Genomic DNA, 144,179 nt, shown 5'->3' with positions numbered 1-144,179 from the left:
ATGTAGAGGGAGAAGATTAAAATAATGAAGACTTAAAACTTTTAAAAGGAGATATGCTTTCTGAAATGTCCTCTAGTAAGAAGTTCTAGAATAATAACTGTAATTATAGATTGAAAAATGTTGGTTCAAAAGCAATAATTCAGCAAATACTTTTCTATAATCATTCACACACATTTTTATGCTTCAATCCCAAGCACATATATTTAGAAATTGAACTTTTGTATTTTTATCCCACTATTAGGATACTTGAGATGCTATACACAGGTTTTCTCAACCCGATGCCCTCCAGATATTTTGGACTACAACTCCCATCAGCCTAGCTGTATCCATAGAGTGTAATAATAATATCTGGTCACATTTGGCAGGGAGATTCAGGGTAGAGAGGTGAGGCAATTAGGTGATCACCTGTAGGCACCCTTGGGGTGCTAGTTATTTCTGGAGGCCAGCTGCTCAGGGTAACCTATGGGCTGGGTGTGGAGCACCTTTGAGGTAGCCTAGAACCCACAGTTGTGAGGCCCTGGGGAGGGGTCAGGAAAACATCCCTATGGAACTTAAGGGTGTGGCTCAGGTATGATGCTGAAAGGTCTCCTCTCTTGGGCAAAGTGAATCACCCAAGGCAGTATACAATTAGAATTGCCCCCATGCCAATTGTTATTTCCCTCTTTTGAGATCTGTAGCAATAAATGTGGCTCTAGTTCACTCCATCTCTCTCTCTCTATTACCCACTCCAGCCACAAATAATTCAACCACAGCAACAACAACACTTCCTGAAGTGGTGCCCCTGAAGCTTTTCAGAAGGCCATGAGGGAGAGTGCAGGATGCGTCCCTGAGGAGCTGCAGTGCCAAGGCATGTGTAGTCCTGGGAACTTTATTGCAATTACCCAATTATGGTGTATTTGCTTTGCAGGTGTCTTTGAACCGATGCACAGCAGTGACTCAACGTTGCCTCTTTTATGGTTGTTTGCCAGAGAAGATGCCCTGCCAAGCTTTTGCCATTACGCAACTTGAGCTCAGACCAAAGGATGGAAGGCAAATACAATTTCAATAGACTTAATAGAATCGATTAATCTTTTTTTAAAAAAGAGACAGAACAAATTACTGCATCTGTTTGGTGCCTTTAATACTGTGGGGGTAGAAAGAAGTCAAGAGCTGAAGCTCCTTTGTCTTACCTTGGTAAAAGATCCTAGTCTGGAAGTCAAACACTATTAACTTTAATGAAGCAGCTTTGAAGGCTGGGAAGAGACAGCCGATACTATACTTCCCTAATAATAAACCACGCCGACAGATAAAAACAAGCATGCAGAAGATAACGTATAACATTTCAGAGAAGCAGGCCAATAATTAATGTAAGTTGATGTGATCTTTGCTTCTCTTTAAAACCCATTGCTCCTTATGTTGTGGTAACTTCTAAGGAGCAGAAAAATGCAATCCTGCTTTTAAAGCACCACCGAAGCAGGTTATTACCCACAGGGAAGCAGGAAATCTGTGGCCAGGCTTTTGCATTGCCACTGATAAGAGCAATCTTATCCCCAGGTTACGTCTTCAGGTTGAGAAAGGATCTTGATGCCCTCGGACCAGGGGAGCAAAATCTTTGTCTGGAAGACAATACCGTGTAAGGAAATTGCTCCAAATTCTGAACACCAAATTATACCAGGGGTAGGGAACCTCACGTCCCAGAGGCAAATGTGCCCCCCTAGGCATTTCTATCTGGCCCTCAGGGCTTTCCGTGTCCTTCACCAGGCCTGCTCTGCACCCTTCTTGAGCGCTTCTGCCTGGCTGGAATATGTCCCTGCACAGTGGCCATGCTGCTGCTTGCCTGGATGGAGGATGGGGAGATGTGTATGGGTGTGTAGAAATCTCTGCCTTTTGCATGGCCAGAATGTAGCTTACTGGACAAAAGAAAGAGTTACATCCACTGCTCCACCTCCTTTTCCCACTGGCTCCAACATGGGCATGTGGTCCCCATAAGGCTATCCACCACAAGGGAATGTGGCCTCAACAAGGGAATCCAACTCATATAACAATACACAGGACATCAGGCTACATCACTCCACCCCTCATTCCCAGAAGTGTGAAGGCACAAGTGAGGAGGAGCTTAGCACAAAGGGAGCACTTTGCTGAAAATACTAGTAGCCAAGGCTAGCAATAGATGTCTAAAGGTGTCTAAAGGGGACCCCTGACCATTAGGTCCAGTCATGGCCAACTCTGGGGTTGCGGCACTCATCTCACTTTATTGACCTAAGGGAACTGGCGTAAAGCTTCCGGGTCATGTGGCCAGCATGACTAAGCCGCTTCTGATGAACCAGAGTAGCGCACAGAAACGCCATTTACCTTCCTGCCGGAGCAGTTCCTATTTATCTACTTGCACTTTGATGTGCTTTTGAACTGCTAGGTTGGCAGGAGCAGGGACCAAGCAATGGGAGCTCACCCCGTCACGGGGATTCGAACCGCTGACTTTCTGATTGGCAAGTCCTAGGCTCTGTGGTTTAACACACAGCGCCACCCGCATCCCGAACAGATATCTAGAGCATTAATTGCATTATTCATGGTAAGGCATTTTGAGTACATCTTTTTTGTATAAAAAAATTATTTTTATTAAAGATTTTCTTTGTTGAGAACAAACAGCTTTGAAATAGAATCACAACCTTAAGAATGGAAGCTTCCTAACTCGAATGGCCTATAAATGTTGTTCAGTTTCCTTTTGCCATGTCTCCTGTCTGTAGGTTAGTATTTACTTGAACCCACTTCATGAGCTTTGGGATGGAAGTTCACCAAGGATCTTCTTCATCAGTGGGGAATGAAGGCTGGTCCCATCACTGCCTAAACTTGGAGAAGTTATTTGAGGTTCCATACACAGAGCCCAGTGTGTGCTGAAGCACCACTGGGGAAATGTCTGCCTCATAAACTGTTGACAGCTATCCCCAGTCAGGAAAACAAGCTCAGCCATTCTAAAGCCTAGGACTGAGTTTCACTGTGATCATGGCGAGGTAAATCTAAGTATAATATGTAAGCAGGGAGTAAGCGGTTCTATGATCACGAAGCTGCCCTAGAAAATTCCACAAGGCACCCACATTTGAAATAAGTCATGGGCTACTAAATTATTCCTCTCTGACAGTTGCCATTTGCTTGCCTTGAAAACATGCCTCTCTTGGAGTATCAACTAGGAGCGGATTTCCTCCTGCTTGACCCTTATCAGCAGCCAAACGTCGTAAAGGAATATTTGTGTCCTCTTTAGATGTAATTCTCGGCTTTAGACTCTTTGTATTTTCTTTTCCTTATTTCCGAAGAGATTTATATGTGAAGCCAGGATGCCTGCAAGTTCACTTGCCCTGCCATAGATTTCACAGGGACTGCTAAGCTTCGACTTACGGCATCATAAAACATACAGGCTAGCCACTTGGGAGTAAACAAATGCAAGAACATTTGATGTTGGAAATAAGCAGGACAAAGCAGGTAAAACAAAGCTTTTCTGCACAACTGAAAGGAAAAGAAAAAAAAACACACACAAGAGAAATGGAAAGAGTGATAAACAGAGTTTTGTGCTTTTCTACCTACAGTCTACATTTTAAATATAGAAAAAGACTGAATAAAAACTAATTATGACAGCCGCTTGATTTTTTGCCAAGCCTGTTTTCTTTTTCCTTTTACAAAGTCACGCCTACTGGGATCATTAACTTTTCTGGACATGTTTGGAATTTTGAGAAAGTGCCATGGCTGTTGGTTGCAAAATGGCTGCTTTGAGGTTGGATGCCATAGAGTGTGTGGCAAAAAAGGGGGGTGGGTGGGAGTTGTGGGGGGGGGGGTGGCATCACACAAAATGGCTGCCATATTTAAGATATCGGAAAAAGTGACAGGAATATTAAATGGTGTGGGCATGTTGCTTAATGTTATGCATTGCAGATTTTTTAAGGGAATATTTTTGGGGATTTCTAGTGGGCACTATCAGAGGTACTGCCAGGTGCAGTAGTACCTGGGCTGCTGGGCTAGCAATCTCGTATAAACTATAATCATAATATAATGGAATAATATATTATATTATGCTATTCTATAATATATTGCATTATAGTATAGATTTGACGTAGCAAATATGCTTGGTCTATTTTTGCTGTGACCTGACTGTATCCTGACAACCAAGATTCCTGCTACCTAGGCTAACACTCTTAGCTTTCTCTCTGACAGGAGCCAGCAGCAATGTAAAGTCAAAATCATTTGGAACCTATTGTCACTTCCTCCTTCTTATCAAACGATCTTAAGGCAAAAGTACACATCACATGTAACCAGTTGCAGCTTTTTCTCTTTTATTTTCTTCTTTTTCTTTTTTTAAAAATAAAAGCAGCCTACAAGTCTCAATGAAGGAGAGGCTGTTTAACTCTTTCCCTTCCCGTTATTTTTCTGCTTAAATCATTCCAAATAATTAGTACCAAGATCTTTATTCACACAGGGCAACATGTTTCTGAAAGGAAAGGTTTTGTGTGGGAAAATGTCAGAAAGGGAAAAGGTTAAGCTGTCCCCTCCTCCTCCTCCTTTCCCCACCCCTTCATTCCTCTGCTGAAGCTCGCAGCCTCAGAAACTACATTTGTTTAAAACTGCATTTGGTAAGAAAGATAGAAGAAACAGAGGAAAGAAATATGGCTGTGCAGAAGACGTAGTTCTCATTCTGTCAGCCAGGTACAGCTAAACATTTTTGAAGTACTGTAGAAGAGTTGTTTTGGAGTGGCTTCTTTGTTTTCAGGAAACAGTTTTGTGAAAGCATTCCCGTTTTCAGTTCCACAGGAATTCTAATGATTTATTCCATAAAAATGATTGTTAAAAAATGGTGCCCAGTTGCAAATGTGTCAAAAGACAGATTTCTTACTTTTTAACAAGGATATTAAGATCATGAGAAGAGTAGCCAACTTTTAAATAGCACAAGCCAAATGTTATAAGGTAAACGTAGAAGCCAATATTGGAGAAGCTTGACCAATAGTTAGCTATAAATTAAAATAAGAAACTGGCATGATGGAAAATGTGCCATTTGAAGGGTCAGATACAGAGTTTTAATTAAATTACTTTTTACTGATTACCGGTATGTGTTTTAGTTTTCATGACATTTACTGTGCTATAGGTTGCAACTAAGTTTTACTCAGAACAGATCTAGAGGTGCAATTGATAGTTAAGTCCACTGATTTTAATGCATCTGTTCTGAGCATGGCTTTATTTCATTCTCTGAGGACTCATGCCTTTTTGTATTTATCGCTCCAGTTTTAGTCTTTTTTGTGATAACCTATAGTTTTAAAATTCGAATTGACTGAGTGAATTATTTGCTGGCTTTTATATTTATATCCTGATAAGTTTTAATTGGATTGGTATCACATTTTAATTGTATTTTATCATTGTTTTACAGATTGTAAGCCACCTTAAATGTATCTTAATATATAAATATAAATAAAAGTGCTTTCCCAAGCTGTCATTTAACTTTTATTCAGGTGTTTTTAACAAGCACTTTATTTTATGAAAATTGAATCTGTCTAATAACTCTGCTACTACAAACCAATCAACAAACCCTGCTGAACTGGCCTTTAATTACACTTATAGAATTTGGGTTGTTTTCTTGACCGAGAAAGTCTGAAGATGACAGAGTTTTGAAAAACCAGATACTTCCTGGATGGCTTTACAAGGGGTTAAGACAAATTTTTGGAATATAAAGCTACCAATGACTATTAGCCAAGATATTTATGTACGTCCAGTGACAGAGGCAGTATGCCTTCAAATATTGTTTTATGGACATCACAAGTGGGGAGGGTGCTTTTGCTCTCATGTCCTGCTTGGGGGCTTCTCATAGGCATCTTAAGAAGATGCTGGACTAGATAGTCATTTGGTCTCTTCCTCTTCCCACTACCTGCTGATACTGGTTTCATCCCAAACAGATGTTTGCCACAGAGACTGCAGACATTTTAATGTGTGTGTGATTATGTAATTATGCAAAATATCGGGAGTCAGACTGAGCCACAGAACTTTCCCGACTGCCCAAGTTTGCCCACTTTGGATGGAGCAAGGAAAGCTTTGGTGCTTTGCTTACACACAAATTCAGGTTGTAGAGAAGTATGCCCTCTTGTGTTCTGTTTGAGAAAACAATAAAGCAAAATGTGTTTTCTGAAGCCTAATCTTCATTTAAAGCATTAGCATGGATGGTACTGAATTCTCTCCCCCCCCACCAAGAATGTTATGCATAAAATTAATTTTACTTATGACTCTAGGATTCCAGAGTAAGGAAAAGAACACAGAAGAGCCCCACTGGATCAGAATGTCAACTTCCTTTTTTCCAGAGGCCTCTTGGATGTCAACACACAGCCCATGAGGGCAACAAGAGAGAACTCCCATGCATGTTCCCCAGCAACCATTATCCATGCTGCCGCTCATGCAGAATGTAATACCTGGCCAATGTTCTTTCCACCTGGTTCTTTGTCTTTTGCATGCAGATTTTGATTTCAGGTGCTCTCTTTTAAGGGACGTTTTTGGTTTTTTTGTTTGTTCTGTCTGCATTTTAAAGAGAAACTTTTTTCAGATCCTGGATTAACGCACAGATCGGAACATAATGATCCTTTGGGTTTCAGATTTCTCTGAGTTTTGCAATATAGTTGTCAGCTCAGAAAAGTACTCAGATGCATAACTCTGCCCCCACACACTTATTTCAATAATATGCATTTAGAAATCTGCGCTTTGAGACAAAATGTGCGCTTGAATACATATTTTGTGATGAAATAAATATTTATATATGATTTTTAATTATTATTTTTTTATTAAAGAGCTCCACAGATTGATGGGACAAAATGGACTTTAAAACACCTGTGAAACTGACATTGTCACTCTCTCCCTGGTGGGCAGCTGGAGCTTAGATGCCAATGCAGCCATCAATTCCTCCTATGCTGTTGCTGCTTACTGCCATGGTGCCTCTGTGGTGTCTTTGGGGTCATTTGGAGGGGAAGGCTGGCCTGCGCAGGACCTGTGCCTTAGCTGCACCGCTGGGACTCCTGGCAGCATAAGCCCACTCCCACCAGTGGATTTTCCTTTCTCTCCAGCAGCGTAGCAGCAATTGCATCATTTCCTGAACCCCTTCGGCCAGCCTTCTGGTGACTAAAGAACCATTCGAAACAAATCGCCTTGAAATTACATTCCACAGAAAGCGAGCATTCTGGTGATATTGGAGGTCCTCTCTTGAATCATGTTGAATCTTTAATAATGAAAGAACATGCTGCACGTAGACGGGCTAAAAAGAGCTGCCAGTAGCTGCCACAGAGACGCAGATAGATTTGGAGGCTCACATTCAATTGCAGTTAGCCAGCGAGGGAAGACTGAATGGCTGGCTGCCCTGTGATGCCATCTGCAGCTCCATTCTAGCAACCCATGTGGGATTCTTCTTGGTTAGCATCCTCTGAAGAGGATAATGGCCTATGAATAATTTTAGGCAAACGGAAGGTTGTAATTATGATTCATAGCTATAGAAAATGATACAGGTTTCTCAAAAGGGCAGTAGATCCTGGTGTACTGCTAGTTAAATGACTACTGTCCTCTTTCTCAGCCTTTCTGGTCACTAATCACTACCCTTCAGGAATGCATTTGGAGGCAGCCTTCAGGGAAAGTTCCCTTCAGGTCTCAGATTGATGATGTAAAGCAACAGACCTTAGCATTTCCTTAGTCGATCACAATGGTGCCTGTAACACCTCAGTTCACCAGCGGGCTGGCAGATGCATAAAACAGGCCCCAAAGCTTGGATTAATTTACCAGCATAGCGTTTGAATGGTGGTCAGCTCAGCAATCCGACAAGAGTGCCAAAAAACAGAAGAAATTTGTAGTCCAGTGCTTAAAAGCTACATTAATACTGTAAAAATTTAAAATGCTTTTGGGCATAGTGTTGGGGGAAACAGGATGATTTTCATTATTCAACACAACATTTTTTTAATATAAAAATGACATTTGAATCATTTCAGAATCTTGCTTAGTAGCTGCTAAGATTTAAATGCAGTCCTGGGAAAAAAGGTATGTGTGTGCTATTTTGTCATGTCAAAATAACTTAAAATATTTTAGTTCGAACATTAAATTATTTATGTAAGGGATGGCTTTTAAAACAATACAGGAAACCATTCACTTTCATTGTTTTGGTGCAGTGCCTACCCCCCCCCCCCCCATTTACTTTAGAGTAGCCCCATTTAAACTGGCTTTTTCAGGGTAGTAGATTGCAGAGTACAGTTTTTTGTATGTAAGAACGATAGCCTGTGAAGAGAGCATAGCAGTATCCCATTTCAAATTGTTATCAATTATACAGGCCAAAACAGTCTGTCACCGACAGACGGTTTTGTGGTGGACACACCAGTGTTTTTCTAGGCGAAAGGGTAATGATCATGCTGTTAATTCTTCATTAATAGCATGGAATGTGAAGGTGAAAAATTAAGCCAAAGGAAACAACAACATCCACAAGGGAAGAGGTAACACTTTAAAAGCTATCAGAACAAGAAAACATTGGGGATCGGGATACTTTTGATTGTGGGTGCTCTCTGGAAGAATTTGTCTTTTTAATAAACTTAGAAAAAGCTGGACTGATCTCGCCTGGGCGTGTTTGCAGAATACCTACACCAGGACCAGTTGACTGGAATTTCTTGAATATTAAGAAGGAAAAACATTCAGATGTCACCAAAACCTCCAGGAGTAGGGCAAAATTTGAGTTCCAGGTAAATGTATGTAATTCTGTGCTGTCAAAGTGGTCAGGTGAGAAAGGAAAACTTGCATTTCCCATCTTAAGTGATGTCTACAATTTAAGTAAGCAGCTTTTAAATGCCTTAATGGAACTTTTTTTTAACATTCAGCTATTAGTGTGATTACAAGATACTTCACAAAGTCATTATGGCATTTCTATGTATTTTTTATTTTACCTTCTGCAAGGATTCGTAACTTGACAAGCAAATACAGTTGTGTGGCATATTGTGTGAACTGGATGAGGATTGTAGCAAACCCTCCATCCTCAGACCACATTGGGAATGAGAACTGTTCCACAGTGATTGCATCTTGAATTAATCCGGGCTCCATACAGGATTTACCCCTTGCATTGTCTTTGTCACAGGCTGGACGATGCATTAATCCTGCAAAATGTATGTCTTCTTTCCTTGCCTCCCAAAGGAGCCCAAATACCTACTGACTTCCTAGATTGCTACATGGATCAGACAACGTTTGCCCTCTAGCTCACAAAAGCTCTTGCTATCAAAAATTTATTCATCTATAATCTGCAGAACTGTGCATTTTTATGTACAGCAGATTAACATGGCTACAAAAAAACCTAAGCATTTAACTGATAATTTTTATTTGTAATATGAAAAACTAAGACTTGTGGGCATTTCTGTATCTTCATTGTCTGGCTGCCCAACCTGAACATGGTATCCTATGAATATCTAAATGAAATGTAAACTGTTTGGCATTGAATAATGAGCATTGCTTCCAAGATCTTTCCAGCAGGTGGTTTAGGGAAGCAAAATTGCTCCAGATGAATGTGAAAAATGGCCCACTATACAGAACCACAATTAATATTTTGATCATTCAGTCTGACATTTTTTCTCTTTGGAAATTATTTTGAGTGCATCATTGGAAATAAACCAAATTCTCTTTGCCTTCCGCTCCAGAGATTATGTTACTAAAATAGGATGTATAATGTTTGGCTCTGGTACTACCTCTTCTGTACTAAAGCTCCAAAAGGGCCCATTAGATTGTTAGTCTCTGATTCTGAAGCTGTGTTTGAGATCAGAGAAGCCAAGCCTTTTATTTTTCCAGATAGAAAGGAATGTGTAATTATCCAACAGGAGGATTCTTTTAATCTCAGTGAAAATTTAGGTCAAAAGAAAATTGACGATGGTAGTTATTATCTGTAAAAGAGCCCAAGAGATTAATCTAATGAAATGCCACACCATGAAATAAATTCTTAGGATGGGTGTACTCACAACCAGGTCAAGATCAAATATGAATGAACTGCATGCTTTTGCACAAATAATTACATCTGGATGTTCCTGAAGAACAAGGTATTTTTAGATTTTTCATACTGTGATACTAAACACATCGTGAAGAAATATCACATTCTTTAAAATAGATTTTGGCTGAATCCAATGTTTGGATTTAAAGTGTAAACTTGAGGGAAGTACTTAGATTCCAAACCAGAAATGTTCTTATGCATATTTCTCATACTTGCTCCTATAAATAAATATTTCCTTTCTGGTAGTGATGATCACCTGTTGATGAGAAGGAGAAAGGGACTACCTTTAACAGACTCAAAAAACAGGCAGCAAAACTGCACTTCATGCAATAGTTTCCTCTTCAACCAGGCCTTTGGCTGATTAACATTCTACAGTCTTTTAAATGTGTTTGTAGGAAGGGGCTGGACAGAGTTTTCCAGTTCTCAATGTACATTATTGTTTCGTTTTCTTCTTGTTAAAGTCCCCAGCCACCCTGGATTGTCCGCTCACAATATTCAAGGGCATCCAAATACATAACAATGTGCTATATGGGAAGAGGTTGGGGCTGAAATAGCCATTGCAGCAACTCTGTAGTATGCTAACCAGTCTTCTGCACATGTCTATTTTATGTTGTTATTATAGCATAGGGCAGGGATGGAGTCTGTGGCTTTTGAGAGATTGTTGTTAGACTACAGCTCCCATCATCCATGACCATTTGCCATGTTGGCTGGGACTGATGGGACTTGGAGTTCAACAACAGCTGGAGGGCCACAGGCTACCGCTTACACAAGTTAGGATTCATGCAGTATTAGGATTTTGCAGTATTCAAACTTCTCACCAAAAGAGGCAGACGATCGTCAATATCGCCTGGTCGGTTCATAGGAGCCCCAACCATAGTTATCAAAATAGTCAATTTGAATCTGAAACATGCTGCTGAGGTAGGTGAGTGGGAAAAGAGAAGCTTTGCTGGGCACACAGGCACAAATTTGATGCAAGGTCTTGGTATGGGGCTTTGAGTGTTTACAGAAGGAAGGGAACCCTGAGGTATTTGAATTCTTGTGGAGGCCTGTATCCTTTTAGTAATCAAAACGCGCGCACACAATGCTGCTGGTCCATTGCCAGGGACAGGGTGGATGAGGAAGAGTGATGGAACCCAAGAACCCTGCAGGGAAGGCACAGAAGAAGATGAAATTGAATCCATATCTTGGCGGGTCCAGATACTGGCCACACCTCAGAGGAGGGGACAAGCTGGAAGGTACTAGAAGCAGGAAACTTGAGGGATCAGAAAGAAGAAGCAGGCAGATGGCCTGGCGCAGGGTGATGAGGTTTCCAGTTTGGATGCAGGCTCTGGCAGAGGGGAGCCAAACTCTGGATATCTCTTGCAGCTTCATCGCAACAGCTTCTTCTGCTGATGGCTCTCTGGCCCCACTTACTCCTAGAAGACAAAGGATGTTACATGTTGCCAAGCAATGAACCAGACAGGCACAGAGAGAGGCTCCTGTGGATCATTGTAGCAGAAGATTACAGTGGTACCTCAGGTTAAGTACTTAATTCGTTCCAGAGGTCTGTACTTAACCTGAAACTGTTCTTAACCTGAGGTACCACTTTAGCTAATGGGGCCTCCTACTGCCACTGCGCCGCCGGAGCACAATTTCTGTTCTCATCCTGAAGCAAAGTTCTTAACCTGAAGCACTATTTCTGGGTTAGCGGAGTCTGTAACCTGAAGCGTATGTAACCCGAGGTACCACTGTACAGGGAAGGAGCTCTGACTCAGAGGGCTAGAGAGCAAAGGAGGAGCTGCACACCAGTTTGAGCAACTTCTTCATTAGAGGGGTTTGCCTTGATGAGTTTCCTTGTATTTTTGCCTTTCCTTAGTAAAGAAATTAACAGCACATCAGCCTCGCTTCTCCCTCTCTGACCTGTGAATGACCGGCTCTTCCTGTCAGTGACATCTAGTGTATTGCTAGAGGAGACCTAGGGTGTCCTGGATTCAAATCCTCACTCAGCTATGAAGCTCAGTACGTTATCTTGGGCCACTTGCTATCTCTTAGCGCAACCTTCACCACCAAGCTTTTGTGAGGCTAGAACTCCTTCCTGAAATAAAATCAGTACACATTAGCTCTGTGGTGGCGGAAATAGCCTTTTGAAAATGAATAAAAAATATCCTTGCAACTTTTGCAGGCCCCACACCCAAACTCAACATTTGATGGAGGGCGAGGTAAAGTCTTAATACTGCATGAGCCAGTCATGTTTTATTTATGGTAGCTATGGTTTCATTAAAAATGGCCCTACCTGCTAGCATAGCACAGCTATGCTTTTAACAGTTTTTATCAGGTTGTTAAAACTACACAGGTGATGAATATTTCATGAGGAGAAAGAGCAAACCATTTATCAAACTCAATTTGTTCTAGAAGCTGGTGCCACCTAGAAGAGTAATGCCTGTTAATTCTGTATATATAACCAAAGTTGCCTGTTAAGAAAAGAAATTAAATGGCTGCGCATGGCATTTCCAAGAAGTCAGAAGGGTGGTTTCATTCAGGCGGTAAATTAGTGTCTACACACACTTCCCCATTTATGTCAAGGAGAGTAAAGGGATCCTTTTTCAAATGCTGTTTTATTTTACAGGTTTGGGAAGGGAGTCTTTTAGGAGAGTGCATTTTCATCTATGATTTCGTTGTTGTTGTAACGTCTGTCTTCCAAATCAGAAATTTTACTTGCAATGCATATCATAGAGATGTTGGGCTGCAAAGAAGGCCAAGAATTGCTTTATGCTGAGATACCATCATAGCTAAGAAGAGCTGACTTGTGTTTCCCTTTTATTTGCATTACCCGGAAACTTGACGTGGAGCACAACTTTCTGGGTGCAGTTTTAGGAATTTCCACTTGGTGGAGCTTTATGATTGAATTTTTAATACATCATTTTCAAACGTTTGCAACTCAGACAGAAGATACAACCACAACATTGGTTTGCAAAAATGCAATGAAGATTTGTTTTGGACTTGGATTTGTTTAGTTACACTATTAATTAAAAAACAACAACAGGATGCTCCTAGACTATCACTCTTTTCGGGTGGGATTCAGCCACGTGCTGCCAAATTCAGGTTGCATAATTCAACCATTCATGTTGATTTGGAGCTTTTGTGCAACAAACCCGCTTCCCCCAAAACCGAACTATATGTGATAAGTCAAGTGATGGAGAAATATACTGAGAGGTGTGGAAAGATGCTTGCATGATGCAATAACATATAACCTCCTTCAAATACATGAAAGAGAATGCTCAATAAACATTCAGTCAATGACTACAATGTACTTCAGGCTTCTTGCTTGATAATTCTACTGATATAATTAATTTGGAGAAACCTGCCCTCCTCCCCGGCGAATCTAAGTGATAACATTGGTTTCCCCTCCCCTCCATACTGCATATTTCTGCTCATAGTTCCCCACAGTATTATTCATATTGTGAAGTGCTTTACAGTGGTGATTGCAATTGCCCTCTGGCGTAGCCTATGCTATAGCAGGACTGGGCTGGACTTTCGATATTTCAAAAGTTCATCCTGAACTGAGAGCGGGGGTAGGGAAATTTCAGGGGTGCAACTGCACCCTCTGTTCTGCAGATTTGGCAATTGAGAAGATGGAACTCATCATAGCTCCTTCTAGCCCCAATTAATTGACAGCAGTGCAAAGGTCTTTGCTATGGAAGCCCTCTTTTTGCAGCTTCTGTCATAATCAGATTGGCAGGGCAGGGCTGTTCAGGGGTTTTGGCTAGGGTGGCAGATTGACGAATATGTCCATTTCTGTTTCATTGCTTCTCATCTTCCCAATCTTAGATTCAGTTCTCCACATTTCCACACATAAGCTTGTGATGATTATGTCCTCATGAAAATTCATCCACATTTTATTTTAACTTTCTCCTAATATATACATTCTGTATGCAATTTTGCAAAACACACACTCCCTACCTCCCGGGCAATTGATCCCACTGAAATATGTTTTTGTATGTTACTTTTACTAATATGTGCCTTTACCTGTTACAATGGTACATCGGTGTTTTAACGTCTCCGTTTTCAAACATTTCGGTTTTTGAACGCCGTAAACCCGGAGGTAAATGCTTCAGTTTTTGAACATGCCTCAGAAGTCGAACATGCCATGAGGCTTCTGTATTGAGTTTTCCATATTGAGGGTTCCATATTGAGCTTTGGGTTTTTGAATGCTTTGGAACTTTGAATGGTCTTTCGGAACAGATTACGTTTGAAAAGCAAGGTATCACTGTATATACATTCTGTACTTGACTGGAGAATTGCATTGCAAAATTGAGATAAGTTTGATGCTCAAAGAATGGCTGAACAAGAGACATGTGAGCGCATAGGAAGACAAGCTAATGATCTAGGAATTGTATAGATACACCGGCAGGGGGTCATTTTTGCATTGAGATGAACAGAACATGAATTTAGTTTCTAGTTGGAAACAACTATTCTCACTGCCAACCATTGTTGTCAAGCTTCCTGGGACATTTGTCGATCGCAAAATTTTATTTTGCTGTAAGCCGCAGGTACTATAAGTGGGAGAGATCTTGCCCCCATCTCAGATTAGTCGACTTTGCTCTGTAAAAAGACTTCTCACACACAGCCAACATTGTTTATCTTCTGCAGCTCTGCAAAATTTACTCAAAATATGACATCTGATACATTTCAATTAAGTTTCTAGTCCACATTATGATGCGGATGTGATTGAAAATGGTTCATGTAGACTTATTGAAAATCTTCGTTTTTCAGGATGTGTGTTTGCCCATGGCTACACCTTTCCCCTCCCCTCCTCTTTCCCCCTCTCTCTTTTGAATTATGTGCCCTTACACCACCTTCTTTTATCCCACTCCCCAAAAGACAAATAACATCTCACCAGGTTTTACAAATACTCATATAACAGCTTCAGATGAAAACATGTTAATTGAGCAAGTTTAGCTAAAACAAAACATCACACGAATATTATCACTGTGCATATTTTGCTTTCATTGCAGCATTTGAGCCTTCTTGGCACAGACTTCTGATTATTTTGGCATGAGTGTGAACAGTTTTGAATATACTATTATGCAGATGCATGGATTAATTAGTCAACAGGGTCAAAGAACCTGGAATGTTATTGTACACAGGACTATTACTGATGTGAAGCTAGCTGGTGCTCAGCTGAGGGAGCTGTAGGCTTAAAGGCACTCTGATGTCTTTCGGAAACTGGGAAGAAAAATGTCTACTCTCCAAATCATCTATTCCTCTATTTCCCTGACCCTTTCCTCATTCTTTATCACCAGGGCAATTTGCATAAAAATAGGATCTATGCCACTTATGAGTTTGTGTGTTCCTGCTGCTTATTCATCCCTTGAAATCTTAATCCTTTGTGGCATTTATATAGTACCTTTCACCCCAAAGCACTTTACAGTAATTACTAATTGATATAAAAGGATCACTTCATCCACCCCTGACATGAAGTCACCTCTGTGGTGAAACCAGCTGTTTAATCATGTAGAGGGTGGGGGAGAAATCATAGCAATTTAATACAGAAAGTAAAGAATGAAACATAGAGAGGAAAGATGAGGGAAATGCAAACAAATTTCAATATGTACTTTGGCTTTGGGCAACTTGGAATGATGTTTCTTGCTTTGCATGGGGTTAGACTAGATGAACCTTGGGGTCCCTTCCAGCTATATAGTACAATTCTATGATTTTGTGTTGTCAAAACTGTAATTAATTAATATTTAATTATTAATTAATTAACTATCATTTAATTATTTGTGAAGCGGCTATGCACAATTTATAGTAAAGTACCATAAAGAAGGCTGGCCGTCGAAGAATTGATGCTTTTGAATTATGGTGCTGGAGGAGACTCTTGAGAGTCCCATGGACTGCAAGAAAATCAAACCTATCCATTCTTAAGGAAATCAGCCCTGAGTGCTCACTGGAAGGACAGATCGTGAAGCTGAGGCTCCAATAATTTGGCCACCTCATGAGAAGAGAAGACTCCTTGGAAAAGACCCTGATGTTGGGAAAGATGGAGGGCACAAGGAGAAAGGGACAACAGAGGACGAGATGGTTGGACAGTGTTCTCGAAGCTACAAATATGAGTCTGACCAAACTGCGGGAGGCAGTGGAAGACAGGAGTGCCTGGCGTGCTCTGGTCCATGGGGCCACGAAGAGTTGGACACGACTAAATGACTAAACAATAACAATTCAACAACAACAAAATGTTGGTACCACCCTGCAATTTTTTGTGATCTCCATGACAATCTGAAGTTATTTGCAATTTACAATCCTGGGCCAATATACTTTGCCCCACATTCCATCCGCAGAATCTGACTCGATTGGCAGTTGAAACTGACTTCAACACTGGGGACAGAGCAGCATTTTCCACCACACCTGAAGCAACAGAAAAAGACTCAGGGTCCTAGAAAAGGTGATGTGGCAAAAGAGCAGAAAGGCTGGAGGACTCAAGAGGATCAGCTTTGAGCTACTGCTGTCACACCCCACATCATTTTCTTCTGGAGGTGTTTGTGACACTTTGCCTAATGGTACAGCCGGCCCTGACAGTAATGGACATCAAAATGTGGTCAACCAGCCCTGCTGCATTTGAGAGCCATTCTGCTTTTTCCACCTGAAGCCACCAGTGTGTAGTCTCACCGCTGAGTTTGAAAATTAGCTTTACTATTGATACCCTGAGGAGATAGGGGAAGCCCCAAATTCCAGTTTTCCCCAAACTCACTAACCTGCAATCCCATATGTGTCTGCTGAGAAGCGAGTTCCATCGAGATCAGTAGGAGTTACTTTCAAGGAATTACAGTCTAACAGTACCATCCTATAGATGCCTACTCAGATGCAAATGTTCTCAGAAGAATTATGCTCAGGTAAGTGTGCAGCCAAGGACTGCAGCCCAGAAAACCCCCCACGTTTCCAGCAAAACTGCATTGCTTTAAAAAAAATAATTCTGAGTGGTAGGGTTTGTGGTGGTAACTCCCATACTCCTCAAATTCATGTCTGACTTGACTTTATTGTTTATAGGTTAATTTTTTTAATTACTCCATTGTGTGGCATAACTTTTCCTCAAGTCTCCCATATTGAGACATGGTTTTTTTTTTTTTTGGGAGATGCTAGTGGGGTAGAGATGCTAACGTACTGCCAAGTCACTTTGAGACGTCATAAATAAATAAATAAATAAATGAATAAATAATAAACCTTTATTGTCACTACACCACCTGTGTGCAGTGAAATTAAATGAGCCCCCCCACATACACTCAGTCTTGTTCGCGCTCTGTGTGCTTTTAAACTTCTTGTGTAATAGGTGACACCGTCATCATACTGGCATCCACCACTGCCCCATTTGAAATCGTAATGTTCCAGGAATGAACTCTGACATAAAACCCAGATTTAAGAATCCTCTTTGGGTCAAACTTAGCCATGATAATAATTTGGCATTCGCATTTTAAACAATCCAGCATCATGGAAAAACACACGCAATCCCTAGCCTGTTCCGAACCACGCCGTGTAAAAAAAAAATTGGGCAAAAAGATTCCTGCATTGAGGGGGCTGGACTAGATGACCCCCCCCAGGTCCTTTCCAACTCTACAGTTCTATGATTCTATGAAAATAGTTGTATGCTTCTTTCACATGTATTGGGACCTTTGTGTTGGTATACAAATTGACATGGCTCTGGGGACTGAGAGAATGATCTTGGTTAACCATTACCAGTTAAGCTCCTGCTGCTCCTTGTTTTAAGCTGCCCCACTAGCAAATTAGAAGATAACAACACCTTGGGGAACATTCTGTACATTCATAGTGCTCTCAAAAGGCAAAAAAAAAAAAAAAAAAAAAGCAATCTCTCTCAACAATACAGCTGAGGTTGTACTGAGGAAGGCATAGTTAATGGAGGGGAAGAGTTCATAATATCCAGGTGTTTTCTAGTTATCTATTTTCTTGTGCATCTATGGCTGAATGCAAAATTTAAAATTTCAGAATTTATAGGTTGCATGGGGAAAGTTGCATAAATGCAACTTCATGTCTTTTTCTCTGACAACCTCTCCTGTGTACACATCCTCTGCCTCAGTATGAATTACCGAGGCATTTTACAATGAAAGCTCAGAAATCAAAATAAAACACAAGCTAAAACAGGAGACTAAAATAAAATCCCGTAGCAAGTGCTTAAGCATCTGGCAAGCCAAATGCCTGTCAGGACAGGCGGGTGCATGCTAAGTGTAGGAGTGAATTGTTGGTTGCTGAGTATTGAGTGGGTGTGTTTATTGGAAATATGACTCTGCAGGAGGAAGGATGGAGGAATCCACCTATAATGGTCATTATGGGAAGGGGGAGATATGGTGTTAGAGTTTACAGGTGTTTATGGACCACCTCCTCTTCTGGCCCTTTCTCTATTCCTCAGATTCCTGGTTTGCTCTGCCACCATGCCTTCCAGCCTGGTGATGTTCTTTCAGTGTGAAGTCACAGGTAGGTAGCCGTGTTGGTCTGCTGTAGTTGAAACAAAATAAAAAAATTCCTCCCAGTAGCACCTTAGAGACCAACTAAGTTTGTTATTGGTATGAGCTTTCTTCAGGTATCTGCAGAAGAGTGCATACACACGAAAGCTCATACCAATAACAAACTTAGTTGGTCTCTAAGGTGCTACTAGTGTGAAGTCAGTTCATAATAAGGACCCACATTCATGATTTGATCATGGATGAGGAATTTAGCCTGGCATTTATTGTCAAGACCTGGGTGGGTGTGCTGGGTGGGGTTGATGTGATACAGTTGTGTCCACCTGGTCCACAGTTGTGTCCATCAGTATAGGCTAGAGCTGAGAGATAGTCACTCAATGATCCTTGAATGGGTCAGTCTGGGACATCATGGCCTCCATAGCAACAGTGAGGCTGTGTCAGTTTGTCATTGGCAGAAACACATAAAGCAAGGCATACCCTGGATCTGATCTTTGACCCAGGACTTGGAAGAAATGATCTGGAAATAGAGGGAGGTTGAAATAAGCCTTCCGACATGGTCAGGTCATTCACTGGTAACATTTAATCTCACAGTGGCAGTTCCTCCCCATGATCGACCCAATATGATAGTCCAACCCCAGAGACTTTGGGAATGCAAGGGACTCCTGAATGCTCTGGGGAATTTTTTGGGTGAACAGAATTGGTGGTCCCTTCAAGGCTCTAGACTCACCATGGAATGACAAGATGTATTAGATGAGGAACCTACATTGTTTCTTGATTACTCTGGGGAAGCTGTGGACAGTGGCAAAGGTTGGACAACAGTCTTGAGTACAAATGGTATAAGACTCACTGCAAAGACAACTGAATGCACATTAGTGTGCATGATTGTGCCTAAAGCATTGCAGTGAGGAATACTTTACTGCCTCCATTGCCTCCTCAAATAGCTAATGTTGTGGTCATTTTTTATACTTCATCAAAACCAGAGATATGAGTACTTTTGAGGTACAATTGTATGCGGTATGCTTGTCAGTGTGATCCTATACATGTCTACTCAGATGTAAGTACTACTGAGTTCAAACAGAACTTAGGATGGGATTAAACTAATAGGCTTCCACTTGCACAATGGGGCTTCCCCCCTCCCCCTGGGGTTGCCCCCCAAATTGGCTGTGTGTGTGTGTGTTAGAGACCCCCAGGAACAGTATATGGAGGGTGATCCTTCCATCTGGCAAGCTTATATGACTGAGCAGACAAAACGTTTGTAATAACACAAATGTTGAAATCCACCCTTAATGTGCATAGGATCATGCATGTGTATGTGTGTGTGTAAAAGAGAGAGAAAGAGAAGAGAAAGAGAGAAAGAGAGAAAGAGATTCCCTTGCTAAATTGAATTCCTGAAATAAACCTTTTGCAAAAAGGAATCTCAAGCTTGTTCATTTCTTCCCCTCTTGCATTGAATAAATAGCATTGTTAAAATAGCCAAGTACAATTAAATGTGATGCCTTTACTGCAATTTTGGCTATAGGGTTCTAGGGAGTTATTACAACATCAATGAGTATCATTGTTTTAAGATGTGCAGCAAGTTTGGATGTCAAAGCCCAACCCTGCATATTGACATTAAGCTTTTTTTAAAAACAAAACAAAACAAAACTAGTGCCTTCTGATTTTATTTTCCATGCACGTCTGGGCAACAGAGACGTTTGTCAGCTTCTTCACACCTTCTGGTAATTAAATAAATTAAATATGTTGCCAGGAAAAGGACTGAGAGATCCAGTAGGTTAACAATTGCCTCTCAAGCCATCTGTTGACATCTATATTAGGCATTGCTATTGAACTACTTGATACTATGAAATCTTGGTTCCGTCAGCTGGCAAACTCCACCAAGAATCATTCCAGAAGGATAATAATGGTGTGAGAGAGATTCTGTGTGGGTCACTGGCTGCTTGCATTTTCATGAATGACAAATAGATGCACCCTTCTTGTGGGATGAGAGGACACATGAAAAGAAGAAAACAGAGTCAGTGAAGAGAAATGGTACCTCAGGTTACAAACGCTTCAGGTTACAAACACTTCGGGTTACAAACTCTGCTAACCCAGAAGTAGTACCTCGGGTTGCGAACTTTGCCCCAGGATGAGAACGGAAATTGCGTGCCGGCAGCGAGGTGGCAGCGGGAAGCCCCATTAGCGAAAGTGTGCCTCAGGTTAAGAACAGTTTCAGGTTAAGAACGGACCTGCAGAACAAATTAAGTTTGTAACCCGAGGTACCACTGTAAGTGGAAAGTAGCAGAGGGAAATGTTGTGTTTGACCCCTTGTTTCAGTATAGCTCCTTCTCTCTCTCTCATATTACTTTGTTAAATACTACACACCTTACAGTTTCCACTGACCATCAGAGGTGGGGTGGATGAGGTCACAAGGCTGGGAAAAACCTTTCCCCTATGATGCCATAGACTTGAATGCCCTCCCAAGGGAGGTCTGCCTGGCTCAGTCACTGCTCTTTTTTCAAAGAGTCTTCAGGACAAAGGTCTTCAGGACAAATTATGCTGCTTTTAGATACTTTTGTTCTCATGGGATGCTGACATTTTAATAAGATCCAATGTGACACAGTGGTTAGAATCCTGGTCTAGAATCATGGAGACTCCAGATCAAATCCGTGTTCAGCCATGTAGTTCACTCAGTGAACCTCACTCATTATTTCTCAGTTTAGCCTACCCCATGGGGTTGTTGTAAGGATAAAACAGAATGGGGGAAAATAAAATTGTAATAATTAAAGAATGGGATATATTGTTTGTATGTCTGTAATAATACAGTGCTACCTCTAGTTACAGACTCAATCTGTTTGGGGGTGCTGTTCGCACCCCGAAAAGTCTATAACTAGAGAGCTGCTTCTGCGCACTTGCACGGCACGATAGAGCGCTTCTGCGCATGTGCGAAGTGTGCAGAACACTTCTGCGCATGCACGCGCAGTGAAACCCACAAGTATACACTTCCGGGTTTGCCGTATTTGCAAGCCGAAAAGACGCAACATACACCTAACGCAACCTGAGGTATGACTGTAGTGTTTATTTATTTATTTTAAAAAAAGTATAATGTTTTAGCAATTGTTTTAAATTCAGCTGTGTGTCATCCATTGTACAGTACAGTCGTACCTCGGAAGTTGAACAGAATCCATTCTGGAAGCCCATTTGACTTTCAAAATGTTCAGAAACCAAGGCGCAGCTTCTGATTGGCTGCAGGACTCTCCTGCAGCCAATCGGAACCTGTGGAACCCACATCGGACCTTCAGGTTCCAAAGAACGTTCACAAACTGGAAGTTCACAAACACTCTCTTCCGGGTTTGTGGCGTTCGGAAGCCAAAACCTTCAACTCACGAGGCATTCGACTTCCGAGGTATACATGTGTATAGAAGCCAGCTTTTCATGCTGTGTGAAGACTATGCAAGAGTCTATGTCCACAGTTGGAAGGGGGCCTGAACAAATAGATTTGAGACCAAACTGACACTCCTGTGATTTTCATCCCATGTCTACCCATGTACTTTTTCTAGACAAATATACACCCTTGTAGGAAAGGGTGTACTGCATGCAGCAGCTAGCAGAACATTTAATATGGGTTTTAGATTGGCTTAAAATACTGCTAGTCCCACTAAACTGTTGCATAGACTTCTCCGATTTTCCTACATGCTACATGTTAATGAAGTTTTAATGTTTCTTGCAAAATACATACTCTGATATCTCAATCTAATTTTCCAATTTACATTTAATTGGGGACGGAAGCGCAAAATATGTTTCAAGCCAGGGTGGGGGGGATAAAACACTTGTAATTGATTTCAGGAATACCATCCAATCTTATCTTAAATTGAGATGCCATAGTGACTACATTGCTGTTTAAATCAGAAAACAAAATTATTCCAGGTACGAGATGATGGTGAAGAGAGTTGTGGTAAATAGCCTGTGAATTCAAATGCGGCTTGCACATCTCTTGAGATTTCTCAGTTCCTACAAATTAGACAAATAAATTGGTAGTTCACCTACTGCATCCTGGTAAACAAACATTTTTCAGGAAAACTCTCTCCTCTATCCATTAAGCGGGCCTAGTTTCAAAGACCGTAAAGAGCTGTGGCAGAAGTGATGGGTCTTTGAGTTGGAATTCAGAATAATTCTTGGCAGGACACTAATGAAAAAACAACTAATTCTGACAATTTACCATAGTAACTGAAGCATTCATGTTATTAATGTCAGCATGATCTAAAACTGAAAGCTCAACCACAGTGACGCACACAGCACTCAGCCATTTCCCCTTCCTGTAGTGGAAATCTAAGAGGAATTCAGACTTTCGTTTGTACACTGGCATTGTTCTACTAAACTGACACTGAGCAGAGTCAAAAGGGAAGGATGCTGTACACTGAGGATCAAACAAACCCTTGCAAAATTCATTCACCGAGTTGTGATTTGTAGGCCAAGTCTCCCTAATCTTAGCTATTATGTTCTAGCCTACCCTTTGGCATGGAGTTGTGTGCACTTTATTTAACATACACATATTTCTTTCTTTATTCTTTAACCTCTATTTATTTTGTTTTAATTTCTTTCATTTACAGGCCGTCTTTTCCTCTAAATTGCTCAAGACAGTGTACATGGTTCTCCCCTCCTCGTTTTACCCTCACAACCACCCTGTGAGGTAAGGTAGACTGAGAGGCAGTGAGTCATCAAGCTTCCTGGCTGAGTGGGGATTTGAACCCTGGTCTTCCAGATTCTAGTTGGAAATTAGACCACACTGGCTCCTAAATGCCTATTCTTAAATTCCAAAGTCCCAGAAAACTACACCGCACCATGAATACCCTCCAACATTTCTCCGATGAAAACAGGGAAGTCCTATTCCATGATGATTATGATAATAATTTTATTATTTATACCCTGCCCATCTGACTGGGTTGCCCAGCCACTTTGGGCGGCTTCCAACACATATAAAAACATAATAAAACATTAAACATTTTAAAACTTTCTTAAACAGGGCTGCTTTCAGATACCTTCTAAAGGTTGTATAGTTACTTATCTCCTAGGCTTGGTGGTTGCATAACTCTATACCCTCCAACATTTCTCAAATGAAAATAGGGACGTTTTAAGGAAAAGCTGGACATTTTGGGATCAAATTAGAAACAGGAACGGCTTCTGTAAATCCAGGACTGTCCCTGGAAAATAGGGACATTTGGAGGGTCTGCACCATATAATTTTTCTGAATATATAGATCAGTTCTCATGATTGATTTATCTGTCTGCCATGAACTGGTGCAGCTGCAAATCTGCATGAACTTATTGAAAATATTTGTTGACTTACTTACTTACAAGCCTGGATGACTGGGTTTGATCTATGAAGGAGAGGGAAGCCAATAGGCCCATCACCTAAAACTCCTGTTGACTCTTTCAGAACAGTTCAACTCTGATTCACCTCTTGAATGTGTAAACAAATCAGTGGTTGAAGTGAGCTCATGGATTTGCCTTTTATCCCAGGATAATTGATTCTATAAAAAGGCCCAGTGGTATCTGATGGGCTCATCTCATCTCCCCAGTGGTAGCTTTGACATCTTTGAAGTCTGCAGAGGTGTAACAGGGAGGCCAATTATGCACTCAGTTAGGAGTGTATTCAATTAACAATATTCCTCAAGTAATATTATGCCGGGGTTTTTTTGGGTGTGTGTGTGTGGCTTAACTACAGAAATCCAGTGTGTCTGGCACCTGCAGCCGCATAGGGACTAATGCTGCTGATCCTGCAAGTCCAGCTAACATTGGAAAGTGATTATCTATCCTAGTAATGTTGACTCTAACTGGCCGCAGCTCTGCAGGCACTCCAAACTGCAGACGGGGGTTGTTATCTAGGAGGATCAGTATGGCGAGGCAGTTAAAAACAGGCTCTAGTAAAAATGGGGGGTGGGGAAATTCAGTTTGGTCCTGAAGCTGCATTTTAATACACCTTGCATATGGTTTCATATTTCCTGAAACAGTGTCCAAACTGAAATGAAATCATTTCTTGAAATTGGCACTTCTCGGAATTTTGCATGTACTTTGCCAGCCAAAGCACAAGTGCACGTAAAATGACTATTGAAATATATTAAAAAAAATAATTGTCCAGTAGCACCTTAGAGACCAACAACTAAGTTTGTCCTGGTATAAGTTTTCGTGTGCTTGCACAGTTCTTCAGATGTGAAGAAGTGTGCATGCACATGAAAGCTTATACCAAGAACAAACTTGGTTGGTCTCTAAGGTGCTACTGGAATATATATATATATATATATATATATATATATATATATGGTATATAGACTGCGTCAGACCAACACGGCAACCTACCTGAATCTAGTAAAATGAATATGTTAATCAAAAGGAAACACAAAATGAATGCATCACTATAGGGGAAATTGCTTGCAAATATGTGTCTTCAAGGCAAAATTGAGTACCAAAAAATGTCTCTTAAGAAGAAATGCCCACTAAAATGCTGATGCAGGGAAAAAACAAAACTGATGCGGAAATTTCGTGACTGAATTTAAGGCTAGAAACATGAGGAATGGAGAGGAACTGAAATTGCCAGGTCTGTCCATCCCTAGTGCAAACATTCAACTCCCTGCGCGAGACACTCCTTCCTCCCTGAGGGTCCTCCTCCTACTTCCAATTAGTGCTGCGGTGCTAAAAGGATCACGGGAGACACTAGAGTTCAATACACCAGAGACAGGCATATGGCCAGAAAACACTTTTTTTGTCAATAAAGTATTGGAAGGAAAAGCAGGTTGATTTTCAAAGAATTCAAAAAAATTCAGTGCCCCAACTAAAAAAAAAAGAAAAGAGTATATAATTTTTATATATATATAAAAGCTGCAAACAGGAAAAACAAATGGATCCTAGTTCACAGACAGTTTGCAATAAGCCTTGGAGAGAGGATAAAGTATGTGCAGAAAACATACAGCGATTGTATAGATCTGATGCAGGCCTGCCTTGTCGCCTTCCTCTCTGCTCTGCCCCCCCATCCCCAAAAGATGTAACAGGGCACACAAATGGAGTGTAAAGTCAATGGGATTACATTTTCCTAATTATTTTCTGGTTGAGGTTTACATCACAGGCACAGAATGAGATCAGCCGGGACTTGCCTCTCGAACAAATCACTCAGACTTAATCATTGCTCACATAAACAACAACGGGGGGGGGGGGGATGCGAACCGGGGGAGGGAGGCAAGAGAGCGGAGGAGGCTGAGAAAAGACAGAGAAGTGCTTCTTCAATCACAGTGGCAAGGAACAAAAACCTGGAGGGGGGGAAAGCTGTTGGACCGCCACCAAATTCTCCCTCGCTAGAGACGGGAGCCCATCTGCTGAGCTCTGCAACTTAGCTTTAACTACCATTCAGCTTGCGTCTCTGCAGAGATCAATCTGTAGTGCTGGCAGATGGACCCCTGCTTCCCTGAGTCGCTGTGTTATTTGTTTAATAAATTTAATTAATATCCATACCACATTGGATTGCTCCCAGAAAAGGGGGTTGCAGCTCTCTCTCTTTCCCTGATAACTACACAATGAGTGATTTCCCAGAAAAGACCAGAGAACAGAGCCCCCAGGCCACTGAAAAATTTTAAGTGTCCAGGCGCTTACATTGCTTTGCATGTATTTGGTTGTTGTTGTTGTTGTTGTTGCAATTCCACTGATGTTATTATTGGAGACTCTTTTAAATTTGCAAATGAGTATGAGTTTTGGAGATAGGCAGGAGCCAACATGCATCTTGTTTTGTATCACTTGCAACATTAGCAAGGCTTCTAAAAAGCATCAGATGTAATTGCACTACTGACAATTTTATCTATTTGCCAAATAAAATAAAGAGATTGGTAATGAGAACGCTCTTCCAGACAAGATACATATTACTAACAAAAATCCGAATGTGTGGTCATGATTGTCTTGGGTAAGTTCTAATGTCTAATAAGCAAGAATGTGCACTTTAAAATACAAATAGATATAACCTCAGTGATGGGGTGCCAAAGAATCATAAAGACAACCACGGTCTCACATGTTGTCACAGTTTAAATATATATATATATATATATATATATATATATAAAAGAATGAAAAAAGCTGCATTTATCTCCATTGGGCTAGAGGAATTTAATATATCCTTAGGATCAAGACCCAGCAAAGTGGAATAGTCAAGGGCATCTGGAATTTTTCTGGCATACTAAGAGAAAATATGTTATTTAAGATAACCGAGACTTTGATGTGATGCACACTTTGGCCAGTTTGTCTAACTTGTTTTTAAAGCCATCAAATGTGCTGCATGAAGAAGCACTTCTTTTGTCTGCTCTGAATCTTCCAACATTCAACTTCCTTGAATCTCCTCAAGCTCTAGAGTTATGAGAGAGTGAGGAAAACTTTTCTCTGCCCACTTTCTTCTCAGCCTGTACAAATTTAGACACCTCTATTATCTCTCTCTCTACTCATCTTTTCTCCATACTAAAACCCCCCAAATGTTGTAACCATTCCTCATAGGTGAGTTGCTCTGCCACCTGGATAATTTTGGTCACCTTTTCTCAGCTTCACAATATCCTTTTTGAGGTGAGGCAGCCAGAACTGTAGACAGGAATTCCAAGTATGGTCACATCATAGTGCCATGAGGGGCAAGCTTGCCTGATGCTAAGTCTGTTCTGTTAACTCTGCTTTAATAAAGATCTCTTCCTTGCTTATGAGCAAGAGCCCCTCTGGTCATATTCTGGGTAGGAGCTGGGATACATCAGTTTGTAAAATGGCATTATGATATTGGTAGTTTTATTTTCAATTATTTTCTGATGATTCCATTTATGGAAGATAGGATATACCCGAAGAACCAGCATCTGAAACCTAAGATTTTGCATTAGTGCATCTATCTGTGGTGCTGGTGTAATGTTATGATATGAATTGGCATAGCTGCTGGTAAGGCATGTTCTAAGCATTTGACACCATGGTACGTAAAACCAGGCTGTTTACTTCATGTTCAGAAGCTGAAATTACAAAGAGAAAACATACCATCTATATGTCTGTAACAGTGATGAGAATCTACCTGAATTTTTTCTTAGCTATCTTAGTTTTATAAGGCATGCCTGGAGTCAAATAAGATGTCTTCCAGATTAAGCTGGACTTTCTGAATTCAATCTGTGTTTCCCTGTCACAGATATCTATTTCAATTGTGTGATGACTTGGCTAATTTTGTTCAGCCGATTTGTAGCTCATCACTCTCCCTCTCCCCTTACATTTTAGCTGCATATTAAATGAGTTCATTATCTAGACTGGAATTTCAGATGGTTCTTAAAGTTGCTTTTAAACACATATAGGTTGTGCGATATCACTCTGCATCAAAGGATTTCTTCCCTTTCTAATAATACAGGGTCACCAGGTTTTTGTGCGACTAGCCAAGCCTTCAAGGACTCACAGGCTGCATATGGCTTTTAAGGCCAGTGAAGGAACAGAACAGGCTTTCAGCTGAGGTCCAACTAGCTACTTTAGGGGTCCCCGAGGATCTGAGGATGCCTAGTGGGGCAGCTGCTTTTCCTTTGAGGAGGAAACCACCACATCGTTCCCACAAATGGCTTCTAATGGTGGCTAGGATGGAGAGAGGAGACAGTGGCATTTTCTTGGCAGTGTCAGTGCTGCACTCATTGAATGGGGATCGACAGTGGTGGTAGCAAGGTTGAGGCAGACAGGAGCTGGTTGTGGTAGCTGTGTTGGTGGTATGGGCTTTCTTGAGACCCTAAAGCATAGGTGAACCTTGTGATGCAGAGTGAGGTCTGACAAACCCCCCATTGCAGAAAAATCTCCTGGAGCAAGCTAAACTCCTGCAATTTTTCAGCAAATGCAATTTTTACAAGGAAAGAAACTCATCTAACTTGCAGACTTTCAAGATGCAGACTATTGGCTTTTATCTGACTATAATCCTAGTACAAGAGAGTGACCTTTCAGCAGAAAAATCTCAACATATCAATGTAATAGAAAAACCAGCTTCCACCATTCTTCTCCCTAGAATTCTCTATCTCTGCCCAAAGGCTCACTTCTTCCATGATCTCCAGAAAGAGAAATCACATAAGCAACACTGCTTGGATATGCTTCCTGTCTGGCAATCTCCTCAAGATATCCTCAAATTTCTCTGGGCTAGTGAGATACTAAGTATTGCTTTTCTGCCTATCTGGCTCCTAGATCTTCTCTGATTGAAAGCTGGCCCCTTGGCTCATCGAACTTTCTCTTTCACTTTTTTTTTGGGGGGGGGGAACATTAAAAAGGCTAATTTTGAATATGCATTGTCTTCACTTGAAGTTTTCTTTTAATTTTCACAAGAAAGAACATCAAGCTGCTTCTCCCCCGACATGTCTCAGGAGTCTCTCTCTGCCAGGCCAGATGAAGGTGTGAGAGATCGGCGTATTCATTGCACATAGGAGAGATGCTGTCCATTAAGCAAGTGCTGAAAGCCCACTAAAACCAGAAAATCTGTGTTATCTTTTGCTTTCAGTGCAATCAACTTTTTTCTTCTATTCCCTTATTTGGAGTCTCTAATTAAAAAACAAAAAACAAACCCTAAAACCAGGAAGCCTGAATTTCTCCTGCTTGATGGAGAAACTCAGGATTTGACTCTTTTCATGTTCCGAACCAGCATGGGCCCATTTGTTAGATTTGTAAGGTGAAGTACATGGAATTAACAGGGTTAAGTCCATCTGACCTGATGAATATTACTGGCTTCAAAGCCATGGAGACTTCAAAGTGGTGACTGTGACTTTTCCTGTGAGCATGTGCCACGATCAATCTGTGTTTTTGAGATGCTGTGAGGAATGCACCATTCATTTAAAAGCTCTGCCCTTTACTGAATGTGTGTTCATTTTTTTAAAGCAGCAACACTAAAAGAAGTTGGCTGTGCTGGTTAGGGCTGAGGCAAGTTGTGGTCCAAAGCATCTGGAGGGCATCAGCTTGGCAGAGAATACATTTGGAACGCTCTTTCTTTTTTCTTTTTATGATGTATGAAAGTGGGCTTAAAGACTCACCCATAAGCAAGTGGGGAAAGGTTTCTTTTCCCACCAGAGAACTATACTCCACAGATCTTCTGTGAGGGGGGATGAAGGGGTGGCGAAGGGAGGAGGAATTGTCCATCAAAGGATCAAAGAGTGGAGAGAAGACAGGCTATATGTACACATGTCTACCAGTGCAGCACTCTCTGTGAGCAATTCCCTTACCTTTTGACCACAGACCTGTCAAAACTGCCTACTACCCTTCGAACTCATGCAGTTTCTTTCCTTTTTTTAATACCTCAAATATGTTCACATGGGTGGATGGTAGTAGGTGCATATCATATCTGAACAAATGATGGACACAAATTGCTTTAGGCATGGCTAGCATATGCTAATTTCCATTATTCCCTTTTCTTATGAAACACCCCACCTGCAGCACATATCTTTTATGATGTCTATTTTAAGTGTTGAAGAAGGAGAACAAATGTTCTGCTCTCGAGTCGGAAAGTCGGGAAGAGATTGTGACCATTGTAATACATTTTAGCACTGGGCGTTCTTATGCATTTCAATTCAGAAGTTAGATCCGTTGAGTTTAAAGGGACTTACTCTCAAATAAGCGAGCATAGGGTTGTGATCTTACTGAAATCCTAGTTACAGTCATTATTGCAAGTCCTATAGCTAGACCACCCTACATTTTTTCATTTAATCTTTAGGGAAGAGGTTTCATTTTGCTGCTTTGCCATTTGGGTTGTAATAGTGTTGCTTGGCAGTAAATTTTAAGGAATAAGATCCAGAAAAAACCATGGGTGGAACTCAGCACAGTACTTGAGACTCTGAAGGAAGGATGTGGGACAGGCAATTTTTGCTGGTCCTCCTTCTCCCCTATAGCCTTCTGAGTCTCCCAAAAAGTTGTTTTAGCTATTTTACAGAACAACGTGGAAGCTGGTGCTGGAGGCTACAGGGGCTTAGACTTGTCCCCTTCCTTTTCCTGCAGAATGAATCTCTGTTGGATTGCAGTCCCTTCATAAGTGGAAGGATCCTTTCAATTTCTGGAAAGGCAAGTCTGGGTGCAGGCCATGGTAATTTTGGACATAGAAAACATAAGCAGGAGATTTTTCTGTCCCCCGTTGGCTTAGACCAGCTTTCACCAACTTGATGCCCTCTAGGACTACAAAAATAGTTGTGTGACTGGGCTGTTCATAGTTGTAGTCTAAAGCATCTGGAGAGCACTAGATTAGTGAAGTCTGGCTTATACAATAGCCAGTAAATGAAAAACCGTGGCGATAACAGTAGGGAAGAATATACTATATGCACCAACATCCCATCTGATGATTCACGGTAAACGAACTGCAATACAAATGTTTACAACAATGTCATTTTATGCTAGACAACACAATTTGCAACCAAAATATTGGTCCCAGATGGAGTACATATCTGTTAGTACTAATGAACCTGATGTTCAGAGGAAGATGTTAACTCTAAGCTGCCTGCAAATCTTTTTTAAAAAAAACACACCCACAAAACAGTAAGTTGCCCATTTAAGCCCAGTCTGTGAAAAATATTATCAGTTATTTTTAAGATGATGTCAAACATCAGAGAAATAAAGAAAATAAGTTAAAGATTTTTACAAAAATGCTCACTCTGAATACAGAGACTTTTTAATTGTTAGCTGTATATATTTATCATATTTCACCTGATTAATTTTGTGACACATGACTGAAATATGCAATGGGTAGATAGGGAAAATACATATAATTGTAATATTTCAGATGGCTATATGTGTGGGAGTCTGTCTGTTCAACTTACTCCTCTGGTGTGGGCAAAGAGGTACTTTAGAAAACACTGAGAGGAACAGGGAGGAATCTGAGTTTGAGGAACCTGTTGCCTATGACCAGTGCTTCCCCCCGGGGTACTCAAGGGTACTCAGTACCGGTACCTCTTTTCATTGTTGTTAAAAAGTATGACTTCATGGTGAGTGCTAACACCTATTTTTCTAGGGGGGAAAGCATATATGAGTGCCTAAAATAAATGCCATTGCCAGAAATTAAGAGAGGAAATATGTGGGGAATGGACTGAGGAATACATATTGATTCTAGGAAGTGTTAGATGAGGGCAGAAAAATAAATAAAAGGAGAGACTTTTATTATGGCAACCTCCTTCGTTCTGAACATATGCTTCTATAGTGCAAGCAGAAGAACAAAACCTAAGCCATCTTTCTCTCTCTATGTTGCTGCCTCTGAATGCTTTACAGTGGTGAGAATCTCCTAACCTCTCTCGCAGACTCCAGCGTTGCACCTCAAGTGGAAAGAACAACACGCCGCTCCCATCATTTTGACATCTGTAAGGGGTTAAGTCATTCTTGAACAGTTTATCACCCATCAATTGTAATTAAATATGTTTATATTAAATTATGTGATATAATTAATGTAAAATCTTTTAGCCTGTGCTGTTGTTAGAACCAGATGCTGAAGCATCAACAGTATTTCAACATGACTGTGCTGCCTTGCCAGCTGTCTAACTGTAATTACTTTAATCTCAGCTTGTTATCTAATTATCACCTTTGTAAAGGGAAAAGTACTCTCTAATGCGTACTGATTGTTTCAGATGATGATGAAGAGCATGAAACAGCTGTCAGATATCTTAGGCCTGTTTATCTAGATTAAAAAACTTATCATGAGTCCTGGTTGGCCTCAAACCTCCCTGATGGAAAAACATGGCAGATATGGAGCTGGATTATACAGAATTTTCCCCACCTCACTTGCCTTTTGGATTGCAAATTAGGTATTAGTGTAAACACACGTAAGCCTGGAGTTGTCTTTAAGAGTAGCACTACACTTGCATATATCAGTACAGTAAACTCCTTCAGCAAAAGCAAACATGACTGCTGTTTGATATGCAGGTCCCTGCATTTTGGGTGATGGGAGTGTTTTTACAAGCATATTACAAACCAATACAGAACTTCATGATTCTAAGCATGTTTAACTCAAAAATATGTTCCACCGTGTCCAATGGAGCTTGCTCCCAGGCATGTGTACATATGGTTGCCATTTAAGATACCCTTTTACTTCACTTCAATGAACAGAAGATTGGGATATATCTGCTTGCCCCTCATTAGATGGAGGGTATTAGACAGACAATTAGATGGACATTTGTCCTGTCCATTCTTCATCCTTCAATCCGAAAATTATTGTTTTTATTTTTATTATGTATTTTCTGTTTTTTACATTGTGATTTTATGTTGTGAACCGCTCTGAGATCTATGAGTATAGATGAGTATAGAACATTTATTAAAATTTAATTAAGAAATGAAATAAAATTAAAATGTATCAAAGAGGAGAGAAATTTTGAGGAAAGTTCTTATGGATGGGTGCAAGTTTTTTTATAGCACCTACTTTAAACTTCTGTAAGTTTCATTTCTTGCAATAAAAGATAACTCTTTAGCAAGGGGCTTTTCATTTTATAAATCATCTCACCAATGGTCTGCACTGCAGCCTTCCTGGGTGCCTGAACTTTAATAAAAGTCCAAGGGAGCCCATCATGAGATAATACTTTCCACCAGACTTCTTCACATCAGGAGCCACAGGCAGTAAAGGAGGCTGCAGAGGGCTGGAAAAAACGTATCCCTGGAAAGAAAACACACCAGTCTTGGCCACTGTGCAATGATAAGCTAAGCTCAAAACCCACCATCCACTGAGAATGAAGAAAAACGAAAGCTTCTTTCACAGAAGAAGAAAACTTTTGAGAAACTGGAGCACAGAAAATAGCACAGCACAAGAATAAGATAAACCCAATCAAAAGCAGAATGAGATCAGGTTCATTTCTCCCCTGCCTCTCCCCACCAACAGAGCTATGGAATAAACATCACTGTCTCTCAGTTTGGTCTTGGATATAAGTTTTGGTGGTGTTGAAGGCCAAGCCAAACTTCTTCACTATTTTGATTAGATATCCCAATTCCAGGCCATTATATGTCATAAATCTTGAATGAAGGGCATTCTAATCAGACTTTACTTTTTCTGATTATTACAATGGTAAAAGAAGCAATTAACTATTAGTATTCAGAATGGACTGGCAGTTACTTGGTTAAATCTAAGTAGAGGGGTAAAGAATGGATGAACCTATTTCCAATGAGCAACAGGGGAGAGCAAAAAAAGAGGTGAGGTTACTGGTACGGACCATCACAAAAAAGCACGGCCGGAGAGACACTAGTTGCACTAGGTGAAGAATGTGGATAACCCTGGCAGGGCACAGAAAGTGTGTGTTCTTACCAACCCTATCTGCAATCTTTGAAGGGCTGAGCACACTCTTTGTTTCTGGAGTCTTTCTTAAAGAAGCAGAGTTTTCCTAGAACACAGGGAGGAGAAGCTACATAGCAGAGTACTGCCATTGCTACTGAGTACAAACTGAGTTCGGTGAGTACAGTTTGGGCACAGTTTCTGACCTGAATGGCTGCTTGATGGATGTTGTTGGCTAAGTGCCTGAAGTGTGACTGTTGTTCAATGTTTCAGGCATGGAGAATCCTCAGTCAGGGCTGTTAAAAAGCCAAGCAGTGGGAATGCATTGGGTGACCCGACTCAGAAATGAAACAAGAAGAAGGCATATATCTATATCTATCATCTATCTATCTATCTATCTATCTATCTATCTATCTATCTATCATCTATCTATCTATCTATCTATCTATCTATCTATCTATCATCTATCATCTATCTATCTATCTATCTATCTATCTATCTATCTATCTGGCACTGACATCACTTTGTATAGCTGCAGGGTGTCATTCCAGAAGCTTAGGGATGGTTTTTGTCTTGGTTCACTACACCTTCGCTTAATTCACCTTTCCCAGAGAAAATTGGCATTCTGAGAGATTGCCTTCCAGGGGCATCCTTAAAATGGAAGTGAGGCCATGTGATAATAGGCAGTGGGGTTGATCCCCATTTGGTCAGAGTGGATATAACCCTTTACAAAACAAAGGAAAGGAAAAGACACAGATTTTCCAATGGAAGTAAAAAAAAAAGCATTCATATTGACTTCCCTGTCTTACTTCTCTTTGGGCTGGCACCCTCCATGTCTCTGGCATGCCACCTTTTATATGCAGACATTTTCTTCCAAAAAGACAATAAACTTTTATAAAGCACATAAGGGAATTGCTGCACCAATACAACATAACTCTTCCTTGACATGAGGTAATGAAGTCAGTTAATGCTATTCTGCTAAATCAAGTCCCCTCCAGTTGATAGATAGTAGGACTGAATGCAGCAATATGTAATTAGTTTGTGTAATTCATTGCTATAGGATATTTGATAGCCATTAGCATGGAGTGGCTGACCTTTCTTGACCCATGGTTAACCCTCTGGGGAGTGGGCATGTAAAAGTCGATGGGACCAGAGTCTTTAAAAGAGGGCATGGCAAGAAGTGCAGTTCTCTAGACTGCCTTACAAAACACTTTCCCACCAGCTGTTCTACACTTTTAAAAATTCTTATAAAAATATACATCAGGAAGCTTAGTTTGGTCAGAATCAAGTATACACTTCCAGAGTAAACGCTAAATACATTACTTCTGGTGAATGAGCCACCATAACTGCTAGAGGGCCATGAAAATTTATGTCCAGGGTTTTTTTTAGATTTGTCTACCCATGTGCTATCTGAGATCAGATGTGATTGCCCGCCCCCCAGCTCTCCTAGAGGGATGCTTTCACTGGCTAGTTTCATGACTGGATAAATCCGCAGGCTAAATTTGATCCAATTATGGTGCTGGAGGAGACTCTTGAGAGTCCCATGGACTGCAAGAAGATCAAACCTATCCATTCTTAAGGTAATTAGCCCTGAGTGCTCACTGGAAGGACAGATCTTGAAGCTGAGGCTCCAATACTTTGGCTACCTCATGAGAAGAGAAGACCCCCTGGAAGAGACCCTGATGTTGGGAAAGATGGAGGGCACAAGGAGAAGGGGACGACAGAGGACGAGATGGTTGGATAGTGTTCTCGAAGCTACGAACATGAGTTTGACCAAACTGCGGGAGGCAGTGGAAGACAGGAGTGCCTGGCGTGCTCTGGTCCAGGGGGTCATGAAGAGTCGGACACGACTAAACGACTAAACAATAACAACAAAATTTGATCCAATCATAGAATCACTGGGCAACCTCGGGCAAGTCATTCTACTCATCTCATGCTCAGTATCTTACTGTGGTGTGCAGAAAGAATAAAGGAGGTAAGCATTTAATGATAGATATTTCATGATGAATATTAGCAGTTTGGCAAATGTTAAACATTTACTGGCATGTCTTAGGATATTTGGAACCATGTGAGGTGTCTGAACCCTTCATCATTTATCCCCAAGCAATGAAGAATCTTCTAGCCTTTACAGTGGTACCTTGGGTTAAGAACTCGTTCTGGAGGTTCGTTCTTAACCTGAAACTGTTCTTAACCTGAGGTACCACTTTAGCTAATGGCGCCTCCCACTGCTGCCATGCCACCACCACACAATTTCTGTTCTCACCCTGAAGCAAAGTTCTTAACCCGAGGTACTATTTCTGGGTTAGTGGAGTCTGTAACCTGAAGCGTCTGTAACCCGAGGTACCACTGTATTTATTATGGCATGTGGTTTCATGAACTAGAGTCCGTTTCATCAGAAGTGCTATCTTCAGTTGTCCTGGGCGGGGGGGGGGGGAATGTAAATTGCAGAGTCAGATGACAATGAAATGCAAAAGTACAGTCTGTGACAAATCGCCTAAATGTCCATTTGCAATGGCAGTAAATGGTGATGAAACTATCCTCCTAGCATTGCTAATTAACACCTGCAATGGTACAGGAAGCCATTGTCTTTATTCATGCCTAAGTGGATAGAGTCAATCTCGGGATAAGTACCAATTCAGCAGTTTCAGTCTTCGGGGCCTGAACATTTGAGTGTATGCAGGTCCCACCCCCCTGCATTGTCCCTGGTGCCATCTCAGTATTGTTCCTCCTCACCAATTTTATGCTTACTGTTTATTTACCATTGATAGTACTTAAATGTGTGGTCCTGTGCCATTCTTGCAGGTGTTGGGAGAGCGCAGGACTGTGCTTTTAATCTAACAGTGGAATAGACCATCACCAATGGGTCATTAGACAATTGTAAGCTGGCAATCAAACTCTACATTGCTGGTAACTTTCCTAGCATTTGAAGTTTGCTTTGATTTGTTACCTGACTTCTATGCAGCATAACAATGCTAATCTCTTGAAATACAACTATCCAACTACGTGTGCTGCAGAGAGATGAACAAAACAGAAAAGATATTGTTTGCAATTAGAATGTCAAGAACCTGTGTTCAACAAGGATTTTGAAAACAGAGAGCTACAAAGACGATAAAAGATCTGAAAAGCAAGTCTAATGAAGAATTTTTGAAGGGAGACATTGCATTTAGCCAAGTTAAAATATCGGCATGCCAACATTTTCCTAAAGATGTTTCAGAAAGAGAAGAGACAACAGTTTTTCACACTCATCCTGGATATATGACAATAAACAATGATGCAACTGTAGGCATGTGGTTTTGATAGAACAATGAATATAACTATGAAATATTATTTATTTATTTGGTGCATATATATTTCAATGTTCTTTAAAGGAGCTCCAGGTGACATGTGGTTCTCCTGCTTTCATGTTATCCTCACAACCATGTGAGGTACCTTAGGTTGTGATATGGCTGACTCAAGTAAGCTTTTTTAGTGTTGTGACAATTTGAACCTGGGTGTCTCATCCAACACTTTAGCCACTACACCTCACTGGCCAATAAAACTGTCCATTGTACTTTGAAGCTCCCTTTCATGGAAACTGAGAAAGACTATGAAGAGACAAGACACAAATTATTTAATTAACAACTGTCATGAACTGATAGGCCTATAGGGAGGAGGAAGAGGATCTCAGTGAGGGGTGGGGGGGACTGGGACACACCAGGGAAAGCTGGGGGTGGGGAAGGTACTCACAGGGTGATGGAGGATGACAAAGGGATGGGGGTCAGGGCACAGGTATCAGAGCAGCAGGACCCATCACCAGAGCCAGAGGGGCCCCTGTCTCCACAAACATGGTGGGTTCGGAGGCTTAGGGAGCAACGGGAGTGGTGCTCCAGGAGGTTGAGGCAGGCAAGGGCCCACAGCCCTTGCTGACCAGGTGGGGCCCACTAGCTCTGGGAGAAGATGTGTGATTCCTCAGCTGGAGTAGGCTCAGAGCAGGTGAGGGTCACATGTCTCATCAAGCCCAGATGCTGCAATCAACAGGCAAAATATAAAAGAGCAGTAAAGCTGAGGTGCTGTGTCTGCTCAACTGCCAATTGTTGAGGGACCTTGACATGGGTGCTCCTGGATCTTCACAGGACTGTGCTTTGGGTTTGTACTCTGACTGCTGGACTTCAGGCTTGGTAACTTAGATTAACCCTGAACCTCATTTCCTGAACTTTGGATTTCTCTTGTGTGGATCGACCCTTGGATTTTGAGCTTTGGACTTCTCTCCCTCTCTGGTGCTGGTTCCGTGAGGCGCTCGCCAGCCCACCGGCCCCTCCTGAGCGGGATATGGGTGGGTGGACGGGGTGACTTGCTGCCAGGTAGGGTTCAGGACAACAACTGTTAGGTGTGTTCCATTTAAGAGGTCCACCACTTACCTGGGTTTGGTTTCCATTGGAGAAAGAGATCATTGGGGACTTGTGTAGTGTTTGAGTTTATTTACAAATATACAGGCTGAGTATAGGTGTAGGCAGGATGTTTAAATGATTCAAATAAGCAACTCCACTGCTCTCACATTTCTCCAGAGAGAGGATCCCATAGATACTGTAAAAGCTCAAAACTCAGCTGCTTTTTTTTTTTTTTTTTTGGTCTCTACCTCAGCCATAGTTTGGTTTACTTGCCTCATAAATGGCACTGACAAGAGGGCATTCTCTGCAGAGTTCTCTGAGAGAGCTTTTTTTGGTGGTGGTTGCCAGGTTTAAAGAAGATTGCTTTTATCTAATAATTTTTGTTGCAGAGCATTTAATGTGCCAAGGATCATTCTCTGTTCCGTGCAGGGAAGAGACCCAGAGGACTCCAACAAACCTTCCTCAGCTGGCTCCTTATATAAGTTTGCTGCAGTCTAATCTAGGGCATCTTCAACTGGATTTGAATTTTTAGCTTCTCCAGAGTTGTCAGTGGCTCTTTCCATCAGTGAAAGGAAAGCTTTCACATAACTTAGGGCAGCACTGTTGCTCCTTTCTGTGAGAAGGGGGACTTTCCACCTTGGCCTTGGAATACATTATATTCAACATAAAGCTAAGCAAAATGTCCTGTCAGAGTAAGGGCTTCAACTTGTGCAACGGAATGTTCTTCCCCCTTCTCTCCTTGCGCATCCCCTAAATCTGCTCCCCCAACTTTTCAGAGATTTGCAGCCAATATGGAGCAGTACTGGAGGAGGAAAGGAGGGAAATCCAATTATACCAGTGCTAATCCTTGCATTAGTGTGACTATGGTAGTTGAATACCACCCTCAGCAACTAGGAGACTACACTCCAGTAATAAGTAGGTCTTCATTTTTTATCTCCTTCTCTCTGGGCTGTGTTAATGCACCATTATCAAAATTTAACATCTCACTTAAATTTGATGATGCAGAAGTAAATTTAATAGGGAAAGCCTACTTACATCTGTGATACTAAACACCCTGAACCCCATTTTTGGAGGTCAGGGGGACCACCCCAGTTTACTTTGTTTTGGATTGGGAAAAGAAAAAAAGATCTACAAATATACACTGGTATTTCACACAACCACACAGAGGAAAATGGGAGGGGGAGTACTACAATCCATTTTGTTAATTAACAAGGAAAGGCTGTTAACCTTTAGTAAAAAGTGAAAAATCAGTTGTATATATAATATTTAAATATGATGATTGGCAATAAACAATAAGATTTTACTACTGAAATTACATGGCGGCCTGGCAGGTATGCACTCTTATCCCCTTTGGACCCATCCTACTATTTCCCAGCTCCTGAGAACAATCTGGCAGTGGCAGGAGGAAGATATAACCAGACCTGACCTGCAGACTGGACCAGCTGGAAACAGTCTTTTGTTCCCCATTAATCCTCTCATGTCCAAACGGACAACAATTTTCAATGAGGTGCAATGAGATGAAATTATGGCTCCAGCCACTGTATGTATCACATAGGTGAGATGGTGCAGACTCTATCTCAATCATCCTCCGTCTCTTATCTGGATAAACTCAACCCTGGCTTAGAGCCCTGGAGCAGTTGACAGTTCCACTCTCTTCTCAACACAGCCCTTGCATTAAAGATAGGCCGTAGGATATGAAGTCATGGGGGTGGGGGATGGCACATAAATATCCCAAGGATATTCATGACCCTGGACCACCGCCCCAGCCTGCTAGCCCATAGAGGTGGGTTAGGGGGAAAGCTCTTCACTCTGAGTGATAATAATAATAATAATAATAATAATTAATAATTTATTATTTATACCCCACCCATCTGGCTGGGCCTCCCCAGCCACTCTGGGCGGCTTCCATAAAAACCAAAAATACAGTAAAATATCACACGTTAAAAACTTCCCTGAACAGGGCTGCCTTAAGATGTCTTCTGAATGTCAGGTAGTTGTTTATCGCTTTGACATCTGCTGGAAGGGCGTTCCACAGGGTGGGCGCCACTACTGAGAAGGCCCTCTGCCTGGTTCCCTGTAGCCTTGCTTCTCGCAATGAGGGAACCGCCAGAAGGCCCTCGGCGCTGGACCTCAGCATCCGGGCAGAATGATGGGGGTGGAGACACTCCTTCAGGTATACTGGGCCGAGGCCGGTTAGGGCTTTAAAGGTCAGCACCAACACTTTGAATTGTGCTCGGAAACATACTGGGAGCCAATGTAGGTCTTTCAAGACCGGTGTTATATGGTCTCGGCGGCCGCTCCCAGTCACCAGTCTAGCTGCCGCATTCTGGATTAGTTGTAGTTTCCGAGTCACCTTCAAAGGTAGCCCCACGTAGAGTGCATTGCAGTAGTCCAAGCGGGAGATAACCAGAGCATGCACCAGTCTCGCGAGACAGTCCGCAGGCAGATAGGGTCTCAGCCTACGTACCAGATGGAGCTGGTAAACAGCTGCCCTGGATACAGATTTGACCTGTGCCTCCATGGACAGCTGTGAGTCCAAAATGACTCCCAGGCTGCGCACCTGGTCCTTCAGGGGCACAGTTACCCCATTCAAGACCAGGGAATCCTCCACACCTGCCCGCCTCCTGTCCCCCCGAAACAGTACTTCTGTCTTGTCAGGATTCAACCTCAATCTGTTAGCCGCCATCCATCCTCCAACCGCCTCCAGACACTCACACAGGACCTTCACTGCCCTCACTGGTTCTGATTTAAAAGAGAGGTAGAGCTGGGTATCATCCACATACTGATGAACACCCAGCCCAAACCTCCTGATGACCTCTCCCAGCGGCTGCATGTAAATGTTGAAAAGCATGGGGGAAAGGACAGAACCCTGAGGCACCCCACAAGTGAGAGCCCAGGGGTCTGAACACTCATCCCCCCCCACCACTTTCTGAACACGGCCCAGGAGGAAGGAGCGGAACCACTGTAGGACAGTGCCCCCAGCTCCCAGCCCCTCAAGACGGTCCAGAAGGATGTTATGGTCGATGGTATCAAACGCCGCTGAGAGATCCAGCAGAACTAGGAAACAGCTCTCACCTTTGTCCCTAGCCCGCCAGAGATCATCAACCAGTGCGACCAAGGCAGTTTCAGTCCCATGATGAGGCCTGAATCCCGACTGGAAGGGATCCAAATGGTCCGCTTCTTCCAGGCGTGCCTGGAGTTGTTCGGCAACCGCTCACTCAATCACCTTGGGATGCTCATCCTTCTTTGACCCTCACTGATCCTGCCACAGGAAGGCACTAGTTTCCCTTACTATGTTTCCCTCCAGCTGCCTAGAAAAAGTCGAGCAGGTAAATTTTGCATTCTTCCATGAAGAATGTTCTTCCCCTCACTAATCACATGTTAACCTGTGCCTGAGTGGCAGCAAGTGTCTGATGAAGGAAGATACGCCAGACACCAAAGTCCTTGTTCACCTTTCTCAGAGTCAATGCAGTCAATTAATTGTCTGATCAGTATACTTATTTGGTTATCTCAGAGGCTTTGGAACCAACCTAAACTTTCATTTAGGTGACCAAACTTGAGTGTGTTGACCTATTCTCTATAGAATACCTCAAAGGCAAAATCCCCGGCCTCTTCAGTATGTACCTGAAGGTCAACCTCAACCAGAAGCTCATCACCCCAGAAGAAAACCCTGTAGTACTTGAGGAATTCTAGCCAAGTTTCCAGATCAGCACCCATAGTCTTGCTGGCTCCAAGGAGACAATGCTGAGCACTTATAGATCCTTTGGCTGAACACCAACGAAAGCCTAGCATAGTCAGCAAAGGTAAGTGACTCAATATTTTGTGATCTGTAGGTGTGTAGGGACATGTTTCACCTGCTCTGCTGAACATATATGGGTTTGAGGGTGTGGACAGCAGGCACGGTCTATATCTCTCCTCACACACTAAGTGCCTGTGGAGGATGGGGTATTCTGCGCATGCTCAATGACTTTTTCTTTCTTTGCTATTACTTCAGATATTCCAGAGCAGAGCCATGGGGCAGGAATAGCTCAGATTATGTCTTTGCTGGAATGTCCATTTAATTAATCTGAAATGTGCATGTTTCCTTTACACCATCAACCTCCTATTCAATTGGAATCTACTGGGATCCAGGAGCTTGTTTAAGGTTCCTTCCAGGATCAGCACAAGTTGCAAAGATACAGTAGAGCAGAGCTTTGGAGTCGGGCTGTCAGTTTAATACATTGTGTGAAAATTGGGGCCAAAGGTCACCAGTCTCCTGATACACAAATCTCCCTCTGAGAATCTAATTTCATTCAGACTATCAGTTAGATTAGAAATGCCCTAATTATCCCACTGAAATTAAATTACTTTATGTAAGGGTGATATAATGAACAACCATAAAGAAGCTATACAACCAATCATCCTATTAGTCACAGCAAGACGAGACTATAACTAAATGGCCCTGGTTGATTATTGCTGGTTGGTCTCTGCCACATAAAAGTGAAGGAGGGAGGGTAGAAAACATCCAGGAAAGATTTGTTCTAATTTCCCTTTTTGCATTTTTATTGAAAGTAAGCAATTTAAAATCCTGCATGTTTGTCCTGAGGAAAACGGGTCAGGAGGCTGTTCGTGGCAAGGGGCCAATGGTGGCGTCCTACAACTGATTGAGATATAAACTGGTCAATGCAATTGCCTTATGAGTCATTAAGACCGTAATAGGTCTGGGGTTAGAATAAATGTATTTTTGGGGTCCCCTTCAGTCCTGTGGTTTTTTAGCTGTAATATTTGAATGTGCAGGGAAAGAGGACTGCTGGAATGATCAAATCAGTTTCTTTGCTAAGGTCTGTTAAATAGATGCTTTGTTAGGTAAACTTGGGCCAAAGTGTTGTAAAGAAATTAAATATACGGAGACAATTTGGGAAGATGAACTAAAGCAGGCATGCCGGGGGGGGCACCAGGTGGTGCATTGGAAGATGGCCGACAATAACATCTCTCCAACCCATACGACGTAATTAAGAGGCTGCTATGGGAAGTATGCAGTCTTCCTACCCCCCCCCCAAGGAGATGGGGGGGCTGCCTTGCCAGCGGCGTCCACAATGCACCCCCGGATTCGAGAGAAGGGGGTGCCGGTCACTTGGCACGAGCCCTCTATGAGGTCGGCTCTTCCTGACGCCGGTTCCAATCAGCGCGTGCTGGTTTGCTTTAGCTCGGAATTATAATTGGAAACATATGATTGGAATGAAGCTAAAGCACATACATCAAGCAACGTTCGGGAGATAAGACTGCTGATTAATGGATCTCTGTGACCAGAGTGACGGATGGATAAGTAAATCAACTGATGAACCACCATTAAGAGACTGTATGTTTGGAATGAAGGGGGGGTGGAGGAAAAAACTTTTCTTTTCTTTGCATTATGTGATATTAATAACCCTCCACCCCAGAAAGAAATAAGATCGTTGCGTTTTACTAACCACAAGCAGGAATTCAAGAACTGTGTGGAGTGGATTATAGTTAAAGAGATGATTGGTAAACAACGAGAACGTAGGAAAATTTTATGATGCAGCTTAAAATGGCGTCTCGCTAAGACAGGCTTGCCTGAGAAAGAAAGACAGGGGGAGGAGAATCAGGACCATTGGAATGAGAAGGATGGTTGGAATGTGATCTTAACTTGACAGAGCCCTCCTGATATACTTGGCAAGCCTGGAAAATTAAAGGACAGACCGAAGATTATTTTTTTATGGAAGCGTGGAATGGCGGCTGTCCCTGAGCGATATGATCTTTGGAGAGTACAAAACCCACACAGAGGATGCCTGTCTCTAATCTGCTTGTGAAGATTATCAGAGATCGCAAAGAAAGGTATATATGATAACAACAAGAAGATGAAGAAAGTAATAAAGGACTGTCTGAATTGAACTGGATAGGACTGTTTAATTAAAGCAGCAATATAAGTCATGTTTGGACTCGTTTGGCGCTTGATGTATGGGTACCCCCAACAAAATTTAAAATTTGGCTGTATAATTTGGAATTAATATGATTTGGATAATGTGATGGCCTGTTAATAAAAATTATTATAAAAAAAGAACTGAGGCAGGCATGTCTTCGCCCCTCTCTTCAGTCTGGAGGTGGAGTCATTGAGGGGTGTGTCTAGAACCCGCCCCCCAATAAAACAGTCAGTCTTGGGACTAGAGATGAAAAGCATCAATTCTCTGTTTGCTGGTTCCAGTGCTATGGCAATGCCAGAAACCTAATGGGGGAGCAGGGGCTGTGAGAGTGTTCATACTGTGAACCTTTCATTTTATGCTCAGCCTGTATATATGTACAAATAAACCTTATGTCAGGGGGAAAACTAGCAACCCCCAGTGACCGTTGCTTGCTTAGAGATTGGGATTCACATAACACATTTCTGGAGAAGGACATATGCTCAGAAAACTACCATGGAACAAAGTGATCCCCTTTTTCATTCTGCAGAAATCAACTTTTAACCCTCCTGTATCTATTCTTCTGAAATTTGGCAGGCTTCTTGCCTGGAAGCACTTCTGTGACATTTCCATACAAATTGTGTGTGGTGTGTAAGTGTGTGTGGACACAGGTGAATCCTTCTTAACAGGAGTGGCTAGGGAAACCCAGCCAGATGGACGGGCTTTAAATAATAAATTTATTATTCTTACTAAAATTATTCCAGATAATGAATAATGTGGAAGTCAGACATACTGCATGGGTTGGGGTGGCGCCAAAGGTGTCCAGCACAAACTTTATCCATCTGTCTATAATTTGAAAGGGCTCAGTCCACTCAGAAAGGGCTATTATACCTGCAGATTTTGTCCAAAATGGGGCAGGGAAGTTACAGCCCTTTATTTATCCATTATAGTTAATGGGAGGGCAAAATGCTTTGGGTTTTCAAGATCAGGGTTCTTCTCTACAACCCTGCTCCCAAAGCAATCTGTCAGGGGTTCAGAAGGAGAGACACAGGAGGGGGAGCAAATGGAGAGTGAGGAGGAGGAGTACGAGGGGGGCGCAGGCAGTGACAGTGGCCAGAGTTATTCCACAAGCCTCTCTAGCGAATGGGAGGACTCACAGAAGGGAGCGCCGGTGGCCAGAGCGAAGGGGGCTCCAGGGGGGAAGCCCCAGGAGGAAGGGGCTAGCGGGGAGTCCCTGAGCAGCAGTTGGAAATCAGGACCAGCTTCTCCACCAGAGCGCAGTGGGGAGGGGGAGTCCCAGGAGTCGGGACCAGTGTCCTCACCACCAGAGGGAGGAGAGGAGTCAGGTTTGGCAACGCCCACATCAGGAAGCGGGGAAACGGTCAGAAGGAACGTCACCGGCTGGGCACACGCGCCAAGTTCAAATGTACAGGAGCGCGGCACAGCAGGGAGCCCGGAAAGGGAGCCAGGTCCTAAAGCCCGCCGGAGGGAGGGGCAAGACTCAGGAGGCTCAGCGTCAGAGGAGTCCAGGAAGGAGGGAACCCCAGAGGGCAGAAGGACCCAGCGAAGGAAAGAACAGCGTAGGAGGTGGAGCCGGGCTAGAATCTTAAACTGGTGTGGGTGGAGCAGTGAGTCAGAGGGGACTTAGCCGGTCTAGCGTCGAGACGTGGGTCTGCGCGCCCAGAGCTTGGAAATGGAAACTAAACTTTAATAAAGACTTTTGTATATAACATCCACTGGGCGTTGGTCCTCTGTGAGCTGGGACCTAGCGGCAGTCCTGACACAATCTGATCCAAATTGAGCCAATTTCCAAAGCACCAAATTGGTGTATGAACTGAAGCTTGCACACACTTACAGTGCCTATCCATGTCTTCTCAGAAGTACTTCCTAGTCAATACAATAAGAGCTACTGCTAGGTCAGGGTTGTGTCCAATTGCATGATTATATAAACAGAAATAGTCCTTTTTACTAATCTTTGATTTTATAGAGGCCTCCACTAATGGACAGATAGAATAATAGAATTGTAGATTTGGAAGGGACCCCAAGGGTCATCTAATACAACTGCCTGCAGTGCAGGAATTAGTTAGATCATAAAAGACAGATGGTCACCCAACCTCTGCTTAAAAACTTCCAAGGGAGGATAGTCTAACACAGGTTTCCTCAACCTCAGCCCTCCAGATGTTTTGAGACTACAATTCCCAGCATCCCTGACCACTGGGCCTGCTAGCTAGGGATCATGGGAGTTGTAGGCCAAAAACATCTGGAGGGCTGAGGTTGAGGAAGCCTGGTCTAACACCTTCCACTGTCAAGCAGCTCTTACTGTCAGAAAGTTATTCCTGATGTTTAGGTGGACTCTCCTCTCTTGTAACTTGAATGTATTTGTTTGGGTCCTATCTTCCAGAGCAGGAGAAAACAAGCTGGCTCCATCCTCTATGTGACACCCCTTTAGATATTTCAAAATGGCTATGATGTCTCCTTTGTCTCCTCTTCTCCAAGCTAAACATAACCAACTCTCTCAACCATTCCTGATAAGGCTCAGTTTCCAGACCCTTGATGATCTTGATTGCCCTCCTCTGCACACATTCCAGTTTGTCAATATCCTTCCTAAATTGTGGTGCCCAGAATTGGGCACAGTACTTCAGGTGTGGTCTGATCAAGGCAGAATTGAGTGGGATTATTACTTCCCTTTATCAGGACGCTAAACCACAGATCCTAGGGCTTGCCAATCAGAAGGTCGGTGGTTCAAACCCCCACAACAGGGTGAGCTGAGCTCCTGCCAACCTAGCAGTTTGAAAGCACACAGTGCAAGTAGATAAATAGGTACTGCTCCAGCGGGAAGGTAAACGGTGTTTCCATGCGCTGCTCTGGTTCTCCTCTGCGCAGCTTGCCACATGACCTGGAAGCTATAAGCCGGCTCCCTCAGCCAGTAAAGCGAGATGAGCACCCCACCCCTAGAGTCGTCCACAACTGGACCTAACGGTCAGGGCTCCCCTTACCTTTACCTTTAGAATAACATTAGCTTTCTTTGCTGCTGCATCATGCCACATTTACTGGAGCAAAAGCACTCACTTTTGCACTTGAACAAAGGGATATACCATATGTATAGAATTACTACTTTTATGTTTCTTTAAACATGTGCACTGTGTGTGTGTGTGTGTGAGAGAGAGAGAGAGAGAGAGAGAGAGAGAGAGAGAGAGAGAGATCTACATGTTACAGAAATGATCAAATTATTTCTTGACCTTCTGAATTGTTGCAGAACATGTTATTCTTTATCCCGTACTTTTGTACAATAATAGGGCACGGCACACCTGTGCAACTTTGTTGCAGAGTGCTAAAGGCATATTAGGATGTGGAAACGCAAAATTAAATGGATGACTGACAAACAGCTGCGTAAATGAGCATCTGGAATATTTCATGAACACATATAACAAGTTGTTTTGTAATGTACTATAGTGCACATTTTAGAAACAAACTCACTACCAATGTTTATTTTTCATACTGGGATTTAGAAGGGGTAAGATACCTCCCTCATAGCCATTCCCTGTTGAGTTTTTTACTTTGCTGCTTATGAGATATTGGGCCGTAATGGGCAATCGTTTTAGGGATGAAGTTACAATTCTGTTGCAAGAAGTCACAACTCTAAATAAAGACAGAAATGAAAATTCCTAGGCAAGGAATGCATCAAATTTTAGTATTTGCTAATGATTTTTATGCCAACATGCCTGTACAGCCTATTTTCTTTTTAGAGGAGCCAGTCTTTTAAGCGATTATTTTGTATTGTTTTATGATATTTTGTTGTTCACCACCTTTATATTTTATGTGAAAGGGCAACATGTAAATACTTGAATCAATAAATAAAGGTTTGGTAAAGCTAGCAGCCTGTTTATGAACTAAGACCAAATTGAGATGTGGCATTGATCATAGAACTGTAGAGTTGAAAGGGCTCCAAAGGATCATCTCGTCCAGGCATCCCCAAACTGCCCTCCAGATGCTTTTGGCCTACAACTCCCATGATCCCTAGCTAACAGGACCAGTGGTCAGGGATGATGGAAACTGTAGTCCCAAAACATCTGGAGGGCTGAGTTTGGGGATGCCTGATCTAGTCCAACCTCCTGCAAAGCAGGAACCACAGCAAAAAATAAAAATAAAAAATCTGACAGACGGCCATCCATCCTCTGTTTAACAACCTCCAATGAAGGAGAATCCACCACCTTCTGAACTAGTCTGTTCCACTGTCAAACAGCTCTTATAGAAAATGGCAGCTATGTGTTAATTTCACCCGTCCAACTGTGTCACAGCATAGACTCCATTTAGACCTGAGTGTTTTTCTGCTCCTGCCCCCTCCGTTCTACATTAAGTTGGATAATTTGAAATGGAATATACAACTCAATTACCTCAGATGTTCTTACTCCTCTGCTAAGAGCTGGGTGAACTGGCAGAGGGTGTGCGTGTGTGGTTTCTGAGCTAGATATGAAGGAGAACATGCCGTAACATTGGGGGGGGGGGGACTCCTGCTGTTGAAAATGGAAATACCTAGAGCTGATCATGCCTCATCAAGTCTGCCAGGTTTAATCTGCCATTACAGGGGGTGAGCTTGCTAAACTATGTGTAGGATTGACTGACAGCAGTTCCCTTACTCACTGAGTGATTTTTGTCTTTGTAGTACAACATATGTCTTTCTACCATGCTCTTGAATACATGGTATGTTAAAAGCAGTTAATTAGTAGTGATGAACAATACTTTAATGGATGTGATTATCTGTGCTAAAGTATCTTTGAGATCTTACTACTGGTGCTTGTTAGGACCGCGCTCCTGTTAAATAATTGTCCCTGGTTATCGTCCTATTGTAAAGGAGCGTCGAGCCTTGTGCTTTGTGGCACCTGGGCTGAGGCAAATGCTCTCCAGCAAATAATTCAGAGTGGTAAGTGACCAAGGAGGAGGCAAAAAGAGCCTGCTCCCAAAGAATACCCTTTCCCCACATCCATTCACAGGGCCTTGTAGTCTCTGGATTCTAAGCAAAAGCCTTGAGTAAAGCTAGGAGAGGAAGATGAGTTTTCTAAATGCCCCCCCCCCATTCTAAAGCCCTTTGTGTTGAGCATGTGGGAAATGAGGGGATGGAGCTTTTAAATAAGGTCTGAGGAAAAAGGTAAAGGATCCCTGGACGGTTATACACAAGGATTTGTTTTCGTTTGGGACTGAGTTGGATGGGGGACTCTTTCTTTGGAACCACATGCTGGTATCAGTTGTGGACATTGGAACGGCACTCCTCAGCTGACCTTCTGGCCAAGTCACTGCTGTATACTGAGACGGGGACAGGGAGGAGAGAGGTGTTGGTGAGAGTGGCTTCACCAGTGTGTTTCCACTGTGCCAATCTGAAGCTTCTGTTGATGCATTTGCACAGCACTAACCACATTGCCCCTCCTCTCTATTCCAGTGACTCTGTCAAAGGGAGGTCAGGGAAGCGGTGCAGTCCCACCACTCCGTTAACTGTTGGCCAGTGTATTCTCTTCCCTAGAGGTTTAGCAGTAAAGGAGAGGTACGTGGGCAGCTGCTATGCTGGAACTCCAATTACATCATGTGACGGAGAACTGAAAAATGGGGAATATGAACTCCTCAAATTCAGAATTCCATGTTGCATTGCAAGCTGATCTCACATTCCTCTGGAGTTGAGCCTGGCTCAGATATGATTCTCTTCCAACACTGACGGTCATCTCACCCTCTTGCCAAATAAATTTTATCTTTGTGAATGGGGAGGTTTAATCAACAGCAAGAAGGTCTCACTAGACACTATAGAGGTCATGCAGTCCTTGTTTAGGAATATTAAGTTTTGATATTAAACAAGAAGCTGTTATTTGCAAATTGGTGTCTAGTTGGATCAGGAAAAATGTACTTTTTTAGTCACTTATTTATCTTTTGGGAAACAGCTTAGTTTTGGCAAGCCAGGTCCAAATCAAGCCATGAGAAATTTGGCCATGGCTAATGGCATCCTGTCCTATAGCTGTTATGATGAAGCAGATTCTCATGCTTCAAGAACTGCCACAACTTCCTCAACAGCAAGTAAGTTTAGGGAAGTTTTTAATGTTTGATGTTTTATTCTGTTTAATATTCTGTTGGGAGCTGCCCAGAGTGGCTGGGGAAACCCTGCCAGATGGGCAGGGTATAAAGATTGATTGATTGATTGATTGATTGATTGTATCCACTACATTAAGGAACTAAGGGAATTCTGAACAGGGTTTGCAGGGCATAGCTGGAGAAGCCCATCCCACCTATCTGCAAAAGCAAAGAGGAATTGTGGGTCTGCTGCTGTTGAGATGATGAATTTAGTAAGAGATAATAGCTTGTGGTGACGTGCAAGCTCTGCAAATCATTCAGAAAGTACTCACAAAGCATCAGAGGGAGTGTTGTTAATATTATTTTCTTGTCCCAGATGTGGATGCTCATTAAATGTATTGAAATAAATGCTGGGGATTGTATAGAAGCAGGCAAGTATGACCTTTTGGTTCTGCTCATTAAAACACTTGTACTTTTAAATCTCATTTGTCTTTTGTAACGCTGTGGGCTGAAGACAACAAAAAGGGGAAAGGAAAGCTTCATATTGTAGCTACACCATTAAGCAAAGGTAAAATTATACTGATAGTAGATGTAGGCCTTAAGGAGGCATGCAAAGAGCTAACAATGGACGTCCAAAATCATGTCAAGCATTCATACACTAACTAGAACCTTCTAGTTAGTGCTTAAGCATTTTACCATTCTAGAACGGCTCTCAAGATCAAAGCAGGGGTTCCCCTGCACCACAGCTGGGAGCTTTGATCCCAATACAATTCCCTGAAGATTATAGGCTTAAGGTGCCACCTTAATTGTAGAAGTGCAAATCTCTGATGTAACTAAGTGGCCCCATAGGATTGCATTGATTGTCCGGTGTTTTATTGTGGTTCACGTTGGTAGCATAGCTGTCATGTGTCCCTTATTTGAAGGGACAGTCCCTTATTCCAGCGCCATGTCCCCCTGCTGTCCCTTATTGATGGATGTCCCTTAAATGATGTCCCTTAAATTTCAAAGGAAGCAGCTCCTCTCCCTCCCTCCCTGCCGGCCATAAGCATTTTTGTACACATCGCTTGTCCAAATTTCTCAATGCAGTTCTCCAGACAGGTGTGCATTTTGAAGAAAGTTTAGGCATTGGTTTACATACTGCATCAGGAAGTGTGAATTAGGTAGGTTCACCTTTAAATGCAACTTGAATCCAATTTCTCCCCCATCCCTACACCTGGGAAGCACGAAGCTCTCCCTGAGATGACAGTGACCTGGGAGCCCATCTGTGTGATGAACTTCCCATGTGAACAGGGAGCTTCCTGATGGTGGCTTTAGATTTAAGTGGGCATTCTCACATCTGGAGTCCAAGTCAAGGACGCATCATTGTTCCATGCAGCTAAACTTGTTTGATCCCGGGGTAGTTGGTAGGGGGATGCGAGCCTTTGAAAAGGTGTTTTGTTTCAGAGTCTTGTCCATTCATCAATCCTTGTCCATCCTTCTGTTCCCTTCCTGGATTTTCAGTATCCCCTCCCAGCCCACCTGGCACCAGATGTGTTGTCAGCCACCGCTGTATGTCCCAAGTCCTCCGAGTGGCAGGATGCAAAATCTCAGGCGACATTCACCTGGAAGCGCTTAGCCCTCAACAGCTGCAACCCCTTGATTACCTTGCCCGCCTCGGCGGCTTCGTGCCTCCACCATATCAATTGCTTGTCAATTCCGCTTAGCTATGACTTTGACTGACTGGGATGAGAGAAGTGGGAGGGTGGGGTGTAGGCGAATGGTTAAAATTAATTGCTACATAAGAAAAAATTGAAAGATAATTATTCCTGCTTTCCTGTCAGTGCTCGAGGGTAGATGACCTCATTAACTTGCAGCTTGTACACAATTCAATTACTAGGAGATGGAAAATACATTTTTAATTACCTCAGTGGCTTATGTTCCATTCATCTCCATTTGCATGGCTTTTATACTGTTGTGTTCTGAAGGAGGAGCACCCACATACTAAGGTTACTATCAAACCTTGATTCTTACCACAATTATACCTGTATGAGGTAGGATATTAAATGTGTAAGGTTAACCCCTTGCCGGCAGGTGGGTTGAAAGGTCCCACCTTAGTGCAGATGCAATTTTTTGTTGGGTCGGTAGCAGTTCACTCCATCTTCCCACTCTCTGTGTTAAAGTAAATATCTTACTTTACTTTTGACTTTTTTCTACTTCGTATTTTTGTATAGCACAGAAATCTCTGCATGTCAGGTGACACTAAGAGCAGGGTTGTGAATCTGGTTTGGACAAATTCCGAATCCCAGGCTGATCCAGGATTTTTTCCAGAGCAGGTTCTGATGGCCCTGGACTTCCCTGGGTCAGGTACACAAGCAATCTGGAGCTGTCAAATGATGGGCAGAGTTAGGCCGTGAGGAGAGGGGGCAGAGGATATGAAGCAGGCCTGATTAAATGTGTTTTGGGGGGAGGGCAGAAGACGGCATTGCAGGTGAGTTGTCTGCCTGCATTTTCTCTTCTTTCCACCACCACTTGCTGCTGACCTTATGTTTAATTAAGGTTTTAAACCCTAATCAAACATTAGGACTGTATGAAGCCCCTGAGTCAGTTCAAGTCCTGGATCTGAAGCGCTGAATGGGGCTCTAAAGAGAATCAGAGTTGCCTTGTGCAGTCCTAGTAACCTGGTCATCCAACCCATAGGAAGCTGCCTTACACTGAAGCAGGTCAGTGGTTTATGTAGCTCAGTATTATCTTGGCAGCAGCTCTCCAGAGTTTGACAGAGGCCTTTCTCTAGGCCCTACCTGGATATGGCAGGGATTGAACCTGAGACTGTTATGTACTGAGTTGAATAGGATCCAAAAGGCAGCAGTCTGATTGGTCCTAGAACAATAGGATACAGAATGCAGCAGTCTGATTGGTCCACAGGAGCCACCCAATCCAGCTCCAGGTGGAAGGGAATCCGCAACCTGATTGGCCTACAAGAAGAATCCCGGAATTAGCCATTCACGTGGGGCCCATTGTGTAAATAATGTATCTAAGGCATACATTCTGGGGAAACTTCCATTCCTTCTCACCACTATGAGTTGAATAAAGAGCATAAAATCCACTCTCGACTCCAAGTATATTTCAGAAACCATCTCCAGGCAAAGCAGGTGCTGTACCACTGAACTGTGGCCCTTTTCTGGAGGTGAAATCAGTTGCTAAACAAAAGGACTCATTCAGGGTGGAGTTTGAAGCATCCTGGAACCTTTTCTCAAAGGGAACCATCAGGGAAAATGAGCTGCTGACAAAATATATCTTCTGTTCAAAGCAAGAAAACCATTCTAAGACTGCTTCAACCAGGGGTTCTGAAAACCAGTTTGCATGGAAGATCCTCAGTGCTTCCAGAAGATCTGGTGCTTTGGTAGGCTTTTCCAGGGATTAGTGAATGGCAACCTTGAATGGTTGTCTACACCACACCTTTCTTCAAGAGGACACCCTTGAAACCATGCTTGCAAGCACAGAAGAAGCAAGGGATTGGGAATTTGAGCTCATCAATGCCATACCTTCAAACTTCATAGAAAAGTTGTGGTCAAAATGCTTTAGCAATGTGTAGAACTGTGCATACCCTCCAACATTTTCCCGATGGAAATAGGGACGTCCTATTCCATTATAATTTTACTATTTATACTCCACTCATCTGACTGGGTTACCCCAGCCACTCTGGGCAGCTTCCAACATATAAATAATACAGTGGTGCCCCGCAAGACGAACGCCTCGCAAGACGAAAAACCCGCTAGACGAAAGGGTTTTCCGTTTTTGGAGGCGCTTCGCTAAACGAATTTCTCTATAGGGTTGCTTCGCAAGACGAAAAAATCTTGCGAGTTCCCGCGTTTTTTCCTCGCTTTTTTCTGCCCTTTCCCTAAGCGCTAAGCCGCTTATCAGCTGTTCCGCTGATAAGCTGCTTCTCAGCTGATCGCTAAAAGCCACTAGACCGCTAATAGCGCTAATCCGCTAAGCTGTCAATGGGCTTGCTTCGCAAGACGAAAAAATCGCTAGACGAAGAGAATCACGGAACGGATTAATTTCGTCTTGCGAGGCACCACTGTAATAATAAAACATTAAACTTTTTTTAAAAAAAACCTTCCCTATACAGGGCTGCCTTTAGATGGCTCGGGTGGCCAGATAACTCCATACCTTCCGACATTTCTCCAATGAAAATAGGGATGTCCTAAGGAAAAGCGGGACATTCTGGGATCAAATCAGAAACCAAGACAGCTTCTGTAAATCTGGGACCGTCCCTGGAAAATAGGGCACTTGGAGGGTCTGTTAGTGTTATAAGTAAAAGAGCCCATATCACATTGACATGAAAACATCAAGCACTAGCTTGCTAATCAAGATGAACTTTCAATAGCAATTAAAAAACAACTTGGCTGTGAAATTTATTGAATGAAACAATGCCCTGTTCACCTCCTTTATATCTAGGCTGTGAGAAAATACTTAGATTTCACTCAGTTTCAGCTTTCTAGTATATTTCCACTCCATAGTAGTTAGTGGTACTGGGGGTAAGCTGCAACTGTACCATTGGCTATGGGGGCACTTGTTGTTTAGTCATTTAGTCGTGTCTGACTCTTTGTGACCCCATGGACCAGAGCACACCAGGCACTCCTGTCTTCCATTGCCTCCCGCAGTTTGGTCAAACTCATGCGGGTACCTGGGGAGGGGCAAATATGTCTATTTCGGTTTCTTTCGGTTTCTAAATTTTGCAGTTTTAAATTCCATTCTCCATGCTTCCACATCAGTTTTATTTTTAAAAACAAGTTCTCATGAAAATTCATCAGCATTTGAGGGTGCATTCAGACGTAGAGAATTTCCTGATTATAATGCTTAGAGTTTCTGCCCTGTTTTCTAACATTCCTTTCACACTGCAGTGCCTGTTTTATTTTGGAACTGCAGCTTTTCCAGCCAAATACCAGCATGTCATGCTAAATTTTGTTCACACCAGTGGGTATGGTGTGAGATAGCAATGAACACCATCGCACTATATTGTTACTCCACCCTTTCCACACATGTTCCATAACAGAAACATCAGGAAAGAACTATATACATCCCCAAATTTCACCACTTTATTCCTACAATTTATAGGTTAAGTGGGCTGCAAATGGGCATTTTCTGGAATCAAATAACATGGAAATGAACCCTGAACATGCACAGTGGAGGACCTTGGCATCTCAGATCTCAGTGGCAGATGTCATAGTTGCAGTGCCTGCTGCAATGTCCCAGAAGCTCTCCGCTAAATTCGCCTTTGACATGCACTATATTCCATTAGTTTCCCAGAAGTGCCTTTTACAGTATATGAAAGCTCAAATATAATGCAGAAATTAACAGTGAAATATTGGGGAAATGAAATAAAACAGCTGTGTGATTGCAGCCTGTGAAAAACTGTGCTTGCGTCAAAGCCTACCCCTGGAAGGAGAATCTTAATATTCCAGTGCTCCTTTTTGACAAGGACTGTGATTTTCATGTCAGGATAGCTTCAGACAAACAGCTCCCTGCGTGCAAAACTGGGGTGATACAGTTCAATGAGAGAAGGCCATGGTGAATATTTAGATGGGCCCTCCTTTAGCAATTCCCCACACTTTTGCTTAGCTAGGCTGTGAACTAGGTGCTTAAATCTAAAGCTAGAAAACCATTTCAATGGCCAGCTTTTGAGTCCTGTCAGTGGTGCGTTCACAGGTGAGGAATACCTTTGAGGAGAAACTATTTGTTCAGCATTGTCACTTTGCTTAAGATTATAGCTCCAGTGATTACAGTTGCTACTTTTAAAAATCCATTATAAATCCCTAGTACTCCTAGAACTTGGCATGGAAGTTCTCCCAGGGAACCTCTTTTATTTTTATTTTATTTTTTTCCCATAGAACACACGGAAAAAAGCACATCAACTCTGCCTAAGAGTTAGTGCATCCCAGGGTCCCCAGACAAGAGTCAATTTATCTCGACATTTTGCGCTCCTATGACTCCAAGCATGGCATAAATCATACCCGTTGGTGCAATGAGCATTGAGGTGGGGTGGGGAAGAGGCTTTTGCATGGAGCTCCCCCCCCCCATAGAAGCGCCAGAGCAGTTACTTATAATAATAGCAACACTTCAGGATCTCAGAAATGCACCTTGCACCCCCCAACGGGTGCGACCTGCAGGCTGGCAGGAAGGGGATTCCAGCAGCCACAGATGTGGTGCAGTCTGTAAAAAAGCACTCATGAGCCTCATAAGCAGGATGTATAAATTGATTCCACTTGTGTGACCTTAAAACAGAGGGTGAAAGAGATGTCAGTGGGAATCTTCTATTGAAATCATGGGACTTTAAAGTGCTTGACTTCTGGAAGATGTACAGTGCCTGAGCTTCCTTTAGGAAAGGCATCATATGGAATACCACTTGTGCATACTTTTGGTTTCTGCAGTATCTGGAATCAACAAAGTCACTTCCACCTATGTCTTATTGGCTAGGCAGCATCTGTGCCTCTGTTTCTTTTTCAGAATAGGACATTGTCTGCTTGTATGAGCTGTCTGTGTTAAGTTGTGGGTGAACATATCAGACGACACAGCGATTCATCAAACAGCTCTTGTTTATTCACAGGCCAGAACTGAACTGAACTGAAGGCTTCAGCCAGCCTGCTTATATAGAGCTCCACTACAACGCAACTGTAACAACTTTCTGTAACTATCCAATCACTGAACGTCACTTTCAATCCCTTATTTGCATATGTGGACCTGAGTGAAAACTATCAACAGTATCCTCCTGCTGGCCCAGGGTGAGAACTTCAGTACATAACAGTCTGGATATATTGTTGACTTCCTACACCAGCCTTCCTAAACTGAGTGCCCTTCAGATGTTTTGTACTTATACTCCATCGCTTCCAGCTGCCCTACATTGCAGAGCACAGAAATAGTCAGGTTCCTTGTTCCTTGTTCGCACTGTGATTTTGTAACAACATCCATCTGAATAAGGCTGCTGTTTGACTGGGGTAGTATCTAACATTAGTCATACTCAGAGGAGACCCACTGAAATCAATATACATGTTATGTTGCATTTCACCCATTGTAAGGACCATAAATGAAGAAGGATATTTGATGTCTGTGCCAGGTTTACTGCTCTAGTGTTTACTATTGCAAACGGAACTCCCTTTTCATGTTATTATGTCCAAATGCCTGTCTGCTTTTGAAAGGTCATGGGAGAAGGTCCTATTTCAAATGAGAGGCAGACCTTTCCTCAGCAGTTTTTCAATGAAGGTTGCTGGTGGTGGTGGGAGGAGCCAGGAACCTGTTCCTTTCCCCTTGTTGTTGCATTTTCAGATGCTAAGGGGGAAAATTAGGGCATAGTCACAGCTGTATGTATGGTGGGATTCATTATACTAGCCCTGTCAGTGGAAACCCTGCACATAACTTCCGCTTGTGCAATAGGAATTCCTCCCTCTCCTCCCCCAGTGTGCCCCCCACCTCCCTAAATAAGCTCTGGCCAGGGACAGTCAAAGAGGGATCATTTTATCTGGCAAGTTGCAATCCCTGCACCGATGGAACTACTGGAAGACCACATAGTTGAATTCTACCCAGAATAATGAAGGAATGGGAAATAAAAACCTTAGGTAATCTGCAAGTGTGTGTGTAGAGGGGGGGGGGATGGATTGAATGAATTAAGGAATATATTCAAAGAAGGAGTTGTGAAATCATATCTGGAAACAGCTGGTAAAATGAACCAACAAATCCTGGCACAAATAATGATAAATTGTAATTAGGAAACATCTAGTGCCCCTATATTAGATGAGAGAATCCAGTGTCTTGTATGACACTGGTCAGTGGGTGAAATTAGTGTGACAAACCTTTCAATCCTTGTTTAAATTAAAATAGAACTCAAACAAGGTTGTATGATATGGGCTAGGAAGGCAGCACAATGTTATACTCTGTAGATTTCATCGCATATTATGGACTCTGGTGGAGTAATTACAAATGATGAATCAAGTTCATAATTTACATAAGTGGATGGCCCATCTGGATTTTAACTCTAGACTTCTCTAATGGGTGGGGGGTGGCCACAGGGAAGTGTCGTTATATATGTCCCCTTTATCACCATCCTCTTACGTCCAAAGACAGAGATTATTTTTACAGGGTTGATTATTCATTGGATTAAAATTCCACCTTTCGACATGAACATCCCTCAGTAACACTATCAATGACAAAGCTTGCTGTAAGGCATGTTTCTTACATAATATGACTCACTGAAGTAGCAAATTCCAATGAATCATGCTAAAATACACAGCAGTTAAATTTCCTCTGGTCCTTATAAATTAGCCTCTCCCTCGCTCCTCCATCCAGGAGTATGTCTGTGGACAACCCATGTTTTATGTTGTTCTTTTCTCTTGATTAACTGAAAAGTTTCAAGCAGGAACTAGAAATAAATGGCATCCATAAATGGACATGCAACAGAACACCACCACAATTCGTGGGAGGGGAGCGGCCAAACAAAACTTCAGGCATTTTTAAAAAATGAAATTATTCTGATCATGAAGGAGGGGCACTGGCTAGGAAGCTGGGTGGCATGAGAAATTTTCCGATCAATTGTGCAAAAGGGGGAAAAAAGACAGATCACGCACTATGCTACCTCATTGCATAATTTTATGTCTGGATGCTCCCTGAGTCAGGAGCATGAAAATAGATAGTCTCTAGCCTTCTGCCTTACTTTTAAAGTCAATATAAGAGGAATGCTTGATCTATCCTACCAATAATCTTCTGCAAATCCTCTGTAGCGGTTTTGAATTTGTTTTCCCCAGGGAACTATGCAAACTGGTGGAAAACATAGGAAAGCATCCCTGAGGATCATTTTCAGGGGTGACTAGGTGAACAGGGAAGGGGTTAAGCAACCTCTTTCCCACCTACCTATCATCTCTTGCAAATGACTCCCCGCTCGCACAATCTTGTTACCATGACATATGCAAGATTGTGGCCATGTATTTGCTGAGATTATGTCTGTGCCCCCTGGTTTTCTGACCCATTAAATGTTTTATAGCATCCATATCTAGCATTTTAGAAGTGATGAAATCCTGCCTTATGCCTCTACTCACTCTTTAAACATTTCATAACCAAAGATGGTTTTGCTGTTCACTTTGCTTCCAAAAGGCATTTCGTGTATTCTTTGCAGACTGGAGTCAGAGAGAGAGAGCGTCTGTTAATCTGTCACAGCAGATTTCATTCCAAATGTGCTAGGCACACTTTCACCCTGTTCTCTGTCTGTCTGTCTGTCTATTTCTCTATTTACTGTACAGTGGTACCTCAGGTTACAGATGCTTCAGGTTACAGACTCTGCTAATCCAGAAATAGTACCTCGGGTTAAGAACTTTGCTTCAGGATGAGAACAGAAATCGTGCAGCGGCGGCATAGCGACAGCAGGAGCCCCATTAGCTAAAGTGGTGCTTCAGGTTAAGAACAGTTTCAGTATAGAATGGACCTCCAGAATGAATTAAGTTCTTAACCTGAGGTACCACTGTATTTGTCTGTTGCCTTGTGCAGAGGTCTCTAGGCTATCTATAATAAAACAGATTTAAAACATCAGAGAATAATCAACACAAGCTTTCAGTACGTAACTATTAATGAATAAAAGAAGTCAAACCACAATTAGAAAACAACTTCAACCCTGACACAACTGTATCACAGCAACCTAACCACACCCATACAAGCAATAAGCAATTGCTGCCAGATTTATACAGGGACTACAATAAATAGTATTCAAAACATTAAAATATTAAAGGGTGTAAAAATCAACCATTTCTGAGAAATGGGGGGAGAGGAAGGCTGCCTGGCACTGAAATGACTAGAGTAGAGACTATGTGAGCCTCTTTCCACGGATGAAGAGGGGGCCACCAAAAACACTCTAACTTGTTGCCAGTGTCCGTAAGGACAGGGACTTTAGAGGAGAGCCTTTGTGGAGGGTCTTAGGGCAGGGCACAAATGAGAAGAGGGATACCATTAGGCCCCGGGTCCTTAGCTGTGCAAGGCTCTATTGAATTAGGCCTGCAAATGAATTGGAAGACAGTGTAGATGGGCAGGGACCGGTGTAATAAATTTTAAATGCCTACTCTCCATTGGCAATCTAGCCTCCAGATTCTGCACTATCTGAAATACCAGTCTGAATTCACAGGCACCCCTAGGTACATTTAGATTAATTCAGATGGGATATTACAAGAGCATAGACCAAGGAAGCCAGGTTATCCACATCCAGATAGGGACATAGCTGGACTGCCAGCCTAAGCTGGTCAAATGCACTCCATATCACCAAGGGCATTTATGCCTCCAGTGACAGTACTGACAAGCTACAAACTTCATCCTTTACAGAACAGGTTGGACACCATGCATCTGGAGAGTGCAACCACCTACTAATAGTGTCTACGTATTGTCAGGATTGAGCATCATTTAGTAGGCTGTCCTGCAGTCTTTTAACATATCCAGACATTGATTCAGCTCACCTGACTGAAATGAAAAGGAGGAAAAGTCTTGTAGTTAGCATATTGATGGCACTTTACGTTGACAAATTTCTGGAAATGTCCCATGGATTCCAAAAAGGATTTTCTCAAGTAGTGTGTTGGAGGCTACAATCCTAAGTGCACTTACTTAGAAATGAATCCTGCTGAACTTAGTGAAATTTGGGACTGACACATTTAGATTCATTTTTTTTTAAAAAAAATAATTTTTATTAATTTTCCAATTTTAAGACAAAACAACAACAACATACAAACATCAACAAATACAAACAAACACATAAATATAGTTTCTTAACCTCATTTTCATAAACCTCCTTTCTCAGACTTCCCCATACCTCACCCTTTTTTGCATCCTTATTTTACGGTTTTTCAGCAACCCTTTTTACCAATTAAATTTAAACTTATTATCCTTCTCGATTTCCCCTTAAATCATCAAACAATTTCAGCTGTAATTCTACATCTTCCTTCCCCTTAACATTTTAGCACTCCTCAATTTTATAGCAGTTCTTAAGATAAACTTTAAACTTCTTCCAGTCTTCCTCCGCCGTCTCTTTCTCTTGGTCACGGATTCTGCCAGTCAATTCTGCCAATCCCATAAAGTCGATCACTTTCGTCTGCCATTCTTCCAGTGTGGGTAACTCTTGTGTCTTCCAATACTTTGCTAGAAGAATCCTTGCTGCTGTGGTGGCGTACATAAAAAAAGTCTTATCCTTCCTTGACACCAGTTGGCCGACCATGCCCAAGAGAAATGCCTCTGGTTTCTTATGAAAAGTACATTTAAGTACCTTCTTAATTTCATTATAGATCATTTCCCAAAAGGCTTTAATCTTTGGGCAGGTCCACCAAAGGTGAAAGAAGGTACCTTCAGTCTCATTACATTTCCAACATTTGTTATTGGGCAGATGATAAATCTTCGCAAGCTTGACTGGGGTCATGTACCACCTGTAAATCATTTTCATGATATTTTCTCTTAAGGCATTGCATGCCGTAAATTTAATACCGGTGGTCCACAACTGTTCCCAGTCAGCAAACATAATGTCATGGCCTATGTCCTGTGCCCATTTAATCATAGCTGACTTAACTGTCTCATCTATTGTATTCCACCTCAGCAACAGATTATGCATTCTTGATAAATTCTTAGTATTGGGTTCTAACAATTCTGTTTCTAATTTCGATTTCTCCACCTGGAAGCCAATTTTCCTGTCTTGTTTAAAAGTCTCCATTATTTGATAATAATGGAGCCAGTCTCGTACCTTGGACTTTATTTTCTCAAAACTCTGTAATTTGAATTCGCCACTTTCTTGTTCTAAGATTTCAGAATATTTTGGCCATTTAGATTTCATATTAAGTTTCTTCACCTCCTTAGCCTCCATTGGTGATAACCACCTAGGAGTTTTATTTTCCAACAAATCCTTGTATCGAGTCCAAACATTGTATAATGCTTTCCTAACAATATGGTTTTTGAAACCCTTGTGAACTTTAACCTTGTCATACCATATATACGCATGCCAACCAAACCTATTGTCAAATCCTTCCAAGTCCAGAATGTCTGCATTCTCAAGAAGTAGCCAATCTTTCAACCAGCAGAAAGCTGCCGATTCATAATACAGTCTTAAGTCCGGCAGGGCAAACCCCCCTCTTTCTTTTGCGTCAGTGAGTATCTTAAATTTTATTCTGGGCTTTTTGCCCTGCCAGACAAATTTAGATATATCTTTCTGCCACTTCTTGAAACAATCTAGTTTATCCACAATTTGTAATGTCTGAAACAAGAATAACACTCTAGGCAATACATTCATTTTGATCACTGCAATTCGGCCTAACAAGGAAAGCTTCAAGTTCGACCATATTTCTAGGTCTTTCTTTACCTCTGTCCAACACTTATCATAATTGTCTTTAAATAAGTTCACATTTTTAGATGTCATGTTAATCCCCAAATATTTTACTTTCTTTGCCACCATTAACCCAGTTTCATTTTGGAACCTCTCTCTTTCAACATTTGTTAATTTCCCCCCAAAAAACTTTAGTTTTTTGTTTATTCAACTTAAATCCTGCAACCTGACCAAAAACTTGAATTAGTTCTAAAACTCTTTTTGTACTAGTGTCTGGCTCTTGTAAAGTCAATACTAAGTCATCTGCAAATGCCTTCAATTTATAATGTTTGGCTCCGACCTGAACTCCTTTTACCAGCTGGTCCCCCCTGATCATATTCAACAAAACCTCCAGGACTGATATAAAGAGAAGTGGGGATATTGGGCACCCCTGCCGTGTCCCTTTTTCTATAGAAAGTTCATCAGTAACCACATTGTTTACAATTAACTTTGCCTTTTGTTCAGAGTATATTGCACCTATACCATTTTCAAACCTTTGGCCTACCCCCATCCCATGGAGATTCTTCTTCATGAAGTTCCAAGAAATATTATCAAAGGCTTTCTCCGCGTCCACAAAGATTAAAACTGCCTTTGTATTATTATTTACTGTCAACATTTCCATAATGTCAATTATGTTCCTTACATTGTCTGATAAATGTCTTCCTGGGAGAAAGCCTGCCTGGTCCTTATGAATCTCCTCCACCAACACCCTCTTCAGTCTTTTTGCTAAAATGTCCGCAAATATTTTGTAATCCACATTAAGTAATGATATAGGGTGGTAGTTCTTGATCTGATTTTTTTCAGTTTCAGTCTTTGGTATAAGTGTAATAAAAGCTTCTTTCCACGATTCAGGTGCCTTTTCCCCCTCTAATATTTCATTGCAAACCTCCTTAAGCGGCTGTATTAACCATTCCTTCAATGCTTTGTAGTATCTGGAGATTAGTCTGTCTGGTCCTGGAGATTTCCCTAATTGCATGTTTTGAATGGCACCCTCTATTTCTTGATCTGTTATTTTCTCATTTAAAACCAACATACTTTGTTGCGAAATTTTTTGTAATCCATATTTCTTAAGAAAATCTTCTATTTCTCCTTCGTTTTCCGGCCCTTGTGCATATAATCTTCTGAAATAGCTCTGAAAACAGTTACTGATCTCATTTGGTTTAAAAATGTTCTTTCCATCCACCTCCAAGCTTGTGACTGTGTTCAATTTCTGTCTCTTCTTCAATTGCCATGCTAGAAGTTTCCCACATTTGTCCGCTGATTCGAATGTCCTCTGTCTCATTTGCTTGATTTTCCATTCTATCTCGTGGTTCATCAGTTCCATATACTGTATCTGGTAAAACTTGATTTCTCTCAAAATCTCATGAGACTTTGGTTTAGACCTCAGTTTCTTTCTGACACATTTAGATTCAGAGCAAAACATCAATGTAAGCTTTAGGGGGCAGATTCAGCTACCTTGTTTTGCTAGCGGAAGCCACTGCAAGGGCTCCCGCTAGCACAATGGGGTCTTCCCCATGCCTTTTTTTTTAAAAAAATATTTTTATTACTTTTGAGAAATACAGAAAAAAGAATAAAGAATAGTTATAAGAAAATAGAATAAAAGAATAACAAATTTCCATGTTCTTTTTCCATCCAATCTAAAGGACTTCCCCACATCCTCCAAACCCAACATTCCCTGTCTTATAAAGCATCAGCAATTTGTTAACTTATTTCAAAACTTATTGTATCTTCCATTTTATCATGTTCCCTAATTTCAATTTTACTGTAACCCAATTCTTATATACTTTGTATTAAACACAATAAAGTTGTTTCATTATTTTACCTCTAAATTCTTGTGTATTAATTTTCATTTCATTAACTTACATTTGCTGAAGCTAGAGTTTCCTGAAAGGTGCATTTTTTTAACATTCATACAGCTTATAGTGTTTTTTCAAGTAGTCCTTAAACTTTTCCCAGTCCTCCTCAATTGTTTCTTCTCCCACGTCTCGGATTCTGCCAGTCATTTCAGCCAATTCCATATAGTCCATCAACTGCGATTGCCATTCCTCCAGCGTGGGTAAATCTTGTGTCTTCCAATATTTTGCAATCAGGATCCTTGCTGCTGTGGTAGCATACATGAAAAAGGTTCTGTCCTTCTTAAGCACTCTCTGGTCCACCATGCCCAGAAGGAAGGCCTCTGGTTTCTTAGGTAAGGTAAATCTCAGTACCTTTTTTAGTTCATTATGGATCATTTCCCAGAAGGCCTTCACTTTCGGGCAGGTCCACCAGAGATGAAAGAATGTCCCTTCCGCCTCTCCACATTTCCAACATTTATTGTCAGACAGATGGTATATCTTAGCTAGCTTGACTGGGGTCATGTACCACCGGTATACCATTTTCATAATATTTTCCTTCAAGGCAGTGCATGCCGTAAATTTCAAACCGGTGTTCCATAACCTTTCCCAGTCTGCAAACATAATGTTATGCCCCACATCCTGAGCCCATTTTATCATAGCGGATTTGACTGTCTCGTCCTGTGTATTCCACTTAAGCAGCAAGTTATACATTCTCGAAAGTAGTTTACTTTTTGGCTCTAACAATTCAGTCTCTAGTTTCGATTTTTCCACCTGGAATCCAACCTTTTTATCTATTTTAAATACCTCTTGAATTTGCGCATAGTGCAGCCAGTCTCGTACCTTAGTTTTCAATTTCTCCAAGCTTAGCAACCTCCAATTGTCTCCAATTTTTTCAATTATTTCCCAATATTTAGGCCAATGGGCCTCCATGTTAAGTCTCTTACGTGCCTTGGCCTCCACCGGGCTCTTCCCCATGCTTTCTCCCCAAGCCTAGCCCAAATCTGCTCTGGAGGGTCAGGAGAACCCCCAGGACACCATGGGGGGCATAGGGGCCAACTCCTAGGCTGGGCCCCCATAAAGTTGATGGTCATTCCTATTCAAATAGTGTGTGTGCACTGCGTCATGTGATCGATTATGTGGGGTGAGACTGACCTGGAACCCCACAATATTTTATTCAAGTTGGCACCCGGGGGGGGGGGGGAGGGAGAGAAGAGGGGAGATAGTTCCGTCAGGCAAGCAAAAATGCTTGCACTGTTGGAAAATCTTCTTAGCGTTACACTGAAATTTGCCTTCGCCTATGTAACTTTAAGCCTGCTCTGTACTTCAAATGTATTGTCAGCTAAGCAACAATGCCATTTTCAAAGTGGGTCTTTTAAAAGTCTATGGCTGAAATCCTAAACACATTTATTTGGGAGTAAGCCACAAGGGACACGCTTTAAGTCAATTCAGTGCCACAAATTTTGAACCATATAATTGTGGAGTCGGAAGGTACCCTGGGGGTCATCTAGTCCAACCCGCTGCAATGCACTTTAGTGAGAAAGCTCACTTCAAATAGATAGGCCCATGGGCAGCAAGTTCCCCATCCTTATTTAAGCAGGTACTTGTGCTTTTATTGTCCTTTGCAGTTGTGTTAACTTGTAAATCAGTAAATATCCTCCTATTCAAGGCCTTTAAAAAGCGAGTAACCCTGCCTTCTATTCAATAGGGGCTTGAGAGCTGCCCACTTGGACAGCTTTCAAAGGGAATTAGAGAAATTCATGGAAGATAGGGCTCTCAGTGACTGCCAGTCGTCCATTACCAAAAGGTATATGCTGTGAAACACAGGAGAGTGCTGTTTTGTGCTCAGGTCTTATTGTGGTCAGGTCCTGTTTGTGGGGTTCCTGCAGGCATCTGATTAGGAATTTGTGAGCACAGAATGCTGGACTAGATGGGCCTTTGGCCTGATCCAGCAGGATTCCCCCTTTGTCTCCGTGTTCTGAGCTCCTTTTCTTTTTTTGTGGTCTCTTTTTCAGTAGCCACAGAGATTAGCATTAAGGTGGTTCTCCTCCTGTAGTGAATACCAATGGGAAGAAATCATTTTCTTTCTCTGCAATCTCTTTATCCTCATCGATTGTCCTGTTTACACCCTGCTGATTTAACTGTCACGCTCGCTCTCCCATAGGCTGCCTTCTACATACTAAAGCAGAGCTGGCTTGTTTCTTTCGATTTGGTTATATTCCTTCCACCTCCTTCCTGCACATCCTTTTTGACACTCTCCTTTAACACTGTAATCTTGATTTTTATTTTTTAGAATATATCCTGCTATCCCGCCTTCCAATGTAAAAATGTAAAGCTCCATGATCCTTGTCCAAGGAACATAGTGCTCCTCCTTAAAGGCTAGAATTATGGACATACAGCTGTAACCATTTGTGGATAAAAGATCCAATGTTTTTACAGAAGATCTATGAGGTTCTCATCTAGCACATAAGATATTTCCATTTGTTGCAGTGGCGTAGCGTGGGTTGTCAGCACCTGGGGCAAGGCAAGTAATTTGCGCCCCCTAACCCGTGGATTTGCGCCCCCTAACCCTAACCCCCAGATGTTGCCCCCGGTGCGGCCGGCCCCCCCTGCACCCCCCACGCTAAGCCACTGATTTGCTTCTATGTGAACAACTTCCAACAATTCCTTGAATGGCTTATCTCACTAAGGAACTTTATGGGACCTATTTTAAAGCCTCTTGGAACTAGGGATGTTGGAGAATTTGCTGGAAATGGGAGTAGAAATTCCTGCAATTTGCATGTTCACCTGAGATCAGGAATGGATATCCCACGAGCAAATATGCACACTATTTGCTATCATTGTTTTTTTAGTCTACAAATGTTACATAATTATGTTATTTCCTTCCATTGAAATGCCCTGGAATTAATTACATAATTATCTGACTATATATGATTTCAGCCATAGTGGATTGTGAGATGAGCAACGTAGGTTTTAGTGGTAACCAAACTGTAGCGGAACAGAAACAGCACTGGTTGTGATGAACCCATGATAGGATGGAAATCACTGTAGTCTTACATCCCAGGGTGGTTTTTTTTGGGGGGGGGGAGGGGAGCAGGACATTTCCCTGCCCTAATTTTTCTGAGTTTTTAAAACAAAACATAAGAAATGCCTGCTGTACCGGGCCAATGGCCCATCTAGTCCAGCATCCTGTTCTCACAGTGGCCAACTAGATGCCTGTGGAGAACCAGCAAGCAGGTCTTGGGCACAAGAGCTCTCTCCCCTCTTGTGGTTTCCAGCAACAGGTCTTCAGAAGCATTACTGCAGTGGTGGCAGAGCACAGCCATTGCGGCTAGTAGCAATCAACAGCCCTCTCCTGCATGAATTTTTATCTAATCCTATTTTAAAACCATCCAAGTTGGTGGCCATCTCTGCCGCCTATGGGAGCAAGTACACTCTTTGAAGAAGTACTTTCTAACCTAATGGTGCCCAGGGCTGAACCCAGCCTTATCTAAATTATAGATATATGAAATCAACGTATTTCGTAGATCTATAGGTCAGGGCATTACGTTTTGGGTAGCTTAAAATGGCAGAAGGCTATTATAGATGTGAGGTAAGTGAGACCACTGCCCCATTGCCGAAAAACACCTGAGAGGCCAGCGGGAAGGGTAGTGGTGCAGCACAGCTGGGCCAGTGAGAAGCCATTCAAAGCACTGGGACTACTGGCCAGTGCCCAGTTTGGCTGACTGCTACCCCGAGAACTACCTTAGAGCACTAGTACTATACTTCTTTATGGGACTGTTGTGACTCATTTCCAATGACAGCTTTGAGCCTGGATTGGTTCACAGCATGCCAATTCTCCAGAAGCAGAGTCTGAGAGCAAGAAGAGGGCTACCCTTGTAATTCCAGTGTGTGTGTGTGTGTGTGTGGAGTGGGGAGAAGAACAAGTTAAGACACGCTGAACGTGGGACCAGCAGTCTGTACAACCACCCAAAATCCATTAGTTCTCCTAGGTGTCTCCACCGAAAAATGCGCAGGACAAAATCTCAGGCCGGAGAATGGCACCAAAATACACCTCTCCTAGAAGATCAATGCCTTAGGATTCTTCAGATGCTGTTCAGCAACCTGTGCCTGCCCCCATCCAACAACTGAAGCACAGTCTTAAGCAACCCCCTGAGTAGCAAACAGCTCAGTCCATAATCCAGCAGAACACAATGTGCTTGGATTTAAGCCAATTTCTTTCATCCGACTCTGATGGGATTCCGATGTACTTCCACCCATCTTCTTCATCTACCTAACTGGATTGCAGCTCAGGCTGCAGAACCTAGCAATAAGCTCAAATGACTTTAATTCCCTTCTTCATTTTCCCTCCTCTTTCTCCGCTCGCTTCATTTCCCCATCTGCTCACTGTTGCTGTTTATAGAGCCCCATTTGGGTAGCATGTGTCCCCCCCCCCCAGCATTACGAAGGCTGAAAAGTGTTCCTTCTCTTAGAGGGTGCAATCCTAAAACGCTCTAATCCATGGGAGTTGTGCCACGTATTTCAACGAGATGTGAGTTGCCCCCTTAGGATGAGTAAGACAATGAGGAATTATTCTCTGATGCAATATTGAGGTGAGTGGGGAGGAGGAGGGAGTGGAGGAAGCAGCCAAAACCCAGAAGAAAGGCTGGCTGCTCCTGGGAGAGGCCTGTTACATGCCTTGTGAGACTCTGATGCACAGCGGAGGCGCGTCTTGCTATTTGTTCTGTCGCCGAAACCACATCCCTTCAAAATGCGGGATCCCTGTTCTCGCCTCGCTTCCTTGCCAGCCCCTCTTGGCTCGCAATGTTTTCTATCTTTTCTATATTTCAAAGCTCTGTGGTGAATAATCAACTCAAACCAGCACTGAGGCTCCCTTTCTGTAATTCTAAAACCCCATTAAATTATATTGTTGGGGGAAAACAATAGTTGTGCTAATCATGCTCTGTGCATGTGCATCTTAATTTCCCCAGAGGCTGGAATATGAATTTTTACTAACATGTTAATTTTGTGTGTTAATCAGTAGCTGTAGGCCGAATGAATGGATTGACTATGTAAAACTGTTTGATATTGAAACAACTCCTTTTGACCCCCTCAAATTGGCTTCATTCCCCTAAAGACGGTTAAAGTTAATTAAGCACTCAATAGGTTTATGGTGTTTAAATTAAAATATATTACTCCTCATTGTGTACTCATCAAGTGAGAAAGGCATTCTCCTCCTGGTTGCTTGGCTGGCTAATGGGCTTATCAAAATTCATGATGTTATAAGGAGGATTTGTTGGGGGGCTGACAATAGCATTTGTGAAGCCCGCTGTCAGAGAAGGGAAGCAACATGCCTCTGTTGCCCACTAGAGGGCATAAGGTAGCCACAAATAATATATTAAAAACCCTATTGTGATGGCTTTGAGAGGGGGAGGGTGTTGAGAGAGAGAGAGCGCTTTAAGGAGGATTACTGTATTGTGACCAAATATAGGCTTGATTTGTTAGATCAGGAGCTGAGGTTCATCTTTCCCTTTTCTCAAACATAATCTTTTAGGTCTCCAGTTGAAAATACCTTTTGCTAAATAATTCAGAGGAACTACTGAGATACTGAAATTAGGGATGCTTTGGCAGAGGGTGTCATGGTGGCTGGGTGTGTGGACTCATTCAAGCACTCTGGTTCACCATCTTTACAGATTAATTTCAAATTAGGGTGAGCCAGGAGGAGATAAGGGGCAACCTCCTCACATATGGATGGTACTGCATGTTAGAGGGCAGATAGCCTACTGGTAGCTTTGTAGAATGGACCCAGTCAATGTACAAAATTTATCTGCCACCCGGTGTACCTATCAAGCTTTAATCAAGCATTGTGGTTAAATCTTGATTGACCTTGCAATTTAACTTTGTGGTTAAATGTTGGGAGGGAGCAGTTTTTGACACTTTTGTTTGCTTTTGCATATTTGGCTGTAACGTTTCAGCATAATTTTTGGGAAGAGGTCCGTCTGTCTGAGAATACTGGTCATTCCTATGCTAGAGAACTCACAATAGTAGTTGCCACTTTAAAATATTGTTTGCTGCCTCCACTGTTTCTCTAATTCGGGGTTGGGGGACCTTAGGCCTGGAGGCGAAATGTGGTCCACCAGGCCCCTCCATCGGCCCTGGAAACTGTTTCCCAGCCACACCCCACACTGGTCCTGCTTCACTCTTTTCTTGAGTGTTTTTACCCTGCTGGAATCTACCCTTGGACCCTGATAACACTTGCTTGCCTGGATGGGTGACAGAGAGAGGTAGTGTGAGTATGGGTAGAAATTGGCCAACTGTGCAAAAGCTAAATGTCCTTCATGGTGTGGTCATTAGCCTGAAGAAGGCTGCCCAACCCTGTTCCTATTCTGTACTCAACTCTTTCTGTTTATGTACTGAAGTGGACTCCTATGAAGCTTTGTGGCAGAAGCTGTTCGCCAGGTGTGGCATCGACATTATGCTAGCTTCCTGACAGGTGAGTTGCTGTTGCTTACCTGGAAGGAGAAAGGGAGGGGCACAGTACATTTAAAGTGGCACCATACCACTTTGAACAGTCGTGGCTTTCTCCAAAGAGTCCTGGTAAGTCTGTTAAGGGTGCTGAGAGTTATTAGGAGACTCCGATTCTCCTGACGGAGCTACAGTTTTCAGAGTAGTGTGACAGTATCCAATTCCTCTTCCTAGAAAACTGGAAACTGTAGTTCTGTCAGGGGAATAGGGGAGTCTCCTAATAAACTATAACTCCCAGAGTTCTTTGGGGGAAGCCATGGCTGTTTGAAGTCTAGTGGCAATAGGGGCATGGTTGCTGCTGCTGTGTGTGCTGGCTGCTTTCCTGGGCCTGGTGGCACTGACAATAGGCTGACACTTACCCCAAAATGGCACCAGAACAAGTGAGCACAGGAGGAAGGGCACTTGTCCCACTAAGCAAGGAGGAGAATGAGGAAGAGGGTTCTTCCATCATTTCCTTTTGCTCCCCCCAACAGCGCTTGCATGCACAGCTCAAGCACGCCTGATCATGATGATTTGAGAATCATCTGGTTACAAAAACTTTTCAGGGTGCGCTGCTAACACACAATGAAAGATGAAAGTGGGGGCCCTTTGCTGAGGGTGGGATGCGGACCGAGGACTTGAGGCCCCCAAGTCTGTTGCGCTTGGTGCCTCTGATCCCCTTCCCCCACTTTTCACATAATAAAGTTTCTGACTAGTAGTGTTTCATATGGTGGGCTCACGCACAGAATCTAAAATGGTGCTGGCTCCCCAGAAGATCCTCCCCATGTTACCCTCCAGTCCTGCCAGGGCTTTTAGGGCAAGTAGATGGTCAATAGCTATGAACTCCACTGCCCTTAGCTGATGCTGCAGAAGTGAAGAGCGGCAGCAGCTAGAGCAGCCTCTTCCACAGCCTGGCGTCCACACAAGGCACAAGTGCCACAGAAATGTATTTTCAGAAAAACGGGGAGAGAGAAAGCGTGGCAAGTTCAAATCTGAATTTGCAATAGGGGTGCAGATATAGAGATATAGATGAAACTGCAGGCTAGGGAGTGCTCAGGTGCTCAGGTTCCTGCTTGCAGCTTTTCCACAGACATCTGTGAGAGCTGTGAGAGCAGGATTCTAGACTAGATGGGCCCTTGGCCTGATCCAACAGGCTCTTATGTTTTTAACTTAGTTATAACTTCTGTAAAGAAAGTGTCTGCAGTCTCCAGTGTATATTTACTGTTAAATAACTGACAATGTGCATGGGAAAAAATATAGAAAATAACGCTTAAAGCTACGTTTATTAAAAAGGCGCATTGAAAGCTACAGTAATTCATGTGCTGACTTTCCCCTGTGGGTCCTTTTAAAGGGCTTCTGGCTGGGGGTAGAGAAAGCTTCTTTTCAGATGCCATGACTGTTAAGATCCATGAAAAGAATGGTATAATGAAATAGGTAGAGTGCAAAAGAGAGAGAGAGAGAGAGAGAGAGAGAGAGATAATAGTTATTCTCACAGGGAATACACACTTTAAATTAAAAAGCCACAGTGCTGATGATGTGAGCATTATATTAACACTTGTGTGACACAACTCGTAAGTGCTTCCTTCATCCTGCATGTTGTAATTTACCCTTGAAAATGAGGAATCTTGAGTGTCCCTGCAAAAGTGGCATACTTAAGGGTTATTCTGATTTGCTTAAAAGAATTGTTACTAAAGTTCCCATTGAGCTCAGGTGCAGCAGATGCTTAATGGCAGATGGTCCTAGTCATTCATTGTGTTTTGATGCCATCGTTGTACAGGAACATTGAAAACAAGCTCTTTAATAGTAGGGATTTTCATAGGAATAACTGAGTTCTGCTTGAGACTAGAGCTGTTGCCTCCCTTTGATACCTGAGTTCTTATTGTGCATTCCTTGATAAGGAGTTAACAATGCACACCAGAGGACAAAATGTGAGCCTGACATGTACAAATTGGAAATGTTAATAACTTATGGAGTTCATGCATTCCAATCGTAAACCTACCTGACTGTTCCTACATTGTGTATTTGCAAAAGGTGCTTTGACTAAGTACAGCAGCTGATGAATTCTATGTTGTATGAGTATCCTGTATGCTTCCATGGTGAAGAATGAAACAGCGCTTGAATTATATGCTAGGAAAAGGCTCTAATCCGATTTTGTGATGTCCCTGTTTCAAAGACTACAGGGGAGTCTTGCTTTGGCTACCATTTGGAAGAGTCAAGTGATGGGACTTTTGGCTTTCAGTAATTGGACCCTTTGCTCCCTACTCCCACCTCCCAATAAATTGAACACTGGAGTGAAGTCATTGATTGGACCATCCTTAAACAGTTGCTTGTATGCACATGTTGCTTATGTGTACATTTATATTTCTCAGTCCTTTCTGCTAGTCAATTTCTACAGTCCTGATAAGATAGCAGCCCCTGGGTCCACTACTGCAAGAGAGTCTGCATCTTATCGTCATTCACATCACTGTGAATAATAACATGACTGCAACAACAGCTCTGGTAGAAGCCAAAGGAACTGAACAGTTTCCCAGCAAATCACAGCCTTTCTCCTGGACAGTTCCTCATGACCTGCACAGCTGTGCATCAATCATGCCACGATAGCATAGAAAGTACATGTCCCACTATATGTCCTCCAACGATTTCAAGGCAAGGCACACGATTCTTGCCCCTCCATCCATTTTATCCTCACAGCAACCCTGTAAAGTAGTTTAGGCTGAGAAAAGTGACTGGCCCGAGGTCACCCAGAGAGCTTCCTGGCTGAGTAGGGATTTGAACTTGGGACTCAGCCATATACAGTGGTACCTCGCAAGACGAATGCCTCGTAAGACGAAATAGTTTTTTGTTTTTTGAGTTGCTTCACAAGACGAATTTCCCTATGGGCTTGCTTCGCAAGACGAAAACGTCTTGCAAGTTTGATTTTCATTTATTTTTTTTTAATGATATTTATTGCAATTTTGAACAATAGAACAAACTTCACAATCAAAACCAAAAAAAGAAAGAAAAAAAAAACATTATCACAATCAAATAAAAACAGAAAAATGCAATACAAAACATAAAAAGTAGAAGAAAAAAGACCTAAAGAAGACATATAAATCCAATTTCTTACTTATTATTTTCATATCCTTCTTTCCTAACTTCCTCACATCTCCCTTTTCTGTGTTCCCTTTTTACACAATCATATTCAGCAGTACCTTACCCTTTTTCAAATCTTATTCTGTGTTATACCTTTCAACTATTTTGTCTCCAATTTTTCCCCTTGTAACATTTTGTTTAAGTTTGACATAATGTTATTCTAACTTTTTCACCCTTATTTCTCATAAAACATTTTTACATATTCCTTTCAGCTATGTCACTAACACCATATTGTCTTTATATCCTGCATCATTTTAACATTCAAACATTTTGCAATGTTTTTGCAGGTAGTCTTTAAATTTCTTCCAATCCTCTTCCATTTGCTCTTCTCCCAGGTCTCGGATTCTGCCAGTCATTTCTGCCAATTCCATGTAGTCTATCACTTGCATCTGTCATTCTTCCAGAGTGGGCAAATCTTGTGTCTTCCAGTACTTTGCGATAAGTATTCTTGCTGCTGTTGTTGCGTACATAAAAAAAGTTCTATCCTTCTTTGGCACCATTTGGCCGACAATGCCCAGGAGGAAGGCCTCTGGTTTCTTAAGGAAGGTATATTTAAATACCTTTTTCAATTCATTATAGATCATTTCCCAGAAAGCCTTGACCTTTGGGCACGTCCACCAAAGGTGAAAGAATGTTCCCTCAGTTTCCTTACATTTCCAACATTTATTATCAGGAAAATGATATATTTTTGCAAGCTTGACTGGAGTCATGTACCACCTATATATCATTTTCATAATATTTTCTTTTAAGGCATTACATGCCGTGAATTTCACACCGGTGGTCCATAACCATTCCCAGTCAGCAAACATAATATTATGACCAATGTTTTGCGCCCACTTAATCATAGCTGATTTGAGCAAGTTTGATTTTCAATGCATTCCTATAGGAATCTGTGCTTCGCAAGATGAAAAATTCGCAAGAATTAATTTCGTCTTGCGAGGTACCACTGTAGCTGCGAACATAAAATTTTAAGTGCATTATACAAATGTGACACTAGATGGCAATGGTGAGCTAATGGCAAATTCAATATATATCTATTTTAAAACTTTTTAAAAAACAAAACAAAAAAAATTTTCACAGTGTTTTTAATATGAGCATAGATTCCACCCTAGTCCAGTTTTCTAACTGCACTAACTCTTTGGCCAGGAAACCATTAGTAAACAGCACTCATACTTATATAGCTAGCAAAGCTGCAGAAGAAGGAACAGCAGCTTCTTCTCCCCCTCTAATTCACTTGTCCTTTATGCTCTAGTTCGTGAGGAGGTGCGCTGCATTAGGGGCTAACCCATGCCACCCCTTCCCACTTTGAGCACATGTGCACAACAGCCCATATTTTCAATATTTTGCACAAATGAACTTTCGCTCCCAGTTCGTAACCCAGAGTGAAGGTAGTCAACATGATTAGATGGACCATCAGCCTGGCCAATAGTCAAGAATGATGGGAATTGTAGTCCACCAACATCTGAAGGGCACCCTATTGGCTACCCTGACCTAGATATACAGTGATCCCCCACCCCCGAGAGTACAAGAATGTAGAACTTACCACCCTTGCTCTATATTAAGGGCAGACTGCACCAGATATATCTTCATTTCAGTACAGCTTGTGCAGGATAATTTCCCAGTGGAGTCTATCCCAACCCTAGTTCTTTTTTAAAAATATAGAGAGAGTAGTTGGTTCTTAAAATCTGGGTTATAGTGATCTTGTTCTTATGAGCTTTTAGCAATTCTGCCGTGTCAAGCAGTAGCTTGGTCTGGGCGGAAAGCTGAGCTGAATAATTCCCAAGTTCCATTAATTCTACAGTGCTCTCTTTCTCTAATTTACATAACTAATTAACGGCTTTTTAACAGTTCATTAGGAACACAGAACCCCATGTGACAAATAAAGAGCTAAGTGTAACACAAGGGGTCTTCCTAGCGATTTTGAATAAAAAGAATCAACAGAATATGCCATTAGAGATGAGGAAATTGTCTGAGAGGGCATTTATTTGTTTTTAGCAGGATATTTATATACAAGGATCAAGTGAGAGATTTAGCTTGCGAATGTGGGGGAACATGCATGCATCATCTGGCCCGGGGCATGATTCCTGCTCTTGGGTTGGGGTGCTTGTTTGTGATTCTGCCCAGAGTATCTAAGGCCATTGATTTCAGAGAGTGGAAGCATGCCTAATTCTGTGTTGAATTGTAGTCATTGGGGAATAATCTAGCAACAGTTACTCATGACTACATTCCATTGAAATTAAGTTGTCACTAAGCTGTGGTTGCATTCATTAATTTTAGCTGAATATTTTTCAAAACCTCTTTAAGAAGCCCAAATGAACCACATTTAGATGATCTGATCTCAAACATTACTTAACATGCTTCGCTCCGTGAGATTTGTGTGAATCTTTTTTTCTTCTCCACTAAGGGTTTTTGTGTGTTTTCCAAATGCATAGAACATTTGCTGGATTTTTAATTTTATTTTAATGGTGCTAAAATGGCACCAAAATGGTTCTGAATTCTTATGTGTCCTATGACCTCATTTATTTCAGGGGACGTGAACTCTGACTGCAATTAAAAAGACATTCATATATATATATATATATATATATATATATATATATATATATATGACCGAGGACAGAAAAGTTACTTTGGTAAAGTGCGGGCATCACTTTGGAATCTGGATGGAGGAGATCAGAGCAAAGATCTGTCCATTGTGTCTTCAATTCAATGTATGGCCATGATCCAGCACTTTCATGTCTCAGGTTGGCAGTCTACTTTGGCTGGCATTCAGTGGGGACTTGCTTTGGCTACTGCAGCCTTTAAAAGTTGAAAAGTTATTTGCAAAACAGCCACAAGCTCCATCAGCTATCACATACAGCAAGGTTAGTCTGCCTGCATCCCTGGGGCACAATGAGGAAAAGCTTCCAGCAGAGATTTGCTGCAGGGTTTCCCATAACTCCTGGGTATTCAGAGGCAAAGGATGTTGCCAGAGAGAATTGTGTTCAGCAAGTGCTTACCCAAATATACAGGTCAAAATGATTGCTCTTGATGTCGGGGAAAGTGAAGGGAGCTCAATGGGTGCAGCAGATCTGGAGCATTAATATCGGTTCACGTTCTTGTCATTTCACTCGTAAGAAATAAGATAGGGACAAACCAAAAGGCAAGCATTTACCAAGGGGAAGTGCGGGAGGATGAACTCAAGCACATGCATTTGCAAAGTAAAGTTGAACACAACGTTTTTGTGAGTGCAACAGTGCAAAACAGACTCTCAGCAATACCTGCCTCCTCTCCTCTTGAACAACCCTTAACTGACATAAAAATAGAAAGATGGCGGGAGAGGAAGGGATAAAAGTGAGGCAAGTAGTGCTTAGTACACAGCCATGGAGAGATTTGTGATTCAGAGAGCTACAGAAATAAGCCCCCCTGAGTATAATAGGGCTTATTCCCAAGTATAGGAATATGCAGGCTTAGATACTTATGTTCAGGTTTCCTCCAACCCCAAACTGCCCTTTGGTTTGAACGATGGAGACAAGCATGGAGACATTCAGGATAAATAACAGAAGTAGTTTTAATCCCTTTATAACACTCTTGCCACTCATGTTATAAATCTCAGTGTCCATTGCCAGAAGTTACAGTAACATTTACCCTGATATGAACATTCACAGCAGGACAAGGCAAACCCTGTCAATGTAGTTATATTTGGCTTATCTCATTAGTTTCTGCTGCCAAAGCATTCAAGTACCAAAAAAGAAACATCAGCGTCATCCTGATTGACAGGTAAATGGTCAAAAACGCATGGAAGAATTCACATTTGTTTGGTTATCACATATGATTAAAAAGCAGTAATACTGAAATTCATTGAACTATTCAAATTTGTTATAATTCATCAGAATATTGTATCCTAAGCATGTCAGTTTCTTTAATTCAGTAGTTTTCTTCCCCAGAGGAAGGATCATTAATTGAGATGTAGATTATGTTCAGCACAAAAGTTATACCAAGTGTGATGTATTCCTGTACTTATCATCATACATTTGCCTGTCCACATAGTAAATTATAACAATGTAAAATTGCACAGAAGGCTAACTTATGGTATGTTGGACTAATATGAAAAGGAGGTGTTAAACATTGCTATATCATAAGTCTATATTTAAAAAGAATGTGAACTTGCAAGAGTATTGGTTGAGTTGTGATATATGCTAAAATATGTATGTAAAATATGCTAACCATGTATCACAAGAAGAAAAAAGTTGGAGTTGAATCTTCATTTGGAATACAGTGGTACCTTGGGTTACATACGCTTCAGGTTACAGACTCCACTAACCCAGAAATAGTACCTCGGGTTAAGAACTTTGCTTCAGGATGAGAACAGAAATCGTGCGGCGGCAGCGGGAGGCCCCATTAGCTAAAGTGGTGCTTCAGGTTAAGAACAGTTTCAGGTTAAGAACGGACCTCCAGAACGAATTAAGTACGTAACCAGAGGTACCACTGTATAAAAGGGAACACATCTCTTCTCTGATCTAGTCTATTCTGACTGGCAGCAGTTCTGCCAAGTCTCAGGCAAGAGGTCTTTCCCATCAGCTGTCACCTGGTACTTTTAACTAGAGATGTTGTAGATAAGCCTAGGACCTTCTGTGCACAAAGGATGTACTCTACCACTGAGCGATGGCCTCTCCCCAAGTAACCATATTTACGCCCCCCCACCCCCACTGATGCTACAAAATGCCTGTTTTGCAGATGTGTGAATGTATTTATGAACATTTTAAAAGTGCATATGAGTTGTTTTATGCAATCAAAATGTCCAATCAGAATTCCTTTCCTGCCATTCTAAGGCCACAACCCATCACTCACTTCTTCTGGATGAATCATGTTGACTCGGCCATTACTGTGGTGTTGCAACTGTGGGTGAGCTCCTGGGTATATAAGATTCACTCCAATCAATAGGGTTCACCTGCGGTTGTGCAAAGGTGCAAGCTGCTTGCTGCTTCCAAATCTGCCTGCTCTGTTTGCAGCAGTGCTTTCGCTATTGCACAGACCCCTTTCATCATCCTGATCATCATTTTTAGAAAATGGTGCACTCTATCTGTAGCACTGCAGGACACTTTCCACAGAGTGAGAAGTAGACAACTCTGTTGAAATCCTAAGCAAGACGCTATCTACATCCTAACCCATTATGAGGGTTGAGGGAAGACCATATACCGTATAGGGGGAGAAATAAGCTTAGATGTTCATTGAAGGAGTATGTGACATATGCACTCTATTATGGAGGGGTAAATCTTTTAAGTAAGAATCCTTTGTACAGCTATGCACATAACAGGCTATTTCACTTCTATTTATTGCCCTGCTTCTTTCTTCACACACATAGGCAGAGCATATAACATTAATAATTATACTCATTGTCTTTGGTGGAGATTAGACTGGCATAGACTTAGCATTAGATTGACATTAATAGCCTCAAGTATAGATTATAGGAGAGAGCTATCATGTACAGTGTGTTTCTGCAGAAGAGAGGAACAAGAGAGAGGCTCTTAGGATCAACAGATCACTAATGCATGGATGGAGAATGATATATTCCATTTTTCTGCTAGATGAGAGGCATCTAGATGTGTTCTGATCAGCTGAAGAGCAAGACAAGAAACAATAGCTTCCTTTTCTGAAGACACAGAAAGTATGTTGTTCTACTCCCAGAGCAGGCATTGTACAATTTTACGAAATAAAGGCCACTTGCTCTTTGGATATAGTTTCTTTTTGCAACTTTTGGACAGCTCCAATGAACCACTGGTTCAAGTCTGGTATTCCATGGCCTGGCAGCAAGATCCAAGCGTCAAGATATGACAACGCTGCTGGTACAGACTTGAAGAAGCAAGCAAGCAAAGAAGGGTCAACATCTCTCTTTATATCCTAGTGCGGTACAAGCCTCTGAGACAACAGATAATATAATGGGATTAGAACTAAGGTCTTTAAGATCCAATTTCACAGGACAAAACTGGCTATTGTGCCCCACAACCCTCAACAGACTTAATTTGTCTCTCCTGAGACAAAGAAGTCTAAGCTAGCCTATGTGCCACTTTCCAGAAAAGCGATATTATATTTATTGTAGCCAGGCAAACTATATTGCTTGCATCATGACAGCAAAGGCCCATCCATAGGATCAGGCTGTGAATCATTTATCCACTTTTACAGTCAGTGAATATTATTGGAAGGGTGAAATGTTCTTGTTTGTTATTTTTCCTCTGAGAAGCGGTAGGATTATTCCACACCACTTGGTCTCTTGCTGTCCTAACCACAGATAATGAGTTAGATGTACTGAAAGGGGAAGCAGTACCTCAGCCTAGATGGTCCAATGGCTGAACACTTCAAGCATTTGTCTTTCTAAGATGTCCTTAGTCCATAAGAAGGGCATATCTAATTACAATTCTTGATGTGGAAATCTATTGCTCTTGTTAACATTTCCGATTATGTTTCAGTTCCAAAATCTCTCCATGGTAAGGTTATCACAATGTTTTCAGTACTCCACTTAATTTTCCTTATTCAGAAGAGGCATGGCTGATCCTGAGATATTGTTTGTTTACTAGAACTCATAAATGTCCTTAAAATGGAGATTGGGAGCCTCTGGCCCAGGGGTAAAATGTGGCCCTCTAGTCTCTCTATCTGGCCCTCAGGAGTCTCCCCATGCCACACATCCTCTCCCCAACCAATGCTCCTTGCTGGTCCTGCTTCACACCCTCAAGTGGTTTTGCCTGACCGAAATGTGACCTTTATCAACAATGCTTTTTATTTGCTTGGGAGAAGGACAGAGAGGAGTGTGTGTAGAAACTAACCAAGTATACACACCTAAAACAGGCATTTGTTGCTCTGCCCAGCACTGGCAAGCGCTCCATGGAAGGTGGCTCATAATGGGATGCCGCCCTTGGGCTTAAAAGGATTCCTCACAACTCCCTTAAAAGATCCTTATTGTATCAATCTAACTTTGTATGAATTTTGAAAGGAATGATACTCAAGTCTTTGCTTTCTGCTAATGTGAATCTGTTTATGCTGAAAGTTGGCAACTAGTACAAATGTTGTGCCCAGATTTGTTGGTGTAAAGACAGTATTTTCAAAATTCTGGCTGAGAATGATGTGAAATCCAGTTCTAAGGCAAGAAGTCCATAAAACTGTAATAATAATAATAATAATAATAATAACAACAACAACTTTTATTTATATCCCGCCCTCCCCAGCCGAAGCCGGGCTCAGGGCGGCTAACAATAATCAAATAATCAAACAATCAAATAGTCACACATTCAAAATATTTCATTATAAAAATTAGTTAAAATCAAATTAATGGCAACCGATTAAGCAAGATTCTGTACAGGTTGCCAGAGGAGGGAGTCAGGCTGCGCCCTGACCAAAGGCCTGGTGGAACAACTCTGTCTGGCAGGCCCTGCGGAAAGATGTCAGGTCCCGCAGGGCCCTAGTCTCTTGTGACAGAGCGTTAATGGGTTTCACTGACATTACAGCAAATTTCTGTCTTAGCAGCTGTTTCAGCCAAGCTTTTGTGATTCTTTATCCAACAACAAATGACCACACAGTATTATGTTGTTTAGATGTCAGAAATAGCAACCACCACCAAATATCTTCCCAAAATACCCTATATTAAGGTGCTGCAATATTTATTTTAATCAGTTACAAACATGGCATGTTTTCTCACAAGTAAGTCCCTTTGTGTTCATTGGGACTGAGACAGAGGCAAATGTGCAAAGCCTAATTAAAAGAGGCTAAAAAGGCTAGAAAAGAATTTTTGGGGAAATGGGCTATTTGGGGATGGTTGTATGGTGGGCAAGTATGGTATCATATGGAAATGCAGAAATATGGGACATTTTGTGGAAGAACACTGCAGTGCTAGATCCCATGGAACAACATGGGACAGCACAGGACACCATAGAACATAGCCTTTCTTTGTCCCTAGCATTAACAATGTACAGGCTCTACACTATGTGAAACACAAAAAGGGGACATTGGTTACTTTCTATGGGCTGCAATGTTTTTGAGTCAAGGGGTATCCCATAAAATAACGGGCAGGTGGCAGCCTTAGAGACTAGCCAGGCTGTTTAAGAGACTGACAATGAGATAAAATATGAGACCCGCATGCTGTGTTAATAATGGACTGTACAAGATACTGCTGAATTCTGAATGGCATCTTCAATGCAATGCTTTCCTCAGGCCCTGCGTGGTTATAAATCAGTAGACAGTTCTGTAGCTTTTGGGACTTAAACCTTATTCTGATGTCCATGCTGGCATCTCCCACAGACCAAGACAAAGTATAAAGCATTAGCCAGGAAAGGTAATGCTATAAGCATCTCTTTCGTCTCTGCTTCCTAATCCTCGAAAGCTTTTTAAAAAAACACATCAAAAGGGTTGTAGCAGGTCTAATTTTTGTTTGCTCAACATGAAGTTATATAATCCTCCAGCACATTACATTGTTGTCTTATGGCATTATGGCATTAGTGTTAATGATAAGGCATGCTTGTTGCAAGCGTCCACATTTCCACAGTGTGTATTTCAAGAGCAGTGAGGGATTTTTATTCTTATTAAAAAGTGGCGGGGGAGAGAGAGAGAGAGACAAATGGGGAAGGAAGAAGGGTAAGAAAGCTAAAGAAGATATACATGTAGCATGAAAACCTCTAGAGAATTAATTGCTTTAAAATATCAAAACAAACTGGAAAGGGACGCTCTAGATGTTTACAGGTTAAACATTCCATAAGTATCTTTTTTTTAAAAAAAAGATTGAAAGTGGTTGCTGTCTTGAGGTAGCTAATTGCTGGAGCATCACAGTCATTTGTGCTGCCTCATTTTCCCTTGGGATCGACACTCACAACAGGATAATTCTTACCCTAATATAAGTGTCACAGTGGGGACTCGGTGCAATTTGCTGATATGATATCAAAAATAGCATTAAGGTAATTACATTTTGCATTCGTAATATTTCACAGGCAACGATACTGTTGAAATGGGCACTTCTTTCTTTCTTTTTTTGTAACCTGGCCGTTTCTTTTCATACTCCCTCCTCCTCTTTTCTCTCTTTTGTTTCAATCTGAACAGCAAATATGAAAAGTGCATATGTAAAAATTAAAATTTATTAAAATGTTTATTCAGTGAAATTCTGATCAGTATTAAATACAAAACAGTATAGCGGTGGAACCCAGCACACAAACTTCTGGTTAATGACTCCACTGATAATGACCTCAAGCCAGGATAATCTTCTCAGGAGCTCTCATGATCAACTGGACCCTGAGCCACGAAGGGAGGAGCTCTTTCTGAGGAGATAAGTAAAATAAGCAGAGACCCTTGCTTCCTGCTGATGTTTTTGCAAGTGGGAAACATGGAAACCAACATTTATTTGAAGCTGATATGTCTGATATGAATTCAAATCCCAGGGAAATTAAACCTAATTAATGAATTGTTGATAATTTAGTACAGGGATAATTATTCTGAGAATGCAAAAGGTGATGTGCAGTATAATATCTTCAGTTTTCCATTGAATTCTGTAAAGGACTTCTTTTTATACCGAGAGACAAATGTGTGCAATTATTTGATGCTCAAGGGCAACATTGAAAGTGACCTGGAACAGGCAGGAACAGACTTTTTTCCTTCTAATATGATATGAAAGTTTTATCGTATTAGCAACTTTCTGTCATGGATGATTATGATCAGGTCATATTAACTTTCATTTTTACTAACTTACAATGAAATGTGCTAATGTGACTACACTTGACTATTTTACAGGGTAAAACAAAGACCGATATCCTATAAATATGCTACAGCAGAAAGATTTCAATAGTTTTATGTTTCAGATGGAAGGAGACATGTTTTCAATTGGCAAGGAGGAGACACAGTTTGGTCACTGAGAATGGCATCAAAAGCACCCAAGTGGCAATTAAAGCCTACAGGTACTACTTTGGGGGCATTTCTGTGTTGGGATTTTTAAAACTAGAATTTGTCTTACGTGTTTAACCCCCTTGAAAACTGATCACTTAATAGGTTGTATGTGGAGAAGATTCATGCTAGGGCTGTTCACCTACTCCCCTTCCTAGGCTGCCTGATCAGACCTGGCACTAATCCGATCCAGTCAAAACCTGGATTTGCTCAGATCAGCCCATTTCAGTTCAGGACCTGGCCTTTGGATATAAATAATTTTTATTTTTTTAAGGATCTGGTGTTCGGCTAGATTCAGTGCATAGCCCTAATTCACACAACCAAATGGATGTGCTGAAATGTGGGCTGAACAGAGCTCTGCAAAGATTGGCAAGTGATGAACATACAGTTGTTCTACTAGGGGTTGCATTACATCCCCTACCAACCAACCAGCCTATTGATGGCACCTCTACAATGGCACAATAAATGTGCACTAAACTGCAAGTCGGTGGCTGCCTTTATGGGGGGGGGGGGGAGACCTATTACTGTTACAGGCATCTGGAGGCTTCTGGAGGCATGTAAATACCATTGTGTGAACTAGACCATAGCCACCTGATTTTTCTACTGTAAATATAAACTATCCCATATTTTGTCAAGTTCAGAATAAGCTTTATTATATCCAAAGCCCACTTTGTGTCATACTGGATGTCTGGAATACATTAGTATATAACTAATGAGTTATTACAGTTTTGTAGCGCTTGGATTCTCTTTCTCCTCTGCGTTCAGACAAGAGCCTACTTGGTTGGCTGGTGCAGCTTCAGCTCAAGGACACAGAATTTGTGATGTAGATTTCTGGACAAAGTTTGTTCTCAGCCATACAGACTAACAGAATAACCTATGAGCTGAAGGCATAAGTTAAGAAATTTTACCTTGGATTGTTCCATAGAGTTTCATTTGACCCTAGGCGCAGGGACGCAGGTGGCGCTGTGGGTTAAAGCCTCAGCGCCTAGGACTTGCCGATCGAAAGGTCGGCGGTTCGAATCCCTGCGGCGGGGTGCGCTCCCGCTGCTCGGTCCCAGCGCCTGCCAACCTAGCAGTTCGAAAGCACCTCCGGGTGCAAGTAGATAAATAGGGACCGCTTACCAGCGGGAAGGTAAACGGCGTTTCCGTGTGCGGCTTTGGCTCGCCAGAGCAGTGATGTCACGCTGGCCACGTGACCCGGAAGTGTCTCCGGACAGCGCTGGCCCCTGGCCTCTTGAGTGAGATGGGCGCACAACCCCAGAGTCTGGCAAGACTGGCCCGTACGGGCAGGGGTACCTTTACCTTTACCTTTACCTTTTAAAGGGTATATAGTTCCTCTCAACTCAATGATCCCAGTTTTCAAGAAGAAGAGAAGCAAAACTAAACTATTAGAATAGATTAGACTCTCCTTGACAGTAGGAAAAGCCCACTTATTTGTGGAGAAAAATATGGGATCTACCTTTAGTTAATGACTTAATTTGATTAAATTATATAGTTCTGAATTTCCAATACAATCCTATAAGGTTTACAGGTCTCCCATCAGTGTGTCCTTGATTAAAAGGCCAAGCCGTCCATTTCTAGCTTATTGCCCTCCATCATTAATATTATGTTATCTTTCTCCTCAGACTGATTTTTAATTTTTATGTTTGTAATTATGAATGATTTACAGGGACATTCATTGCATGAACTGTCCAGAATCATTAAATTCTCCTAGGTTGAATAACCTGATAGTCACCTGGAATTAACCAAATCGGAGACATTATCTAGCTGAATTTTCTGCTGCCGTATGGGTCCGGACCTCTCGTTTCTCTCTCATGACTACAGTCTCATTTTTTTTTCTAATGAGAAAAAATTAATTGATAAGAGGTAATTAGCCACATCTAAAGGGTGCACACTAATTACAGAAAGCTATACGTCTTCTATAGTTAATGTCAGTAAATGTTTCTTGAATAGTAGCTGCAATTTTTGAAGAGGTATTCACTGATTTTTAAATGCCATTAGAAGATTACCTTTCTAAACTAATACTTAGGGCATGATCCTTCCCAGCACAGCTGCAGACTTTGTATAGGACTCAAAGAATCATAGCGTTGGAAGGCTCACCTAGGCCTGCACCCGCCCGGGCCGACAAAGGAAATCCACTGCCACAGCATCCCTGATATGGAGGAATCCCAGTTAGGTTTCTTTTGCACCCATTTCCCATGTTCACAATAAGAATGATGGGCTGTTGCAGAGAAAGGAAAGTCTATGTGCCCTATACCCATATCTAGCCTCTAGCATTCTCCATTCAGGCAAATTATATGAACTTTGGAGCTCAAGAAACTTGACTGAACAGAAGGGGGAGGAAAGGGCGGGAAGAGGGATATGGGAGATATTCTCCTGACCAATTTAGCATGCTGCTGTCCCCTGCCCCTGTGGACACATCAAGAGGAAGGTGGGAAGCAGGGCTCTCTTGTGACTCTTGAGGAAGTGTGTTAAGAATACAGATGGACCAGTAAGTGTTCCATCAACAAGCTTTTGGGCATCTGCCATTTCTACAGCAGAAATCAGGTTAGTTCCTTTGCTGGAGCGATTGAGATGATGCTTTATACACCAGCCCCAGTTCCTGTAACATACGATATTAGCAGCTTCGAAAAACCCATCAAATTCTAACAGAATTCAATTAAGCCAATTAAGAATTGAAGCTAATGGAGGCATGTCGATTTCCATCAGCCTAGGACTGAGTCCCCTGAGTTGCGTTAAGAGCCCTCATCACAGGCAACAAAGTAATGCATATTTTGTTAACTTCATACAGAATTTTCTATATTAACTTCAGTCCCTCCCCATGGAGATTTCGCTATTTGGAGGCCTTTTCTGTATGGCACATCTCAGTGGTGCTTACGTTGCACACTAAGTGGTAGTGGTGGGAATAACCAGCAACTAAAGTTATCCTAAATGACTTGTTGTGCGATTGGGATCTGGAGTGGGGGCGAAGTAAATTGCACTGGAATGGCTTTATTCAATTCCCATTGGAATCTATAGGGCCATTTTGGTAATACCTTGGAGTTCAGTCTTCAGGGCCAACAGGAAGAGTTTGCAGAAAGTATTGAGGTTGGTGTGTGTGTGTGTGTGTGTGTGTGTGTGTGAAAATGCTGAGTTCTCCTCAAGGGTGTGGCATCCCCCCCCAAAAAAGCTATGCAATGGGCTTGCAGAGAAGAGACTGGCCCCTTGCAGTACTTGATTTACCCACCTTCCCAAGGCCAATAATAATAGCTGCTGAGGAAGAGAGCTGATATTCCTTATGAATAGCAAGGGAGGGGGGAAGTAGACCCCTCTCAGAGTGTACCATATTCCCAATTCCATTTTAGACTCTTTTTTGTCTAATATCTAGCTTCGTGCAGATCAGGCCTGATGCAGGCCAGTTCTGGCCATCAAGAGTGGCTTGGATCCAGCGGACTGAAGGCTATTTCAGGCCTGGTTCTGCCTTGACCTTGGGAAGTCCCATTCCAGGATTTCCCACTGGTTTTCTCTAGTGCAGGTACAACTGGTGGGCATTCCATCCACGCTTTTCAGCAGGCAGAAGAGCATCACTCAGGTGGGAAGCCGGCTGAAGAAGTGAGCAGACAGATACCAACACTCAATTCACACACACCCAGATCAGCATAAGGAGCAGGTGGGTAAGGTTGTAGCCATAGAAATTTATTCTCCAGGGAAGCTCTCAGACAAGAACTTGATGTTGCAAACAGCATAAGCATGTCATTGATGACTGTGTGTGTGTGTGTGTGTGTGTGTGTGTGTGTTTCTATGGAAAGCAGAAATCTGGATTAATATGACAAGAAGAATATAAAATGGCATTTCAATGCTGACAATGACATGTGGACACTGCAGTTTAAAACTTCAGAATATCTTTCTAGACCAGGTCTTCCCACCTTCCACCCGTCCAGTGGAACGCCCTCCTATCAGATGTCAAAGATATAAACAAATATCTGGCATTCAGAAGACATCTGAAGGCAGCTCTGTTTAGGGAAGTTTTTAGTGTCTGATGTTTTAATGTGTTTTTAATCTTTTGTTGGAAGCCTATCCCAAAAGTAATATTTTAAGGCTGCACACTAAATGGCAGAAGTTAGCCCCTTTAGTCATTTCAAAAGCAACATGCATAGGAACAGGATGCCTAAGAACGTGCTGGCTGTTTAAATATTTTATCTGCTGTGCCTGCTTAAAGACTTCTTCCCGCCACCTCTGCAACTTGGTCTCCTAAACTATTTCTTTAAAAATCTTTTCTCCCTCATACGCTTTCTGTTTCCCACAGTGTTTCTGAACTAATGGCAATATAACTGTCTCTCTCTTGTCTGTGGGGATCTTTCTTGAACGATGTGAACTTGTAGGATGTCAATGAAGACTTCTCTACATTTCCATTCCCACTTTCTTTTTGTGCTCTTGCATAGATGACATCTGGTCTCCAGGCTTCCTCAGGACTCCACCATGGGATGATTTATACTGCCTGTACAGGGAACAAGAGAGCAACTCCCACTCCCCTTTTGCCTCTGCACCAGTTACCTGAATTGAGGGCCACAGTGCAAAGAGAGAAGCAGCTGCTGTGAGGCTGTTATTTTTCTCTTTCATGCTCAACAGGGACAGAGAGAAAGGCTACAGCTGAATAGGAGCTGGAGAAATCCATTTTCTCTTTTGCAGCAATAGGAAATCTGCACTGAATTACAGCTCAGTTGCAAATCCATTCTAGACTGTCACAAGCCTTTCAAAGACGTAAGTCAGAAGCTTGAATGCAGGTGACTTAAAAGTATATACAAATTATTATAAGCAATAATAGCCTTCTACGATTTCCCCCCTCAAAAATTGCCAATCTTTTCAAATTTCACATTGCCATTTCAATAATTCTAACAGGGAAAGAGCCATGAACTTTCACAGTTTACCTTTCTGTGAAATGATCTTTAATTCATATTTGTCATCTCTGAAATGCGTTGGACCACAAGGCCTAAGCATTGCTTAGGAACGAGAATAATTTCCATCACCAGCTGAAAGCTTATGTAAAATGTAGACAACAATAGCTCTGGTGAAACTTACAGCATTTCAGTGTCTCAGCATAATAAAACTTGGGAAGCACAGAGTCCAGTAATTAACTTTATTTTTTGAAACACATATTTACACTGCTTAACATTTAAAAATGTCTATACGGTATACAAAAATATGGCATATTCATTCATATACCTACTACTTAGAACTGTAGGATAGCGCTACAGGACAGTGGTTCCTGTACTTCGTCATGTGTGAGAGAAAGGGAATTCATTTATGATAGAAGAGTCTTCTACGCATAGTTCCGAGGTCCTATCCTCTGCACATATTCCAGGATCGAGCCCTAGACTAAAAACAGATCTCTCAGCTGAAGCCCTGCTTAAGTTTCACTGGCATCGTCTGTGGTTGTCAAAATGCTCTCTAGATGCTGTATATAGCAATTGATCAAGCACATAATTGCCAGGAGCAAAGGCTTAAGGGATCAGATTGTAACTCCCCCGCTCTCTTTAAGAAAGCAACTGTGTTAAGAATTGCTGTTTTCCTTACCTTCATTTCCTTCTCTTATTGGAAAAGGCCATTCTAATTTTGGCTCTCCCTAACAGCTTCCTTGCAGAATGACATATGCACATGGTAGTTGACTTGGTTTATCCACAGCAAGCACACCGACAGGCAGCTTCCTACTTAGCCTGCATTTCCCCCCCCCCCCCACTCCAATTTATGAACTTTTTAGCTGTGCCAGTGTAAAACCAGAGTGAATAGCAAAATATGGGTTAATCTGTTGCACTGTTGTGATTTGGCCTCTCCACTCTTTTTTTTTTTTAAGGTCTATTATGAATTTTTGTTTAAATGTGTGGTTAATGTAGCATTCTGATTTGAGTAGCTGATATATCTTGCAAAAGGGAGCATGTAAAATACAGTGCCACCGAGAAGTATATTGCCAATTCTTTCCCAGGAAACAAACACCCAAAATAGCACAATGTCAAATACTGTTTGCATATGCTTGCCTAACATGTCCAATGCATTTGTGTTTATTCGGCCACATTGATATGTGACTTATCTTGCAAAATGTAAAAATACTGTTTTTAAAAATATCCATTTAATCTGCATGCAGCCATTCAGAATTAGCGTCTGAGGGTCATCCTCAGTTGTTGCACTAGATTCTGTATCCACTTGACTTCTGTAGCCAGAAAGAATCTGGTAATTCTAATTTAGTTACGTTTACCTGTCCTACAATCTAATCTTTCTGATGGGATGCTAATTTCCCCTCCTCTCCACTTCCAATTCAGTGGATAAAGAGCAACAGATTCCATTTATCTACAAGGAAAAGCAATACAATATACTTTTCTTAACCATACTGCTTTGGGGGAATCTAGCAGCTTCAGGGATAGTTTTGGTTGTTTTTTTAAAAAAAATCTTTTTATTAAGTTTCATTCATCACATACACAAAAAAGAAAATAGCACATAGACATTAAATGAAAAAACAAAAATGCACCAACACAAAAGAGAAAAAAAGGGGGGCAAGTCAAAAAAAAAGGAATGAATAAAAATTAAACTAATACATAACATTCACTATCTGACTTCCTTCCCTCCTGATTTCGGACTCCTAGTTTTAAAGATTCCGTTTTTTCAGCTGATATTGGTTATTAGTTTATACATCGGAAGTTTTATAATATACCTGCTGTAGTTGGTAGGTTTCTATAATTGCCTTCTATATATGCCATGAATTTAGTCCAATCATTATTCAACTTTGTATTCTTTTGGTTTCTGATTCTCTGCGTCATTTTTGCCAATTCGACAAAGTCATATAGTTTCGTTTGCCACTCCCTCACCGTTGGTATATTTGTACTTTTCCAGTTTTGGGCAATTAACATTCTGGCCGCTGCTGTTGAATATTGAAATAAGATTTTATCTTCCTTCCTAATTTCCTCCCCAATAATACCTAATAAGAAGGCCTCTGGTTTTTTAGGGAACGTGTATCTAAATATTTTTTTTAACTCATTATATATCGTATCCCAAAATTTTTTTATTTCCTCACATGTCCACCACATATGTATAAAGTTGCCTTCTTTTGTTTTGCATTTCCAGCAGGCCTTATTTCCAGTCTTATACATCTTGTTTAGTTTCTCTGGTGTTATATACCATCTATGTATCATCTTCTCTAAGTTTTCTATGATTGCCACACTCGCCGTGAATTTTATTCCCTCATTCCACAGTTTTGCCCATTTTTCATATTCTATATTATGTCCCAGGTCTATGGCCCACTTCACCATAACTTCCTTAATCTCTTCATCTTTTGTATCCCATTCTAATAGTATGTTGTACATTTTGGATAGTAACTTAGATTTGCTTTCAATTATTTCTATCTGAAATTTTGATTTCTTGTCATTCATTCCAATTTTTTTGTCTTCTGTCCATATTGCATTGATTTGATGATACTGTAGCCAATTTTTCAACTTCCCCTTCAGCTCCTCATATGGTTTTAGTTTCCAGCTGTCTTCCGATCTTATTAATAAATCTTCATATGTCAATTTTTGCTCCTTCATATTTATTTTTTTAATTGTTAAGATATTTGTTGGGGACAGCCACCAAGTTCTCCATTCTAGCAGTTTTTTGTTTTTTTCCCAGACTTCGTACAATGGACCCCTGATAATATGGTTTGAAAATCCTTTGTGAGCTTTCTCCTTATTTGACCACAGGTAGGCATGCCAGCCAAACCTGTTGTCTACCCCTTCCAAATCCAATAAGTCGGTATCTTCCAAGGTTATCCAATCCTTCACCCAACATAGGCAGGCGGCCTCATAATATAATCTTAAGTTAGGGACTGCAAATCCTCCTCTCTCCTTTCGATCCGTAAGTAATTTAAATCTAATCCTTGGCCTCCTTCCCTGCCATATGAATTTTGAGAGGGTTTTCTGCCAATCTTTGAACAATTTAGGCCCCCTAATTAGCGGAATGTTTTGGAATAAGAACAGCATTTTTGGGAGGACATTCATCTTTATTGCCTCCATCCTACCCATCCATGAGAGATTGACTCTGTTCCAGACATCCATATCTTTTTTGATTTCTTTCCATGTTGTCGAGTAATTGTCTTCAATTAAGTTTATGTTTTTTGATGTGAGCCATATTCCTAGATATTTTATTTTTTTAGCTACCATTATTCCATATTTTCTCTAATTTTTCTTTTTCTACCTTTCCTAAGTTCTTTATTAACATCTTTGTCTTTAGTTTATTCAATTTAAAGCCTGAAAGTTTACCGTATTCTTCCAAAGTCTCCAGCGCTTTGCCGATACTTCCTTGCGGCTCTTCCAGAGATAGCATCAGGTCGTCTGCATAGGCTCTTAACTTATACTCCTTCGATCCTATTTTTATTCCTTGTATTTCTGGTATCTATCTTAATTTACTCGCCAGTACTTCTAACACCATGATGAATAAGAGCGGGGAGAGAGGGCACCCCTGCCTTGTTCCCTTCTCTATTTTAAATGTATTTGTGAGATTGTTATTTATTACCAGTTTGGCAAATTGGGTTGAATATATTGCCTGAATTCCTTTCAGGAATTCTCCCTCTAGCTTCAGGGATAGTTTTGAACAGGAAAATAGAGTGGAAAGGAACCTCACTTCCAACATTGCACTTCTGATCCAGATTAGAGGCCCACATACCGGTAGCTTGTTTTTTTCCTGCAAGAGAGATGTGATGAATCCTAAATATACAATTTAAAACACTGTGTTAACATAACACCTAGTTTGACCCTTAGGAGGGCAAGCTTCTGCAGTTTGTCTACAAAGTCACTTCATGCTATTTGGAATCAAACCATTCATCCTTCCTGTGCAAGATTTGGTGACTCTCTGGGCTGTAACAATCCATTCCACTCATACAGCCAGATCGCAAAGGGCGTTAAAGGTAACCTCTAACACGGGTGCATAATTATGACCATTGTCCGCATGGATGAGAGGCACCTCTATCCCATGGTTGACATTCTTTGCAAAGGGGGTGGATAGGGCCGATCGAAAGCTCTGGATAGCAGAAATCATTTTAAAGAAAACTAACGATACGACAAAGAATATCACCTCGCTGGTTGTATAATGCAGGGAACCTTTTAAATTCCTCTTAGGAGTAGTCCCCCATGTGGTGGGGCATAAGCTGCGCCAGCCTCTTGATTGGTGTTGCTACATCTAACCTGGATGCTATAGGCTGGGCAGAGTGGTGGTGAGGTGAGGAGTGGGCAGTACCCTGGTGGAAGGCTCCTACAAGGAGCTCCTTACAGGGAACCAGGCAGAGGGCCTTCTCGGTAGTAGCGCCTGCCCTGTGGAACGCCCTCCCAGCAGATGTCAAAGCAATAAACAACTATTTTACTTTTAAAAGACAACTGAAGGCAGCCCTCTTTAGGGAAGTTTTTAATGTCTGATGCTGTACTGTTTTTAATATTCACTTGGAAGCCGCCCAGAGTGGCTGGGGAAACCCAGCCAGATGGGCAGGGTATAAATAATAAATTATTATTATTACAAGTGCAACACCCCCCCCCTACACCAGGCAGGGGGTGCAATTTGAATAAAGTATTGAGAGACAGGTAAGCCCCACCCCACATAATCAATCGCATGGTGTGGTGCACATACACCATTTGAATGGCAACGCCCATCAACATGGGGAGGGGGGCAGCCTCCTTAAATATGTTATTGGAGGGATGAAGCCCCTTTGGCCTCTAGGAATTGGCTCCTACATCACCAGGTAAGCTGCAGCAATACTGGTGTGAGTGAAGGGGAATTCTGTCCCACCACATTGGCTGCTACTGTCTTTTCACCAACCCTCTTGGAGTCATATGCCAGTGGCAGGTGTGGCCAAAGTGGTCGAGACCACAACCTCCAGGCATCCACATCAAAATATGCATCCAGTTAATGGGGTCTACTTGAGCATTGTGATCATATGTATCCAGATGCATCTGCATGCACAAGCCTACTACCATGGACAGGGGTGAATGCACTTGAGGTGAAACGTATGTGTGTGTAAAATTAGTTTTTCTTATAGTCAATGATCACTATTAACCAGGAAGAAGGTGTGGTTTCTGCTCCTCTCCTCAATTTTATGAGAAACTTACCACTGACTTCAGTGGGAATTAAGATCAGTTTGTGTGTTGCAAAATGTAAAGCATTAAGGCAACCTTTATGTAAAAGTCATTAGATCGGAGTGTGCTGCATTTTCCCTTTCCTGTGGGATATATGCATACCACCTCGATTGAAAATGGATGACACATTTAATCTGATTGAATAGTTAAGAGGGACTTTTAAAACAATGAACATTAGCCACTTAGTCCGTTTGGTAAATCCTAATAATTAAAAACTGCATGTGGAGTAATGATTACGGCTATTCCAGATATTGAAGAGGAAAGAGATGCGCCCGTTAATGCACTACCTTAATGAAAACATTTAGTTAATGGAGGATCTATGTCACAACAGTGAGCACACTGAACCTGCAAGTGGGGGTGGGGGGGGAGAGACAAACACATTTCCCAGCAGAATCTCACATCACAATTCATTAGGAAAACTCTGCAACAACTGATGAGATAGGCACAAAATGGATTTCCATATTGCTGGACTGAATCATGGCTCCCAGCAATTAATGCTTTTTGTCATATTAAGCAGATAAATAATGCTATCTGACATTACAGTATTTCACATTACAGTAAAATTTTGTAGCTTTTGCTCGTAATCGGACTTGATATATGTTACCTAGAAAAAAATATGTTATCTCTGGAACAGTCAAACCCCATTAGAACCCTAATGCTTGAAAAATCACAATGTTAACAGCTATGTCCCCTAGCAAAGGTTTGCTTTCCTTAAATAGTGTTAAATTTAAACCCAGGAGCCCTAGTCTCTTTTAGAGTTACTCTTGCTCGGTGCATTGAGCTTGAAAGGAGAATTTAGTACACTGCACATATTCACTGTTACTGAAGTTGCAGAAAGCATGCAGTAGTAACAGCTGCCTGCCTGTTTATTGCTTTGTGGGTCACCAGTGCTAGTTTCCAGTTGAAACAGATTGTGCCTAAATATGGATTACCAAAATATTTCAAGGTTAGTCCAATTAGGAAATGTGATTTACCCCTTAAAAAAAAATCACCTTACACTATAACCAAGGCTCCAGTGTGTTACTGAAGTCATTAAAATCCAAAATTAATTGGATTTTTCCCCCACTGCCTTTTTTGGATCTTCTGGTGGCAGTTCCTTACACCAATCTTCAGGGGCATGCACATTTGAGGAGGGGGGGCTGAACACATGGGGATCTGGTAGGCCAGGGCAATGGAAAACTCCAGCAGGCCTAACACCTATTGTGCAGAGAATGGTCTAGAGCCAGTGTGGTGTAGTGGTTAAGAGTGGTGGACTTGTAATGTGGTGAACCGGGGTTGCTTCTCCGTTCCTCCACATGCAGCTGCTGGGTGACCTTGGGCCAGTCACACTTCTCTGAAGTCTCTCAGCCCCACTCACCTCACAGAGTGTTTGTTGTGGGGGAGGAAGGGAAAGGAGATTGTTAGCCGCTTTGAGACTCCTTAGGGTAGTGATAAAGCGGGATATCAAATCCAAACTCTTCTTCTAGTAAATAAATCCATGATGCTATTTTATTGCTAAAATTAAGTAAGCATCACCTTACTTAAGGCTCAAACAAGAATCTGTCAGTGAGCCCTCTCTAAAAACCCTCTTTCAGTTGCTTTGAGCATCTCCAAACATATATGGGACCTACATCAGGGAGCTACAGCCAAATTAAGGATCCCCAGCAAGATTCCACAAATTGTGGTTGGGTTTGGTAACCATTCATTGGTTTGCCTAGCTAGTAATCTTCAGCTTTCTCACTTCCAAGGAGTGTATCCCCTTATTGTACCCATTGCCCAGAAAAAAAATGTGAGTTTCTTGCAGCTGGGGGGGGGGGAGCAGTGGTGTTTGCAGCGATTCCACTTCTCACCTTCATGTCACTAACAACGCATTTCACAAAAGTGCCATTTTTGAAAGAGGCATTCTTAGTCTAGTCTGCAGATGGGGGGGGGGGAGAGAAATGGGAAAAAGTATTACTCTTACACAGCAGTAGTAAACAGCTCTCAGGGATGAGCAAGGGATAAACCCTGCCCCTTGATATATAAATTACATTGCATGTTAACATTCTTATGCTGTATCTGTATGTTTCCCTCCCCACTTGATATCACAAGCAGGAAAATTTCATCAGGACATGAGCAAACTAGCATTTTAAGATTTTGTATGAAACCCTTCTTCATTCCCACTTTAAGACCTTTATTATCCAAAAGATGTAATATTTTTTATCGTTCGTATCTTCAAGTCAATACAGGCAAAAATGCAATTGTATCATATGCAACAGCTCATATGCATTCTGAAAGACAGCTCCTCTCTAAGCCCCTAAATTGAAAGCTTTTATTAGCTGATAGCATAAAACCTCCTTAAAGTGGCAATGCATATGTATATACACACATACAACAAACTCAGACTCTTGTGCTGTATAGCCTCTCTGGAAATTGTATTGAATTTCCAGAGAGGCTATACAGCACAAGAGTCTGAGTCCAAAGGCTCATGAATGCTCACAAAAGGCCCAGTTTGGAAATGCGGCGTGTCTTCATTTCCACTGTGAAATGACTGCTATCCACCCATAATATTCAGCAAAACCCACTTCATAAATATGAAGTGGATCACTCTACCAAACACAGGGAAAGCAGCAGCTCTGCCGTTTGAACAGAAACATCACACCGTGTGGCAATACTGTCTTTCAAATGCCAATGAGATTTATTGGTTCTAATTTAGGACGATGTCTTTAAGCCAAGGCAGGAGCTTCCAACCATTCATATAGTTCCCTCCACCCAGGGCTTCTCCATCTGCAAGGGAACGTGAAAGCCACCACTGCCATGGAAGTGGATGGGAAGCCCAAACTCTGTACACATGGAAATCCCAAGGGAGGAAAGTGCTGTTGCATTTAGGTCCTGCTTCAAGGCTTCCCATAGGCAGCTGGTTGGCCTCTGCAAGAACAGGATGCTGGAACAGATGGCCTGATTCAGTACAGTTCTTCTTCTGTCCTTATGAAAAAGTCTCCTCTACCAAAGGAAACCAGGCAGGAAGACTATCCTACCTATTGTGCAATCCTGCATGCGTCTATTCAGAAGTCCCACCGAATTTAACAGGAGTTATTCCCAGCTAGACGTGTACAGAATTGCAGCCTGACATTTTTGAATGTGTTATGAGGGAGCACTGAACCATTAGCAACCTGCCACACCCACCCACAGTGTGATACACTGTGGGTCAACAACATACAAGGGTATCCTATGACGCTACTCGTCTTCCATGCTACATTTTACAAGCCAAGTCTCACCAATGTCAGCGAGAATTCCAAGTCTGAGTATTTATGGCTGAGGTGAAAGTGTATCAAAAGCTATAACTGAAAAGTGCATCCTCAAAATTATACTGAAATGTATAATAAAAATGTGCAATTAAAAAAGTGGTAAACCTATTGTATATTCAACAATGCTAAAAATAGCCTTATTAAAAATATAATCTGCTAAAATAGCCGCTATTACTTTGGTTATATACAGGAAAACATGACCCAAGTCTCTAGTGTATTTGCTTCTCAAAAAACATCATAGCTCATCATGGTTTTTTGTGAGGTCTTCTCCATAATTTGTTGCTTGGCTTCCAACAAACATATTCCAGTTGTCCAGAATCTCTTCTTTGGTTAACATGTGGTCCTGGAGGGGGTGGAAATGAAAATCTTTAGTATAATCTAAACTGAGCTTCTATTAAAGGGTTTGAGTGCTGTGTCTAAAAACAACAGAACTTTATTCTGCTCTGTGATTCACTAAGAAAAGACCCTCATGGCATGAGGCAATATACTCATAAGCTGTATTTACTCAAAGAGTGGGCAACATAAGCACTCTTTGTGTTTAACCAAATGTCAGTAGAGCTCTGAGGTTTACCAAAGTATAAAAGTATCTAGTCACATACAGACACCCATCCCCACCAAAATTATATAAATGAAGGCTATGTGTCCTCAGAATGCTGACAGACTGTTGGCCAAAAAAACGAATATGGAATAGTGTCCTGGAGGGGGACATGACGGACCGACTGGAACACTAAACAAGAGCACTCTTTTGAAATTTGTAGTGGAGGCTGGTCTATTGCCCTGGACTATCTTATGTCAATTTTAGGCTGCCCTTGGATTTTTTAAAACATATTAGCTTTGTATTTGTAGGATTTAACTTTATAAATTTATAAAGTTTATAAAGATTTTACTTTATCAAGTTTCATTGCTAGAATCTGTTTCTCTTATATGCTGGATAGGCATGGACGTGGGAGAAGGCAGGGAATATAAACATATCAATCAAATAACACAGCCTACACCAATATCTTTCATATTTCTAGTTGCAGAGTGGGGAGTGTCTCTGAAACAATCAAGCCCAGTTCCCTTCTGTATTATGGAGTTTGATGTGAATATCTGGGCTCCTCCAGCATAAAATGTTTCCCCGTTCATTGCAATGGCAGGATTAGAACATGGAAAAAGAGCCCTGCTGGATCATATAAAAGGCCCATGTGGTTCACCAACATTTTTCTGCTGCCGCTCACCAATAACTGGTAAGCCAAAGGCATATATGGAGGTAGCACATAGGTATCATGACTTGTAGGCATTGAAAGTTCTGTGGAATTTATTTGCACACTTCCACTGATATGAAAAGTTAATACAGCACACAGAATTCGATGCAAATATGACCACACAATGATCTCAGAATTAGAACACTTAATGTAAACTCTTATCATTTGGGTCTAACATTTGGATCTCTACCACTTCCACCATAAATTTTCTGTGTTTCCTGAATGATCAGTGGGTGGCATTAACGTAATCATATTTACCGTATTTTTCGCACGATTGGACGCACTGGACCATAGGACGCACCTAGTTTTTTTGGGGGGGAAATAAAGGGGGGAAAATTTCCCTTTATTTCGCCCCCAAAAGCAGGTCAGGGAAACCGAACCAGGTCGAGGAACAGCGGGATAGTGGCACTGCGCCTCCCTGCTGTCCCCCAAGCTTGTGGGGCTGGCTGATGTCTGCCTGGTGCGCGGGGCGCTCTGCTTCAGCGGGCCCCACCCGCCAGGCAGCAGGCTGCTATCTGCAGCGTGGGGAGCCCTGCGGGGAACTCCTGCAGGGCTCCCCACTCTGCAGATGTCTGCCTGGCGCGAGGGGCACTCTGCTTCAGGGCGCCCCTCGTGCCAGGCGGCAGGCTGCTATCCGCAGCGTGGGGAACCCTGCAGGGAACTCCTGCAAGGCTTCCCACGCTGTGGATGTGTTCCCGAAGCGCCGGGCGCTCTGCTTTCAGGGCGCCCGACGCTCTGGGAAGCAGGCTGCTATCCGCAGCCTAGACACGGCTAGCGGAGCGCTAATCCCGAAGCTTGGGGCGTTCGGAGCTCAGCGTGCCCCAAGCTTCTGGGTGCCTGCAAGGTCTAGACGGCTAGCGGAGACCTTGCTGGCACCCAGAAGCTTGGGGCGCGCTGAGCTCCGCAAGCCCCAAGCTTCGGGATTAATGCAGCGCTCCGCTAGCCGTGGGAGAGCTTGGTCTCCCACGGCTAGCGGATAGCTTCCTGAAGCCTGGAGAGCGAGAGGGGACGGTGCGCACTGACCCCTCTCACTCTCCAGGCTTCAGCGAAAGCCTGCATTCGCTCCATAGGACACACACACATTTTCCCTTGCTTTTTAGGAGGGAAAAAGTGTGTCCTATAGTGCGAAAAATACGGTATATCAATTTTTTTAGTGATCTCCTTACAGAGTCCTTCAGGTTTGACTCTTGGTAGGCTGACATTATATAAAAAGGCAGCAAGTAAACCAATAATCTACCATTCATGAACTCTGTGAAAGAACTAAGTACCTTGTCGACATCCGACTCATATACTAAGTGTCTGGCTTCGGCTTGTGCATGATCATAGTCTTGTGGGAGAATCCAGTGTCGTATCTCCTCTTTATCCATCTTCCCATCCTTGTTGAGATCCCGAAAATCTGCAAACTGCTCCCGTTCAGTTATTACCCAGTCAGGTTCTGGACCACCATCTTCATGTGCAAACATATCAGCTGAGAGCAGAGGAAACAGCGTCATGTTTATTATTTATTGTTATTTGTTACACTTTCTTCCATTCTTAACTTCTCCTGGTTATAAATCCTGGGGAGGGGAGGCTTCACTCTAAATACTTTCACAATGATGACCTGCTCTCTATGCCTATTTTGTGTTTGCTTGGTGGTAGGTCCATCTTGTCTTTATCTTCATTCAGCATTTTGCTGTGCCAGCTGCTGTCAGGGTAATAATGCCAATCACCACCATAAGGAGGCAACCCCCACAAGCTTAAATATCTCACACAACATATATACATTTTCCCCTTTCCTAGAAGCTAGATCTGCTACTCTGATCTGCAACTTCCTCTCCACAACAAAGCAGTAGGCCACATGAAGAGCAGGAAATAATGTAAGATGATGCAAGGCCAATAAGTACAACTTAGTAGGTGATTTTGAGTGCATCTTTGAAGATACAAGTCATTATATATGGTGTATTAGAAAGAGGTGTCATTTTTCAGCTATTGACTGCGTAAATTACCCTTGTGAAGACAGATGGAACACTGCTATGAATTACCTATTGAATTATGACTTATCAGCCTAGTACCTTCACTGTTATCACTACGCCCATACCATTCAATAACTGTTCTGCTACCTCAAGGGAGGGGAAGCTTTTCCAGCTCACCAGGCCTCCCTCTCCTCCATCTAGACAAGCAAGAGGCATTAGCAAAGTTCAAGGACATATTCCAGCCAGAAAACAACATTCAGGGTGAAAAGCAGGGCTCACTGAGGGGTATGGCCTGAAGAAAGTTCCAGGGGCCATATAAGGAGCCCTAAAGGGCCACATTAGGTACAGGCCTGGGCTTGCTCACTTCTGCATTACCTTATCAAGACCTGACAGAAAAGATGGAGAGCAATGCTCCAGCCAAACACCTGAAGAAAAGCTGCATTCCCATCATACCATCTACTTTGGGCACAATTAACTTGGTCTTGAATATCACCGCTCACCTATAAAGAATGAGAACTGCCCCCAGATAAGCAGGCACAAACATCTTCTACATGTACAGTTTGTTTGTTTGTTTGTTTCATGCTGCTGATATACCACAAATGATTTACATCAGGATTTTTGTTGGTGGGCAGTCTAGTAAAAAGTGATGTGGGCTTTTAACTTTTGTCAACGTATTTGTAATGCTCAATTAAGCCATACGATGGTGGTAATGAAAACCGACATGGAGGCTGATGGTATCTGTCAGACTTTGAGATCTACATGGGGATTATCCCCCTGGCCATTGGCAAGCTTATACAGCCTTAGTGCTGTTGAAAGTTAATACAAAAAAAAAACAAAAACGAACCAATATCTAGGCCCAGTCCGGCTGCTGGCCGAAGTGGCAAGAGTCTTTGCATAAAGGAAGAGTATCCTCTCCTCTCCTCCACACATGTAAAAGAATGACAGTGGTTCTGTAGGCAAGGAAGGTGGAATCTCATAATTTCTCATGAGGAAGGACAAATCATGTGAAGTGGGCAACCATTAGTGAGGGCTTCCATTGGTGGAGAGTGCACATCACACACCGCAATGCACACAGTGCAGGAAAAGGCATATTCCTGTTCATCATTCACACAGGTATTGGAAAGAAGTCACATGCTATCCGTAACTTTTATGGAAGTCTGACTATACTTCTCAAGTGGAAAAAATAAGATCCTACCTGCTACTTACTCTCTTTACCTCTTCCATGTGCCATATTTCTTTCTATCATCTGTCTGTCTGTCTGTCTGTCTGTCTGTCTGTCTAAGATTTTATAACCAGCTCTTCACTGAATATTTCAATCCCAGAACAGGGAACAATAAAATAATAAAAATATACAGTTTTTTTTTATAGAAATGGGCCAGTTTCAACTAAGCAATTGCACTAGTGTGAGCTAGCACAACAAGACCTGCTGTTGCAACAGGCTTTCCATCCCTCTTCTCTTCCTGTGTGGGCCACACCCTATGGGCTCTGGGGGAGGTTGGAACCCCGAGAAAGATTGCTCCGTTTAGCAAGCAGAAGTGTTTGTTCCTCCCAATGTACAAAATGTTCCTCCCAAAGTACAAAAATTAAGAGAATTCATCAAAACCAGTCCAATGAATAGACTAAGCAGAGTAAGGGCTCCATCATAAAACAAGATAAACTACAATTGGAATTTCCAGTTTAGTCAAATACCTGGGCAAAGCAAATAAGGACATATGGATTACTAAAACAATGAAATGGGCTCAGCAACATTTTGCATTCTGTCTCACACCAGGGATTGTCCACTCACTCGTTTCTCATGCTCACGAGCAACTGACCCAGGTTCTTGCCTTCAGTGGCTCAAATCGTTACAAGCACCCTCAGCAAAAAAACCCCACCCTCTTTTTCTACAAAGACAAAAAACTGCATCTCTATTTTGGTTTTTACTATTAGAGTTGTATTTGTTATGCTATCGATGTGGCATTTTGATAAGGTTCCATGTTGCTTTATCACCTTTTGTTATTCATCCTGATGGAGAAACGTATATTTTTTAAAAATAAAATGTAAAGGAGAACTTTGGCCCTAATGCCTTTCACTCAGTAGGTTTCTTCTAAGGCTGGAGAAGTCACAACTCTTTCAAGATCCCCTCTTACGACGCAATCACAATCTTTTATGCTAGGTTCAGAAGTATGGGAAGAAAAAGGACCCAGAGCAACATTGCATCTTGTCTCTGCCAGCAAGTGTCTGTGTGAATAACATCAGAATCAAACGAGCAATAGTGGGAAAGGGAATAAAAGGCAGAAGGAAACTTGGGGAAACAAAAATCATCTACATGAAACTGGATGGCTTTTAGAGAGACTTGTGGGGTGGGAGGGAAGCCTTGGTGCCCCAAGAATTACTTCTCTCATATTAACTCCTTAGTACTGAACAACATTAAGCACTCTGCGGCAAATGCCAATGGTGCTTTGAAAATGCAAGAACATGAGGGGAATCAACAGGGGCCTGCTTCATTGTTACGCATCCAGAACATACCTTTTTGTAATATATGGGGTTGACACAACCAGCACTCCAAAGGCGCCCACTTCCACTGAGAGAACCACAGAGGGTGCCATGTACTTTGGTAATCTGAGGTCCAAACTAGACATGACAAATGTCGCATGCCTCTTTCTCCCCTTGACTTGGGGAGAAGACTGTCCAAACTAGGCATAATAAAACTTTTAAAATAAAATAATAAATATTGGAAATCCCCTTGCTGCAGCTTACCAATGTATTCATCTTGATCCACAAATCCATCCTCATTTTTGTCTATGTCCTCCAGGGTTTCCTGTCACAATAAGGGAAAAAAGCTGTCATTGCAGAGGTGTGTATTTGTTGCCCAAACTGATTATAAAACCATTTCATTCTGAGCTGTCACTTTACATCAAGGGTAAAGTCCTTAACACACACACACACACACACACACACACACACACACACGGAAATATCAATAATGATATAATATTGACAAAGAGAAAATATTATCCCTAAGCTTAAAAAAATCCCCCAAAAGTAAACCCCCAAACTCATAAAAGTGTATTCATTTAAAAATCCGCCAAACTACTAAAATAGAACATGTCCTGCAGATAAAGAGAGAGATATAGCTTCACAATAAACCTTGATAAGTGATAGGGACTGCTATAAATGAATTAATATCTTATGAAATTAAAGAAAAGCTTATTCTAAGCTTAATAATAAAATAAATTTTAATCTATTGTTTGTTTATTTGTTTATTTTGTTTACCACCCTATGCCCATAGATCTCAGGGTGGTTCACAACATAAAATTAAAAAACAAAGGTCTAGAATAAAAGAATTCTATTCTGTCATTTAAATCAGGAATGATGTACCCAGTCCCTACAACTAAGAAAGGGCTGTAGCTTAGTAACCGAGAAGATGCTTTACATGCATTAAGTCTTGGGTTAACTCCATGGCATATCCATGCAGCGCTGGGAAAGACTCTTGTCTTGATACCCTTGAGAGCTGCTTCCAGTCAGTGCAGACCAGGGATGGGGAACCTCTGGTCCTCCAGAAGTTGCTCCTATTATCCCTGCTCATTAGCCATATTATGGGGGAGTCCAAGAACATCTGGACGGCAACAGGTTCCCCATACCTGGTCCAGAAACTACTGAACCATACAAGGCAGCTTTTTGTGTTCCTATCAAGTCCCTGAATAAGGGACATCTGAGGAAGAGCGAGGTGGTGATGGGGCACAGGTGACTCTGTAAACTTCATCTCATAGGCCACTACAATGGACCTGCGTTGTCTTGCTGAAGCAGTTGTGTGCCTGTAAAATCCAGGAGGCTGAAAGGGTTTACCAAAGGCAGGTGCAACAGAAATGTGCAGTTCTGGTTGCACTGACTTACACAGGATGCTGCATTAGCTACAAAATCAGTTTGAAAAACCTTCCCCACACTGTAGTGTCAGCCAATGTAGTATGATAAAATCAGGTTGCTTGTCTGATGGAAGTGCTCAGCAGCACACTTAAAGATGACAACATTCCGGGCAAAACTGGTTCAGGCCTAACCTATCACTTTGCTTCCAAGCTTTCTAGCTATTCATGTGATATTGATCAACATATTAGGGAGGTCACCAAGCAGGTCACGTTTAAATAACCAAAGCAGGATTATTTAAACAGCTTTCCTTCCTGTTGAAATAGCTGGCGACTATTGTCTGGGAAACCTTGCCCTGAAAGATGAGGAAGCCAGCTTTCAAACCTCTTTAATAAACGGAAACCAAAAGAAAGGAGATTGGCTTTTCTGCTGCTTACTAGAACAACAATGTCTTTCATATGCTCAAATTCCTCTGGGTGAAGGAAAGCTGTGAACTCCTCCCGAGTGACTTCGGAATCACCATCCAGGTCAGCTCTTTTGAATCTTCTTTCATCCCTGGGCATCATTTTTTTGAAATTGTGCTGCTCTGTTGCATCTTCAAACTCGGCTGGGTTTTCTAGAAAACCAGAATAAGACAAGATGGAGACAAACAGGACTGGTGAGTATGTAACAAAGGCCTGAGTGATGCCTACAGATGACATGTAACTTGAATCTGACCTGAACCCTTCTAGAAGGAAGTAATCACTCCAAAGGTCTATCTCATGTAGCACTGTGCTTCCAAGAAGATGCCTCTGTGAAGCCCCAAAGCAGGTCTTGAGTGCAGTACACTGCTCCTGCTATCGCTCCCTAGCAACTAGTATCCAGAGCCACCCTCCCTTTGAATTTGGAAGTACTATATAGTGATTGTGGCTAGTAGCCACCAATAGCCTTAATCTCCACAAATTTGTCTAACCCCTTTCAAAGCTAATAAAAGGATAGGGAGAGAACACTTGCTATGTCATAATAATTCCAGAAATAGTATCAAAACAAGTAAAGTAGTCTCTCTTTTTTCTAAGCAAAGTGAGTTTGTGCCCCTGATTGTACTCACATTACAGGTGAGGAACATCTGGCCCCACAGGCCTGGTTAAGCGCATCAGAAACCATTTTCCCCTGGCTCTGCCAAATAAAAGTCCTGCCAGAACTGGTTCCACTCAGGAGTCCCTAACTGCAGGTGAATCCTGCCAGAAGCAGGGCTTACTTTCAGCGCTATATATATAAATAAGCTTTGCTTTAGGCATGGGAAGCAGTGCAAGATTCTCCTTTCACATCTGCAGCTGAAAGTGAAGAATCAGGAGCAAACTATGCATTTGCTTCTGATTCTTCCATTGAACTGTGATTTCCTGACATCCTAGGACAGGTGGGCAAACATGTTGGCTATCACTCTGGGATTCCCAAGTATGCCGGTTCAATTTTGTCTCTCAAATTTACTCACCGAGGTAATAGCCATATGTGGCTTGTTTGTATTCTTCCCAAGAAATTTTGTTGTCTTTGTTGAGGTCATAATCCTTCCAGACTTTTGCCACGTTTTCGAAGATGTAGCGTTTCTGCACTCGCTTAATCCAGTTTTTCAGTTCCTCTGTGGTGACGAAGCCATCTTTGTTATCATCAATTCGATTAACAATTTTCCTGCAGTAATGGAAAAAGTAAAATGGATGATAAGAAACTGAAATATTTCTGCAGGGTTCTCTTGAACAACTATGTTTGCGAGAGACAGGGCTTCTAAATGGTACCTATGATGACCCATTTCTGAATAAATGACATAGTGTGGTACTCAACTAAGTTGAGTACTTAGGAGTAGACACATTGAAATTAATGGACCTAGTTGTTGTTGTTTAGTCATGTCTGACTCTTCGTGACCTCATGGACCAGAGCATGCCAGGCACTCCTGTCTTCCACTGCCTCCCGCAAATGGACCTAGTTATGTTCATCAATTTCAGTGGGTTTATTCTAAGTAACACTCAGAGTAACACTGGTTGCCAGCCACAGATTAGAAATTTTGAATTTAAAGACAGATCAGTAGGAGTCAGAAGAACTTTCTTCACAGGTTTTTATCTTCCAAGAACACTCCCAGGGCCTTTCAAGATGGGCATTTGGAATATTTGTTCTCTACTATCTCTCAGAAAGTGTGTAGGAGAAAGAAGGAGTTTCATGTAGCCAACAACGTATTCTCAGTCACAGTTGGATTGTCCTTGTCATTCTCTGTCAAAAACTCTTCTAATGGAATATTGTTGATCAAGCATGTGGAACTGCGTTTCCACACTTGCTGGAAAATGTGACATTTTCCCACTGTCAGTAGGAGAAAGAAAACCACAGAAACATTTATCATTAGAGAAGAATGTTCTGCTTAGAAATGCAATATGCATGCCAGCTCCCCTTCTCTGCTTACTGTAGCAAAATGACACTACTGTATTACAAATTGCAGTCAGCACAGTGTTTAAATCTTCTCCAGCCTACCGTTGCTCAGCGGTAGGCTACAAGTAGGGCTAAAATCCATCTGAAGACCTGGGAAACCATTGACAGTCAGCATAGACAATATTGAACTAGAACTAGATGGACCAAAGGTCTAAACTTAGATCCTAAATAAGACAACTTCCTATGTGTTGCTATGATCTTCCCTTCATCTGAAGATCACAGGGTCACTCACAACATAAAAATACCAATAAATAATTGGTAGAAGACAGTTTGGAGAGTTTGGAAAAATTAACAAATAATCCACATCTGGCTGGAGAAACAAACTATAAAGATTCTTTTGAGGGAGACTAGCACTGTTTTATTGCTTATGAAAGCAAAGATAAAATGCATCTCCCAGCAGCATACAAAACTTTCTGGCTGCTATGAACATTGTAAACTTGAATTTTGATACTTTCTGATGCTTACTTATAGATTGTTTGCTAGGTTTTTTTTGTTTGTTTTTTACCTTAGACTCTCCTTGTCTCCTCTAGGAGATGAGGGCAGGATTGTTCTGTCCTATTAAAATTATGTTAATAAAAACTCTAAAACAAACTAACTTCCATGCACAAAATTAGATATCAGGGAGGGGCATTCTAGCTTAGTTTTCTCCCTGATATCTAGATGTTTATTTGCAGGGATTTCTTTTTTTAATGGAAGAGCATTCAGTTATTTAAGTTCCCACTTGCAGTCTGAGGTAGTACAGTGGTACCTCGGGTCAAGAACTTAATTCGTTCCAGAGGTCTGTTCTTAACCTGAAACTGTTCTTAACCCGAGGTACCACATTAGCTAATGGGGCCTCCTGCCACCGCCACACGATTTCTGTTCTCATCCTGAAGCAAAATTCTTAACCTGAGGTACTATTTCTGGGTTAGCGGAGTCTGTAACCTGAAGCATCTGTAACCTGAAGCGTATGTAACCTGAGGTACCACTGTACAGTTAACATGGGACCACCATTTGAATTAGGCCGCAAAGATCAGATCAGACGTAGAAAGCAACAGCAAAAAGCTGGAGACACTGGTTTCAAATAAATGATAGTGGAATGAAAGATTGCTGGACTGTTGAAGAAATCTTAATTTCCAACTTTCAGTGCTTATGGACAGTCATGTTGTGAGAAACAAGCTACCAAAGCCAATACGATGATAAGTGCTTGCAACAATTTCCCACAGACCTTTTCAGAGGGACTGGAAGTTGAAGCTCTAATTACCAATCTATGCACTATAATGTTTACCACATGGGGCCAATAAAATTGCCTAAATACAAGATGGCACGAATAATGCAGGAGAAATTATACAGCATAATAAACTCTTCCTTCCATTGGCCTACTCTGTGTTCCGAGTTTGCAAACTGGTGCCGAACAAATTAAGGACTTTTTTTTTCCTTTTAAGAAAGGCATGGGTAAGGGAACTGGATCTGCAACCCCAGCCTGACAGGTGGGTAGCACCACCAACCTCTCAATCACAATGGCATCAGTTGACCAGATTTTGCTCTGGTTGTTTGTACTGGGAACACCCTAATGGCTTCTCTGCCCCTGTTTTAAGGGATTTAGCAGTGAAGAATGAATAGCGTTTTATTGTGCCTATGCTTTTCACACCGATTTTTACCACTTTACTGCAGATATCATTCCCTTTATTTCCCCAAATGCACCGTTAGGTCAGGAGGGAAATCTATTCCTCTTTCTACCCCTAAACCCAGAGTTGGGAAGGGGAAACAGAAGAAACCCCCCTACCCCCCCAACAACTCAGAGGTGGACAGAAGCAGAGCCTCACTTTGCACCTGTGTGCCAACTGCATTCTGAGCCTGGAGCGCTCACTCATCATTAAGGGAAACCTACACTCCCCTGGCCTCTTGAGTGAGATGGGCGCACAACCCCAGAGTCTGGCAAGACTGGCCCGTACGGGCAGGGGTACCTTTACCTTTACCTTTACACTCCTCTACCTTCCATCCTAGCTCTGAGCTAGTGTGGTGTAATGGTTAGAGTGGTGGACTAGGCCTGGGAAGACCCAGGTTCAAATCTTCACTTTGCTGCAAAACACGTTACAGTGGTACCTCGGGTTAAGTACTTAATTCGTTCTGGAGGTCTGTTCTTAACCTGAAACTGTTCTTAACCTGAAGCACCACTTTAGCTAATGGGGCCTCCTGCTGCTGTCTTGCCGCCGGAGCCGGATTTCTGTACTTATCCTGAAGCAAAGTTCTTAACCTGAAGCACTATTTCTGGGTTAGCGGAGTGTGTAACCTGAAGCGTATGTAACTTGAAGCGTATGTAACCCAAGGTACCACTGTATATGATCTTGGGCCAGTCAATCCAGTCACTCAAAGGATTGATTTGCAGATAAACATGATGCAGGCTTGAGCTCCTTAGAGGAAAAAGCAGAAGTATAATAATAAAATAAATCAATAGGATTGCAGGGGGAATTGTTCTAGTCGATATGCACACCCAAACTGATACTGGATTGGCAAAGTAGAGCAATTAAATGAACCTTAAAAAGGGGCAAATGTTTTCTGTAGTGATCTGAGCACTCTCAGACTCTGATCACCCAAGTCCAATAGTGCCCAACTCATCTATAAACTCCAACTCATCAGTCTTCCTTTAAACCTTTTTGGCTTTAGTATGACAACTTTCAAGCCGGTTACTAAACTTCAAGAGGGACCGAAAAGCATCCCTACTGATTTCTAACAGATAGTTTTGGGGGTTTTTTAATGAAATTTTGCCCATTCATTATCAGTACATTATAACTGAGTTGGGAATGGTGGACACCTGCTTGGATTAGGGTTTCTTTTACCCTTGTCACCAGACCTTGTTTGAATCTGATTCTTTATAGTAATAACCCCCCCCCCACACACACACACATACTTTCTGTCTGTAACTTTACACTCCATGCATAGGATGAGATGGGTTCTGGTCCACGAAAGCTTAATAACATTCTTAGTCTTTTAAGATGCAATAACATTATTGCTCTCTTAAGATGACAAAGGACCCTTTGGCTTGCTTGCTTGTTTGTTTGTTTGTTTTTCTGCAACAAGTGCCATCGTTCCTGATCACCATTTTTCCCATAGCGGCTATGGCCAAGTGATCTCTCAAAAGAGCCGCCACCGGCTTTTAATCGACTGCACAAAGTGGGGAACGATCAGAATCCGAAAGCGCCTTTCCTTTCCCGCACAAGTGCACTTTCCCAGAATGAAACCATCTCTCTCTCCCCTCCCTTCCGCGCTCCCTCCATTCCAAGCAGCTTCAGGGGGGCGGGCTCCCCTCTGCCACGTTATCAGCAAATCCTGGGAGCTCTCCCGTCTCTGCCCAACCTAGCACCCTCTGTCGAACTCACAATACACTCTCTAGGGCTAAAAGTGACAACCTGACATAGTGAAAACTTTTTTTTTACGTAGAGCGTGGTTTTGCTTTTGGTTTTAAACTCCATAGGCGCGCCTTTTTATTTTTCCACTTTGGGAAGATGAAGATGGGTGGGAGAGGAATAAAGCGAAGGAACTTTCACCGGGTCAAGTAACTTATGTGGGGGGGGGGGGACTAGGAGGAGGTCGGTCTTACCCCAGCCTTTCTTTGCTCTCCTCTGGGGTGAGCTGGTCGAAAGTTTTAGCTTCTTCTTTACCCAGGAAGGCCTCGTGGTCGTACTGGAAGCTCTGGTTGTCTTCGTGCTGCCGATCGCTGAGCTCGGGCTCCGGGTGAACTCCCCTCTCCTTTCTGAAAGTGGGGACGCCCAAAGTTCCCCGGGTGCAAAGCGACAGCAGCAGCCCCGCCGCGAGGTAGCGGAGAGGGGCTTCAGAGCCCATTGTGTGCACCGGGCAAAGGGCGATCTAGCGTGCAGGAGGTGGGGGGGGGGAGCGCGGCAACGTCGGGGCACTGCAAAGAACCGAAGAAGCAGAAACTTGCAACTTTCTAGCAGGCAGTGCAGGGTCAAGTCGCCTCTTTGCGGGCTCCTCTCTCTGCAAAAGCCTGCCACGTGCTGAAGCGGAGTTCCCAGCCCAGCAGCACCAGCAAACCTGCCCCCTCGCCTTCTCTCTCTCTCTCTCTCTCTCTCCCTCCCCTCATGCACTTAAAAAAGATTCAACGTGGGATCGCACTCCTGCCCCCGATCCCACCCCCAATTGCACAAGGCCGGCTGGAAAAGTGTTGCTTTTAGGAACGCACAGGGGTGACCTAATTTGGGCCGGCCGATGGAATCCCCCCTTTCCAGCCAGTCAGGAGTGCGGTCGCAAACGGTTGATCTCCCGTGCCCTTCCAAGATATTACGCCTCTTGCCATTGGACGGGAGCGTCTCTGTGGGCGGCGCCGAGAAGAGGCCGCTGGGCCGCCACGTTTGCAAGGCGGGTCGGGTTTCTCCGGTGGGAGCCAGCAGAGAAAGAGAGCGGGAGGGGACGGGCTGCAACGTGGAAAAGGTCCCGGGAGAAGTTCCCGACTCCGACGTGGTGTGGCTTTGCTGGTGGCTTTGCGCGAAATGGATAACCTAGACCTATGTATGTTTGCATGGGAGGCAGTGAGTTCAAGAGGACCTGTTGCCCAGTAAACAAGATCGATAGTTCAGCAATATTTGGAGAGCCCCCCATACCTGCTCTAGAGAACCACTGACAGTGCTGGGTTAGAAAGACAATTTGCCTGGCCTGGTATAAAGCCATGTTAAACCCATGACCTCCCACTGCCTAATCCGCGTTGCTACATTCCTCTTCCCACTTACTATGGAGTAAGCCCCACGGAGCTCAATGGGACTTTCTTCTGAGTAGACTTTTATGGCATTTTACTGCTAATTAACAAAGTTAGGCAAAAAGATTGCTGTCCTTCAGTATCCATCCCCAACACATAAGCACTGGTTTGCCAATTGCAAACCGAATGCAAATTGCAAGAAAGCTTCCTTGTTCAGAAATTTGCCTGAGTTTACATGCACAGGAAGACTGGCTAGACTGAATTAAGCAATGACAGAAGGGTTTTCATAGACGCTGATGCAGCAATGAAGTCACTATTGTCTTGTAGATAGTCCCCTTTTGTTCTTTTCTTCTTTAAAACACAGTAAATCACTGGTTTCCAGAGCACAGGCAAATTCTGGGCTCTGAGAAAGGAAATATACAGTGTGTATTAGTATATGGAAGGGTTATTTTCATAGGAAGTTAGAGTTGGGAGTTACAGTACCTTAGAAGTCTTATACTCCAGGCCCCCCCTCCCCAAGTTGGTGTCTTGCAACTATAGAATTTGTGGCAGATGGCTACCTTCTTAAATACTTCCAAGCCAAGGAGAGCCAGCCACTTCCTCAGGGAGTGTTTCACTGCTGGGCAGCTCTTCCCATTCTTCCTGCCATTTCTCCTAAGGTTTAGGAGTTAGGAAACTTCTCCTAATATACTTCATTGTGGAATATTCCCTTTGTTCACACTGAAAACTAAAAAAAAGATCTGCAGCAGTTAAGGATGGTTTAAATGTGCTTCTCTGTTGCATGCGAACCAGATGCAGAAAGTTCATGTAGGCCAACCCTCTTTCAGTGCAAAAAAAATTGCAGTATCCTGGTAGATGGGACTTCCAGCAGCCACAGCTTAAATTATTGGGGGTGGGGTGGGGGGAACCTTTGGCCCTTCAGGTGTTGCTGAACTGCAGCTCCCATCATTCCCTGGCATTGGCCATGCTTGTCAGGGCTGATGGGAGCTGGAGTTCAGCAGCATCAGGAAGGCCAAATATTCATCACACCCAGCTTAAAACTTCTGAAACAGCCTATTCCACTGTCAAGTAGTTTGTACCATCTGGAATGTTTTCCTTATGTTTGGTCTCAGTCACTGGATATTCAAGTCCTACCCTCTGGAGCGACAGAAAGCAAGTTTGCTCCATTTTTGTGACAGTGGTTCACATTTTTGAAGACGGTTGTCACATTGCCTCTTCATTGTCCTCTCCAGCATTCCCAGGTGGAATTTTAATTCCACTTCCATCTAATTATAGAAGAGCAATGTTTCGGCAGGGCAATCTAGCACTGAAGCAACCATAGTAATTGGTGCTTTTTCAAATACTTTAATGAATATGCTTACGCACAATGTTGGCTGCGAGATATTCATAGCAGTTAAATTGTAAATATTGTTCACCCATGATCAGTGAAAAAAATCCTTTTCCTAATCTACAGTTCTGCTAAATGACTCATCTGAGTTGCATGCACACGCAAGTGTTGCGTAAAACATTTCAAAAAAATTGGTCTGCAACATAGGCTGCAATTTTGGTGGTGATAGGCTGAAGCAGCCGTCAGAAAATGGAGACGTATATAAACTTTTAATGGGAAACTGGTGTATTTAAGAGTTTATGGGGCGGAAAACAGTGCCGATAAGAGAGTATTGCTTACTTTTTGAAACTTTTCTCCTTCTGTTTCTAACTATATTTATTTCCCATCCTTTTAATATCCCCACTTATTTGCTTCTTCTTTCCTGATGGGTTTAGTGAAAACAAGGCATTTTATGGTTGACACTGAACAATGTTTTGTGTTTTCTGTACCCAGAACTGTTTTCTTACAGGATGGAGATCAGGAAATTATAACCAAGATTTCAAAAATCTGCTTACAAAAATGTGCAGGTGGAGCAGATTCGTAAGATTGCAGAAGCAGATGCATGCAACCACCAGAAACCTAAAACAGAATATTACTCTGCCTAATGGTGGGGCTTGCTTTACCGAGTAACATATTTGCATAACTGCAGAATAGATCTTCTGATCACATAGGTCGCAATCAATGATGGAAGAAGCAGCCTGCTTTCTATTACAATACCTCTAACTGATCTACTTCCATGGTATCAGGAACCACATTATTCTCAGTCTCCTTCTCCCATTTCCCTAATTAAGAACACTGGTTAGAAAGGAAGTGACGCAGGTAGTGCTGGCTGGTCCATTAAAGCAAATGGAGCACTGTCCCAGCCATCTCATTCTTCCCTCAGACAGCCCCCACCAGTGGTGAAGCTACCTGCTCTATCACCGGGGGTGGTGTACATCCAGGGCATGGCTGGCATGTGCCCCAGGGGGCGTGGAGCGCATCGGGGGGGTTGCGCGGCAAGCAGCGGGCGTCCCGGGGATGCACGCTGAGCGCCCTGGGGAACAGGGGTGGCTGCGATGGTACCCCCCAGATGGCACCTGGGGCGGACCGCCCCCACCTTCGTCCACCAGTGGCCCCTGCCTACCTCCTTTCTCACTTGCAACTGATCCAGGGAGCAGCACAGCCTGTCCCCTTCCTCCTCCTCATTCTCAGTGTTGCCCTGTAGAACGCAGCATAGGAGGAGGATGGGGGCAAAAGTAGAATTAGCTGGCTCTGTCCTTGGCTTTGGCTCTGGCTCCACCTACTGTTTGGGCTCCCAGCCTTCTGCCCCACCAGTCTCAATGGGCACCAGTCTCCACTGAGAAAGGTGTGAGCCATGAGCAAGCACATGTTGTGTGTTCTCTTTAACAAAAGCTGAGCATTCACAATTCTGTTCGATTTTGAGACTGGAAGGAACATTTCAACCCTTCCAGCCAGACAGCTGGAATTGACAATGGGAGGTCACTATTGCTGCACTTTCACATGCTGCCAGGAGTTGCCTGCCTTTCCTTAGTCCACAGATTCTACCATAACAGTTAAGAGTGGCAGTCCAAAAGGAACAGCTCAGAAGCAACTTTGGGCCCAGAGCCAGCAGCAGCATCTCTGCCATCACTGCTTCACCAACTCCATCTCTCAAGATCACAGCCAGAGGCAGGTTGCTGCTGCTGCTTCCCTGTGAGAATCCAAGCTTACTCCCCAAAATACTGCATGTTAATAGCAGAAAGATGCATTGAGGGTATAGCAAGATGTATGAAAATTGGCTTGCAAAGCTTGGTACATTTGGACCTGGAAATGTCACGGGAACCTGAGAGCCAGGGCGCTGTAGTGGTTAGCTTTACTGGAACTTCCTCCCAACTGAAATAGTGTAATCCTTCATGCAGGCTATATTTAGGTGACAGGTGAAAGTCTATTTATTTGTCCAAGCCACTGAAAGCTACTGTTGTTGATGCTGGTTGTATTTGAGGCATAATGTTGCAGTTGTGTTTTATTATATGCACAACATATATTTACATACTGTTTATAATGTATGTTGTGTTGTAAGCCACCCTTTGCTCTGATCTGGAGGAATGGAGAGTATAAAAACTCATAAAAAATAAATAAACCATTAAGAGTGCATGACAATGGTGCAGTCACTATCTAACTTACCTCACAGAGATCTTGTGAGAATAAAGTGAGAAGTGGAGGAAGAAAGAATGTACAGTGTCTTCAGTTCCTTAGAGTAAAAATGGGATATAATTGAATTGAATAATTAGTGAATTTTCATGAAAATCTGTATTTGGTTCTCAGATTGAATCCTTGGAGAAATTATGGGATAGAAATAATGGCAACAGTGATGATGATAATTAATAGAGCTTCTATCCCACCCTTTGCCTAGGGTGCCAAAACAGCAAAACAAACATAAAACAGTGGCTTTCAACTAGTGTGCCGTGGCACCCTGGGGTGCCTTGAATGATAGGGTTGCCACGGGCAACACTGGCCTCTGTCCCTCTCTCTCCCCTCCATCTCCTATGATGCCCTCTTGCATCTCTGCCTTCCAAAGGCTTGCACAGCTGTTTGTTGCAGCGGCCCTGGCTACTAGCTCTCCAGGCAAATGGTGCCTCTGGAGCTGTCCAGGGGATGTTTCCCATGCTCCTGTGGGGCAGTTTGAGGAGGCACCTCTCTTTGGGGCAGGGGGGCCAGCTCAGAGACCAGGGGTGGCAGCTGCGGCTGCCCAGAGGAGAGGGGAAAGGAGAGGAGGCTGAGGGAACACTCCACAAGGGAGGGTCTTTGGGAAAGGATGAGAGGCTGCCAGCTCTGAAGGCAAGGGATGACATAACTGGGTTCCTGAGCCCCACAGGGGTTCTGCAGAAAGAATGTAGTTAGTCAAGGGAGTCATGGACTCAAAAAGGTTGAAAACCTCTGACCTAAAACATTAAGCACCTCTAAAAACAGCTACATACCATCACAGCTAATAATTTCAAGATTGCCAGGACCAGTATCTTTTAACCAATAAACGCCTGGATGAACCAGAATGTTTCTAAATTCTACTCAGATGTTCATGTTCTGAGGGACATACACACATCTCACCACCCAGAAGGCCCTACCACATATCAGTACCAATCAGGAAGCATCCAGTGGCGGCAGCACCAACATGGCCTCCCCTGCTGATCACAAAGTCAAAATGGTTGATATTGGGAGAAGCCCTCTTTTAAGGACTTTGATCTCAATCTGTTTAGAGCTTTGTATCCCAGGGTGTGCAAAGGTCCGTCATGCCCCTTTGCTGACATCTTTTTGCTGCCTCAAAGAGACTTGCCTTTCTCCCTCAGGCCTTTGATGGAGTAAGCAGAATCTGTTGTTTTGTTAATGTGCTGCCAAAGCCTCCTATGACTGTTTTGGGAGTGAGGGCTGTGTTCTGAATGTTGCATGGAAATGTTATTGTTTTCTATGAAAATTTCTCCATGGTTTTAAATGTAAGTTTTAAATGTAAGTCACTTGGAGATCTTTTAAGTGTAATAAGTGTAATAAATAATAATAGTATTAGCACCAGTGGGTTCGGTAGCTCACCAGTGCAGCATTTTATAGCAAAATACAGGCCTGGACCAGAATACAAGTTAGGAGCTCAGGTTTCAGAACCAAGACTGAAGCTTCTGGAAGGATAAGGACCTGATGGCATATATGGGTGTGTAGTCCATTTAGTTTCCACATTACATTGATTGAAACGGAACTGAAGGTAAGTCTTTGTACTTGGTGCTATGTGAGGCTGCCTAGTCTCTACACGACTTTTTGTGTCATTTTCATTGACAAGACGAACAGGGAGGAGCTTGCCAGCCCATCACTAACCTCCCAAAAGTTTAATTGCATGCAACATTTAGCAAAAGAGACATACTTTACCAGAGATCTTTAAAATTACCTCCAGTTGAAGCGTGTCAAAAAGCTGCTAAGTTTGATAAATAAAGATGGATGTAAATGAGTTTTGCTACTTTGCCTCCTTCTTGCCGTTTCTGCCTGGGTGGTTGCTTCCCTCTGCTAGTTTATTTTATGCCATAATGTTCAAGGAAACGTTGCATTTATCACAGACAGCAGACACCTGCAGAGAGAAATGGTTCTGTCATTAATAATAATTGTAAAACCAATCATATGACAAAATCTTTTCCTTGGTCTCAGCCTTTCCCTCATGAAAGCAGACATTAAACCCTCTCCAGGCCCCTCCAACCTACTCAAATGCTCAGACCAAGGGTGAAATTCACAGCACCCAACAAGGAAGGGGGCTTTCAAGACGGGGAGTCAGAAAACGCGGGAGGGAATTGTCTTTGGGACCCATCGAGACCTTGGCTGCACTCAGCTATTTGTGCTTGCAAACTAGAAAACTGAAGAAAAGCATAAACCTCTGGTTTTGCTTTAAATTTGATCTGCTGATGACCTGGGCTCCAATCGTAACTCCGCCATTGATTGGGCAAGTCATTTTCTGTCAGCCTCCATTCCCCATTTCAAAACTAGAAATAATAATGACCTATCTCACAGAGTTCTTGCAGGGGCTTTTTTGTCTCCCAATTGTTATTCTAACTAAGGCTCAATTGTCTGCTTCAGTATAATAATTCCTGCACAGATTCTCGGCCTAGCAACCCTGGATTGGCAGTTTGGGACAGGAAGCCAAGAATATACTAAAGTGTAAATTCTGCACTTGAATTCATTGACTCCCTTATTTCTACATTTTATTTGAGTGGACATTGCAAACAAATAATAAACAAGGGGGTGGGGAAGCCCTCTAAAAACACAGCCATAATATCTATTTTAATGGAGAGACAGTGCTTCTCCTAAGAGACAAGCGCAATTGAAGTAGGCAGCTCAACTGAATTGTGTCTAATGCCACATTCAGAATCTTTGTCCTTCAACTTTCTAAAATTCTAACTTGACTGTTAGAGATGCAAAACTTTAATTAGACACAAAAAAGGGCATGCTCATGAGATGAGGCAAATCATCAAAAGGGCTTCCGACAGCAGCATATGAAAAGCCAGAGATTTGTTTCGAGAATGTTCATACAATGCCTTGTACATTTAACTCTTGTTAGCACACATTCAAGTTTGCTAAGTTTTGTATAAGATTGGCGTTTAATTCAGTTAAGCAGACGGTGACGGAAGTCACTGTATTAAATGCCTCCATTTCTGTATCTGCGTACGCACACACAACCTGATAGTTGAATCTGCAAATTATCAGTCAGCAATTTCTAGTTATTGTTGTGTTGTATCAGCCAACCAGACTTGATTAAATCCCACGTAGAGTTAACCAAGACCACAAAAGCTAAACTTAAAACATATTAACAAACAACAGAGCTGTGAAGTGAGACGAAGATTATGATGATATACTGAGTAATTGGATACCTATAGTACACTTTTGTAAATGTCAGTGAACTAGACCGTCTAATGCCTTACCACTGAGGTAGTGTTAGTGGTCACATTAAGCACAGGTTTTCTGAAAATATAAGTGCCAAATTACTTTTTAGTTTGCAAAATGGAATTGTATATGAAATAAACATTACACTGAGGCCGATTTGTGACAGAAAACTCTTTATGTCAAACACAGTTAGCTTAGCAGTGTTGATGGGCCTTCTTTAAGGTCCTAAGATTTCATGCGCCAACCATAAATAATTATTTAACAACTAATAGGGCAAGGCCAGGAATATAATAGCTTTTATGTTGAAATTAACATCAAGTGATCTGTAGACATCTGCTCGGCAAGCCAAATGTAGTCTTCATGTTGCATGTTTTGCCTCACTGCCTCAAAATAACAAGCAGCCTTTCTATTTGGAGGGGCAGTTTTCCTTGTTAAATATAAAGTGGGGGTCGGGGGAGGAAGCCTACTGAAAGAAAATTGCTTACACTTTAAGGATTGAGACTGTGGTGAGCATTAAACAGCCCTGCAAATTTAAATAATGTGAAATGTAAAAGGTTCAGCTTTGCAGATGCTTTTCTTTCCTGATGTATGTACAGAGCTATTTCAAGAACAATAAGGAGATTTTGCTTGTCATTTTTCTTGCGCAGGTGAGGATGTTCAACAATGCAGTCGAAGGGTAGGACAGTGTAAATCTACCTCAGTGAATTTAAGTCTCCCCTCCCTCAAGAAGGTCAAAGATGTTGGTAAGTAAGAGAAAAGCCTTGAATCCGAAATATGAAATGGTTATCTTTTTTCAGAGGACCGGTCCCCCCTTTCCTTAAACTGGAAAGTCCTTAATATTTGTGAGCAGTAAGACATGTTTCATTTTATTTAAAAGTAGCTACCTTTGCGGGGCTGGGAGAGCAGTTTTCATTGGGATACTGGCACTGGGGAAAGGATTGTTTCACCCTTTCCCTTTGTGCAATTTCTCTGATCTAACTTATCTCTGAAGGTATCCACAGCAATAATAATAATAAATAAATAAAATCAGGCACAGAAGCTGATAGCAGCCTCAGGAGGAGGGATTTGGATCAGAGAAGCAGTTCTGTGGAGAATAGTTAAACATCCCCCCTCTCCTTGTTGTTGCTTTATTAAAATGGAGCACTGCCCCAGCCACCTCAGTCTGCCTTCAGCCAGCCCCCACCTGCCTCCTTTCTCACTTGCGACTGGTCCAGGGAGTGGCACAGCCTGTCCTCTTCCTCCTCTTTCTCCTCCTCAGTCTCAGTGTTACACCCTGCCTTCCATTTTAATCCTCCTTCCAATTTCATTTCATGTACAGTGGTGCCTCGCAAGACGAAATTAATCCGTTCCGTGAGGCTCTTCGTATAGCGGTTTTTTCGTCTTGCGAAGCAAGCCCATTGACAGCTTAGCGGATTAGCGCTACAGCTGTCAAGCGGCTTCCAGCGATCAGCTGTTAAGCGGCTTATCAGCAGAACAGCTGATAAGCGGCTTAGCGGCTTAAGAAAAGGGCGAAAAAAGCGAAAAAAACCCGCGGGGGGATGCAAGATTTTTTTCGTCTTGCGAAGCAACCCCATAGGGGAATTCGTTTTGCGAGGCGTTCGTCTTGCGGGGCACCACTGTAGTCCTGTATTTTGGAGTTGAAGGTTTGAAAGGTATATTATCAGAAGCATCCATCACCCACCACTTAGGAACTTTCTGCCAGGTAAGAACAACAATATACCTGCTTTGTCTCACAGCGCTCATCCACACCTCTGTTTGCCCTGCCTCTTTCCCCCAGGGAAACCCACAGTTTACCGCTGAAATTGGACCAAACAGCAATCAGGTTTTCGGGGGGGGGATTTGCTCTAATTCAGCAGTAAATAGCACATTTTCTGGGGGAAAGCTGTGGGGCAAATGCAAAACCACTCAAACCCATTCCTAGAAAGCACAGGACAAGGCAGCAGTGGCAGTGGCGGGTGTGAGTGATGAAAGTGGCAGCAGTGGCAGTGGCAGGGCAGCACTTCCCATTTCAACGTGAGCGATGAAACAGGACACAGAACAAGAAGAAGATACGTTTAATGAAGATTGGAAAGTGTTTATTGACTATATGGGTGAAAATTGTGTACATTTGAAAACGTTGGCAGCATTAAGATAAATTCCACAGTGTAAATAAGTTTTGATGGATGTAATAATGGAATACTGAATGGTTTAGTTCATGTAAAATATGCAGGGATTTATGTTATGTAAAATGAAACATGGAAAGAGAAGAAGGGAAGTCATTGATATTTTAAGGTTGTTTAAAAGAATATTCTAAAATGTAAAATAGAAAAACTTAATAATTAGAGAGAGAGAGAGAATATGTTTTATATATATATGCCAATTTCCCCCATTTCTAGTTTTCAAAACTGGGCAGGGGTTTAAGACTCAATGTCAGCATGCAGTTCATGCTTGTCATAATTGTATTACATTCATACTTCAAGTTGCGTTTGCTTCAGGTTACGAATGTGGTAAACTTGGAAGTGTTTACTTCCGGGTTTGCCACTTGGCGCATGCACAGGAGCACTCTATCGTGTCACACACACGTGCAGAAGTGGTGCTCTACTTACGGACTTTTTGGGGTGCAAATGGCATCCCGGAACAGATTGCGTCCGTAAGTAGAGGTACCACTGTATCTTATTTTCACTCTGAGGAAAATAGAAAATAAAAAAATACAACTATACAGCTGGAGAAACCAAAACTACCAGCTAGTAGCCTACCTACTACCCCAAGACAAGGGCACCCATTCCCAGCTCCCAGCCTAGAGATCAGTGCAAAGATTCCAGACTGCATATGCACATTTTTTTGTTGGCATCCATCTGTCTCAAGAGACAATGGAGTAAGCCTCCAGGGGTGAAGTCAGAGTGCTGCATTGGCAGTACCAAAGTCATCTCCTTGGGATGCAAGCCTGGACACTGTGTTTGGAGATCCTGGGCTGCCCACACAAAAAGATCCTCCTCTCGGCCTCACTGATGTGGTCCAAAGGGAAGCAGTGGAATACATTTGGCACTAGCTTGGCTGCAGGAGTTGCTGGAAGGAGGTGTAGAAGGCACCGTCCAACCATCTTAGGGACTCCACTCCAGATTTGTTTACTCCTTAGCCTTTTCTTCTCCTGAAGATGTCCCACAAGACAGCGGGTAGTATGTTGCAAAGTATGTGCACATAGATACTTTGTTAAATGTGCAAAACTAAAAGAGGGCCCTACGACAGATAATACTGGTGATCATAAATTCATGGCAGAAGTCAGAGCGAGCAAATCGCAGGAAGGGAAAATATGTATAAGCAACATGACAGAGAAGAGATTGAAAGAGAGAGACAAGTACTGTTTCAATGTCCAAAAAATGAGGAAGTGCAAGAAAAAAACATTAGATCATAAGAGATTTATCATCAAAAGCAGCAAGACAAAATCATACTTGACACTGGAGAGCCCTGACAGGCATCAGAAAAAGTGCTACTGGAAAATCCACCAATGGGCCAGGATTGGAGTTTTTAAAAAACCACAAGAGACAAAGTGGGATGGGATGGGATGGGATGGATGGAGGCTGGAGGAGTAATAACAGTATGGGGACATTTCCAGACAGAGTGAGTAATATACAAGAAAAATGAAACACTCCTTTGGATCTGTACCTTTCCTTTTACTTTTGTAATCCCTACTTCATAAAGTAAAGTAATCACTGGCTGAGATTCATTCAGCATTTCTGTTTTCAACAGAGACAGGGCAGATGCTCTGGAGCTGCCTTCACCAATTTTGTGTCCTCAAGATGTTTTGGACTACAGTCCCCATCAGATACAGCCAGCAGGACCATCTGTAAGTCACAGATTAGCAAAGGCTGGAGTCTCACAAACAGGGCAACATGCAGATAGCTTACCACTGATTATCCTTCCTTCTGTTTTCCTTGAACTTGCGTAATGGACTTTCTCCCCTTTATCCCTCCTTAGGACATCTCTTCCCTCCTTGCTGTTCTGCCCTCCAACAACTGCACTGCCTTCCACTTTCTACCTTTCAAAAATCATGTTTTTATCCTCTTTCGTCAGCTTGTGAACAGACTGACCTTGGATAGGTGTGGGTTTGTATTTGTCATGATCGGATAATTCCCGCCCCCTAAACCTGATTTCTTAGATTTAATTTTATGTGCCATGTCCTGAGCTTAGCAACCATGATCTGTTTTTGCTGAAAGTGCACCTTGCAGTGTTTAACACAAAGTTCTTAGCACTGCTGCAAAGGGGCAAGCCAGACCTGTGAGAAGAGGGCAAAGAGCAACCCATGAAGATCCTTCAGAACCATACACCATGCTAAGTACCAATAGGAAGATACGCTCATTGGACAGATGGATTGAGAAGCAAGAACTGTGTGCATTGAGAATCTTTAAAAAGAAGCAGCAGTGATGAAGGCCGTAGGGAGACAGCTGGAAAGTATGAAGGAATGGAGAATTTGAAGAAGGAGGGAGAACAAACAGCAGTCATAGGTATCAAAGGACTGTGTGGGAGGAGTAGTCGGTAGCAGCAGAGGCCTGCTGCTCCGGCGGGAAGGTAAACGGCTTTTCCGTTCACTGCTCTGGTTCGCCAGAAGCGGCTTAGTCATGCTGGCCACATGACCCAGAAGCTGTACGCTGGCTCCCTCGGCCAATAAAGAGAGATGAGCACCACAACCCCAGAGTCATCCGCAATTGGACCCTTTACCTTTACCTTTAGCATGGCTGCATCTTCATAAGTAAGAATATATCTATGTGATTTCTTGGGCTCATAATCCTCTAGCACAGTGGTGGCCAAACTTGGCCCTCCAGCTGTTTTGGGACTACAATTCTCATCATCCCTGGCCACTGGTCCTGTTAGCTAGGGGTGAAGGGAGTTGTAGTCCAAAAATAGCTGGAGGGCCAAGTTTGGCCACTACTGCTCTAGCATGTAGGCTACCAACCACACTGCATATTGAAAGCAAATTTCAGCATTTTTTAAAAATGAAATATTCTCATTTTTCTGTTTTTCCCCAGAAAAACCCCACCATAATAAGCAGAAGCACTGGATCCCTCTGCCTCATTTCCATATTTGAGCTTGCCAATCCTTTCGGGTCTCTTTGACTGACATTCTCCTAAATCCATATAAAAGTAACTAAAGAGATGCCAAACACCTAAATATCATGGCACAGCAATAAGACACAGATGGGTCTTTTTTGAATATATGAAGTGCAATTCTGTGTAGAGCTACGCAGCTGTAATGTGGCTTACTTCCAGATAAGGGTGCATAGGGTTGTAGCCTAAACCACTCTTATTTAAATATATGCTATACTCTGACCTTTAAGAGATTTTTGCCTTAATTTTAGCATTTTCGACCTGTATCCTCTTTTAAAAAAGAAACATTTACCTGGAGGCTAAAATTACTATACATAAATACAAAGGCCAGTTATTCTCAACTATTGACAACTGCTGCAGCTCCACCTGCTGGAGGAAATGTAAAAGAACAACTTCTACTGTTCGTTTTTGATGTTTTAGGGAGCAAAAGATACTATCAAGCAATCACTTTTTATGAAGTTATTCCTTCAAGGTTTTTCAGTCTCTCCCTTCTGCATAAACATGGTAAGTCCCTTGACTATATTTAATATAAAAAAATAATTATTTGGAGGTGGAAACATATCTGATATATATACACACTCCTATAACATCTTCAAGTAATTAACAAGCTATATTTGCAATTGTGTCAAGTCACTTGAATGCACTGTACAAATCGGAACAAATTAAAACATTTTTTGTGTTTGGAGAGAGCGATTCTAACTATGTGTTCCTCAAGGGCCCAACTCTGCACTTCATGAAAATATGTGGAACCAAACACCACCCCCTGTAGAAAACCCCCAAACAGTTTCCTCAACTGCATTATAACTCTAGTTACCCTAGTTACATCCAGCTTGTGTCCTCAGAAAGCAGTGTAAAATCCCATTTACATCAAAGGGAGCATCCATCCTTTTCAATGGGTTCAGATGAGTGCTACAGATCTGTACCCACATTAGCTACACACCTGGAATCCATATGTACATCTGTACTCCTATTAGCAGAACATATAAATGCCTCTCTGTGTACAGATCTCCTTTGTTGCATCAGGTTAATCTGCAATAAGGAAAAAAAATATTTCAAAAATGTCTGTGTGCATGATCTTTCACTGCGTGGTTAGCTAGGAAGCTGAGACATTAGTTTAAAAGCCAGCTGAGCCCAGAACATGCTGGTGACCTCAATGCCTAATACATAAAAGAGCAAGAATATTTATTAACTTTGCAGGGTTTTCTGATGACAATAGCAATGAATAAAGATTATGAAGTAATTTCAGCATATGCAGTTCAAGCTACATGCTATTCAAGAAAACTTGTATTGATCCGAAACCAATAACAGGAACAAAAGCTCACTGATTACAACTTCATTCCATACGTGTGTTATTAGGTCATGTGATCAGGATTTTGCTGCCAGATACTTTAAATCAGGCCTGATTAGAGCATAATGCATACCCTTACACTAGATTTGGGGCCGGACAGACTACAGAGCAGCAACAGACCTTAGCATGATTATTGTCTCTGCCTTTGTGTCTGCTGGGAACAAGACAGAGCTGATGTTTGTGAGGGCCATTAAGTAACGCAGGAGGAAAATCGTTGGGCAGCTCTGTATCATCTGCCAAGCAGAAGTACCAAGTTAGCTGTGGCAATGCAGGCATTTGTTTAAAGCACATCATTTGGCTCAGGCTACCACAGCATTAAATACAAGCACTTGCGATGTTAACAGGTTTGTACATCATAAAAGAACATTGTGTATAAGGGTTAATTGGAACACCTCTTGGTTGAGTCAAAGATTCCAGCACTGCAGGGAATTGGCCAAGGGAATCTTTGTGGTCCTTCCCAACTCTACAATTCTGGGATTCTGCAATGGTAACATGCACACCAGCTGTCCACTGTATATGGTGCAGTTTCTTGAAATGTGTGGATCCTCTCCATGTGTGGATCCTTATGCAGCAAAAATATCGCCATCTGTGCACAAGAGGGAGGTATCAGGACTTTTGAGGAAACACCAAGGTTTGCAGAATTATAAACATGTTTAGGGAAAAAGCCAGGGGGATCCCAAGATTAGCCTAAGTAGGGCAGAGTAATGGCACACAGGCAGCCGCACACAATGACAGGGGACAGAGGCTGGGCACCTGCAGCAAAAAAATTGTTGGGCGGGCAGGTGGTGGTGGCCGCGCACGGCAGGAAGTGGAGGATGGGCCCCCACAGCAGAAAGGTTGTGGGTGCCCAGGGTCCCCTAGAGTTGGCACCCTTGTTGGCAGGTATGATGTCCTTGTGGAGTGCTGAACAAAATCCTGAAAATTTATTCCCATTAAGATTTAAAATGTAATAGGCGACAGAAGACATGGCGGGTCTCCCATTGACAATAATGTTTTCCAAAAAAAACAAATCCAAAAGCGAATAAACTAATTCTGAATTAACTAAACACCAATTACAGTGGTACCTCAGGTTAAGAACTTCATTCGTTCCGGAGGTCCGTTCTTAACCTGAAACGGTTCTTAACCTGAGGTACCACTTTAGCTAATGGGGCCTCCCACTGCCGCTGCACTGCCGCCGCACAATTTCTTTCTCATCCTAAAGCAAAGTTCTTAACCCAAGGTACTATTTCTGGGTTAGCAGAGTCTGTAACCTGAAGCATCTGTAACCTGAAGCGTCTGTAACCCGAGGTACCACTTTACAGCTTTATGAAAGAGACTATAAAAATAAACAGGGAGGGGAGAGCCCACCCTGGGGCACATTCATAGCCTAGCTTAACAAAATAAAAGAAAAAGGGAAACAGAATAATCCAGGATTTCTAATATATCATATAATCAATAATCCAAGAAGCACAGGGTATAGCAACATACGGTATAGAAACAAAATTATATGAATGTAATTTGATACATGATAGAAAATTAATTTATCCTGAAGATTATAGCATCAAGAGGTCCCAGGAAGCCCGGTATTTCACTGCTTTAACCCTTATTTTTGTGCAAAATGTTTGACTGGTTCCCCAACATCTCCACCAGGGAACTGCTTACTGTGAATTGGTATGTTTAGTGCATGAACACCTCTTAAAGAGAATAAATGAGCCCTGACAGTGGTGTCTGGAGCAAGTTCCACTTGCCAGCACTCCAACTGCTCTTCTTTGCTCAAAACAACAGCAACAAAAAGGCATCAACAACATTGTAATCGTCTTCCTTTAAGAGCCTCTCATCAAGCCTTGCCTCAAGATTTCTTACACTATTTACATTATTCATGAAGGCCTCCATTTAATCAGAATGCTTCAAACTTTTTAAAGTTTCTATATTTGAATATCTGTCTCTTGGCGTATGCACTCATTCAACAATGGAACTTTGGCTTGCTTGCTTTTCCGTGATATAAATCACCCTTTATTCACACGCAGACGTGCTATTCTTTCTCCCTTTTTAGCATTTAGAATATGTATGATGACTCCAAACAAATGCAAGCTGCAGAAGTCATTGGGTTGTGTGTGTGTGTGTTTTAAAGCAATAAAGCAGCAATGTAAAAGCTCCCCTGCACTCATTCAAAACACGGACTTCATATAAAAGAGCCTTGAACAGAAGCTAGAATAATAAGTTAAGAATCATTTGCTCTCTGGGAGTACTTTTTCATCCCAGAGTTTGTCTTCCAGTGCTTTTATGATCTAAAATGTACTTTGCTAAATGATAAAGAACTGAGATGGGAAGATGTGTGTGTGTGTGTGTCTGTTCCAGAGGCCAAATGGCTATAGAAAAATGTCCCTTTACATTGCCAGGAAGCACCATGGGCAGCATCACTTAGCTCAATATCAAAAAGCATGGGAGTAGTCTTCCTAGGGAGAGGGAGGGATAGCTTCTGGGGAAGATTCTAGTCCTCAACAGAAAAGGGGAAGGAGGCAACACTTTCCTCATTGTTATTTTCAGCAGGTTGACTCTTAATTGCTGGGTATTTCTGAGCTTGGAGGGGAATTCTCCAAATAAGTCCAATATTCTTATGTGAATTCTCTGCCTGAAAAGAGTCCAGTCTAAATCAAGATATGTAGAGTTCAGCAATGACCCCATCCCCTCCAAGTGTCCTGATTTTCCAGGGACAGTCCCAGAATTATGAAAGCCATCCTGGCCTCTGATTTGATCCTGGAATGTCCCTATTTGCCCTGCTAGTGCTGCTGCCACTGAGCTCAGGGAGGAGGATGAGCCAGCACTTGTCCTGAGTGACAGCGGCGAGGAAGCATCCCGTTGTGTCTCCAAGGCTTTTCAAGGGGCACTGCTGCCACTCTTCTCTCTTGGGCAGCTCATAGTGGCTGCTGGAGAGCAGGCAAGGAAGGGGGGAAGCTGCCACCACTGAGCCCCAGCCTCGTGTGTGCACCAGCTCTGAGGGGCAGGCAGAAGGCAGGGACACCCTGGGCGGGAAGAAAGGGGAAGCTGAGCAGAGCACAAGGAGTCCTGATTTTTAAAAAAATCTTTCCCCTTTCTAAAATTTATTTATTGGTGCGTGTTTATCTTTTTGTAAATCTACCAAAGAATAAAAGCCGGTATTGATTTCTGTGATCGTGGGGTGTCCCACTTAAAACAGGACAGTTGGGGGGTATGAGCTTAGTACAGTGGTACCTCAGGTTAAGAACTTAATCTGTTCTGGAGGTCCGTTCTTAACCTGAAACTGTTCTTGACCTGAGGTACCACTTTAGCTAATGGGGCCTCCTGCCACCACCGCACAATTTCTGTTCTCATCTTGAAGCAAAGTTCTTAACCCGAGGTACTATTTCTGGGTTAGCGGAGTCTGTAACCTGAAGTGTATGTAACCTGAAGTGTATGTAACCCGAGGTACCACTGTATGGCATAAGCCCTGAAAAAAGGGTGTTCCACAGGTGGGGAGGGGGGCTTGATGGTTAAGCTGTCAAAAAGGATGATGTGGCTGAAACACTATTTTAAAGGCTTGTTTTCCTTCTGCCAGACTTAGGCCGACTCAGCCAGTGGTAGCCACACTGCTGAACAGAGTTTGGCTCTAGTGTAACTTGGTACTTGCTTAACATACACCTTGTTTTACACCAGCTTCTTGTGTATAGGGTTGGTCCCTTAAATATTGGATGTATGCTAATAATCTTCAGCATTATTCTCCTGAACTAAAAACAAGGAAGCTCCTCATCAACCTTCTATCCAGAAATCTTCATATGTATTTCTGTTTTCTTTTTAAATACTGAACACAAACAGTAAAAAAAAGAGGGGAGAAAAAAAGAAAACTCTGCCTGGAGGAAATGTCCTTGGCGTTTGGAATATGACTTGGTAATTTATTCAAATAAAGGCGTGTAGTCATTTTGAATTAGCACATTGTAGAACCTCCTGATAAAATAAAGTCAGTTTAAATTTTAAACAACCTTTAATATTTGTAGAAGTAAATATCCTTTAATTTATCAGCAATTTAGAAGTAATGGGAATTGTCAGAAATTTTAATTCCTCACAATTTAGTTCACTCACAGTGCTTGTCAAACAGTCAAGTGATAGGACGTAAAAGTACTGCTAATTGTTTTAGCACAAGACAGTCCTTCAAAGGTATGGAAGGGAATGTGCAGACACTAATGAAATTTTATTATCAGAATGTAGAATTAGAATTGTGGGAAGAGACAATGGTGTCAGGGACTTGCCGTTAGAATGTTAAGTTCTTGAAGTCTCCAAAACCGCTTCTGGAAGACATTAAATAACTGGGACTACAGACTTCAGAATAATCTCGCATGACAATTGACTTGTCACAGTTTATCAAAAGAACAAACCAGAACAAGGTTTGCTATATTTTTCAGGCTATTAACCTGAATGTCGTACAATGTGGTCAGCAACCCATGAGTTGCTCATGTGATAGGCATGTATTTTTGTACATTATGCACATGGAAAAGCTCAGGAGTGCAACACAGTCTGCCAATCTGTAAACACACACTCCTGTATCACATTACCAAACCTCAGCTGTCTATTCAAATTGGATTCATTTGTGAAAAGCAGGCATAATTCATTCTCTCTCTCTCTCTCTCTCTCTCTCTCTCTCTCTCTCTCTCTCTCTCTGGAGTCTTTGAAATTCTTACCTGGATCCTAAGTAGCCATCTGCAAATGGAAAGACTCCTGTTGTTCATGGAGATGACCAAGACCCACAAAAGAATCTCAGCAGAAGTGGGAAGACCATTTTAGTTTATTCCTCCTTACCCCCGCATCCCCCTATGCTACCCGTTGTGCTGCTCCAAGGGGCCACCCCAACCCTCCAGAGCAGATTTAGGAGGGGCAAAAAGGACTGCAGAGGAAAAAGGGGATCAGTGAAAATCACCTCTCCCTTCTGCTGGTGGGAGCACGAGCTGAGTGAAACTTCCAGAAGCCTAGTTAAGATCCCAGTCATTTCTTTCTTTCCATCCTTCAATTTTTGCTTTGAAAATAATGACACAGGCCTTGTTCGTATTCTCTGCAGTGAAATTGGAAAGGTTTATTGCCATACACTCCATTCCATACATTCAGTCACAGAAGACAAGGTATTATTTCATCGATCGATCGATCTAAACAGCCTTCCATATATGTCGCAAGGCAATGTGCAAAATATAGAGAAGTCTTTTTTTAAGCCACATTCATTCATGAGCAACTTATGGAGGATGTGTGCCAGTGGTTGAGCAGGATCAGAGGAATAAAATAGGTGGGGCCAGGTGGAAAAAAGGACAGAGCAACTCATGTGACTTACCTTTGTACAGTAGGCTACATCCCAGCTACTAAAAATTCAAAGGCCTCTCTCACACACACATCTCTGTATCCTCTGCCCAGGCAAACAATAGGTGTTATCGTAGTTCAAGAATGCATTTTAGCTCGGGTAAAGGGTGTGGCAGAGGGAGGGGTGACCTCAGAGTCCTGAGGCTAGCTAAACAAAATGAGGTTTGATACCATTGGTTTCTGGGCCTGAGGTTTGTAATCCCTGCTATAAGATTAGGTTAAAGGGAAACTGTTGCCATACATTTACAAGTTTGGAAAGTCATGTGGGTTCTCCAAGTGATATTGGAAGAGATGCATTTTTTATTCTCTTCGGCATGAATTATTTCCCCCTCCTCTCCCCTCTTTTAAAAATGTGTTTGGATATTAGGAATGGAAGGAGCTTCCAATTAAGGAAGAAGCGTTATACCCAAAGATGGGTCCTTCCATGAATAGAAGTTTCTTCCATTCACAAAACAAAAGGTTAGGCTACAATCCATGGTTTTAAAGTGGTTTTACTTTATTTACTGTATCATTTTGGATTGTTGGGAGTGGGGCTTGTTAATTTGTGGTTTCAAAGCACAAAGTTCCACGCTTGAATTCCATTTTGGATGGCCTCTCTTTCCTGACTCCTAAAGGCTGCAACTATGAATTATCTTCCCCCAACTGATCTTAATTTCAGAGATATGCTTTCTACTCTGAGCATGAGCACTCCTGGGAAGAAATAATCAAAGCCCTCTCAACTCCTGGAGTGGAATTAAGCACATCTCTATACCATTGAAATTCAAGGCCTTCTCAAACAGTCCTGTGACAACTATACTTACCTGAATCAATCAACTCATGATGCTCATGACCAGATGCAGATGAAGACCAGAACAAAGAAGGCTTTGTTCTCTGCATTCAGTTGTATGTAGGTAACTATATTGAAATTGCATTGTGCAAAACTATATTAAAATTGTGCCTGAGAAATTGTTAGCTTCTTTCTGTTCCACAAAGGTTGAGCACTTTGGCATTCCCTGGGTCTGCAAGATATTCTGTGGAGGTGATCTCTGTCAGATGAGATTCCAGCTGGGGGTTCTAGGCAAAAGTTTGGATTCTGTCCAGGCAAGCAAAGCGTGTCAATGTTCAGTTTCCAATAAGTCATAAAAAGACAAAGTTCAACTTCTGGTAGTACCATGGATAGCTCCGAGATGCACTCGAGTTGGAGATTCATACAAGCAGCCTAAACGTTGCTTAAGACACTGACAACCCAGACTGAGATCTAAACTGGGATGCAACCCAGTCTGATTGGTTAACCATGCTTCTCCTTGGATCAACTTCTTTCACTTAAAGAGTCCTCGCCTGCTACAGAAGCCATTGGCTCCAAGGATGCAGGGGAAAATGTGGCTTCAGTGAGGCTTCTGCATGGGAGTCTTCAGATGAGGACCTCAGAAGTATGACCTTTTGATAATGTTGAACAAAATATTCTTCCAGAACAGCTCAGGGAGGTGGGAGTTAGAGGTATTGTACATCCAGAATTATTAATTTCAAGTAACAAAACATAGAGAAGGGGTGAATCTTTCCCCTCCCAACTTGATATTTCTATTGTGAAATGCTCAATTTGTCCATAATCGTGATGTCCCATACACATGAAATCCAGGCTTCAAAAATATTTGCATTTTAAAATTTCCAATTTTTTTGCAATCCTAATCCACCTGCAGTTATTAAATGGAGGATAAGGTCTTTATTGGTTATGTTCTTAATCTGAGGAGTAAAATAAGATTGTTGTTGTTTAGTCGTGTCCAACTCTTCGTGACCCCATGGACCAGAGCATGACAGGCACTCCTGTCTTCCACTGCTTAAAATAAGATAGTAGAGCTAATTTGGGGTTTGGTTGTAGCGATTTCCCCATCATTTGATTAATTGCTTGGAAAAAAAACTTTTTCCCAAAAGGGAATAAAAATAATTTTTGAAGAATATTTTTTAAAACTTGTCCATCATAATTATTGGGGCTCAGAAAGTCTTGAGGGAACATGAGAGCTATAAAGAACCCTTATTTCTTCCTTTTAAACTTCACCTTTTCTCCAGGAGATCTATAACATGGCTTAGGTACTCTCCGTGTAATGTATATTGAATTGATATCCGTCAATAATTATGAAACTATCCATTCCCCTGAAAGAGTTGCTAATACAAGCTCCATATTCTGGCAATGGGGGATAAAACCCTGAAATTGTCATAAACCTCTTCCCTTCACCTCTAATACAGCCTCTTGGTTTTTAATTACTCCTGCAAACTGAGAGCAATCAGAGGATCCTCTGGTGACATTTTCAAGTTTTCTGTCTGCTCCACTTACGAGAAACAAATGGGTCTACTCAGCTCCATCTAGATTGAGTTTTTCATGAAGTCATTACTTCTGTCACAGGGACTATTTTCAAATTGAAAAATCTGAAACAATAAATGATGGTGAAGCAGTTAATAACTGTTAAGAAATCACATTTGGAAAATTGCATTTAAGCAATAACCTTTCTCCCTGTAATTAAATGACAGAAAGGTCCTGGTTTTAATTAAGTCAGCAATTTATAGTTATGAAGCTATACTTCACTATGCAGATTAGAAGATGATAGGTCACAGAACACCCTGAGTGCATTTTTAGCGGAGCTGATCTGGTAATTACTCCACTGTTCAGTGGTGACCACATTGAACCGTATCTCTAGATTAAACAATTTTCTTTTCCCTGCTCCATGATGTATAACTAGGATGAGTAAATGTACCACTAGGACGGCACCGAGCATCTTTAAATTAAAATGGATTTTAAATGAGGGGGCATGAGCGAAAGAAGTAATGTTTGAAGAACAGCGGTAGAAATGAATGGGCCACTAGTCAAGGCTTGCGAGCCGAGAATATATCATTGTTTTACAGGGCTTTCGATCTTGTGCCTGAATGTTTAGTGTAGATTTATGAGGAAGTAAAATGCTAATGTTAGTGTATTTATAAACATATGATGGGGATTTCATTTATAATTTATTCCCAGGCTCTGCATTATGCAGCCTGTGAAAGAAAATGAAATGCTGTGTTGGACACCAAAAAGCTTCATTAATACAGCCTTCACATTTTATTTAACTAACCCCCCAGCTTGGATTACACATTGATTATTACATTGTGATGCATTTGTGTGTGTGTTGTTATTGTGTCTAGCTGCTCAGCCCTTTGGCTACATCCTTCAGCTGAACCTTAGCAGCATACAATTGTATTATTTATAGTCTCTTGGGATCTAGGTTCAGGAACAGTACTCAATAATCAAAGGGATACACAGACATGTTCTGCAGATTAATCTGATTTATTTTTATTTTGCCTAAGTTACCTTTGTAGAAGGAAACCCAAATTTACTCTTCAAATTCCTCTTTAAAATCAAAATGCAGTTTGGCAATTACATGGTAAAGTTTTTCAACGAGGAAGTGAGGGGAAATGACCTTTGAAAAGCTCTCACAACACATAATCATAAGTGGTGTGTAATGGGGTGTGCATCAGATTTGGGCAAATCCCAAAATGAAGTGGACCACTTTGGGCAGGTTTAGGGCTTATCTGAGCTGACATGGAATCTGTGATGCATCTCAATCTGAAGCAGGAACCTCCAAAGTTTATCAACTTTTTTTAATTTGCCAAGTTTTATCCATTCAGGAGGGACTACTATGCCTGTAAATTTTATCTGGTTTGGTAAAAATAATGATGATCTCCATAATAGTTGAGAATCAGACTCCAAATTGAATCTCATGGGTGGTGCACACCTGTAGTGCATAGCACAGTGACTATGGATGTGACTTGGGAGCAAGGAAATCTCTGGTTCAAATTTAACCTCATCTATGAAGTCACTAGGTGATGTCAACCACAAGCCTCAGCCCATTCATCTGCATTATGGAAACAAAAATATACACTGTAATTACAAATCACTAATATTTATTGCTTTGCCATTATCAATCATACAATAATCCAAAAAAATGGCACTCAACTCAAAATATGATCAAAATAAACTAATAACATAATGCATATCCAATTTCTTTTACCATAGTAGGAAAAGCCCTATTTATTCCAAAAAAATACCCCAGGATCCTACTCCTTTACAATTTAGCTCAACACTTTAACAATAGGGTTGACAGTCCCCTACATTCTTCATCCCCCTTCATTATTCTAAATCATGCTGGCAATCAATCATATGAGATTTGGCCCATTCCTTTTTAATAGACAAAACCATAACTAGAAAGCTAGCTAAGTCAAATCTGATCCTAGGTCTGGTTTGTCAGCCAAAGGACCAATACATCCTTTTCTGCTCAATCTCTTTTGACTCCCAACCACTTTGCTATAAATTTCTGTCTTGGGCAATTATATAGACTGAACTACATCACTATATGCTCCAAGGTTTCCGCTTTTGGTTGTCTACACTGGCATCAGCATGCCTCTGAGAGATTCCCTTGAAACTGTCCTAACATAACAGCAGAAGGTAAACTATTCTATCTTGTCAGGATGATGCCTCCTTAGTGCTTAGGAAACAGGTTTTGTTCTGGATGGTGGAAGGAAAGTCCTGACATCCATTCTTGGGAAGGAGAAAAACGTTCGTTGGGTATTAATCTCTGCCAACAATTCATGAAAATCTAAACTCAAGGTATGCTGATTCACCAAGTTCAAAGCTTTATTTGCTCCCTGTATTAATAAACAATCAAATGAAAATCCTGTCTTGGCTATCAGTTTAGTAGTTGTTTTGACCCAGTCACTGTCCAGAAGCAGTGCTAACTTTGAAGGTTTCTGACAATTTTCCTGGGGAGGCGGGGATCCAATTCACGAAACAATCCAAACTAAAGGAAGTCAGCATCATTTACCAAGAGTAAATTATGTTGGTATAAGTTACCCTTGTTTTAAACTCCATTCAAAAGTGAGGCTACTCATTATCTCAAACCTTGCAGGGGGTGGGGGGAGCCTTTAAAAGTTTGAATGTTTTTGCCAGTGTGACTTCTGCTGGGTTGCTAGGTCAAATGGCCAAGCTGAATGGGTTTGGAAAAGGAACAAGTCTTCCTTTGTCATGTCCCACCCCTGCCATATCCTCATAATGCCCCCTTTGGGCTATAGTATATGCCATACACCAAATGGGTATCTAACATTTTAGAACACGGGTGTAGAACCTCAGGTACAGGGCCTGAATATGATCCTCCAGGCCTCTCTGTCTAACCTTTGGGATTCTCCCCAGGCTACAACCTATGGTCCCCAGAAGAGAATGTGGCCCCTGGGCTGGTTTCCCACCCAGACGTTAGAAGGATATGTTAGAAATGCACCTGTGAAATCATCTGGCAAGCACTCTCTTCGTGTAGAGGACTGGCCTGTTCAAAAATCCCAAGGGACAGTAAAACTCTTTTCAGGCCCAAAACCTGCACAGGGTTCGCTGTATAAAACTGCTCTCAAAGTAGGACCTTGAGAGACAAGATAAGAGATACATGATGTAAAGCTCTAGGAATTTCCCATGGGAATGCAAATATATATGATGGATGTGCTGGAGTAACTGTTTCAGGAATCCAAGTGCATGCAAACCAAAAGAGTCCTGCCAAAGGGAAATGAGTGAGTTTCTGGAATGTCATCCAGGGACAATAGGAGTCAAGCTAGTATCATTTGATAGAAATCATCTCCAAAACAATGGCTCATGATTGGACTGCATGGCTATTCAGGGTGTGGCACATCTGCTAATACAGCATTTATCAACTGCATCTGAAGATAATAATGATGATGATAATTTTTTAATTTATATCCCGCCCATCTGGCTGGGATTCCCCAGCCCCCTGGGTGGCTTATAACATGTATAAAAACACAACAAAACAAGCAACAAACGAGTCAACAAATCAATAGAAAACAACAACAACAACAACAACATCCAGTTTACAGATAACCAAATTAAAATAATCACCAACCCCAACTAAACATTTAACCAACCCCAACCCAACAAAAATAAAACAGAGGAATCAAAATTAGGTAAAGGTAAAGGGACCCCTGATCATTGGGTCCAGTCGCGGACGAATCTGGGGTTGCGGTGCTTATCTCGCTTTATTGGCTAAGGGAGCCGGCGTACACCTTCTGGGTCATGTGGCCAGCATGACTAAGCCACTTCTGGCGAAACCAGAGCAACACACGGAAACGCCATTTACCTTCTCACTGGAGCGGTACCTATTTATCTACTTGCACTGTGTGCTTTTGAACTGCTAGGTTGGCAGGAGCAGGGACCAAACAACAGGAGTTCACCCCCGTCGCGGGGATTCGAAACGCCAACCTTCTGATCAGCAAGCCCTAGGCTCTGTGGTTTAGACCACAGCGCCACCCGCATCCCATTAGAACCATTTAATTTAAAAAAAAAAAACATTTTAGCCGGTTACCCCAACCCATGAGTTGTTCTTCATCCCTATTCAGTATTAACCTTCCACATTTCAGATCCTCGCTCCAAGGTTTAATTTGTAGACTGAATGAAATATTTGGATAATAAGAATAGGGTTTGAGACTGAAATCATCTTTGCTACCATGGTTGATTATTTTCATCTGTTGGGGGGGGAGGGTGACCCTGCTCATTCTCCTTGATCTCTCCATGGTGTGTGATCTATTCAACAGGGGTGGGGAAGTAGTAGCCCTCCAGATGTTTTTGGACTACCACAATCCCTGACCTTGTTGATTGCAGCTGCTGGAAACTGGAGTCTTAACAACATCTGGGGAGACACACATTTCCCACTCTCATTATACAGTAGAAAATGTTTCTAGACTTCTAGAGATGATTGGGCTTTGGGGGGGTCACTCCTCTGCAGGGACTCCACCCTCATCTAGTAAGTCAGCATCATCAGATGATTGCTGCTGTGTCCCATGAGCTTGATTTGTGGGATGCTACAATGCCCCATCTTGACCCAGCACTTTTAAATATCTATATGTAACCACGGAGATTTGGCATGATGACATTCGGCTGTATTTTTCCTTTTCAGAAACTCTGTTATAGTTCAACTCCTAAACACCAACAGTAAATGCTTTACTTACAATCCAGGAAAGAGGAGAAGGTAGTGGGCCTTTACTATCTCTGAAGGAGCCCTCTTCCACCTGGTCCCTTGACCTTTCTCCTGGAGACAGGGGTGTGACCAGGATCAAGGTGTGTGTGGGGGGGTAAGGCTGTAGGAGGTTGTGCTCACCTTGATTCTGCTCACAGCTGTTTAAGCAACTTTGCTTATATAGGCCATTTCAAATAATATTTAGATCATGTAGCAATTTCACCACAGATGGAAGAAGAGTCAGTTTTCCCAAAGTTGTTCTGCCATAGGGGTCTCTAAGCCCTGTTATTCTGATGAATCTTCATGGAGGTGGACTGGGTGGCACCAATGATGCTTCTTTTAGATTTGTACACAGACAGATGAGCAAATTCTAGATCACAGTTTACACACAATCCTAGATGTTATCTCAGATCCGCCTCCCTGGCATCAACATAAGTAGGTTTTGCCTCCAATCGAGCAAATTTATATATAGCATAGAAAGCCTTTGGAGAACACAGATACAGAGTGTGTGTAACTGGATGTTTTTAATTGCTGCTGTTTTATTCTGGTTATGAATTTTTATATCTGGCTGTGCTCTCTGAGTTTCACTGGCTGTTTTATTGATCATGATGGATGTTTTATTATTTTTATTGATGACTGTAGTTTTAGATTATTTTGTGTCTCTTGGCAGAAATGCCGTCTATAAATGGAATTTAATGCACTGGCCTGTGTCCAAGTGTCAGGGATGAGCCACAGGCAGATGATCTTATCATGTACTTATTTAGTGCCATTAGTGTGCATGGTGCTTTGCTGAAGAGAAGAGAACTGGATCCCGGCCCTGAGAAGCTTACAATTTTAAACAGACACATCACATCTCCTTGATCACCATTCCTCTATCATAAAATTTGCCTTTCTATAATTTCTTTCCCTTTTGTTGCATCTGACCAGCAACTACAAAATACTGTGGGAGGAGAGGGTTCTGTGAATAGGACTAGTGGTCTTGCTAATGTCGTGGTCAGTCTCTGTAATCATGACTAGAAACAATTGTTTCTAGACACTCTCCCCTAAGCAAAGCCTGCTTGCCTCCTTGATTTACTGAGGATCTGAAGATTCTGAAACAGTTGCGCCAATGACCCGAGTGAAGGTCAAAGAAAACTTGTGATGTATCTGACTGCATATAGAACTGCTGTTAGATACTACTGCATGGTAGTGATTGCGGCAAAGGGGTTCTATTTCTGTGTCTTCATTGCATTTCCTTTGTCATCTGGAAAAGCTGTTTCCTTCTGGCCTGTTTGGGGAGATAATGGAAACCTCAGTAACACGCCAACATCAGTCTGCTGCACACTTGGCAGATAAAGTTGGTTGTATCCATTCTGACTTCGGCTCCACAATGAAAAAGATAACATTGAATGTACCTAGGCAAGGGTTCCATCTTGTCGTCTTATGGATACTTTGCAGTATGTGCAACCAGAGGATGTAGATAGTATTCTTGATGGAGTGAAATTAAGTAATTATGTTCTTGATTCTTGCCTTTCCTAGCTGGTTAAAGCTGCCAGAGTGGAAATGACATCTTGGGAGGGAGAGCTTGTGATGCCTCCTTGAGGGAAGTGGTCATTGTTGCCCCTTTGAAGGACATTGTATGATCTTGCTTGAAAAAGCTTTCAGTGCATCCTGGAGGACTAACTACTGGGCATTTTCCAATTTACCATTCTCGAGCAAGATGATGGAGTTCATAGTGGCATCTTATCTCCAGGTCTTCCTGGAAGTTACTGATTATCTACATCATTATCACTCACATTCCTGGCCCATAATTGAGGCTACCTTGTGTAGACAAAATACACTGGGAGATGGACAGAGGGAGTGCCACCCTATTAATTCTCTGAACTTTCAGTATCATAGGCCTGTGGTATGAGAACCTGTGGCCCTCCAGATACTGGATGCCAACTCCCATCAGCTCCAACGAATTTGGCCAATGCTCAGTGATTATGGAACCTGTAGAGCAGCAAAAAAAGTTTACTGTCCCTGCCATAGACCATCATATCCTTTTGGACAGTTTCAGGGATGGGGCTGGAAAACATGGTGATCCAGTGGCTTCTGACAGGGAACCTGGCCCAGGTGATGGTGCTGCAGAACTAATGCTCCACCTCCTGGCCACTGAAGCAATTTGATGAATAGGATCCAATTCTGTTCTCTGCTTCTGCTTCTCTGTGACTGAGGTTCTTTGTCAGGTTTGCAACCGCTGTGGGGAAAAAATGGGGGATTTATGTTATTCCTTAGATTAAAAATAGCTTACCCTGAATGACAGTCAACAAAATACAGTACTCTCAGAGGACGACTGAGTGTCTAACATGCTTTCAGGGAGCAATAGCAGGACATCTGCTTTGCCTCTTCTGTACCTATTTTGTATTGCAAGATATTCATCTACAGCTTTCTGCTATTCCTAGCACATTCTAGCACATATGGTAAATAGAGCTCCAGTGCACTGGAACCTCCTACTTAAGCTGATATGTTAGGAAGTTGCTGACCCATTGCAGCCCATTCATGAATTTTCAGCTGTGACAGAATGCATGCCCACAGTGGTCACTGATTAGACTGCCACTCCTAATATAGTCTCATTCCTACAGTTATGAAGCAGAAAAACAGTGACAAATCTCAATGGTATGGGGAATGCAGCAGGTAGCGTAGTGTGGCATTTACTGGGAGTGTAGAATATTGGAAGCAATTGTTTTATTCAGAAAAGAAAGTTCACATCCTTGAGGACACAATTCAGATTTCATATCACATCTGCAGTTTGCACACTTACACAGGAAGGAATGCGTGAGATCCAAGTTGTTGGATTTAACAAGGATCAGAACTTTTTACTATTAATAAAGGTCTGGTCCTTATTAAATCCAACAGCTTGGATCTCACACATTCATTCCTGTGTAAGTGTGGAAACTGCAGATGGGATATGAAATCTGAATTATCTCCTCAAGGATCTGAACCACCCCGAGACTTGCAGGTATAGGCTGGTATATAAACTTAATAAATAATAATGATCATTTGTGTCTGCAATAAGTTGAAACTTCTATGTTATTTATATTTATCTCAGTTTCTGGAACAGAAAATGTTTTTGCCATGTGATTGCTTAATCCTGGGGTTGTTTGGGGATTTATTAATTAACACTGAAATAGTGGGAGCCCCTGATCTGGACCAGACCTTGTTGCATGGGGTTAGGGGGTCTGAACCTCCCCCCCTTGTGCTTTTTCAAGGAGTGGACTGGTTAATCTGAGCTGCAACAAAACGCTGAGAGTTTTGAATAGTATTTTGAGAGAATAGTTGCTCACAACCACTTCAGCCATGATGCCAGAGTCAATGCAAGTCTGAAGGAGGTGTTTAGAGCAGTGTTTCCCAACCTTGTGCCTCCAGCTGTTTTTGGACTACAATTCCCATCATCCCTTGCCACTGGTCTTGCTAGTCAGGGATGATGGGAGTTGTAGTTCAAAAACAGCTGGAGGCACAAGGTTGGGAAACACTGGTTTAGAGCACCATTTGGTCCATGTATATGGAATCAGTTTCAGGTGTTGCAACCTGAGGATGTGAACAGGGCACTCACAGGAGTGAGGCCAACCATGTAGTGTCTCACCCCCCTGCCCAGCCTTCCTTTTGAAGCAAGCAGAGAGGAATTGACTGGGTGGATCCAGGGGGTGGTTGATGCCTTACAAAGGAAAGGTATGGTGTCAACTGCATGAAAAAAGTGGTGGTATTACCCCTCCAGAAGATGCCCTCCTTTGACCCAGAAATGTTGGACAACTAGCAACCAGGTACTAAATATACCTTTAGGGGGGCACAGTGATTACAACCAGCCAACTGCAGCTGTACCTGAAGGAAGCAACATATCTAGATCCAGTCTGGTTTCAGGCCCAGTTTTGGCATCAAAAGTTGGGTCACTCACCAATAGATACATCATAGGAGGCCACAACATTCACTTGTAGCACTGACTATAGTAAAAGGAAAAGGGACTCCTGACCGTTAAGTCCACTCGCGGATGACTCTGGGGTTGCAGCGCTTATCCCACTTTACTGGCCTAGGGAGCTGGCGTACAGCTTCTGGGTCATGTGGCCAGCATGACTAAGCCGCTTCTGGCAAACCAGAGCAGTGCATGGAAACAGCATTTACCTTCCTTGTGGAGCGATACCAATTTATCTACTTGCACTTTGACGTGCTTTCAAACTGCTAGGTGGGCAGGAGCAGGGACTGAGCAATGGGAGCTCACCCCATTTCAGGGGTTTGAACTGCCGACCTTCTGATTGGCAAGCCCTAGGCTCTGTGGTTTAGACCACAGCGCCACCCGCATCCCTACTGACTATAGTAGGGAGGGGCAATAAATGCTTCATGTGTTTCTTGCACTTTCAGCCTGGAGCAGCCAATATTGCACCTTCCAGATGTTGATAGACTCCAATTTCCATCAGTCCCAGCCAGCATGGTCAGTTGGGAGTGTTGGGAGCTGGAGTCCCTCAACATCTGGAGGGCATCACGTTGGCTACCCCTCCCTTGACCGGTCATTAGATTAGAGTGAATAGATGGGCTTCAGGCATGGATGTATTGTTAATGCCATGCTCCTTTGCAAATCTATTAGAGCCATTATGGACACAGTTTGAGAGGAGCCCAACAGTCTATTTGGTAAAAACTACAATAACATTCTCATTTTAGAAGTCAGAAGTAACGGTGTGGGTGAAAACCTTTGTGACTCACATTTTGTCTTTTATGTTGCTGTTTCATAGAGCATTTTAAAGGAGTGTTTTGCTTGCATTCTTTGCCAAATGTGATAGGGACAAGGAATATGCTTGTACCCAGGTGCTTGGAGTCTGTCACAAAATCTTTTTAATGCATCAAGTACATTTTAGGTCACTCTTGCATGCCTGAATGCATTTTTAATTCTTTTTTTCAAAACACCAATAATTTAACGTATAATGCATAGAGTTCATGGGAAAAAACACATCTGGATTTGAGCTGTTGATCTGAAATATTCACAGTCCAATATGGTGAAAGCAGATGTTGGATTGACAATCAGAGTAGATGTGAATGATCACATCAGAAGTCCCATATGTAGCTTAGCTGGGAGCAACAAAGCATATCAGACTCTCTTCATTCATGTTCTGGATTTATAAATATTGTGTATCCACCAAACATTATTTACTAGCATTTGACTGTAGTGGGAGATTATTAAGAAATAGGGAAATAACTGTTAGATCTTCAATTTTACAGCAGAAGGGAGCAGGAATATGTTTTTCCTTGTTTTCCAAACATGAAAACCGCTGCTGCAATATTTTTCTGTGATTCTAATACAACATATGTGATTTTGTACCAATGCAAAATATGGAATGCTGTTAGTTTTTAAGTCTTCCCAATACCTCCTGGCACTGCTTTTCTCATATCCAAACTTTTAAATTTGGTGTGAGCAATTTTAGGGGTAGCCAACTAGCCATATCTGTCAAATGAGCAGTTCTGGATAATGGAGGTAAGCATTTATACTCACTAAATAATATTCCCTAGGGTTATTCCATCCCTTAAAATAGAAGGAAGGGAGGGAGATTGCCAGATGAAAGGGGTTGCACCAAAGCAGTCCAAAACAAACAAACTCTCTCTTTTGAGTTTTGTTGGAAGGAGAGTCTAAAGCACTTGAAATGTCTCAGAATTGTACTGTGTTTGGACAGTTAATTTCTGCATGTAGAGTACTTTTATTTGCTCTGATAAAAGCACTAGTTTCACTCGCTACTCCGTCCAGTAATACTGCCATTAAAAGAAGCAGGAGGGAGTAATTCAGTAGGCCTGGGCTGGAGATTAAGTCCAAATCAGCTCAAATCCATCAGTGTCAGTGTGATCAGAGAGTGGTGTGCTTAGCGCAGCTTTGCACAGGGTCAGTACAATTCATTGTTCTACCTGAGGCAGACCAGTCTTCTTCTTCTCTCTGTCTGCCCCCTGTGTGCTGACCTCCTCCTTCTACAGTCCCCAGGCTGCTGCTTCTGTTTTAAAAGTACTTGCTGTAATGGCGAGATTAGCACTACTAGGATGTCCTGGGCCATCTCGCCCATACTGCCTCACTCTGAGGAAGAACCCTACTTTGTGACACTGAGTAAGGTCCTTCCTTCGTCAGTGTGAGACACTGTGGGCAGGGTGGCCCTGGAGAGTATTTGCACTATTGCTGATTTGCTGCAGCAGCAATTTCTGTTTAAAGCATAGCAGTTGGCTGTAGTTAAACTTTAAAAAGGCAATCGCCACCATTGATGCAATGGGGTGGCAGCACATGTGAGACTGCTGCACATGCAGCATTTATTGCTATTCCATGTAGTGAAGTAAAATGATACTGGATGGGAACAGATTTTGCTACAACTGCAAATACCCTGTGTAACCTGAAATCAGCAGACACCTTCTGTTTCAACTTTTAAATGCCTTCTAAAAATTGTTGCATGGCCAATTAAGAATATGTCTTTCCGCAATAGCTAGCTGATTTCTTATTTTAATTCTTTAATATGGTTTTTTGGTATTATTTTACGTATAATGGTTGTAAACAAGTGTGTGTGTGTGTGTGTGTGTGTGTGTGTTTATAAATAACTAAATAAAATAATTTAGCCAAAGTCTTTAAGACTAAAAGTATCCATCTGCACTGCAGCAGTTAGTTTACAGCTTCAGCAACCAAGTTTTAGGCACTTGATTAGTCCTGTTTAAGCTTAAATTAGTGCATACATTGCAGTATCTTCCTGAATGAGACTCAAAAGAAGTGGGAATATATGTTACTCAGCCATATACAGTATTATCTTGCTAGGCATAACCTAACAAAAGAATGTTAGTGGCAAATAAAAATTAGCAGTGTTATTGTAGTATTTCCCTTTAGTGGAATAGGGAGGAGAAGGGATCCAATGAAACAAAAATGTCATTTTCAATATTTATCGGGCTTTCCTAATTCTTGACAAATAGAAGGTGGCAGAACTTCACTTCTGAGATTTGGAAAGATGCTGATGCTTCCTGCAGAGCCCTTGTAGCAAGACAGTGAGCGTCGAAGGTACTTAAGAGCCACCTCTTCATCTCATGATGTATTTTGTTGAGGAAAGAAGAAAGAAAATATTAAGAAGAACATTCCAACAGGAAAGATGTATCACTTGGAGTGGGATTTTAAAAAGGAGAGTGGATAAGGGTTATGGGGGGTGGGGGAATGCCATGAGGAAGTGAATGACAGTGTGCAGGGGGGATTTTCCAACCCTGGAAGGAGTATTTTTGTGAAATACAATGTAGGACTTGGATGGACATCATTTGCTATCAGACTGTCTTGCAGATAGTGACGGTGCGTTTCTGGCAACTGTATGTTCCAATGGAAAATACCAGTTTCTCAAATTATGCACTGACACTGTTAAGGGTCACTGAGTATTTCTGAGTGTTGGATGTTGTGTGGGTTGTCACAGGCAAACAT

General features: G+C 42.2%; 1 protein-coding gene and 1 long non-coding RNA gene across 4 annotated transcripts; one reads left to right on the top strand and one right to left on the bottom strand.

Moving 5' to 3' along the window:
• Positions 1 to 96,053: 96,053 nt before the first annotated feature.
• On the bottom strand, positions 96,054 to 110,746 carry RCN1 (reticulocalbin 1). Its single transcript, XM_083752379.1, has 6 exons — positions 110,114 to 110,746; positions 105,554 to 105,747; positions 104,520 to 104,698; positions 102,979 to 103,039; positions 99,556 to 99,755; positions 96,054 to 97,386 (listed from the first exon to the last, which is right to left on the bottom strand). Exons 1-6 carry the CDS (start codon positions 110,353 to 110,355, stop codon positions 97,279 to 97,281), a joined length of 984 nt encoding a protein of 327 aa, XP_083608505.1. The 5' UTR covers positions 110,356 to 110,746; the 3' UTR covers positions 96,054 to 97,278.
• An 84-nt stretch (positions 110,747 to 110,830) lies between these two features.
• On the top strand, positions 110,831 to 130,607 carry LOC310851101. Of its 3 annotated transcripts, XR_014567569.1 has the most exons (4): positions 110,831 to 111,039; positions 118,625 to 118,720; positions 123,479 to 123,562; positions 126,171 to 126,788. It is a non-coding gene; the product is annotated as an uncharacterized lncRNA (long non-coding RNA). The 3 variants fall into 3 exon arrangements; XR_014567568.1 differs by lacking the exons at positions 123,479 to 123,562; positions 126,171 to 126,788 and adding an exon at positions 130,399 to 130,607; XR_014567570.1 differs by lacking the exons at positions 123,479 to 123,562; positions 126,171 to 126,788 and adding an exon at positions 121,704 to 122,525.
• Positions 130,608 to 144,179: the final 13,572 nt, after the last annotated feature.

This window comes from Podarcis gaigeae, assembly GCF_964106915.1.
Source record: "Podarcis gaigeae genome assembly, chromosome: 1".
Classification (NCBI taxonomy): domain Eukaryota; kingdom Metazoa; phylum Chordata; class Lepidosauria; order Squamata; family Lacertidae; genus Podarcis; species Podarcis gaigeae.
The sequence above is the reverse complement of the archived record's forward strand: the minus strand, read 5'-3'. Positions and strand labels throughout refer to the sequence as shown.

Bases quoted from the DNA above. Each gene is read 5' to 3' on its own strand.
- RCN1 (XM_083752379.1), bottom strand. From the start codon at position 110,355: ATGGGCTCTGAAGCCCCTCTCCGCTACCTCGCGGCGGGGCTGCTGCTG. The intron at 104,699-105,553 runs GTGAGTAAATTT...CTGGTTTTCTAG, and splicing joins CACATATGGCTATTACCTCG to AAAACCCAGCCGAGTTTGAA. The intron at 99,756-102,978 runs GTAAGCTGCAGC...CTCTGCTCTCAG, and splicing joins GGATCAAGATGAATACATTG to CTGATATGTTTGCACATGAA.